The 107,850-nt window shown below is 35.8% G+C and overlaps 13 protein-coding genes across 23 annotated transcripts; 1 reads left to right on the top strand and 12 right to left on the bottom strand.

Annotated features, from left to right (window-relative positions):
• Window positions 1–1,952: 1,952 nt before the first annotated feature.
• LOC114134896 (potassium voltage-gated channel subfamily S member 2) lies at window positions 1,953–15,840 on the bottom strand. Of its 3 annotated transcripts, XM_028001762.1 has the most exons (11): window positions 15,589–15,840; window positions 9,577–9,758; window positions 9,359–9,492; window positions 8,732–8,896; window positions 8,464–8,635; window positions 7,483–7,566; window positions 7,236–7,397; window positions 6,610–6,693; window positions 4,705–4,797; window positions 4,282–4,341; window positions 1,953–4,143 (listed from the first exon to the last, which is right to left on the bottom strand). In XM_028001762.1, the coding sequence occupies exons 2-11, from the start codon at window positions 9,745–9,747 to the stop codon at window positions 3,898–3,900; spliced, it is 1,371 nt and encodes a 456-aa protein (XP_027857563.1). In that variant the 5' UTR covers window positions 9,748–9,758; window positions 15,589–15,840; the 3' UTR covers window positions 1,953–3,897. The 3 variants fall into 3 exon arrangements, with proteins under 3 accessions (XP_027857563.1, XP_027857561.1, XP_027857562.1); XM_028001760.1 differs by having other exon boundaries at window positions 1,953–4,341; XM_028001761.1 differs by having other exon boundaries at window positions 1,953–4,341; window positions 9,577–9,755.
• Window positions 15,841–17,839: 1,999 nt separating this feature from the next.
• On the bottom strand, window positions 17,840–20,001 carry LOC114135446 (odorant receptor 131-2-like). The gene is made up of 4 exons (XM_028002751.1): window positions 19,901–20,001; window positions 19,645–19,783; window positions 18,747–19,172; window positions 17,840–18,091 (listed from the first exon to the last, which is right to left on the bottom strand). The coding sequence occupies exons 1-4, from the start codon at window positions 19,960–19,962 to the stop codon at window positions 17,840–17,842; spliced, it is 879 nt and encodes a 292-aa protein (XP_027858552.1). The 5' UTR covers window positions 19,963–20,001.
• Window positions 20,002–22,022: 2,021 nt separating this feature from the next.
• Window positions 22,023–23,322, bottom strand: LOC114136208 (odorant receptor 131-2-like). Its single transcript, XM_028004060.1, has 2 exons — window positions 23,230–23,322; window positions 22,023–22,688 (listed from the first exon to the last, which is right to left on the bottom strand). The coding sequence occupies exons 1-2, from the start codon at window positions 23,320–23,322 to the stop codon at window positions 22,023–22,025; spliced, it is 759 nt and encodes a 252-aa protein (XP_027859861.1).
• Window positions 23,323–26,452: 3,130 nt separating this feature from the next.
• LOC114136222 (odorant receptor 131-2-like) lies at window positions 26,453–28,398 on the bottom strand. The gene is made up of 2 exons (XM_028004077.1): window positions 28,267–28,398; window positions 26,453–27,253 (listed from the first exon to the last, which is right to left on the bottom strand). Exons 1-2 carry the CDS (start codon window positions 28,396–28,398, stop codon window positions 26,453–26,455), a joined length of 933 nt encoding a protein of 310 aa, XP_027859878.1.
• Window positions 28,399–31,000: 2,602 nt separating this feature from the next.
• On the bottom strand, window positions 31,001–32,944 carry LOC114134908 (odorant receptor 131-2-like). Its single transcript, XM_028001770.1, has 2 exons — window positions 32,816–32,944; window positions 31,001–31,798 (listed from the first exon to the last, which is right to left on the bottom strand). Exons 1-2 carry the CDS (start codon window positions 32,942–32,944, stop codon window positions 31,001–31,003), a joined length of 927 nt encoding a protein of 308 aa, XP_027857571.1.
• A 5,379-nt stretch (window positions 32,945–38,323) lies between these two features.
• LOC114136128 (odorant receptor 131-2-like) lies at window positions 38,324–39,362 on the bottom strand. Its single transcript, XM_028003927.1, has 2 exons — window positions 39,210–39,362; window positions 38,324–39,112 (listed from the first exon to the last, which is right to left on the bottom strand). Exons 1-2 carry the CDS (start codon window positions 39,360–39,362, stop codon window positions 38,324–38,326), a joined length of 942 nt encoding a protein of 313 aa, XP_027859728.1.
• A 3,107-nt stretch (window positions 39,363–42,469) lies between these two features.
• Window positions 42,470–43,532, bottom strand: LOC114136155 (odorant receptor 131-2-like). The gene is made up of 2 exons (XM_028003977.1): window positions 43,377–43,532; window positions 42,470–43,261 (listed from the first exon to the last, which is right to left on the bottom strand). The coding sequence occupies exons 1-2, from the start codon at window positions 43,530–43,532 to the stop codon at window positions 42,470–42,472; spliced, it is 948 nt and encodes a 315-aa protein (XP_027859778.1).
• Window positions 43,533–45,724: 2,192 nt separating this feature from the next.
• LOC114135445 (odorant receptor 131-2-like) lies at window positions 45,725–47,260 on the bottom strand. The gene is made up of 2 exons (XM_028002750.1): window positions 47,078–47,260; window positions 45,725–46,507 (listed from the first exon to the last, which is right to left on the bottom strand). Exons 1-2 carry the CDS (start codon window positions 47,258–47,260, stop codon window positions 45,725–45,727), a joined length of 966 nt encoding a protein of 321 aa, XP_027858551.1.
• A 1,433-nt stretch (window positions 47,261–48,693) lies between these two features.
• On the bottom strand, window positions 48,694–50,214 carry LOC114135444 (odorant receptor 131-2-like). The gene is made up of 2 exons (XM_028002748.1): window positions 50,032–50,214; window positions 48,694–49,476 (listed from the first exon to the last, which is right to left on the bottom strand). The coding sequence occupies exons 1-2, from the start codon at window positions 50,212–50,214 to the stop codon at window positions 48,694–48,696; spliced, it is 966 nt and encodes a 321-aa protein (XP_027858549.1).
• A 2,680-nt stretch (window positions 50,215–52,894) lies between these two features.
• LOC114135443 (odorant receptor 131-2-like) lies at window positions 52,895–54,229 on the bottom strand. Its single transcript, XM_028002747.1, has 2 exons — window positions 54,080–54,229; window positions 52,895–53,662 (listed from the first exon to the last, which is right to left on the bottom strand). Exons 1-2 carry the CDS (start codon window positions 54,227–54,229, stop codon window positions 52,895–52,897), a joined length of 918 nt encoding a protein of 305 aa, XP_027858548.1.
• A 3,877-nt stretch (window positions 54,230–58,106) lies between these two features.
• Window positions 58,107–60,678, bottom strand: LOC114135041 (odorant receptor 131-2-like). Its single transcript, XM_028001948.1, has 2 exons — window positions 59,747–60,678; window positions 58,107–59,199 (listed from the first exon to the last, which is right to left on the bottom strand). Exons 1-2 carry the CDS (start codon window positions 59,894–59,896, stop codon window positions 58,432–58,434), a joined length of 918 nt encoding a protein of 305 aa, XP_027857749.1. The 5' UTR covers window positions 59,897–60,678; the 3' UTR covers window positions 58,107–58,431.
• Window positions 60,679–65,557: 4,879 nt separating this feature from the next.
• Window positions 65,558–93,791, bottom strand: matn4 (matrilin 4). 8 transcript variants are annotated; one of them, XM_028004086.1, is made up of 22 exons: window positions 93,515–93,791; window positions 83,544–83,693; window positions 82,196–82,371; window positions 81,871–82,029; window positions 81,324–81,555; window positions 80,236–80,358; window positions 79,854–79,976; window positions 78,333–78,458; window positions 77,788–77,913; window positions 77,019–77,144; window positions 76,605–76,730; window positions 75,867–75,992; window positions 74,259–74,384; window positions 73,153–73,278; window positions 72,517–72,639; window positions 71,216–71,338; window positions 69,728–69,825; window positions 69,297–69,428; window positions 69,005–69,188; window positions 67,680–67,832; window positions 66,865–66,969; window positions 65,558–66,664 (listed from the first exon to the last, which is right to left on the bottom strand). In XM_028004086.1, the coding sequence occupies exons 2-22, from the start codon at window positions 83,617–83,619 to the stop codon at window positions 66,606–66,608; spliced, it is 2,748 nt and encodes a 915-aa protein (XP_027859887.1). In that variant the 5' UTR covers window positions 83,620–83,693; window positions 93,515–93,791; the 3' UTR covers window positions 65,558–66,605. The 8 variants fall into 8 exon arrangements, with proteins under 8 accessions (XP_027859887.1, XP_027859890.1, XP_027859889.1 ...); XM_028004089.1 differs by lacking the exon at window positions 76,605–76,730; XM_028004088.1 differs by lacking the exon at window positions 77,019–77,144.
• rbpjl (recombination signal binding protein for immunoglobulin kappa J region-like) lies at window positions 93,227–107,308 on the top strand. Of its 2 annotated transcripts, none has more exons than XM_028004095.1 (11): window positions 93,227–93,567; window positions 95,833–95,967; window positions 96,394–96,464; window positions 96,595–96,710; window positions 97,736–97,910; window positions 98,652–98,789; window positions 100,078–100,190; window positions 102,914–103,054; window positions 103,186–103,341; window positions 103,563–103,666; window positions 104,926–107,308. In XM_028004095.1, the coding sequence occupies exons 1-11, from the start codon at window positions 93,326–93,328 to the stop codon at window positions 105,224–105,226; spliced, it is 1,692 nt and encodes a 563-aa protein (XP_027859896.1). In that variant the 5' UTR covers window positions 93,227–93,325; the 3' UTR covers window positions 105,227–107,308. The 2 variants fall into 2 exon arrangements, with proteins under 2 accessions (XP_027859896.1, XP_027859895.1); XM_028004094.1 differs by having other exon boundaries at window positions 97,733–97,910.
• Window positions 107,309–107,850: the final 542 nt, after the last annotated feature.

Below are 107,850 nucleotides of genomic sequence, written 5' to 3'. Positions count from 1 at the left end.
CCAAATTTTTAACTGTGCATGTGCGGGTTTTAACAATTGGTCACTTTTTTCCATCCTATGGATGCATATTGGAATGTTTTTATGCTTTTAACTTGAGAGAAAAAGATGTAAAAATTGCCTTTTTTGGTCTCTGATGTTTTAGATGCTCCTATGGTTCTAAACACTTGAATCAAATAAATAACTTATGAGGCTTCTGCACCAGCTCTGAAGAATTGGAGTAGGAAAACTTTTAGATTCCACTATAAAATAAAAGCTGGAAGCATATATTTGTCTTTGCATGAGGAGGTGTTTTCCTGCCTCTGTTGGTTCATTTTCTCCTCTCACTTTAGCTCAACTTTGAACAGCGGACAGAGCAACTAGGCACCATGTCCCCTTGACTTTCTAAAAGCCTTTTCTTGTCCCAGCTGAACCTTTGAGATTCTTTCCTTTCCTGCTTTTATCCTCACCATGTTGAGTTACATCTGCCAAAATAGTTGAAGTTAATATTTAATCAGCCGTCAACAAATCTCATCTCACTCCCCATCGCCGTTTGGCGAGCTCACTGCTTCTCTAAACCCTAATTAGATAGATGTGTGTGCTTAGAGGACGAACACTTGTGTCCAAGTGAGTCTTGTTTGCAAGACCAATTTGTGGTGATATCCTGACATTTACAGGGGAACAATTTCTCTTTCTGATTAATTTTACATCTGGGTTATATTTCAGTGAAGGGTGTCTTCGTGCAACATTGAGGAGATTTTAGCTGTCTGATCAGAATGCCTGACAGTATCTTCTAGGAGAACATTCATTACAGATATAGAAGAACAAAGACTCAAGGAGATGCCACTACATTACTCTTGTGGTAAAATACTCTTATGAGAATTAAGCTTGCTGCAATAAGCAATGAATCATTTAATTGCATGATAAATAATACTGAGCTCAATTCTCCACTCTGATTAACATTTTTGAAGGGCAATTTTCAAAAATGTTGTGCACACACAACTGTACATTTTCAGTTGCGTGTGGTTTTTATGTCTTACTTATTTTTGACTGTCATGTCTTATTTTGGGTATTTCAAATACATTCCAGTGTTAAGTAATCGTTACTAAATTAAGGTTTATTGGTCTTTGAGAGGTTGAAATTGCATTATTACTTGGAAATAGTTTTAAAACGATATAATTTAATCACAGAAATTACTGGGACAATTTAACATCCAGAAAATTTTATTGTGACAGGCATGCATATGATACGGTTTAACCATCTGGGAATGATGCAGCCACACGTCTCCTTTTTGCATGCAGATATTCTAGCAGAGATTTTCCCTCCGACGGCATGGGATAAAAACCTGCTGGAACCTGCCGCACCCAATCATCCATGAAGTGAAGCATAAGCTCAGCAGCAGAACGGCTATAATTTAATTTCTGCATTTCAGACTCACTCAGGTTTCATCTTGCAGTCTTTCAAACAAGCATTTGTCTTTAGGATGGATTTTGGAAAGTGAATTTTCTGTGTTGAAAGGGTTTACGTGATCCACGAACCGCAATCACCTGCTGCGAAGTATCGCTTCAAAGCTTTTTTGATTTCTAAATTGCCCAATTATGGCAGAGGAAGAGACAACAATTCTTAGCATTAACCCAAAAAGGTCATAACCTGTTCATGTCTTTCAGGACTTATGCCACTTGAGAAAATGATGAACTTTCTTAGACTAGGCCAGAAGTCTGAGGTTCTCACTGTTATTAAAGATAATATGACTCTCCTGGTGTAGTCAGGCCTTCGTACGGTGAAATAAATCTAAATCATGATTATTATAAACACAAAAGGAAAACTTTCAATAGACTGGGCAGAGATTTTCTAATAGAGGCAAACTCAGAGGAATAGTTGTAGTCCTTTATGCTGCCTCTTCATTCATTCCTGCTAAGCCCCCAATGAGACTGTGTCCTCCTCACCTACCCAAGTTAAATAAATCAGCAGAAAAGGAGCAAATCATGAAAACTTTATTAAAATGAAGACGACAACCTTCTTCCAGGCTTATCGGTGAGCAGCTGCCATCGGGTAAAAGGGAGTGTTGGCATAAGGAAGAGAGAGCACATTCAGGAGTAGAGCATTACCACTCCATAACCCTATTCCCAAAACACACTGCTCTGCTACAAGGATTTTCTGCAGAGGTGAAAAGAGAGCTGCTGTGTATAATGCAAGAGGTAGTTTAATAAAAACATGCCGCAAACTCTTCAAAATGACCTCCTAAAATTACATACAGGAAATATATTAATTACATAGCACAGAATACACAGAAGTATGGCATTAGAAATGTAAAACTATACACCATAAATTAAAATAAAAATGCAACAATAACATAGTTCAACAATATTTGTTTTTAACATGCAAACTTGAAGAATATGTTATCAGTGCTGATTTTGGGTGATCTTTTACGTTCACAAGTTGTTTTAGTGGTGTCTGTGTAGCACTGGCAGTAAATTTAGGGTGTCCTGCAGGTGGATTAAGTACCTAATAAGAGTCAAATCCTTTTAATGCAGAGTTTTCACACAAAGAGATTAGCTGAATCATTTTGAAAAAAAGATTGCATTTGATGGTTTTCCTGTCCATTTCGTCTTAAATTTTGTCACAAGTGTAACGAAAGTCTATTGTGTGTCATGGAGGTTGTGCCCATAAGAAACGTTGAGTGTGTCCCAAAGCCAAAACCCCTTTTCCAGATCAGCGTGTTACCAACCCGCCCTGTAGTGGCCCCTGTTTGAAGGAGGATATTCTGTAAGATAATTTTTTTTAGCTTAAAATTATGTAATAATGTTATTCCTTCTTTTTTTAAAAAAAAAATCTTACCGGGAGTGTTGATTTAATTCTTTCATGCAACATGTTTGAGAAATCCTTAAATCTGCAGCATGAGTTTCTTACAGAGAGGACAATTTCAAGGCATCAAACTGCAGAGTCAAATTTCTTTCACATTATTTGATATACACAGCATTTTTATAACACCTGACGGTAACGTAGTTACTTAATTGTGCTATAAAATGGCAGAATGTACTTAGAAAATACACATTACTCCCCCTTTAAGTAAATAAATTGTCAAATAGCCAATTGTCTTGTTTCTTCATTTAAAGTAGTAAGTCGTACAAAATAAGAGTTGGTAGCACAAACGATTTGCCAATTTTTTTTTTATGGGAACAACCCACATTCTCAGCTCTGCTGCTCAAGGCAATGTGTTTTCCTTACAAACGTGGCACCATTTAAACTGAATAAACAGCTTTCACAGCAGTAAAAGATTTAAAGTCTAGAAGGTTTGCAACAGCAAAAAAATAATCAAACAACTGTGCTTGCTTTTGTGCAAAGCATATAATTGAAAATGTTGAATCTTCATGCATTCAGTATTTTTTAGTTTTCTTAATGTATATCTATCTTTATTTGGATTTTCTGCTCTGTAATTTCTCTCTGAGGCGAGGTTAGCTGGTTTAACTTTAACAAATCTAACGACTACTAGCTGTAGCTTTAGAGCCAAGAGCAAAAAAGATTTCTATGGTATTTTTTATTTACATTACAGGTCAGCATGCTTTTTCTCATACATTCAGTTCTGTGTAGGCATTGACGTTGATATTGTGTGCCATTGTCCTTTGTTTGTTTTTTTTGTTTTGTTGTTTTTCTTTTTTTTCAATTTTCCACAAGCAGAGCTACAAATCCAATGAACAAAAGTTCAGTCCTGAAACAGCCCACATGCACATTCAGTGGCAGAAAAGTACAATAATTCATGGAAGACCCAAAAAGCTTGTGTGATCCCCTCTTACAACCTGTCTCCATCACCTTATTGATCCTAAAACCTCAATCTAAGCAAAGCAGGGTCAGTTAATGTTCCCATGGTGTATCAAGTCCATTACGTTTAAGTTGACATTACTTGGCATAAAGTTTCAGACCTTACAGCTGATACAGCTCCTGCTTTCTCAATGTCGATGGGTAAGACAGATGCTCCACATAGCTGTAGTTTATCACCCCTCCTTCATCCTCAAAATCAATGTCATCTTCCTCAATGTCATCAATATCATCATCGTCCAGGTAGCGATTGTCCCCATCCGATTCCGCATCCTCTTCCAGCTCATTCTCGCAGCTCACTTTGATCTTCTTGCGGTTGTTGTTGTTCCTCACCGACGCCTCCAAAGCTTTCTGCCGGCGGTAAAAATGGGAGAACTTGTTGAAGATGATAGTGATGGGCAGAGCCACCACCAGAGTGCCACCCAGGATGCATCCACTGGCTGCTAGCTTTCCGGCGACTGTGACAGGCACTACGTCTCCGTAACCCACCGTGGTCATGCTGACAGTTCCCCACCACCAGCAGGCCGGGATTGTGTCCAAGCCTACATCCTGAAAGAAAGTACATGGTAGAGATGGATGTTTAAAACAGAGGATGATGTTTTAAACAATGTTAGAACTTTGTTCTCTGTCCCCAGTTTCAATTTTGCAAATATCAGAGGTCATAGCATAGCAGACTCTGACAAAGCTGATTGCCTTTGGAGACGCTCATTAACCCCCATGACACAAACACTTCAGGCTGGATCAACAAAAAGGATGAGGAAAATAAATTGTCCTGCTAGCAAAGCAAAAACAAACTGTCGATGTAAGGGTTTAAACAACAAATTACTTTTCTTATAAACTAAATTAAATACAGTATATTCACAGAAGAGCTACATAGGGATTCTAAACTACTAAGCATCACTTAAACTTTACCTCTTCACATTCAGCGGTGTAAGCAATCCCAGAAAAGACGGACACGCCGACACCCAGGTATAGTAGCAGTATTCCCACTTCACGGTAACTGTGCTGCAGATACAACACACAGAATCTAGAAATGACCCTCAGTAGAATAATTTAAAAAGATACTTCAGCAGAGGTTTATCTGTTGGTTTCCCTGTTTCTATGTGTGTAACACTATCTCAACACACTTTAATTGATAAAGTTTTATATGGTTTATAAAACCACACTCAAAATTTGCCAACATTGACAAAAATATTGGAGCTGAGAAATGTTTTAGATATACAGGACATAATGCCGTTTCATCAGATATAGTATGTTAATAAAGCAGAAATACATTTTTTATGTTGTGCATCATGGAAGTATGATGGGAGTGACATTTAAATGAGAGGATATCTGCACTGACATTTTATTAGAACTGTCATGTAATCCAGTCTGTCTCCTGGGAAAACACAGAAGAACATCCTCAGTCAATTTGGTAAACTAAAAATAAAATACAGCTTGGACTCGTACATTACTTTGATGCAGTAATGTTGCACCGCTTGCGGCTAAATATTGCTGATGGATTTTCTTATTTTCCCTATGAGTGAAAGCTGAAGTTAAAAGGCTAAAGCTGGGCTAGATTGTCTTTATATTGTTCCTGTGATGATGGCTTGAGAAAATAAAAACTATTTGAGTTAAATTAAACTCCCAACAACTGTTGATGCTGGTTATAAAGCAGAACATCTGATAAAGTTTTACTTTCTTTAAATTAAACCAGAATGCATCCAAATTGATTACGTTCTGCAAGAAAATGTTATCTCAGAGCATTTAATATTGATCTTTCCTGCAGTGATGAGCCTCTCTTCCTGATGCGGATGGAGAAACCATGACTGTAACGTGAGCTACTGAAAACATATTTAGAGTCAGCATCTATCTATACAGTACGTTTTCTAGTGTTACTGAGATGTTTTCTTTAAGGTTATATAGAAGACTGACAGGAGACATAACAACACTTTGGTTTACAGAGATGAACAATTTTTTCATTAGGGGTCAATGGTTCGCACAGAGAATTTCCAATTAGGTTGATAAATATGGAGAAAGTGACTTTAAATATGAATTGTGGTATCGTATAAGAAATATTTTAGTTTCAGGAAGGTTCAAATTAAACCGGAAGATTTCTTGCATAATTTTACATAAAAATCATCCACTGCTCTGGCCACTAATTGGGGTGAGGAAAGAGCAGCAGACTTTCAAACAGCTGGGGTCAGATGAATCCACCCAATCTGTGAATGATTAAACCTGTGTACACAGGGAAGCCTGTGCAGCAGCACTAGCCTTGTTTGACTTGCAGAACTGCGTGCATGTGAGGTTCTCTCATCTCAGTCAGTAATTACTACTGCCAGTTTTAACTATGAATGACTGCCTGAATGACACTGAAAGCAACTACAAAGTGCTATAGCAGCCAACTTATTTGGCTCCAGCTTATTACAATCCGATCAAGAATAAAAAAAAAAAACATTTCAAGGTTTTTTATTGTAACGCAAATAAATTAGCTCATTATGCTGGACTGAAACCTCTGGTCCAGTACCACACAAGACTACAATCGAGCTTCGTATTTACTTGTTTATGCTGTTGAAATGGAAACATAATTTCAGGTTATTACAAGTTATAATTAAAAATGAACAGAAATAAATGGTTGAAACATAACAAATCTATATTTTAGTATAACAGTAACAATGGAGCAAGCAACATCCATTTTGATTTTCAAGCTTAATTCAATTAACTAAAAAACAACTTTTCAATGTTACTTTAATCTACTGACCTCATTATGTATCAGACTTCTTTAAGAGCCAAATAGATGTTGTCAGATGCATCTGCAAACATATGAAAGAAGCTCACCCGAAGTGTTGCTCCCAGAGAGCGCAGACCTGTGGAGTGTCGGGCCAACTTCAATACTCTAAAGATCCTCATTAACCTGAACACCTGGGAGAAATAAAAGCCATGAGTCTCATAGAAAGAAAATGTTTCTGTGACTTAATGCAGAAATGAACAAGAATGAGGCCATGTTACAAGTTCCAGTATCCTACAGTTTCAACTATTTTTAAGATGTTTCTTTCAGTGACCTTAAGGGACATTTAGAGCCAACTGTGGAGGCTGGTGTCATGTACTACACAGTCCAGTTCATTTTTACAGGTAAAAAAAAACATGTTGGTTTTTGGACAGGTTGAAATGAACAGAAATCTAAAAGCAATGATGCAGTTTGAATTAGAAGAGTTGCGATCACCTCCCCTACCTTTGTGAAAGCAATCTCTCTGTCACCTTGGTGATCCAGAAGGAAGAAATGTTTTTACAGATAGGAACATGCCACCTTATTTTTCTTTACAGGTCTAAAAATGTTAAGCTCAAAATAGGATGTTTTCCTAACATTAGTCATCCAATTTGTTTGCACAGAAATCAAATCCAACACAAAACTGACTTTTTTCTGTACTGTAATTTGAGAGTAAGCATGGGTGTACACCAGTAACCTGTATTAGTCGCCCCAGGTCTCCCAGTTCAGACTCAGATCCCACGGTCAAGTCAAAGATCAGGGTGATGTAGATGGGAACTACTGACACCAGGTCGATAATGTTGAGTGGGTGATGGAAGAACTTCTTCCTGTTTGGAGCGAGCAGCAGCCGCGTCACAACCTGAGATCAGAAACAGACTGTAGCTTTCGGTTTCTACCAGCACACATCGCCTGCTTCACAAACCATTTTGTTTGTGCGTCCTCACCTCAAAGGTGAACCAGCAGGTACAGAACACCTCAAGAGCCTGGGTAGTTTTATCTTCGATCAGCTTTCCATCTGAGTCAAAAGTCTGTTAAAAGAAAAAAGAAAGATCTCTTATCCATTTGTTAAAGCATATTATTTAATTTTCTTTTTTATTTACCATCTTACCTAATAAACAGCATTCGATAAATTATACCAAACAGTTGTTGCTTTTCTGTTTTCTTTTTATTCTTGCAAAATAAAATCTTTGATTTCTATCTTAGCAAGCACTTGCATTGGTGTACTTTGGCTTCAGACACTTAGCAAAGCAATATATGTTTTGTTTTTTCTTGGTCTTTGTACCATATTTCTGTAGTGGGACTTATTGCTTGCTGCTTTCAGTTTGTTTGAAATATTGATAATTACACTTTTGTGAACTCATTGGGAATTTTCAGCTTTATCTTTGCAAAATACTTGCTGCCCTTTGAAGACTGCACACTCACTCCTACCTTTTATTGAAAATGAGATCACAGTGTGTCTGAAGTCTTAAAGCTCAGAGGGCCTGAGTAACATCAAAAGATGTGTTTACAATATGTTATCCTGTGTTTTTCCCCCAGGAACAAATTTACCATGAAGCCTTAATATGCCCTAGGCTATCCTCTATGTGTGTTTCCACTTCAGAGCTACCAAATGGGGATTGAAAATTTAAATATTAGAACTTGTCAGTGCATTACAACCATAAGCATCAAGAATACTTGAGATAGTTGGCAAATATAATATTTAAGCGTGCACATTTATTAACACCAAGAAACAGAAAGAAGTTGAAGTATGAATTTTGTATTGGATTATATCAGATACCACTTGAGTTAGGTTTCAGAATTTTGAGGAACATAAGTTTTTCAATTGCCCGCATAAATGTTTGAGTTGTAAGTCAACAGATATGATTCTATAAGTGCCTTCTTATCATAGATACAGCCTATAATCTTTGACGCTCTTCCATACCAACCTGATACTCTGGGATGCTGTTAATGCACATAGTGGCAATAGATGTGAGCACCACTCCGATGGAGAGCAGACTGAAGAGCTTACTCGGGATGGAGTATCCCGGGTTCTCCAGTGTAAGCCACAAACATTTCTTGATGTTCCCGTAGCGAACCTCCTGGAAATGCTGCATGTCTCTATGAGGAGACAAGATGACAGTAACTTAAAGGTTAGCAGCAAAAAGAGAGTTTCAGAGCCCGATTGAAAATTTACATATACTGCAAATGTCTGACTTGTTTAAATCAGAAATCTCGTCCACAGACGTGTCGACACTGCTGACGTCACTCTCATCATCCCAACTGCGGTGTTGACCTCTCTCCAGCTTGCGGTCATGGTAACGATAACTACAGCAGGTGTCCAGGAAGAACTCATTGATGCCCCAATACTCTATCTCTTGACTTTGTGGGGGGAAAAACACTCCAAATCAACTCCATACCTCAAATATTTGAAATAGTAGGTGAAAACCTCAAAAAACTTGAAGAATCCCTTTAAAAATATGTTAATTTACATTAGTTCATTTGTAAAGTTTCTAAGGACAGGGATTTGTAACTTTTCTTGACTTCTAATCTGATGTTTTTAAAGAAGAAGTAAAGGCACTCAGTTACACAATAAACACATTAATAGAGTCTTAACAGAATACCAGCCACTATATTTGCTTACAGAGCACCATACTAAACCACAAATCCTGTGCATGTGCAAGAAGATCTCAGTTACTGTAGCTAAAATTGCTTATGCAGCACCACTCTACTTGGCGCCTCATTAAAACAGGTAAAATGTGGAGCAATTTGCAGGCAAATTAAATTAGCATGAAGGTTTTTTGTGCGACATTAAGGATGATGTCACAGTGAAATCAAACGTACCTGAAGGAGAACACACAGAGTTCCTCCATCACATGAAGTTTGCCAGTCTGATAAAAGTGGAGGACATAAGGGAACAGACCTGGATTTCTGTCAAAGTAAAACTCTTTCTCCTGTACGTCATAGTCATCACACACCTAGAGGAGCGAAGAGGCTATGATGAAGGTTAAGTTCTGTGTCTAATTATTTTGTAATTTCATTTGTTAAAGAATTGGACCCACCTGCAGTATGTCTTCCTCTGAATCACACGCCAGTAATTTTCCCAACCTGGTGTCTGGGAATTTCTTCAGTGTGCTGGAGCAGAGGCTCCTCTTCAGACCACCGACATTCACATGGACAAGACCCTCTTCAGAGTCCTGATGGATCCAGCTGGGCAAGGACTCCTTCACCATGGTGAAATCTGCTGAAGCAAAACAGAGATTAGAATTAAACAGTAGTGGTGCCAACAAATTAAAGTTACAATAAAGAGATGTCTGTTATCACTTTCAATTCAGATGTCTGTTTGCTATCTCGGATTCACAGAGCAGATTTGGTGAGTAGGTGTGAAGTGGGGCGCACTAATAAACCCGCATCAATGAAGGTTCTGCCCAGTTTGAGGGTTTGTGTTTTGAAAAGGCCAAAGCAGACTAAAGTAGGTTCTTCTTTGCAGCCATATTGCATAATCATCTTATGAAAAATGGTTGGAAATTTCTGACCTAACTTCTGGTTTCACATTTATGTTAACTGTAAATTACATAAGCTAGTTTAAACCAAAAATCTATAAAAATATTCAAAACTCAAAGTTTTTCTACACTTAAAAAGTTAGTTAGCCCAATTTATACTACTTGTACAAGCTCTGCTAAATGCACTGAAGAAATACATGAACATTTCTACTGTGTTTTTTTGGTAAAAACTCAGTAAGACCTGGTCCATTAGTAACTTTAAAATCAACATTGGTTAAAGAAAGTTTGAAAGTGATCAAATAAAACTGCCTTGGCTTGTAATTTTCATCAAAATGTAGCAAAGCATAGTGTGGGAAGTAAGAAAGTAATAACTGGAAAGATTATTAGCTGTGACTGAAATAGAAATGAACACTTTGCTATTGCTATACGGTCCAATCATGAGTCCCATTGCTCTGACTGCACTCATTTCAGAGAGAAAACATCTGAAAACAAGCAGGGAACCGATGTGATGGTGGTCTCCTGCTGCATTTATGGGTACAGCATCTCATTGTGATGATGAGACATTTGTGTGTCTTTCTTCTGGCTTTAAAAAATAATGAGGTAGCCATGAGATATTTTTGGTTGTCTCTTTGTTGTCATTTCTTTGCTTCGTTTCATACTGGCAATTTAATGATCTTTTTTTGATGCGTTTCCACTGCAAGTGATAAAGAGCTAGAAACTTTAAAGAGCTGTCTTTTTTCTTGGAGTTTTTCTTTCTTGGGTTCAAAATCACAGCAGGAAAGAAGGACAAAACAAACGAGCATGGGTGGACTTTCAGAGAAAAAACTCAGTGGAGGAAATTATTTACCTCTGAAAACCTCTGAAACCTCACAGTAAGTTTGAATAATGGATTTTTTTTCTGCTGTCGTCTGATAATAAGCCTTGAAGTTTGCATTCACATTTATAAGAATGCCCTAAAGAAGCCAAGGAGAGTATTTTGAGATATCTTACTTTCTAAGAGTAAAGGAAGATCAGAAATTGAAACGCTCACCACAAAGGTTTTCAAATATAAACATAAATAAAACCATTTGGATTGCAATTCAAACCTCACCAGGTGACCTACATCAAAAACAACAAAAATCGAAAAGGAACAGTCACACACATACCATATACAATATTTATGTTGTGAGAAACCTTCTTATTTGTATCACTATACTGATATAATTATTCCATGGAGATGCAGTTACCAAGGAGATGCTTTTAATACACATGATACTACATCAATCTACTCACTGTTATCAACAATTTTCCAAATGTAAAGTTTCATTATTTTTTGACTTTATTGCCTCTTACAATATAAATCTTACCACTTCACATCACATCTTTATTATACTGTCAAATGTGAACTGTTTAATTTATAAAAAATGCTACAAATAATTTAAATTAACATTGTCCAACAATGTATGCTAAGGTGCCAAGTGTCTTCTTAAAAAGTTTGGTGCTTTGTAAATGTGTTCATACCTTGTAAGCCTCCTCACATTTTAACTAAAAACATTAAAGAATTTATTGGGATTCTTAGCGATAGACCAACACAGAGTAGCACATTGTTGTGTTTCAAAACTTACTACTGATAGAAATCTGAAAGGTGCAGAGTGCATGTGTTTTCAGTTTTCTGTGGGTTTTTGGGAATGTTTCCATCAGTTTTGCAACAACACATTTGCGCAATTGTTTTTTCCTAATTTATTTTTACAAAGGGACTCAAGTCAGGGTTAGGGTAAACCTTAGTCAGGTTTAGTTTTAATCCCTTCCTGGGGTTCTTCTGCATGAAATTAGCATGTTCTCACCATGCAGGCATGGGTTCTGTCTCCAGCTTCCACCCACAGTCCAAAAGAATAATGTTTTTCCAACTGCTCTCACTATATTGCCATATAGGTATGAGTTGTTGTGTGTCTGGTTGTTTGTCCGGCGTGTCTCTATGTTGCTCTGTTATGGACATGGACACCAGCAACCCCCCATGACCCAGCAAGAATAAGCAGGTAGAAAAAGGATGAATGGCTGAATCTTTGCATGGCAGCAGAAAAATTAATAGGCTAATATAGGATTTTACTGTAAACAAAACTGTGTAACTTTCTCTAGGTGATAAGGTTGCAAGAAAATTTTACAAAACAGTAGATGCATCAATAACTCCTACACAGGCTAATTTACTGCTCTCCCAGTATAAACACCCACACAGTGAAATACACTCTGACAGTGAAAACTACGCAGTGAGATCTCCCACCAGATGAATTAATTACAACGTTCATATCAAACTTTAAAGTTGTGCAAAGGATTGTGACATTTTCACTCACTTCCAGATTTTCCTCCTCCCATTATTGCCTGAAATACTTTTCACAATACGAAGGGTAAAATTGCCATAGAAAAAACGTAATTCAATCCAGTTCGATCAACATTGCTTAGCAACAGGTAAAGTTTCAGAAAGTCTCTGGATCTCTGTTTCAGTAGCTGTCTTTCTTACAAACAATCTAAGATTTCACAAAAGAAATCTGTTGAAGATAGTGAGAAGTTAAGTGAGCAATACTCTTGCCTTATATTTGTTGTCAATATCAAATACTTATTGTATTATTTTGCACATTTATTCTATTACTTCTGAGTGATGTTTGATGAGCAGCTCCAAACTCCAGCACTGACAAGAGCTTTACAGAGTCCACACTGAGTGCTCATAGTTTCAAGTAAAGTGCAGCTAAGATGTGATCCCCTAATGCTATAAAGTCTCTAATTGGTGAATTTGGAAAACAGCCTGAGGACTCCAGCGCAAGTTTAATGTGAGCGTAATGGTATTTTAGCCACAGTGATCTGACTTAATTCGTTCCTGAATCTTTCTCTTTCTTCCTGCTGGTATTTAATCAGATCTTCCTGAGTTATATGGTCACATGATCTGGCATCAGCTAACCGTACTGACATCAGCATGTTGGTGTAAAAATTCTGTGTGGGCGGTGTGTTTGTTTGAGGGACACGTAATTAGTTTTTTAAAATGATAGATGTGAACAGTGGCTGAAAAAATTTAACACCTTACTTGATTTTTGGTTCTTTCTTATTGGAAAGGATTAGTCTTTTTTTTTTAATTGTCCATTTGTTTCAGTTCTGCATATTTTTGTTAATTTGCATTTTTTAAGTCTATTTTTTTATTCTGTTAAATGTGTTTCATCTTCTTTTGCCTTCCCTCTTTCTGTTTACTGTATAATTTTTTGTGAAGTTTTGCTTCTTTGTCTAACTTTTAGAATTAATACAAATATGTTAGAATTGACATTTTTCTCACAATAACTGCTTTCCTCTAAGTTTCTTGTCCTTGTTGTTTAGTTAGCCAAAGCAACCGCTCATCCCACACCATTGGCTAGCTTGACCTCAGAGTGTCTCCTATTGATTGATCTGAATGTGAGCTCATCTTTTTGTTCAATAACACAATAACATGCTTGAAATGTTGAATTTAAAACAGCTGCAGCTAATAGATAGTGTCTTATTCAAAAAACAGTTTGGTGACTTTTTTTCTCTCTCTCTATGCTAAATAAATTGCAAAATCAAAAGCAAAAACATTAAATCCTTGTCTTCTATAGGGAAAGACATTAAGTATTTCGCACACTTCCCTAACTCTGCCTCTGATTTAGCAATCAGTTCTTCATGGTGATTCTTTCCCTGGAAGCTCATAGAGAGGTGAGGTGTGTTTGGAGAGGCAGAGATAAAATACACAACCAGAACCAGTGAGACATTTTGCTCAACTGATCCACTAGGAAAGGCTTGAACAACCTGTCAAGATTTTTGTGGCAATACACGTTTTTGTTTTCATCATTTTTGCGTATCTGACCCACACTAGGCTGTGTTTTCCTTTTCTCCCAATTCTTATGTGAGAGGCTGATGGATCAAATGCTGTTTTGAAATTTCTGAGGTTTCTTTACCTCCGTTGGGAACCCTTTATTTAAAGTCCCGAGAGTGCTGTAAACTTTTAATATGTTGCATTTGTAATCAGTAAAAAGAACTTTATGAACGTTCAATTCCCTGCTGAATAATTCTTCTTTCCAGCCTTTATTTCTTTCCTTTTGCTCATTAATTTCTAGTTTTCAGTGTGTTCCTTCCAGTAGACATGCTAGTTGTGGCCATATCTATGTATTTTAATTCATTTACATTTCTTTTATGTTTTGCCAACAGTAAAGTATTGTATCCTATTTGAGAACTTTGGTGCATATTTATTAATTATTTGTTTCTATGTAAAAGTAGAACAAAAAAAAGCAAAGACTTACTTTGTACACATTCAATTCCACTTGATTTAACAGTTTCAAACAATATAATTTAAAATATTTAATAAAATCTTTTGGTTTATATATAGTGAAAAGAAACTTACTCCTTATTTTTGACCTAACAGTTATTCACCTTGACCTTCTGCACCAATTAATAGATCAGCAATTTCAATTTTCCTTTGCTCTGATTGGGAATCAGCCAGTCGAATTCTGAAAAAAAGTTGATGTTTTTCCAATTTTTCCCTGCATTTTTGGTCCATACAAATATCAACTGACAACAAGTTGGATGAAGTATTTTCTTTTTTCTCTTTAATGAAGAATAAATAAATAAAAAAACAGGTAAAGGTTTGCAACAAATGCTTTAGAAAGTGGAGATAATCTTTTCTTCACTTTCTGTTAGATCCCCTACTCTACTAATCTCTACATAAATGTAACTTCCATTATCTATAAGACAGAGAAAAGTGTTGCAGTCTTTTTTTCAGCCAGCTTACCAGCCAATTTTATTGAAAGAACCCCATGACTTTATGAAACTGTTGCATTTTCAAATCTTGATATCGTTAACCAGCCTGTGTCTGCTACAAACCAAGGCAAAACTGTATTTATCTGTTTCTGTTCACATCTCACTGTCAGGATATGTCCTGAAAGTCATTGAACAATTGCAGTCTAAATGAAGCAATCATGTAAAAATGTTTAGCAAAGATTAATCTTTTATTTAACCTAAAAAAAATCTTGTTTAAATAAAAACAAAAAAAATTATTATGACCTTTTCCCTTTCATCACTTAATTTACCCAAAATCCCGAGTTTGTAATTCCTTCTCTGTTATGTCAGTATTATGCTCGTTTTGTTGCAGCACTCCAATGTTGTGCCAAAGTAGGATTTATCTTGAGAAACATCAAGATTAGTGTTTACACTTGTGTTGCTTTCATTAAAACTCAATTAATTTTACAACCGTTACAGTATTGTTATTAACAATTGAGAAGAAAATGTTATTGGTTTCATCATATGTAACAGGAAAGCCAACAAAGCCAATTAACTGTGGGACAGTACGAATCTTCCTGCGTGCATGACATGATGAGCTTATGCTGAGCTCCCCGTGGGGCTCAACATGATGAAAACAGAAATAAAGTTGATCTATAATTCAGCAGTTCTGCTTGAAACTCAACTGTGCAAATAAAGCAGCTGCAACAACAAACTATTATCGGGTGGATCAGTGCTTAGCAATCACCGAGCCGTGTTAATAATGTTTGAATTGATCGTCTTAAAAGCTCCTGGTTTCACTGAGAAAAAGTCTTTGTTACTTACTACTGAGTTTTCTGACGACGCTCCTTCATCACCAGAATAACGTCCTCATCATCACATGTCAGATTCACCCCATGATGGTTTAGTACGTTTTATTCTTACTTATCCAAAAACAATCAAATCTCAAACAAGTTGAGAAAAAAAAAAGAATACAAGACGAGTTGTTCTTCTGAGTAAAGTGAGCCTTTCCCTTCATCTACAGCTAAAGACTCCTGTGAAGAGAACCCATTCAGCTGGAGGGGTGCAGGTTTCCTCCATCTGAACTACGGCTCGTTCCCGTCTCGCTCGGTGGGGAATCTTCGGCTTTTTCCGTCACAATCCGGAAAAAAAAAGACCCGTTTCCAAAGAGCATTACCTCCCAAACTCCTAAGTTATACTTAGGTTTTCTCATGGTATATTGGCGACACCCAGTGGTTTTTAATAGAACTATTCCTAACTAGAGTTTTTGTTTTGTTTTGTGTATATAGTAGTTGGCACTGATCATTTTGTTAGCTAAACTAATCAGTTTATTATCATGTTTTGTTGTTGTTGTTTAATAAAAGTTTACATCATACTAGTCATCTGACACTGGGGCTCATTAAACATCTAAAGGTGCCAGCTTTATTTTTAACCAATTTTCACTTGCAATCTAAAGCAAAACAATAGGTGGCTCAAAATGTTAAGGAGCTCATTTGGGTTTCTGGCTCTTTAATCCCAGATTGGCTTAAAATATAGTCAAGGAATTTTGAGTCCTTTTTAGTTGTTTTTGTTGCTGCAATATAGGATACATTAGTAAAGCATTTAGTTTGTTTCATCCAGAAGACCAAAAGGCCACAATACTATGAATGTAACAATATAATAATAAAATCATATTATAAAGTATTTCATAAGGTTTTAATACATCCTATTTTAATGATTAGGGACTGATAAAATATTAATTTAAAAATTCTTTATTTTGTTTATAATATAACAAAAACAGAGGAACCATTATTTTTTTCTAAATGATTTAAAGGCAGAGAAACAGTGATATGTTCTTCTTTTGTAGGTGCATTTACTAAAAATGGCCCATTTATTTCAATTTCTCCATCAAAACAGAAGACGTTCCTTAATGCAACTTATTGTATCAGTAAGATGATTGCTCCATCTGGTGGCCAAAGTGTTGCTTTTCTCAACAGCTGAAGGTCAAAATAACAATTTATGCTCATATTTGAACAAAAATATTTACTCAATTGTTCATTTAAACACAGAAATAATAATTCCCACCCATGCTACCAAATTAGTAGTTGGACCCTCATTTGTCGTCAGAACTGCTGCAGTTTTTCGCGGTATGGATTCTATAAGATGTCTAAGGCTTTTTTCTCAGAGATTTGGTCCTTAGAGATATTATAAGCTGCATGCAGTCACAGCCAATTTCTTGGTTTCACATCCATAATATGAAAATCCACCACAGACCAATGGGGCTCTGTGTTGAATTGAGATCTGGTGACTGTGTGGTCCACTCAGTGCAGTAATTTCACTGCCATGTTGAAAAAAAACAATCTTTTTGTTCTGAACTGGTTGCTCTCCACTTTGGTCATCTCCTGCTGTAATGTGATCAGAAATTAGTGTCTATTTGAATTACTGCTGCATTTTTATTTGAGCCATTCTGCCTGTTATAATTAGAGATGTCAGCAGAGAAACAATATCCACAAAACAGGATATTTCTTTGGACCATTATTTGCAATCCAAAGACATGTTTGAAATTTAAAATCTCAGTAACTCACAAGTTTTTATATACTCAAAATTGGCCTTTGTCATCAAAACCATGCTATTTTCAAAATCATTTAGAGTTTATTTTCTTCTCATTCTGATAACATGAAAGTTGCTGACATGTGATTGCCTTTACCATTATACAGACAAGCAATTGAATGTGTACTGTATGTAATAAAGAAAGTGGTGAGTGCATGCTTGTTTTTTGTTTTGTTTTTTTAAATTGCCTTAGAGTTTGGCTTTGTAATTATTCCCTGCTGCTTCCCTAGTGATCATGTTTGTAATGAATAGTAGCTTTAATTTTTAGAATGTCATATTAATGCCACAAATTGTACATTTTAATCATTCACTGAATGTGCTGATTTTAAGTTTGTGTTCTGAGAATTTGATTATGTCCAACCAGCATTTCAAAAAGTCATAAAAGTCAGAAATTTGAAACAAACAGACACATTTGTTTTAAATCCTGAAATCACATCATAATTCACTGATTAAATGGTGGGCTTCATGCCTCCTACAGGACTTCATTTCATATGCAGGCGTCTTTTAAGGCTCCAGGTCTGACCCCACTGACCCTTTGTCTGGGCCAGGACAGATACTGGGTCCAGTACTTCCTGAAAAGCTCGTCCCGGAACCCATAGATAACTGGGCTCATGAAGCGAGGGATGATGTAGACGAGCAAGAAAAAGACGTAGCGGATCTCCAGGATGAGCTGGGGGAACAGGGAGATCAGAGCAGCTTGGAGGGAGGGAACCACGAAGGTCATCATGCACAACAGCAGCTGAAAGGGAGGAAGGAAGAAAAATCAGATTACAAGATGAGTTCATGTGTACAAACAAATGCAAAGAAAGTTAGAGACAAAGTAATAAACTGAAGCCAGTAAAATCCTTCTAATATCAAATGATAGCTAAATTCTTTAACAAAATACCTGAAATTACAAACTAAACACATCACAATCGGTTGTGTACAAAAGATTTTACTTAATAACATCTTTATTGATTTTAGTAAAACAAAGTGGACAAATGAGCAATTTATGAAGCTGTGCTTTATATTTCCGATGTTTATCAAACAAATTAGTTACTCTCAGATATACCTAAATCATAAAGACTTTTTGCATCTCTTGTGTAATTTTTTGATTCTTTCAACATTGTTATAAAAGGCAGTGACCAAAAAATACAAGGCAACATTCACTGACTATTATTTTTAATATGTTTGAATAAATATATTTGGACTAAACAGATGCTTATCTTGAAAGCATCTATATGGAGAAGAATCCTATACATTGGTCTGTGATGGCTGAGATAGCTGTGATTACTTACTAACTAAAAACTGAAATGTATTGAAGTTTGTATTTGTAAATCACAGATATTCAAACAATGTCTGTTTTTATTGCAGGTAAAAGCCAGGTATTGTTTTCAGTGACTATGAAACATCACCTGCACTCCATGAAGCAGCACAGTGTTCCTGGCTCTCCTCACTGACGCCAGGCTGGTGGAGGCAGCCTGCGCTGTCAGCATGATCTTACAGTAGGTGTAGAGCAGCGTGAGCGCCACGAAGGAGAGGTATACTCCATCAAACACACAGTTCTTGTAATAGGTGGAAGGATCAGAGAAGAGAAAGGAGTGGTCACAAAATATGGCCCTGTGGAAGAACTTTGGAGGCTCCTTGATTATGGTGATGAGGAGGTCAGTGATCGGAGGGGTGGCAGTGAGGATGAGGATGACACCGATGAGGAAGATGGTGCGGGGCACTGTGCACATGTGGCTGTAGTGTAGCGGCAAGCAGATGGCGATGAAGCGCTCTACCGCCATCCCGGCCAAGATGAGAGGGGTGGAGCGGGTGGTGAAGACTGCCGTCATTATCTGAAGATGGTACAAATATTGTAGCTGTGGTTAGAAATATAATACAAAGTTTAAAAGTACTAATGGTTTACATTGTTGATTTTGGCTACAAACATGCAGCAGATTTTAAAACTAGATATTCCTTGGTACATATTAAAAGCCACAGTCAAAAGGAACTTCTGTACTTTAACTATTAAGACAAACTTTATGAGTGTTTTTTGAGTTTTCTCTTGTGATCTTGATTTGTGTATTGACTCTCTTGGCTATTATTTAATGACTACATTGAATTCAAGCAATACCACAATGCAGTTTTGTACACCGAATTGTCTTATTTTTCCTGCCTGCTTTTCCCTTTTTGTTTTTATGTCCCTCTACTTGTGTTAAAATGTGAAGCTTATGTGAAAAAAAGAAAGAAAAATAGTATTTAAGTTTACTGTCTTATTTTAGACTAGGTTCTATGCAGCTGAGGTGATAAAAAGTAGCCAGAATTTACCAGAAGACAACAGATGGAGACGTGGATCTTCCTGAAGACATAGCTGACCACATAGAGAGTTGTTACCAGCGTAAGCTGCAGAGCATCATTGACCACCATGCAGATGAACATGATGTACCGGGAGTTCTCATAAAAGACACTAAGGTCAAAGGAAATGAGCTGAGAGAGAAATGGACACTTATATGTCCATAATAAACATTACATAGCATGACAGCATTTTTTGTCTGTAATTTTATGTCTGACTAAACATCCATACCTGTGTTGTAGAAAGGTGTACACCATGCTGCTGTTGATGACACTGAGGGCCAACCACACCATAACGGCAACAATGTTCTTAGCTAAAGCATTGGAGAAACTCTCTTTAGGTAGATCCACACTGACCCCTGTCTCTGTTGATGTGCTGTTACTCAAGAGAAGAGCCAGTTGCATGGAGGAGGAGGAATTCATCACCAAAATCTCCTCCAGTCTGTCTAAAGAAATACAGAGATTCAATCTGGTGTTTAGTTTTTGGACTCTTGTTCTATTTAATGAAAATAATAAAGATATACATGGGATGATTGCTGGTCTGTTATAGGTACATGTTTTAACAGTAATTAGAATTTGACTAAATCGGGTTTTTTTTTAACTAATCATGTTAAAAAATAATGCTGTCATTCAAAAAGTATTATTGAACTGTTTTAGAAAACACCTGAAGACAAATATACAAGATCTAATGACAAGATCTATTGGATAGATTTTGCACAAATACGTACCTTGTTTAAAGGCTTCTATAATACATATTGAAGACTCCACAAAAGAGCTGTATTAGAAAACACATAAAACATCTGAATATATAACTGTTTTCTAGTATTAGTGCTAGAGATACACAAAATGAACATAAAATATTCATGTTATTTAACTATTTTCACACAATTAATAAAAGGTTCTACTCTTAAATTACCTTAACTAGAAAGGTTTATAGACCAATTCAGTAGACTCACAAGACAAGTATAAAAGGCTTTAAGATATGACAGATAAGCAAATTGTCAGTACCATTAATGTCAGCTGAATCCTAAAGTTATCAAATGGAACATAAAGTTGTTTACTCACAGATCATAAACTGAAGACAGAGCACTGACTTCATGAGAAGCAGAAATTTCTGCTTGCTCATTTATAAAGAACCTGACAGTGCTTTGGTCTCTGAGTACGAATCAGGTATATGGGTTGGATGAAGGCTATGATGTAATAGGTTACGCTGTAAGTGCCTTTTGATGAGCAGGTGGACATATTTTGCTTTCTGAACCATTAAAAATTCAGGAATAAGACATAACATGGTTCAGTTTGTGTTTTAAACAGTTCAGCTTTCCAAACTTGCCTGATCAGAACACCACAGAGAGTTTATGGGATATTTGGTCCAACTGAAGTTGTTGTAAATGGCTATGATGTCTCTCATCCTCCTTTTGGTGATAAAGTGCTTTACAATAATTACAGCATCAAACATGATGAAATGAGAATTAAATTTAATTGATGCAGTAACTAATATGCATTGAATGCAGAGGATTAAACATATCTCTTGAAATTCTTACAATTTTGCTTAAAACATGTGTATGCCCAGATATAACAGATCTGGGGCCACAGATGTTTGATGTCTTATCTTTCCTTTGAAAAAAATATGTTTTTCAAAGAACATCCTTCTTTGAAAAAAACAATGTTTTTTTTTAACCCATCCTTTTCTTTGATCATTTCATTAATATTCAATTTGTTTGTGTGTAGCTCTTTCCTGAACAGTATGATGGCTGAACATTTCCACTGTTTATGAAAAAGCCTATAAATATTGTAAAGACACTGAAAAAACATGCAAAGTTGTTTCAATATTGCAACATTATGCAAATATAAATATTTTTGGTAGTCCTATTTAACCAACAATAACAACAAAAATCTGATTTAGGCAGTAGTGCTATTTATCTCCTTTATCTCCAGTGTCTATAAAGTTCCGGTTTCAGCAATATGTGTCATATTTTATTAAAGTGTGTTATATTATTAAAATTGAATTTCTGTAAAAAAGTCCCAATGTTTGCTTGATTTTCTTCAGTGTTATCTGTATAACAATGGTAGAATTAACTGTAATTTTTCAAAACTTAAATTGTAAATATTTATTATTTTTAGCTGAATGAAAGTGTTATTTTTGGCAAGCATAATCAAAAGTCCATAATGCAAACATCTATTAGTGCTATTGTCAAAAAAATATTTTCACATTCTGTCTTTGTTCAGTGGGACCACTGGCTTTCCTTTATACTTGCAGCTGCATCTCAGCACGTCCATTCTGAGATACTTCTTGAACTTCTTGTCTCTGGCACCATAAATTATCGGGCTCAGGAACCGAGGTAGAATATAGACAATCAGTTTGCAAATCTGATTTCTAGGATTCGACCTGGGAAGATGAGGTGTAAAACAATCTCCACGCTTGGAGAGATGTAGGAGAGCAGACACATGGCCAGCTGGACACCATGAAGGAGGATGGTATTCCTGGCTTTCTGGGCTGACGTATCAGCTGTGGAGAGCGCCTTGGCTGCAAACAGGATCTTCAGATAGGTAAAGACCAGAGTGAGAAAAACGCATGAAAAATAAATAATATCAAATGCTTTCCTTTTCTGAGCCAGTATAGGATCTTTGAACACGCTCTCCCGCAAACAGAACACAGAGTTGTGTTGGAAAAAGCTTATTGGCTCAGTTGCCAGAGTCACAAACAGATCTGTTATATCTGGGGCCACACATATAAACCAAATCAATCCGATGACTGCATAAGTCCTCCTCACTGTGCAGATTTGAGAGTAATGCAAAGGTTTGCAAATGGCAATGTAGCGCTCTATGGCCATCCCGGCCAAGCTGACTAGGGTGTTTCTGGTGGTGAAGACCGCCACCAGGACGAAGAAGCAGCAGAGCGAGACGTTGATCTTGTAGAAAATGTAGCTGAGGATGAAAAGTGTGAAGGTCACAGTAAGTTGAATGCCGTCATTGATCACCATGTGGATGAAGAGGATGTAACGAGGATCTTCATAGAAAGTCTGTTGGTAGAAAAAGAACAGAGAGGCTTAAATTTGTATTTATGCATTACCAGATCATCTAGCATTACACTAAAATTTGATTTAGTGTAACATGAATCATGGACTAACCATGACCAAACATCAACATCAACATCCTGGAAAAAGAAAATGAATAGAATTTATTTGAATCTCTAAATCTTCAACCATCTATTTGATCAGTTTTGAAAAATGTTTGGCAAATAAACAATAGAAAGTTGTGCTTCACACATGCATTTGGTCTTTTCCACTCCGATGCACCTTTTGGTTTCCTTTTCAGTAACAAAGAAACTGGTCAGAGATTAGAGTAGAAAAGAGAAATGACCCTCAACATACAGCCTGAACTACAATATTATGCTTTAGACTTTTAGATAGTAAAATAAATCTAAAATATATATTTCACAGGTTTCATAACATCAAATTTTTCATCCTGTCTGAAACCTATAGATAAATATGTTACAAAGATATTCTGCAAATACATTTTTTTTAAAAACAGTTTATTGCTTTGAGCTGTAGATGTGTGTACCTGATGTCTAAAAAAAGTGGCAGCCAAGGTGCAGTTGATATATGTGAGGACAAGCCAGATGAGCACGACAATCAGGTTCTTCACCAAGGCCATGGTGAAAGTATCTCTGTATAGCACAGACTGATCAGAAAAAGGAGGAAACAAGTCACAGTGATTACAGAAATTCTCCAAAGCTTGAGAGCTTTGGAGAATGTACCAAATGAACAGCAAAATTACAAGAAAAATGTTTCCCACAGGTTATATTTCAGTGATATTCTCTGTCAACACACCTGATAAGGGGAAGTTGTGTTGTTTGTGAGGCTCAGTAATGAGCTCATGCTTCACTGTAACACCACAGAGAAACTAAGTAAAAGAAAGATGGCAGTAAATGTTGAGAAAGGTACATTCAAGATATCTTAAACATGTTCAAAACACAAAAACTTCTACAATATTTGCATTCTGTATTTGTCACTAAAGACAGCTTTCTTTAGCAAAAAATAGATGATAAAATTTTCCTGTGTTAAAACAGAGCTAGACAGATTTTTCAATGATTTTGCATGTTACACAGACTTGAAAGCAGTCACATCTGTTTGAATTGGAAGGTCAACTGTACACTAATCACTGCATGGCAAAAATATTACAGTGTAAATAAATGAAAAAAATCTAAAGGGTGGCAAACTGATTTAATTAAAACTTTAAGTTTTGATGTAAAATATAAACTCTTCAAAATCTGCTAATGTAAACGAGAAACTCAGCTCCTCACCTATACTTACCTGACCTCAAGTGAGATGCAGACAAAAAGAAGCAACCTTTTAAAGACAGCAGTGTTTGGTGGTGAGCTGGAAAATATGATGGGAATAATGATGTGATTCCACATTGAAACAACAATAATGATATCAGTTTCAAGTTTTCTCATCCTGTTATCTATTACTACATATATTTACTCTATTCTGTCATCTAATTTTTATTTTCACAAATATATATATATATATATATATATTAACACTACCCAGGTAGCTACAATATAACATTCAGATCTGAAAACTGAACCGGACTGAAAACAAATCAAAGGAATAAAAAACCCTTGAACTTGACTGACTTTACTTAGGACTACTAAAAGAAAACAATGACTATTTTTTTCTGTTTGTGTTTTTGTCAGAATGTGTAATAAATATGTGTTTTGTTCAACACATTGTTTCCCTTGCTCCTCCTGAGTTGTACCGAGTTCTGATATGCTAATTAATTATAAAGATTCATAGTCACTGATGCCCTTGTTGCAGGTGACTTACCAGGTTAGTAGATTTTACACAAGTTTATATGTATACCATATTTCAGCAACAAGGCAATTTAAAGAGTTTTACATCAGTTTTACTCACACAACAATTGTCAAGTGTCGCCGTTACACCTCAAATGTTGATTAATGTGTCATTAATAATGTTTCAAAAGCAACTCTAAACAGATGGATTTTAGTCTAGATTTAAAAGCGCTCAGTGTTTCGGTTGTTCTGTTGTTTTCTGGGAGTTTGTTCCAGATTTGTGGTCCATATAAACTGAATAATACTTCTCCATGTTTGGTTCTGGGGATGCAGAGTGATGAAGTCATTTACTAATAGACCTTTAGCTGATAATGATCTTATATTTAAGATCCAGTTTAAGTGACATGGGGGCAGATCGTTCTTGAGATTGAGATTCCTTTAAATATAGGATGGGCCTGACATTTGATTTCAGATGTTTGTATTTCTGGTTTTTGTTAATCTTCTTTTAGTGATACTGACAGGTACTGTCCTATTTTTCAGTGGATTAGAAGCATTCTGGAGGAAGACGTGTGTAAACAAAATGTCTGGACTCCGGTTTCAGACCTGAGAGTGGTGGATCCCCTGGGGAGTCAGAGCCAGATGGCTTTGATGAAGTAAGGTCGGCTACTTGAGCACTAAAAAAAGAATTACAGTACCAAGGAGAACTTGTTGTGAATGAGAGACAATGACTGAATGTAGTGTAAAGTGCTTCGGGGTTTCCTGGACTTGATAAATATCTATAGAGGCCATTTACCATTTACTGTTTGATTGTGAGACTCATTATGTAGGTTACAAATGTAATCTATATTATTTTATCATAAAAATGAGTAAATGTAGTTTTAATTATTGGTATCCTCTTGATGGTTTAATGGAAAGTCTTAGCTTGAAACATGTTTTGCAAATAGCTGGAGTGACAATGAGTGACATGCTACTGTAATTAGATTACAGTCATATTCTTCAAACTAGTATATGCGCTGTCATGCGTTTATGCCTTTTGAAAAAAGTCTTTCTGCATATATTAAGGATATTTTTTATTAGGCTTGCCTATCTGGATGAAAAATCATTTTTATTGGTCTGATGTAATATTCTAAACATAAATGTTATAATAATTTGCTATAAGCTGAAATAGATAGATAGCATTTATTGTCATTGAACAGAATTCAACGAAATTTCCATTGCAGCTCCCGTGCAAAAGGTAAAATATATACAGCATAAATAAGCAAACACACAATAATAATAATAACAATATATACAACTAAATTAACTAAAGGCACTCAACCATACCAAAGAAGTAGCAGCAGGTCCAATTATGGCAAAGTACAGATAATGTGACAGTGCAAAGTGCAGAACAACTATTGCTATTAGTAACAGAAATAAAGGCCTGAAAACATCAGTCAATGTGTAATTGGCCAATATAATGTGCTTCACTTAGTGAATTGAGTTACTGAAATAATTTACAGTTCCAATAATATTCTTTGAAGTGTAAAAACACATTAAAAAAAAACAAGGTAGTTAAAAGCAACATTGAAAACTGTTGAAAATGTACTGATAAGAGGGAATAAATTATTGGACGAAAGCATGAGACAAAAGCTAAAGTAAGACTTTACCAAACGTTTACTAAACAAAATAAAATGTTTCCCAATAAGGAAGGAACACATGAATAAGCATTAACTTTTCTGGAAACATGCATTTTAATCAGTTTATTTTGTTTGACAAAACTAATTTCATCATATCGCGTGAAAATGTTACTAAACAAGACTTTATTTGTTTTACAAAATGTTGAAGAACATAAAATAAATATAAGATTTTCAAAATTACATCATTGCATATGAGGAAAACCAAATCTCTCTGTATCTCTCTCTCTCTATATAAGTATATATTAAAATATTAAGAAGCTCAGGTATGTTTTAAAATAAATAAGAAAAACTCTGCAGGAAGTAGAACATTCCTTTATGTTGGGTTCTTTTCCATCTTTTTTGGATCAATGCTTGCCTTATTTGAGGGTAAAAAGTATCTTTTCAGGTACTTTCTGAACAATTTGTCCCTTATTCCATAAACTATTGGACTGATGAGTCGAGGCGTGACTTGAATCAGCAAAGAGATCACAAAGCGAATGATCAGAGCATCTCCTGGGAAAAACTTTATGATGCCCTCAATCATTATGCTATGAACATAACTTAGCATACACAGCAGCAGCTGGAAGCCGTGCAGCAGGACGGTGTTCCTCGCTTTCTTAGCGTTGGCAGAAGCAGCTTGTGCCGTGAAAAGTATTCTGAAATATGCATAGAAAAGAGTGAGCCAAACAATCACCAAATAAGTAATGTTGAATATGTCCCTCTTCGTTTCAAGCTGTGGATAAGTGAAAATATTTGTCCACATGCAGAAAATCTTGGAATTAAAATATTCTGCAGGTCTTGTTGCCACAACTACAAACACATCTGGCAGTATTGCAAGAGAGCTTAGGAACCATATCAAAGAGATCGCAATGTAAGTTTTCTTGACTGTACAGATCTGAGGATGGCGAAGAGGGAAGCATATGGCCAGGTAGCACTCTACAGCCATGGCAGCAAGCGTTAAGGGGTTGTTTAGATTTGAAGCTATGGCAATAATAAGCGTGATAATGCAAAATGATACATTGATTGTGAACAGGACGTAGCTCAGGAATATGAGGAGGACCATCAATGCTAACATGATGATGTCATTGACCACCAGATGGATGTAGAGGATGTAACGAGAGTTCATGTTGAAAACCTGAAAGGAAAGACAAAACGTTGAGGAAATGAGGGGGAAAGATTTTAGCGTCATCACTAATTAGGTTACACTAATCTAAAATAATGTAAACTAATTTATATTTCTTAAGCTCATAAGTGAATGAAAAATAATATGTAATTTCAAACTCTTCAGCACAACTTCATAAAAGATTTAGATTACTTTAAGTTTTTATGTGTCTGTGTGTATAGTTTGGACCCTGTGTGGATTAGAAATAAAAACACAATTAATTCAATTTTTTTTGTTTTTAAATATCAACATCCATCGCTGTTGTATAACCATGGCAATAAAAGAATGAACTGTTCAGGTTAATCACCGAGCTTGAAAAAACAAACATACACATGATAAATGGTAAAATGACTGGAACTGTATAATCTGAGCTGAAGTAACATATTTTTAAAATAAATATTATGTAGTAGAGTGGGATTCATTTATTTCAATAATTAGCAGAAACAGAAACAAATTTGTTCTTAATATCTGATTTCCCATTAGTCTATTTTGAACAATCATTGATTAGTAATAATTAATGTCTTTTGATCACAGTGGTGCACAGATTGATGCATCACTGCTTAGCATTCTAATAAAATGCCAGGAATACTAATAATAAAGCAGTCCAAAGATAAATTAAATGCAACAATGAATCTAAAAAATGTTCCTCACTCTTACACACTTTTGACAAAAAGATTGCTTTTTCAACTTTGGTTGAGACCAGCACATAGTCTGAAGAAATGCAATGAGGAAAAGAACAAATTCTCAATCAGCAACTTGAAGACATGTACGATTTATGACAAGGTGAAACAACTTTCTGTTTCTTTGAAATGATAAATGCTACAACTGTAAACACCAACAAAAACTCTATGCTGAAAGACCCAGATCCTTCATGACATATTATTGTTCAACTTTTATTTTACGGCAAAAATAAGTATGTTTTGTGTCACCTATCGTCTTTTACTGAAGCAATCAGGGTAAATTTCTGAATAAGACAGAATTGATACCTGATGTTTTCTGAATATGTGTATCAGAATCCCATTTATGTAGATGATGGAGAGAGAGAAAACAACAGAGAATCCACTCTTAAGTATTGCAATGTGCAGGGGGTCCTTATTTCTGGTTGCTGTGGTATTCATGCCAGTACATGAAGGACTGGCAACTCATCTGACATAATCTGGCAACCTGCAGAGAAATATTTATCAAGGACATAACATAAAAGTGACAAAATTTTACACAGCAGCATGTCAAGTTTATACAGCTAGAAAGAGTAGAATTTTGTTCAACATAATTCACTTTAAACTAATATATACTTTCATTTGTCATCAGCTTAAAAAAGCATGTCTTAATGAAAACTTAATAAAAACAAGTCTTTGATAAATGTGTGTTTTTTTTTCCAATTTACTGATGATCTATCTTAAAATCACAAGAAATATTTTTGAAAAATAGTAGAGCTGAAAAATTTACTCTTCAGCTCTGGTAATGACAGCAGCAACAAGATTCAAATCAGGTAAATCAGAAACATCTCTAACCTGTGGCTCAGCAATTACCCTGAAGTCTCAAAGTTTACACACAAGAACAGGATGAAGGAGACTCACCTTGTGATGGTTACACACAGTTATATTTCAGACAAATAGTCAGCTGTGCTTGATACGGCTCAATTTATATAGGCTGAGCAAAAGTCATGGGATCAAAAATAGTCGAGTGTTTCTGTATCTGTGTGTGTATAACCACCCACATCTGTCTGCGCAGTAGCACTTGCTCACAGACTCAAAGCCTGATTTCACACACAATTAACTTTAATAACTAGCATTCCTTAATAAAACCATTCAGACAACGAAAATGCTACTACTAGGTGAATATTTTCCATATCAGATCAAAGGTACAATTTTGTTGTTCTTGTGACCTCAGTATCAATTATTATTTTTGGTGACCACATCCATTCCTTTATTATCACAATGTGCCAGTTTTCTGATGACTACTTCCAGAAGGATAACAGATCATTTCACAGAGCGCAAATCATCTCAAGTTAGTTTCTTGAACATGACAACTTGTTTTCTGTTGACATGGTCAGTAATCTTCTAGTGTCCTCCTCAATGGCCTGCCCACATATGTACCTGAATATGAATAGGCAAATACAATATAATGGATAAAGTTCATTCTTTTTTTTGTTTGTTTGTTTTGAAGGTTTTGTTGGCTCTAGTGTCCTTTACTTGAGAGAGGTCAGACAGGAAAGAAGTAATTATTCCTATGTAGAGGTACCTGAGTTTAAATGTTTTACAAGTCCATAAATCCATTGGAATGGATGACTGGTATTAAACAAAAATGTGAAACAAATTACAGTTTTTAGAGACTTACATAACCAAAGCTTAGTGTGATAAAGTGTATGAAAACATGAATTCTTGTAACAGAAATGACAAGTTTGTGAACTGTTTGATTTATGTTATTTTTTATTCAGACAACCAAATAAATGTCAAATAACAACCAACGTTATTTTTGCGGTAAAAACTTAAAAGGTGAAATCTATGTATGTTTCATTCAAAACAGAAAAAATAATAAACTGGAGAAAATGTAAAATTATGGGCTGTAAGATATGTCTCCCTCTTACCATAAACTTTTATAACCCAGAACATGATTGTCCTAAACCCTAAATCTTGTCTTGACCACGTATGTGTGCTTACACTGCAAAAATATTTTTAGGATCCAGAGTAGTTTTCTGTCACTATTCTTGCACTCCCATCGTTTCCAGTGAGGACTGAAGGCTAGGTAAGGTTACCCATCCATCCATCCATCCATTTTCTGTTCACCCTTGTCCCTAATGGGGTCGGGAGGGTTGCTGGTGCCTATCTCCAGCTACGTTCCGGGCGAGAGGCGGGGTACACCCCGGACAGGTCGCCAGTCTGTCGCAGGGCAACACAGAGACATACAGGACAAACAACCATGCACACACACACTCACACCTAGGGAGAATTTAGAGAAACCAATTGACCTGACAGTCATGTTTTTTGGACTGTGGGAGGAAGCCGGAATACCCGGAGAGAACCCACGCATGCACAGGGAGAACATGCAAACTCCATGCAGAAAGACCCCGGCCGGGAATCGAACCCAGGACCTTCTTGCTGCAAGGCAACAGTGCTACCAACTGCGCCACTGTGCAGCCCGCAGGTAAGGTTACCATGATAGAAATCTATTCCAGAAAATTACCTGATGTGAAGTTAGTGCATTTTGGATGTAAAAATGTTTGTGCTAATCATCTGTTTGTGGTTGAATATTTCAGTATATTGCTTTACTTACCTTTATTATAAGCTAATTTACAGTAGCATTACTCTTAAATTATAAAACAGGAATGATTAATGTTCTTTGTAAACATTGTTTAACACAGCCATTCATGTCATGAATTCAAATTGAGTTTAAAACTTAAACTAAAACTAGGTGGAAGAATTTATTTCAAAACTAAATGAGGTTTGTGGCTCAGTTTTTATGGAACTCACTCCATAACTTCTTCAAAGCAGCTTCAGACTTACTGCCAGGAAGTAGCTTAGCATGTTTCCTCTATAAAGCTGTACTGTTCTTTGATGTCATTTCAACAGTACTGCCTACGAGGACTGTTTTTTGGGGTAGACTTCTACTAAAGTAGCCACAATTTCACCCCTTTAGATGTCATCGAATAAGAAGGAATAAAGAATGGCTCCCTAAAAACTATCCTGGGCCTTGAAAAAAGTACTTAAACTAGAAATATCTTTATATTTTCCTCTTTTGTACCTTTTTTGGATGAACAGCTGGATTTAAAGGTAACAGGTATCGTTTTAGGTGTTCCCTGAACATTTTGTCCCTTATGCCATATACCATGGGACTGATGAGCCTTGGCATAATCTGAATAAATAGTGCAATTACATACCGAATGGCTAAAGTATCTTTTGGAAACAGCATTGACAGGCCCTCTATTGATATATTATAAATATAGTGTAGCATGCATAACAACAGCTGAAATCCATGAAGTAGGACAGTGTTCCTTGCTTTCTTTGCATTTACTGAAGCAGCCTGTGCAGTGAAAAGTATTCTCAAGTATGCATAAAACAGAATGAGAAAAACAATGACTAGAAGCAAAATGTTGGATACATCTTTCTTCTTTTCAAGGATTGCATCTGTAACAATGTTAGTCCACAAGCAGAAGACCCTGGAATGAAAGTACTCTGCAGGTCTTGTGGCAATAATTATGAACAGATCTGGTAAGATTGTCAATAAACTAAGGACCCATATCACAGTGATCACAATGTAAGTTTTTCTGACTGTACAGATCTGAGGGTGACGGAGAGGGAAGCATATGGCCAAGTAGCACTCTAGAGACATGGCAGCCAGCGTTAAGGGGTTGTTTAGACATGCACATGTGACAAGTATTAGCATAATGATGCAAAATGAGACATTGAGAGTATATATAATGTAACTCAGAACTTGGAGGAGGATCATCATTGAAAGCGTGATTATATCGTTGATTACCAGGTGTATGTACAGGATGTAACGAGAATTTGTGTTGAAAACCTGAAACAAAAGACAAGATTTTTCACGAAATGGAATAGAAAGACAGACCTTTTTACTTTGACTTTCTAAGTTCATAGTGTGAAATGATCTGAATATCAATACTAAAATTGTTTCTTTTTCTTTTCAGACATTTAATTTAAAAATATTTTCGTTACTATCACAATCTCCCAAGGTCAATAAAAGCAGTTTATTGGTGCTATGTAACCGTTCTCTAATGATAGTAGAAAGTCATATAATCAAATGTATGTTTTTACCTGATACCTCCTACTTTAGGATAATCAGTCCATAATTGTTAAAGGACTTAAATTATTAATGATCTTGATCAGTTGAAACTTTACATGTACTTTAGTTTCACAAATGTAATCATCTAAGTCACAATTTATACAGGGATAAACAGACATTCAAATTAAAAGGTTTAGTAAAAGCTGTAACCTGAAACATTTCATAGCAACAAGTTTTATCATTTCAATATTGTAACAGCTGGAGTAAAATTAATTTTCAAGAATTTCTTCTGGTTAAGCATTATAAACTTTAAGTGGTGTCTCGCAGTTGTACATTGTGGACATGTGTTCTTTATTCAGACATTATTGTCAGAAAACCTTTAAGTATTTTTTTAATACTTAATGAAACCAACAGACAATTGTAAATAAAAAATACAACTTTCAGAAAAATATAAGACAAAAGCAATTTAACAAGTAGACCGTGTAATTGCTTGAATAAAGCAACAGTGTTGAACCTAATTTCCTACCTGGATGTTTTCTGGAGAGAAGGCAGATAACTCAAATTTTACCTTAAATTTTCCAATGGCCTCATTTTGTCTACTGTTGTCCTATCTTTACATACATCACTTTAAAACTGCAAGTACAACAGCTAAAAAACAACAATTCTAAAATTTCCACTTAACTTCATGATATTTGAAAGGGGACGTTTTGCAACAACAGAAAACTGGGTCCATGTTACCTCAGTTACTGCACAAAAAACACAAATGCTTATTTTCAAAATGTATAAAATTGATACCTGATGTTTTCTGAATGTATGAACCAGAGTCCCATTAATGTAGATAATAGCAAGAGAGAGGACAACAGTGATCACATTCTTTAAGATAGCTACATACAGCGGGTCCCGGTTGACAGTAGTGGTATTCATACCAACATTTAGAGAGTTTGGGGGTCATCTGACAAAGTGTGCAGAACTGTGGAGAAATATTCAATATTATTGTTAAAACTGACTAAATTAATGTCATAGGCAAGTTTGAAAAACAGAATTTAAACTGTGAGGTTTTAGTATCTATAAATATGCTTAATATTATTAAAAGAAATACAAGGAGTTTTTAATATGCATAATATAGAATGCCAATAATACGGTATTTAAAAAAACTCAGTGCAACTTTGTTCATTTTAGTTCTGTAATGGTCACAGGTAATTTAAAGTCATTTAAAGCAAATTGTGTCTTTTCTCTTCAAGCTTTTTTATCAAAGATGACAGTCAGTAGTTGTTAGCTTAAAAATGTCCTTTGTTTACTCACATTTTACACTTTCTAATTGATGTATTTTGTAATGGTTAATGATCACAGCAATAAATAATATAATAAAATATTTATTTTGATCAAAAATATTTCTTTTCCTGCTGCAACCAATGCAGCAGAACAAAAAACAAATACCTGAAAAAATTAAACAGTACAATTTCACAACACAATACTCTTTGCAAAGGGTACCAACACTAGAAGCAAACAGAAATTTAGTAAATCACATCTGACATACATATTGCAATTTTTTAAAAACAAATCTTTAAATAATACTAAATAATCATTAAATGCTTAAATTGAACAACTGCACAAAAACTCACCAGGTTTATGCTGCAGATCAGTCAGATCTGCTCGACATAACCCAATATATAGTTAAAGTGGAGAAAAGTCAAGGGAACAAAAAATAGTCATGTGTTAATGCGTGTGGGTGTGTGTGTGTAGGTGCTTCCCTTTTGCATAATGTGTGAATGTAGCTAAGGACAACCACATGTTAGCATTGCAAGTGCATTGGGATGAGGATGGAAGTCAGAGTATTTGTCTGTTTTTGTTTGTTTGTTTCATCCATCCATCAGATCTAAAGCTCAACCTTTAGACAAATACACTAACTTCCATCCTCTTTCACCAAACCACTGCTTAAAAAAATAAATGAAACATAACACATAAACAACTATATGTCTTGCTTAGTGTGTTTAAAACATTGTCAGCTATTAGAGTACTAAATATGTTTAAGAAGCAAGTTGTCAAGTGCCTAATTTTGCACATCAGCATCAAAGATGTGGCCAAAATACATTGTCTGCAAACCATTTTTTTTAGATACCTAAAGAAATATTGGCAGGTTGGTTTAAATGGTGATCAAAGTGTGCTACAGAGTTACAGTTACGTGGGCTGGTTACCAGTATGAGGGTATGCAACGGTCTAAAAACTATTTCAAAACCTCTTAAATGACTTTGCTTCAATGCTTTTTCTTAAACTAGATGACAAAGGGTCTGGCAGAATGACAGAGGTTTTCTGCTAATGAGAGTTATTAGGTTTTCTATAGACATTTCCTCAATAGCTGTAATTTTGCATCAGGTTGAGTTAATTGGCTAAACGTTTTTACTCATAACTGTTGGAAAACACAAATTTGTTTAATAGAGTTACTGTTTATTTACTGCATTTTTGAGGATTACAGTGTTGTGCAGCCCACCATCAATCTAACAAAAACGAACCTGAATCTGTAAAGCTGATTTAGAGGGCTTGAGGATCATCTGACAATGTGTCAAACTGTGGAGAAATATTCAACAGGTTATTGATAAAAATTTAGAAAAGCTGGAAGACAGCATTTAAACTCTGAGGTTTTAGTGATGATTAGCACACTTAAAATTATTAAAAGGAATACAAGAAGTAGCCTATTCAACAAAAAAATATGATTATGAAATACTAATAATACTATTTTGTTTTTAACACATTGTGTAATTTAGTTCATTTTAGTTTTTGAATGGTTCCTGTAAATTATTCATGTCATTATTTTAAGCAAATTTACATTTTCACTTCAAGCACATCAATCAAAGATGACCGGCAGCAGTTCTTATCCTAAATACATATTACATTTACTCACATTTTGCATTTTCAGATGCATGTGTTTTGTAATGATTCCTTATCACAGCAACATATGTTTTATTTCACGCATTTTCACACTACATTGTTATCTTTGACAACACTTATGTTGTAAAAGTTTATATGTTTGATCAATGACTTTTTTTTCTCTTCTGCTGCAACCGATGAGTCTTCAAACCAAAAAACATCTAAACACATATTACAATACACTGTTATTTCTGAATGCAATGATTCTAACACAGAAGAAAAATAACAAAATTACTAAATGACAATTTACATATACTACGTGTTGCATTTTTTTCTTACCTAGAATATTTCATTAATACTAAGGACTCATCAACTGTTTAAACAGAAACAACTGTACACACAAACTCACCTGGTGATGGTTATATGGGGTTATGCTGCAGACAACAAGTCAGGGCTGCTCCACATTTCTCAATATATAACTGATATGCAGAAAAGTCATGGGGATAAAGAAAAATAGTCAAGGGGGCGTGTGTGTGTGTGTGTGTGGGGGGCGGGGGGTGGGTGAGGGAGGTGTGCATGTATGTGCTTCGCTTTTTGTATGTTGTATGTTTGTGGCAAAGGGTGCACCTAAAAAAGAAAAATGTCACCACAGTATTTAGTTTTTTTTTATTAATTTTGAAATAGTTTCAGATAAAATTTATTCTATTTTCTAAAAGAAAAATAATATATTAACAAATTTCATTTTGTTTACAGTCAGGCAAGTTCATTTGTTTACATTAGTACTGCGTTCCTGAGGTGGGGACGGGAGGAGACTGACAGTGGTCCGTCCCCGCCCCTTTCTGTTTGCTGCAGCGAGGTGTACTTGGGTGTGGTAGTGGCGAAGCGGAACCTTTGTTTGGGGGGCGTTGCTTCCAGGTTGGTTTTGGGATGGTCTTCCGGTAGTTGGTAATGTGCCGGCTCGCTCTGAGGACCATTATGTTTTAACGTCTTCATGTGGGGCAGTTGAAATATAACGTCTCCTTGTAGGACCGTTATATTTTAACGTGTTGGTGTTTGAGAAGTTTTATTTGTTTTGGTTTTTTTTTATAAAAGGAATACAGTAAAATTACAGTGAAGCTTTGCGGCAGTTGGTTTGTCCTGTTTGGTGTATGTGCCGCGGTTGTCTTCAGCAGTGTGGGGTTGACTTTTGCCTGTCATGAAAGTAGACCAGTGGCAATGTAAAAGGATTTACTGTGTTATAGTACAAAGGTTTTGTGTGTTAACAAATAATAATAATAAAAAAAGCAATCTGGATGCTAAAGGCAGCGCTACATTCCACTGCTGACTCCTGTCTGTTTGTCCTAATGATTGCATCATCACTGTTACAGTAGTTCTGACACTCAGGACCTGTAACACTAAGGACTCATCAACTGTTTAAACAGAAACAACTGTACACACAAACTCACCTGGTGATGGTTATATGGGGTTATGCTGCAGACAACAAGTACAGTGTACATAGCTGACTGTTCAAATGGAGATTTTGTAGATACAACATTGCAGTTCTGAGCTGCCTTTGGTCTTTCGGTGTTTTGTTGGACTTTTATGCGAATGTGTCGAACCTGGAATATCAACTATTTCTTAATGATCTCTCCTCTGCCGTTTAAGCTATACTATCTATCTATCTATCTATCTAGCTAGCTTAAACTCTCCAAACACCAAACTAACTGTCTCAAACTAAATAACCACTATCCAAACTCTGCTATCAAAACTCTATCCACTCTCTCAACTGACCGCAACTCGCCTACAACAACCCACATTTTGAATGGAGCCTGTGGGGTTTCTAAAGCTTTCAAACCCCGCGCCAAACTATGAGCCACTTCCCGAAGCAGTCACGTGGTACAGCCGGGCAGCGAGGCTTCGGACGTCATCGTTTTCGGCTCCTCCCCTAAATGAAGCAAGCTTCGATACGCGGAAACGCCCCCTCCATTACTCGACACACGCCTCGAACCCTCGGCACATCACGTAACATCACTAGCTTGACCTATTTGGCTTCATCTGTTCCGTCTTGGTTTAGGAATCAGTTCTCGTTTGGACCGCCCTCTCCTGCTGGAAGGCCTCTGTGCAGCACACTTCCTCCTCCCCTTACAGTTATTTATTTTTTAAACTAGAAATAATAAATGTAACTTTAAATCACATGGAATCACATGTCTCTTTCATTGGTGTGTTTAATCCTAAGCACTTAGGCTACTGGTGCAAATTCCAAGGTGGCTTTTTTTTAAAGTCATCTTCTCCAGTAATCTCTGATTTGCTTGGTGTTTATCTTCATGCTGCAAAGGTAGCTGGTAATACTGATTAACCAGTGAATGAACCTTCCAGACACAAGTATTGATATGCTAAAATCACTTGACACACACTGAAGTTTAAAGAGTCTGAGCAACATTTTGCATTCAGAAATTGGTTACATGGGATATACATCCTGTTTTGTCAATGGGTATGTCATTAGGATCATATGCATTTTTTAAAATTTTAAGCTTTCTGATTTTCTTCTACCACTGGCTCTCAGCAACATAGCTAATGGAAACAGCACAGCAATTCAAAGCTGCAGTAGGTAATTTACATTTTAACATAAAAACTCACTGCCCAATGGGCATTTGTGAAAATAAAAATTGAGTTCTACCTCCTTGTGGTCCTGCTGCCATTTGCAGAAATACACTTTTCAGTGAAATGACCAATTAGAGCCAGGAAGGTCTTAGTGCTGCACACTGCTTACACCCTGTTCTCTGCTGCACTACAGCTCCTTTCCCACAAAGGAGTCTGCTGTGAATGCTTAGGCCTCTGGTTATATGGCCGAACTTAAGGCTTAAGTTAGCAAGACCGACACCTGAAACGGATTTTACTGAAGTTTTTTTCTCCATCAGCACAACTTCAACACAAGTTACCGAATGCAGCTTTAAGAATGGGGAAAATTTTAACTTGAGTAATATCAAATAATTTTTCAGTTTTTCCATCAATCATACACAAGTTGTACCATTTCTGTATACATGGAACACTTTTTCATTTAAGACAATTCTCATCTAAATGCAGTACAAACACAAATGTCAACATTTATTTCAATATTTTTAAAATTCACATTGTATCTTAAACATGTATCTCTAGGTCCTAAGACTACATAAGAAGTAATCTGTGAACCATTAATATACTCCATTGCAATACACCAAAGTTCAATTTAAGTCTCTTATTTACATTGAGTGAAAGACTGCACAGTGAATGAAAGTAGAAAATATTTCACTAATTCAAAGGTGTATCTAATTTTGTTTTCTGTCACACATCCAATAATGTTTATTACAGGTCATTTTTGTTTGCTTGAATCAGAAACATGCATTGTCTAATTTTACAGATAGCACAGTGTACATTTTAAAATGATCAAATTTAGGATATCTACACCGACACAAGAAACGCTTACGGATGTAGTTTGTTGACTTCTCCGATGCTGCACAAAAGATATTTTTTCAAATATTGTCTAAATGTGCTGTCTCGTACCCCGTACACAATAGGACTCACTAATCTGGGCAGAATCTGGATCAATATGTACCAAAAAAAATATGCTTGGACATATTGTGCAATAGGCAGAAACACCAGAAACATCTTTGCCAAAGGCGTTACATATGTTAGCATACACAAAAGTAGCTGAAAACCATGAATCAGGATAGTATTTCTGGCCTTTGCCCTGCCGTCAGCTGAGTTAGAAGCATGAGCAGCACAAAAGATCCTGAGGTATGTAAATAAAAGTGTAAGCCAAACTCCAGATAAAAAAATTATATAAGAAACATCTCTCTTTTTTATGCTTATTGGGTGTCGGAAAACAGTGTCTCTGTCACAAAATACCGTAGAGTTAAACAACCACAGAGGCTCTGTGGCGAGGATAAGAGCGATGTCTGGCAAAACCGTTGCTGCGCTTAAACCCCAAATACAGCCAATGAGAAAATATGTTCTTTTTATGGTGCAAAGTTCAGCATGCCGCAGTGGGAAACAAACGGCGATATAGCACTCCACCGCCATCAAAGCTAAATTTAAAGGAGAGTTCACAGTGGTGAAAACGGCAAAGGTAACAATAAAGCAGCAGAAAGAAGTGCTAATTCTGTAGAAGATGTAACTGAAAACAAACAAGCTGATGGATGTAGTCAGCTGGATCATATCATTCACCACCAGATGGATGAACAGGATGTAACGAGGATTCATGTAAAATATCTGAAAGAGAAAAAAAGGATATTTTAAGTGATTTTATTCATTTAATATGATTTTATTCAATAATTGCCAAAGATGGGTAAGGACGTAAAATGCTTACTTCATGTTTTCTGAAAGTGTGAATAAGCGTTCCATTAATATAGTTAATGGTGATGCCAAGAGCCACTATGAGAACATTTTTGGTCACTGCAGTGCTGAGAGAGTCTCTATAAGTTAAGCTGCTTGACATGTTGCTGAAAGATGAGGAATTCATCTTCAATTTGTGCTTATGTCTATGAAAATATGACATCAAACAACATTATTTACATTAGTATAGTACAACAATAATATTTTAAATGTTTGAATTTTAAAGGCACATTGTTCTTGTGCTTAGAACAAGTTATCTCTGGAAGGGTTTAGACAGTATTTACTGTATATAAATATTTTTTTCTTCATATTAGTTATTCTTACTATTTTGTATATGCTGTTTTTATTTCTTCTGTATTTTTCTGACTTTTTAACTAATAAAATTTTAAAAAATAAGCAAGCTGAACTTTGCAACCGGATAATCTAGGTAGATTCCTTGAGTTAAGTTCTTTTTTTTTTTTGCTTTGATTGCAGTAGAAGACAACTCCTTGCCTAACTCTGTCAATTACTTTCCCGTTGCTTGTGGAGATACTTGTAGCAAAACCTCACTGTGGCCTGTTTTGTCATTGTGTTTAGGAAAAACATTTGCTTGATGCAACATTACCTATAATACTTAAGAAAATGCACTAAGTAATTGATGGGCGACAGAGTCAGGACAGGCCAGCCTGGCATTACGGCACAACTAAAAGCATGAATCAGCATGACTTAAAGCAGATTAGACCAACAACTCCATACAGTTAATCCTCATATGCTATGGCATATGATAATGAGATGTCATGTACAAATGCACTGATAATAATACAGAAAAGTATGCTAAGATTTTAGAGAAAATAAATTTTTTAAAGGAGGTTGTTTTCTAAACCATTTAAAATCATACCCTGTAAATATGACAAAAATACATTGCTGTAGCAATATAATGTGAAAAGTGATGAAAGGTTAAAAACAGACTATAAAATATGATATTCCAGTTGTTATCAAAGACAAGTCTAAACAAATTGAGTTTTACTCTTTAAAGAAATTGCTCTATCTTGGCTACTACTGGCCATATTAAAACATAGCAATTTGAATTTGTAATATCTTGAATGTCTTTAACATTCATCAAAATAAAAATCCTTTTTTTTTTTTTGTAGTTATTCATACTATTCCTTTTTCTGAACACATAAACATGGCAACACATTCACAACAAAAACATTATGCCATACAGTTCACCATCAAGCAACTGAATCTGAAAGAAATATTTAAGACATAAATATATTTCCCATATACTATAGTATTGATAATATGATTTAATGCCGAAAACACAAACATTAATATTTGGAGTATTTCTGTTAGGTCCCTAAATATTTTTAATTTCCATTCCACAGCCATCATGCAGAAAATACAATAGTTGAAACAATAGAGCTCACATGAGAAGTGCAAAGATGTCCTACCTTAGATGTGTCACTCTTGACTCTTTTGCTAGTCAGAAGCTTAGTATGAAATATTGCTTTATATGAAGGTTCAGTCCTTCCAACATTGAATGTAGGTATAATTTTCTCCTGGGTATTACTTAAGTTGTCTGAGTTAGTCAAGCAAAATCTGTACAAACTTATTTCACTAATGTAGTGATAGAAGTATCCATGATTCTCTTGTAATTTCTTTCTGGATCAGTACTGAGATAGGATTACATGGAAGGTTCTAAAATTTCTCTTTGAATGTAAAAGCGTTTCAATCATTTTACTTCCCTTTCTTTGTACCTACTCAAAAGTGTATGATGAGCTATAGATGCTGAGATAAAGAAATCTTCTCAGGAAATGTCTAAAAGACAAGTTGATTCACTTGCTACTTGCTATATCAAGGCCAGGATTTTTGTAATTCCTTTTTACAGGAAGAAAAAAACAAATCTATAAATTTTCAGTCTTCATGTCATCCTGAAAACTAAATGAAAGGGAGTAGTCATATTTTGAAATGCAATAATCTAAAAATGTAAATCCCTCCTTATAAACATTCAAGTACTTCAGCTCTATTTTGATAAAGAAATAATTTTTCCACATAATTTTTTTTTACCCCTCCAGGGGGGTCTTTTGTATGCCGTATATGAAAGTAGGCTGACAAGAAAGGGGGAAAGACATGTGGCAAATATCTCCGGGTCCGGGAGTGGAACCTGCGACAGCCACGTCGAGGACTCAAGGCCTCCAAACATGTGTTGCGCTACGCCCTACACCACCACAGTGCGCCCCATAATTTTTAATGTGGAAAAAATTCCACATAAAAAATTCTGGCACAACTCTCAGCTCTCACGTTTCATCCACACAGAGGTGATTTAAGGTGCATCCAAATGGGCTTTTTAAGATATAAGTCAAGTTTATTTGTATAGCACATTTCAGCAACAAGGCAGTTCAAAGTGCTTTACACCATAAGAATGCAATACAGCAACCAATTATGAAACAAACATGTGGGAGTTTGTGATGTAAAACCCTCAAACAGGATGGAAATCATGAGAAAGTAGATAAGGGCATCAAAAGGCTTCAGCTGCTTTCCAGAGCTCTGAATGTTTTTTATTATTATTATTATTTTTATTTTTTTTTTCAAACATCTCACCAGTTACAGGTTGTGGTACAGGGTAAAATCATCAATGATCAGGAAGACATTTAGCTGTTAAGCAAACCCATCATCACAAATCCCCAAAATACAACCCTACTTACATACATAAAGACCACCACTATTTAAAGTTTAGGTAAACAAACAGTTACAAATAAATCTATATAAATTACTAAAGAAAATTATTCAGCACACACTCACTCACAACTCACTTCCAACTTATACAAATATTATACAAAACAACAACCAAACTTTCAGTCCACTTTAACCCTGGTGGTTCATCCCAATGAGATGGATGATTAGGGACTTCCCGCCTAGTGAAGGGAGGGAATCATCACCAAGTTCCAAGCTGCCATCATCTGTGCACTACATGAAGCTGGCCTTCAGGAAGTTGACCTCAAAGAAAGAAAAGCTAGCCTTCAAAATAAAAGCATAACAAAGCAAATTTCCTGGTGGTATCTGTATATACGTTACCGCTAGGGGGTGCTTTGCAGGTTCACATTTACATCACATTTTGTAATTATGCAAACAATCAGTTTTAACTATTATGGTTTGTAATTTTTATAACAAATTTTACAATGAAGATAACATGCAAACATCATTCTTTAATCTCATCTAAATTACTGCACAAGTACCCTCTAAACCTCTAAAGATTCAAGGATAAAGTTTGTTGGCTGTTCTGATGGTGCACAGCAGATACTTTCTCAAATACTGTTTGAATGTTTTATCTCGCAGCCCGTACACAATAGGATTCAAAAACCTGGGCAGTATCTGGGCCAATATGTACCAGACAAAAAGGATATGAACATTATATTTCGGGAACAGAAATGACAGGGCGTTTTTTGCCATAGGAGCTACATATGTCAGCATGCACAAAAATAGCTGAAAGCCATGAAGTAGGACAGTATTCCTGACTCGTTTCACCTTTCCTTCAGCTGAACTAGCAGCTTGAGCAGCAAAAAATATCCTTAAATAAGTAAGGAAAAGGGTGAGCCATACAAGAGATAAAAAGATTATGTAAGAAGCATCCCTCTTTTGAATACTTATAGGATGTTGGAACAGAATGTCTCTGTCACAAAATATTGTAGCGTAAAATAGCCTTAGAGGCTCTGTTGCAAGGATAAGAAAGATATCTGGCAAAATTGATACTACGCTTAAACTCCAAATACAGCCAATGAGAAAATATGTTCGTTTTATGGTGCAAAGTTCAGCATGTCGCAGTGGGAAACAGACAGCGATATAGCACTCCACCGCCATCAGAGCTAAATTTAACGGAGTATTAAGAGTGGTGAAAACAGCAAAGGTAACAATGAAGCAACATAAGGAAGCATTAATTTTTTGGAAGACATAACTAAACACAAATAAGCTGATTGTTGTAGTCAACTGGATCATGTCATTTATCACCAGATGGATGAAAAGGATGTAACGAGGATTCAAATAAAAAATCTGAAAGAGAGAATAAAACGGCACCTTTAATTTTCTCCTTAAGCTGCTGATGATAACCATTGGTTTCACAACAATGATATTTCAGCATGACAAAACAGTGATGACAAATGCTCACCTGGTGTTTTCTGAAGGTGTGAATCAATGTCCCATTGATATAGTTGATGGTGATGCCAAGAGCCACGATGATCACATTTTTAGCCACAGCAGAGCTGGGAGAGTCTCTATAAGTCAGGCTGCTTGACACAGTGAAGTTTAAAGATGAGGAATTCATCTGGTAGATCCAGAAAACCCTGCAGTGATATTTCTAATAAGAAAAATTATGGCCACTCTTCAGCTTTGATGTTTACAAGTTCATTGTGTGATGTTTTCTATTTAAATTTTAGATTATTTTTGCACAACTAAATGCAATTTTAAAATATTTATGACAATTCAAACTCTGCGTTCAAATTATTACACTCCCTTGAAAACAGCCATTGAGGCCAGATTTCTCTGATGCTAAAAAAGACAAATAAGGAAGAAAGAAAACAGTGGAAATAATTAACATTTAAGAAATGTAGGAAATTAAAGTGTGCTGCTTTCAAAATTTTTCATTTCATATCTTTATTTATATAAAGAACTATGGTCATCTAACGAGCAAATACTTCTTAGACCATTCACTTTTAAGAAAACAATTTTAAAAACATATTTTGTTTAGAAGACATACACAAAGTTTTAGAAGATAAATATAAGCATTAGATACTCACAATGTATCTTAGAAAATAAAGGCATCATGACAGTAGTAGTAAAATGTAGTTTGATATAAAATCTTTGTTTAACCTAGATTTTTTATGCCATAGCAAAATGTTTTTCATACTGTAGTTGCTAAAAATGGTGAGTACATTAGTGTTTTCTATAAGCACTAAAATGAGGAATACGTATGTATTAGCCCACTGGATTTATGTACTAGGTAATGTAGTGAATGTAAAAATGAAATGAATTACTACAGCTTCTTAAATGTACTTGCTGTGCATGATATATACATTTTTTATCAAAGAACTGCTGCTGGTCTTTTGTAAAATAAGCACATTAAGGTCTAACAAAGTATAGAATGAAGTGTGAAACAAGAGCATAGTTCAGAGGAGAAATGTAAAAGGCGATCCTACCTCTGATGGATACTCAAGACTTCAGCTTGTCCAGTCTGGAACTGTCAGAAATATGGCTGATGTTTTGTTATTTATGGCCATTTTAAGGCTTCCCAACATGTGATAAAGATACGATTTTCTTCTGGGTATTAATTAGTTATTCAGAGGAAACTGAACCTGACATTTTCAGTGTAGAGTAGTTATTTTGTGTTTTACTTTATAAACTGAACATTCTTGTTATAAAAGCACATTTCCCTGGTACACCAACAGACACTAAAGGTCAAATATAATAAAAACTGGGGGGGATACAGAACTGTAGAAACTTTTGGGGGTTTTGCCTTCAAATCCCCAAATTTTTATATTTATCCTTATTTTTTTCTTTTGATTTTGTACATTTTTACTTAATCTGACCATCTGGGATGTTTTTAATAACTTATTTAATTTTAACTTACTAATTATTCATGGGTAAAAATAACACTTGCATAATTGCAAATTGCATAATTTGTATTTATAGCCATGGAGCAAAGATTAGCCAACTTAATCCACAAGACTGATTTAAAATATGTTTCTTGATTCTGTACAACAGAATTTGGTACAACCCCATTTCCAATGAAGTGTAAAACATAACTAAAAACAGAATATCATAATTTGCTAATCATTCTCAACCTATTTTAAGTTGAATTCACTTCAAAGACAATATGTTTAATGTATAACTTGATAAAATTTATTGTATGTTTGCAAATATTAATTCATTTGAAATTTGATACATGCAGAACATTCCAAAAAGGTTGGGACACAGGGACAACTTTCACTGAGACTGGGAGAGTAGAGGAATGCCCAAACAGCACTTGTTTGGGCATCCACATGTGAGCAGGTTAATTGGAAACAGGTGTCATGATCAGGTATAACGAGAGCATCCCCAAAGTCTCAGTCATTCACAAGTAAAGATGAGACAAGGTGCACCATTTTGTGAACAATTGCATGAGCAAATAGTCCAACAGTTTCAGAATGTACAATTTCAAGGAATTTAGGGATTTTGTCATGCACAGTCCATAATGTAATAAGATTCAGAAAATCTGGAGAAATCTCTGTCAGTAAGTGAAAATGCCAAAAAAATCAATATTGAATGCTCAAAGGCAGCACTGCATTAAAAAACATCAACATACAGCAACAGTTCTTACCATATGGAGTCAGGAACACTTCAGAAAACTGTCATCGGTGAACACAGTTCATCGCTACATTTACGAGTGCAAGTTAAAACTCTACCATGGAAGCTAAGGTCATATATCAACAACACTCAGAAATACTACCAACTTCTTTAGCCAAAGTTTTTGGAGTTCTGTTAGGTTTGTACCCTTATTGCTTTGACTGAGAAACACATGAAGTACTTTTTATAGTACATTCTGAAAGTCTTATCTCGTAACCCATAAACAACAGGACTTAGACAACGAGGAATGATCTGGATTAACACAAAAATAGCCTGTTGTGTGTAAAAGGCCTGCCCAGGAAACAAGTATATAAGGAGCTGCTTTAGTAAATTTTGCATATACAGCGTCATGCACATCAACATCTGAAAACCATGAAGCAGAATAGTGTTTCTTGCTTTTTTAGCATGTGAACTTGCTGCTTTTGCCACAAACAAAATTCTGAAATAAGTATAGAAGAGAGTGAGACAAACCACCACCAGAAAAAATAGATGGGATGCATCTTTCTTATTTTTACTGTAGCTGCTTCTGAACACTCTGTCCCTCTCACAGAAAACTCTCGTTTTCAAAAATTCCAGCTCTTCAGTAATCAAAAGAATAAATATATCAGGCAGAATAGTGAGCAAGCTTATTATCCACATAATGCCAATGACGATGTAGGTTTTCTTAACTGTACATATGTTTCCATGGCGGAGGGGGATGCAGACGGAGATGTAACATTCTGCTGCCATGCAGGCCAGATTCAATGGAGTGTTCATGGTGGTGAGAATAGCTGGCAGGAGGATGAGTACGCACAATGAGACATAGATGGTGAAGAGGGAATTGCCAAAGAGGTAGAGCGAAACGCTGACTGTCATCTGGAGTGTTTCGTTTAGCACCAAGTGGATGAAAAGGATGTAGCGAGGGTTGAACCTGAAGATCTGTGAAGTGCATGAGTTCAGAGTTAAATGGCAATTTGATAGAAAACACTAAAACCATATAAAACATCATCTCCTGTGATGTATTTTCTTAGTTTTGATTTAAAATGTATAATCATGTTAGTTTATTATGCATGTTTTTTACCTAATATTCTCCTACATTACATGCTGTAAAATGAGTGAAAATGAATCAGAAAACACATATCTAAACATTAAAAATACTTTCTTTAGGTATTTAACCAACACACAGATTTGTTTTAATTACAAAAAATGTCTTCCTATTACCATTCATAAAATAATAAAAATTCTACTGAACTCTCAGTTTTGATGTCAACAATAATTACTCTTCTTATTTGCATGTGTTCCTATACCATATTGGGCAGTATAGAGTTGGTTTTGAGTTTTAAATATAAATATGAACATAATTTTCATTATCTTAGGTACAATCTGAAAAAATAGAAATGTGTGGGTGAGAAAAATCACATGAGTAAGTTGGGCACAAAAGTAATCATTTTGCCTAATTGAGTTATAAAAAATGCACATCAAGGACACATACAATAATATAATACACACTTGCTGTTTGTTGAATATGTGAACCATTGAATCATTAATGAAACAGGTGACAATGCCAAGTGAAAAAACAACCACATTGCCTATAATAGCAGTTACAGAAAGCATGCCCAGATAAACTCCAGATCCGGTCAGGTTACCCTCAGTAACTGTGAAATTTGTGCTGGCAGATGAAGAGGAGGACATCTGATAAGGCATAAAACAGCAAAAGATACAGTTCAAGTCATGAGAAAATAAATAATGTATGACTCTGGTTTTAAGTTGGTCACACACTAATAAGACTGAATCCTCCAACTTCCTTAAAAAGCAGACCTTAGAATAGTGTCAAAAGTAATCTATATTGATGTGGTTCTTCCCTGTTATATAATAGAATACCAGCCTGAGGATTCATTTGTGTACCTTATTTAAAACACGCCCTCCTTTGTGCCAGCAGACCAATGATTTATGAGTTTACTTTTTACCAAATATATCTTTCAGGGTAAATGGGAAACAGAAACAAGACGTAACATTGCAAGAGATATTAACATAACTTAGTTTTGAGTGCATATTACTTTTTATAAAGCTGTATTTTAAAGCTACAGTAATAACTTTTATAAAAATGTATTGTTTGCATAATTGTGAAAGCTGTCACAGTGTCCTGACAATATAATGAGACATAATGTGAAAAGATTGCGCTCCTCTGCCTCCTCCTTGTGGTCCTACTGCCATCTGCAGAAATGCAACGCTCCCTTTTTACTATACAAATAAGTTTGACAGTGTTTAAAAATCTCTGTGGGTCAATTCTGAAGTAAGACCAGCCTGTCTGGCACCACACCAACAACCATCCCTCCTTTAAAGTTACTTAAACTCTTACTTATCTAGATGCTCAGTTTGAAACTCAGCCAAGTAGAGTTTGTCTGTCATGACATGTGATTGCAAAACAACACAAACACAGAACACATTGTAATAGAAATGAAGTGTTTTAATAAAATAAGAAAAACTACAGGTAAATGTAGAAGACAGGTCATGGCTCTCAGGTAGACAATGGACTGAGAAATGGAAAGATCCAGTGAAGAAAAAGGAAAATCCAGGGGCTAATGCTACATTACGGTTACCTTGGAAGCAAGTCAGATGATATAGCATGACCATTCAGATTGCAGATGCTTTGAAAACTATTGGATATATAGTATAGTGAAATAACATGAGGGCAAAAAATCGGAAGTAGGTTGCATTCAACTGTTAAAATAGCATTAAATACAGAGACTAAATAAGAAGGAATAAACTTATATGGCATCATCTGACATAGTCTTGCTATATAAGTGAGGCAAAAGCAGTTGAGCAATAACAGAGAATTCCAAACATAAATAACACCCAAAACTCAAACACTCAAGGATCATGACATCATGTCTAGTACACCACAGTTTACTTTGTCTAGTTGGCAGATTTGTCGTTTGTGTTAAACAATTTAGCAAGTGTACCTATTGAAATGGTTGTTGAGATTGCTACATGAAAATGACATGTTTACTTGCACTTTGTTATATTCATGTTTAACTACTTACTCACTACCCATTTTCACACAGGTAAGGTAACAGGCTTTGTTGAAAATGTTCAATGTATTTCACAAGACTTTTGGATCTCTGTTAGGTTTGTACCCTTATTGCTTTTACTTGCATACATATAAAATACTTCTTAAAGTACATTCTGAAACTTTTGTCTCGTATCCCATAAACAACGGGACTTAGACAGCGAGGAATGATCTGGATTAATATAAAAATAGCATGCTGTATGGAAATGCTATGTTTAGGAAACAAGTATATGAGGAGCTGCTTTAGCAAAGATTGCATATACAGCGTCATGCACATCAACATCTGAAAACCATGAAGCAGAATAGTGTTTCTTGCTTTTTTAGCATCAGAATTTGCAGCTTTTGCCACAAACAGAATTCTGAAATAAGTATAGAATAGAGTGAGACAAACCACCACCAGAAAAAATATGTGGGACGCATCTCTCTTACTTTTACTGTAGCTGCTTCTGAACACTCTGTCCCTCTCACAGAAAACTCTCGTTTTCAAAAATTCCAGCTCTTCAGTAATCAAAAGAATAAATATATCAGGCAGAATAGTGAGCAAGCTTATTACCCACATAATGCCAATGACAATATAGGTTTTCTTAACTGTGCATATGTTTCCATGGCGGAGGGGGATGCAGACGGAGATGTAACATTCTGCTGCCATGCAGGCCAGATTCAATGGAGTGTTTCTGGTGGTGAGAATAGCCGGCAGGAGGATGAGTACGCACAGTGAGACATAGATGGTGAAGAGGGAATTGCCAAAGAGGTAGAGGGACACGCTGAGTGTCAACTGGAGTGTTTCGTTTAGCACCAAGTGGATGAAAAGGATGTAGCGAGGGTTGAACCTGAAGATCTGTGAAGTGCATGAGTCCAGAGTTAAATGGCAATTTGATAGAAAACACTGAAAAACACCTTAGTGGTATAACATTTCAGTTTGGATTTAAAACTTAAAATAAAAAGTTTATTTTGCTATACCAATAATTCAGTAACCTAAACATTACGCAATACATTAAACACCACTGTAGTTTGTTTTAATCATACAGCTGTACTGTCAACAATTATAAAATATGGAAAAGAATATGCACAAACTCTCTCCGTTTGTCACCATGTCAGTTTAAAATGTCAACAATAATCACTTTTTATAGTCCAATGTTGAGCATTGAAATATAGGGAAAACATTAAATAATACTTTAAATAAAGAAAAAGATATGGATCATTTTTATCATGTTAGATCCAATCTGTAGCAGAAAAGATGTGTGGGTTAGAAAAAAAGATGATGAAACTGGACACAAAACACCTTTTCTGTTCCTGCTAGTAGAAATTCACTCTTCCACAGTAATCTTTCTACCTAACTACTGAGAAACAAAAAATGCACACCAATAACAGACATATAAAAGAATATACACACTTGATGTTTGTTGAATATGTGAATCATTAGCATATTAATGGAGCAGGTGATGATGCTGAGTAAAATAACAACCAGATTGGCAATAGTAGCAGTTACAGAAAGCATGCCCAGATTAACTCCAGGTCCGGTCAGGTTGCCCTCAGTAACTGTGAAATTTGTTCCAGGAGCTGATGAAGAGGACATCTGATAAAATATAAAATTACAAAAGGCATAGTTTAACTGATCATAAAAATATACAGTATGTGTGCATAAATCAAGTTTTAAGTTCCTGAAAAACAGATAGAAATCCTCTTGATTAAAAATACAGACCTTAAAAGAGGAGTGTTGAGAGTAATCTGTGTTGATGTGGGTGTTCTCTATGTAATATTTAATAGGGTACTAGCCTGAGTATGTATTTGTGCATCGTATTTAAAACATACACACCTATGTATCAGAAGTGACCAATGATGAAGGACTTAGTTTTACCTAAGAGATCTTTCAATGTAAACTGGAAATAAGTTAACAAAAAGCAATACTGGAAAAGATAATTTTAATATAACTAAGACACTTATGATTACATATTACTTTTTAAATAGTTGTGATTAAAGAGCTTATATTGCATTGTGCTTAGTGCTTATGTACTATTTGATTGTACATACATAGTAAGTACATAAGTACAGAAGTATTAATGTACTTACTATTTTCCCCTTTTTTAACTGCAGTTGAAGCCCAGAGAAAATAGATATGTTTTCAGTCTCGACTTACACTTCCACAGTGAAAGCTCAGTCATCTGTAGTCTTTAACCTAACTTAAAGGACAAACAACAAAAGCTGGTTGGCTGATCTCTTTTTTGCAATTTTGCAGTTTGCATGTAATTGTGAGAAACAAAAACAAAAATTTACAGCAGACAGTAAAAGTTGCAGATCTCTTTAAAATCAAATAGAATCATTAACCTTTAAAAGTTCAGGATCCCCACATTGGATAAAATCTTTTTTTTTCTTTTACCAAACCTTTTTTCACTTGTTCCTCACTTAGGAAGGATACAATATATTAATTAAGGATAAAATATATTAAATAATCCATTTAGCTCTTAAAGGTTTACTGTTGTTGCTTCCCTCCTCTTTAACTATTTTTTGCAGTTGTTTTAATGCCAAATCTTCATACAGGATCTACTTGACAGATTCAAATAAGACTAATACTGTTATTCCATTCTTTCTATAGTTTGGATGGCATCAATCTAAGGGCTCATGATACGTAGAATTAGAAATCCTCTAGAATACCTCTTGGATTCCTATTGTGTTGGATCTAAAATTAGAAGGAAACCAGGCCTCAAGACCTGGGTTTTAAACAATAAAACCCCTGTTTCAGTGTGTTGTTACTCATTAGTACTGTAATAGAAAATTTCATTTTTAACCTTTTTTCATCTTAATTTACTTAACTTCATTTCTTTATTTAATTTTAATTTTATCTGACTGAGGATTGATGGTGTTTTATGTAGATTAATGTTTTTCTTTAATGTTTGCCACTGTGTAAGTGTGAAAGAGCCTGCGACTATGAGTTACTGATAAAAAATTAACTAGAAGTTTCTATTGGAATCCTTGTCAGCTCTCATTTCCTGCCATACATGTAGGGTGTGGGTCTCCAACGCAAAGTCTTAACTAAAAATTGTTCCCTCCAATGAGGTGAGGGGCAATTTCATGACAGTGGATAAAGATGTGACTCTGTTGTCCACCTGCTAATGGAGATAAGTTCAGACTTGGGGGGTGTTATTTTTTGCTGTGACTATATAATTATGTGATTTGTATTGTTCAGGGCTCTTCTACTGACTGTGTTGAGTTAGACGGGTCTTCGAACACTTTTGCCTTCGAATTAAAATAAAGACAAAGGTTAATCTTTCTCTCATTATTGGAACAAACTCATTCTTTGATAACAGAAGTTTCCACAACAGTACTCCTTATGAATTCATGTTTACAAGTTTATTGAAAATTAACTGCTGTGTTCTCTGAAAAAATGTTTTACCATCATTGTCATTTTCAGGAGGATTAATTGTATTAGAAATTTCTTGCATCTCCTTTTTATGTAAGGGAATAAACTCCCCTGGATAATTTACTGAGATGACATCTCTAGTGGACTGTGGGTTGTAATCATTGAGGCAAACTGTTGAGTGACAAAAGCTGAAGCGGAGTTCTGGTTGAGCTCCTATGCCAGAGTGGAAGTGGGCTTTTCTTCAGCCATTCAGAGGTGAACTTACTGCCGTGTTTTGGATCATTGTCCTGCTGCAGAACCAACTGTCATTTCAGCTTGAGGTCACGAAAGGATAGCTGGACATTCTCCATCAGGATGTTTTGGTCGACAAGTTCATTGTACTTTCTTTCTCATTTGTTCCTGAATTTCTTTGTATCTCTGGTGTTGGTAGAGACAGTAAACACAGGGCTGATAAACTACAGTTATGTTCTAACAAGAGGGGAAATCATTTTTCACACAGGACCATGTAGGTTTGAATTTTTCTCTCAATAATAAATCTTCATTTTAAAAACTGCACATTTTGTGTTGTCTTTGGTTAATATTTATTGGTTTGATGTTCTGAAACCAAAGTATGATAAGCATGCAAAAATCTGGAAATCTTTTATCTATTATCTTTCAGGATTGGCTATATAACAATTTGGCTCTTTTTTATAAAGGATTGTATGAATAAATTTGATGTTTACATTATGTTTAAATGAAGGTACAAATGGAGAATATAAATTTAATTTCTTGCATCCTGTTGTTACTAAAAAGTCCAGTTTCCTCATAAATTGTTTAAATACATGTAAAATAATTTTTTGAGAATAGTCAATTTTTTTAAACATCATTATAAGATTCAAAAGTACATACCCCAGTAATGTTACTGCGGGCTTATCTTATACAGTAAATATCCTTTTAGGTGCTTTCTGAACGTTTTGTCTCGTACACCATAGATAATTGAACTAATAAATCTTGGTATTATTTGGAACAATAAATAACAAGCAAACAGAGCATCTAAATAATAATCACGAAACCATTGCCACACCATATCTTTTACAAGGTGTTCTGCATATGTTGCCATACACAACAGTAGCTGAAACCCATGGAGAAGGATTGTGTCCCTCGCCTTTTTAGCATCTTTACTTGCTGTTCTTGCTGTGAACATTATGCGGAAATAGATGAAAAAGATAATGCACCAAACTAAAACCAAATATACAATATAGGTAATATTTCTCCTCTCTATAATTCTGGGATTTGGAAAAACACGTTCCCTGACGCAAAACACACGTAATTTAAAATAGTCCTGTGACTCCGTAGCCAAAGTCATGAAGAGATCAGGGAGAACAGACACCAAGCTGGTGGCCCAGACTAAAAGAATCAGCAGCCGTGTTTTCTTAACTGTGCAAATCTGAGAATGGCGTAGAGGGATGCAGATGGCAATGTAGCACTCCACTGCCATGCAGGCCAGGTTCAGTGGGGTGTTTTCAATGGTGAAGATAGCAATCAGTATAAAGAAGCAACAGACAGTCATTGGAATCCTAAAGAAGATGTAGCTAGTGATGAAAAGTGCCACAGTCAGTGTTACTTGGATCATGTCATTAATCACCAAGTGAACAAACAGGATGTACCGGGGATTTGTGTTGAAGATCTAAAGGAAGACAACAAAAAGCACATGTGTTAGTAGTAATAGTTATAGAAGTCAAAAATAATATATAAAGTTGAGTGACAGACCACATAATAAATTAGGTTTTATGCAATACCTATGGAAAGGGACTTGAAATATGGTAAAGTTAAAAAGTATGGCACTGTTCATTGAAACAGTACTTGTAATTAATAAATAATATTGGGTTAGACATTGGTTTTAGAGTCGTATTTTTATTTAAAAATATAAACTTTTCTAGAAATTATTGTTATATTTTGTGTGTTCTAAACCTAACTTTTGATGGCTGAGCTGCTTCAACTCATGTTTAAATTACTATCTTCCTCTTTTCTGATTGTATTTCCTTCTTTGAATAACAAAAATAATGCAGTAAATTAAGGCAGTAAATGTCATTAAAAGTCTGACCTGGTGTTTAGAGAAGGTGTAAATGAGTCCTGCATTGATGTAGTTGATGAAAATGCTGAGGACCACAACAATGAGGTTCTTAATCAAAGCCTTGGAGAAGGAATCCCCATATTGTACAACCACTGTCACATTGGCAGCAGACAAATTCATTACTTTAGGCCTGTAAAGAGAAAAGTAGAAAGTATTATTTATTTTACAGAAGGACTTTATCAATCAAGTTTATTTACACTGCACATTTACAACAACCTCAGCTGACCAAAAGCCTTATAGTAATTACAACCTCATACGTGGATATTTTATAAAATACGAATTAAAATTAAGTTGGTTAAATAAAATATGGCAAAATTAAAATACCAATAAAGTAATAATATGAATAAAATTCTAGACATACTTAATTTCAGTTGCAGCAATTTCCCAAAAATTCAAAAAAGTACTATTTTGTTTTAACTGGTGTTGAAGGTCAGAGAGAAAACAATGTTTTCAGTCTGGACTTAAACTGATCGACTGACAGAGAGAGCTTAACACACAGAGGGAGACTGTTAAAGTGAAAGCTACCAGAGTGAAAGCTCTGTCACCTCTTTTCTCAAACCTAGTTTTAGGAACAGCAAACAAACGCTGGTCAGCTGATCTCAGGGCTCTGGATGAAATGTAAGGCTTCAACAGCTCACTTATGTAAAATTGCTCTATAAAGTTTATAGGGCAACACTCAAAAGCAATCTATAAAACCTTAAATAAGCCAAACTGCAACAGGGAGCCAGTGCAGGGTGCATAAAAAGGAGGTAATAGATTCACATCTCCTTCTCATGTTTGTAATAGTTATGATTTACTGATTAAAGAATATTTACATGCCTAGGTGTACTAAAGCACTTTGAATGCTTATAAATACATTAACCTTCATTAAATGCTGCAACAGTCACAAGTCCTTGTTAAAGTTGCCCAGTGCCTGCATTATTGCTTTCTAACTGATACCAAAGTAACAAAAATGCTTCCCTCTTTACATTTTGAGCCTGTCGTGTAAGGCAAAAAATCAATTTCAGTTTGATGATTTCAGAATCATTAATCTTAATGCACAATAATATGAGTTTAAAAACAGGAGGAGAAACTATTTAAATCCTGTTATGAAATATCACCATGCAATTTTGAGAAACAGAAAGACATTTACAGCAGACAGTAAAAGTTGCAGATGTCCTAAAGATAAAATAGAATCACCAACCTCAGGTTCAGGATCCCCACATTGGATAAAATCTTTTTTCTTCCAGCAAACCTTTTTTAACTTGTTCCTCATGCAGGACAGTTAATATATATTAAGTAATCCATTTACCTCATAAAGGCTTACTAATGTTGTTTCCCTCCTCATTAACTATTTTGCTGTTGTTTTAATGACAGATCTTTATACAGGATTTACTATCATGGATTCAAATAAGACTGCTACTGATATTCCATGTTTTATATAGTTTGGATGGCTTGAGTCTAAGGGCTTATGGGTGTGCCTGTGCATATGTAGAAATTAGCAATCCTCTTGGATACCTCTTGGATCGCTATTGTGTTGGACCAGGGCCACAACTAAAAGTTGGAGGAAACCGGGCCTCAACACCCCTTTGTCATATTTTATTAGTATGACTTATGAGTTCATGTTTACAAATTTATTGAAAATAAACTCTGAAATAATGTTTTGCCATTATTGTCATGGATTGTCCATAACAAACACCATGTTCCTTATGGTGTCCATATGTCCAGGACACCCTAGGCAGCAGTTCATTGATCCACTTTGTTGTAGTCTCATTGAACCCGTAGCCACATGTCTTGGTCACTCAGGTAAAGAGAGGTACAGAGTTATCCATTGACCACTACCTGGTAGTGAGTTGGCTCCAGTAATGGGGTAGGATGCTGGTCAGACCTGGCAAGCCCAAACGTATTATAAGGGTCTGCTGGGAACATTTGGCAGAGTCTCCCGTGACATGGAGCTTTAACTCCCACCTCCGGGAGAACTTTGAACATATCCCAGGGAATGTGAGGAACATTGACTTTGGAGCGGTTCGCAGTTGAGTGTGAAGCGGCTGACATGAGGATCATAAACTTTGACAGATTCAAATAAGACTAATACTGATGTTCCATTCTTTATATAGTTTGAATGGCTTCAGTCTAAGGATTCATGCCTGTGCATTAGTAGAAATGAGCAATCCTCTGGATGCTGCGTGTGTATAGAGGATGTCAAGGTTTTACAGAACGAAACTTTCAGACTCACAAAATTTATAATAGATAGTTAATTGTGTAATTGATTGGACATCTGAAAACTTAAAAATCACTAATACCTGATCAATTGCTTAAGAAGACATAAACAAATCTTGCTTCTGTAACCCCCATAAACTATGCTGATCTTTCTGTATGTTTAATGTGTTTGTTTGTTCGTTCTTAGAATGTCCTGTAGAGGGCACTAGACCCACATTTCTCCTGTGTCGGTACGAGAAGAAGAGTAAAGAAGAGGAAGAAGAAAAAAGAAATGGCAGACTATTCAGACTAAGCACATTTCAGCAGAAGTAGAGAAGTTACTACGCATAAGTGCTGCTGTGATATGAGAGAAATCTGTTTATTTTGAACTGGATAATGTACATTCTGTTCTGAGAATTATCCGGTGAGTCTGTTGTTTTATTTTCAGCTGCTTACTTACGCAGAATGGCTACCTAGCTGGAGCTAACGTTGCTCAGTGTTTTTCGAACTGGGAAAAAAAACCAACCGGAGTATAAAGTGTCGCTCTGTAAGTAGCATAGCTCTGTGAAATGAGACTGTTTATGATGAAGTGATGTTTATTAAGTAATTTCTTTATTACTGAGCGTTTTTAGTTTATTTTAAACGCTAATTTGATTTTCACTGAGAAGTAATTGAAAGATTTCTATGATTTCCGTATACCTGCATGATCGGTTAACGCTCTGCATGCAGGTTTTTTTTTTTTTTGGGACGACCGATACCTGAACGAGCCAGTGGTTCCAGAAGCAGGAGGGATCCGCCGCCATCTTTGTGACTCGGACTGAAGCCTGGAAAGACGGAGGGCCTGGTGCTGCTGGAGCTGGATATTTTGCATGGACAACAGATAAGCTTATTGAACAAAAAGGGGGCCCCCAAATCTTTTTTTTTATTCCACAAACTATCTGTTCATGAACATTTTCATAACGGACAACTTATGTGCACATTGACTGAACTGACTGACCGAAGTGTTATATTGAAGGACTAACTGGAATATGTAATTTCTTTTGTTGAAATAAGCTTTAAAGCTACTGTTTAAAAAAACTACCCTCAATTTTCTATATATTAATTTGATATTTGTATATAAGGGTGGACAATTTAAGTTTTATACCTTAATTTTATTAAGGTAATTAGTGTTACCTGGATTATTTTTTTTTTTTGTGGGGAAAGAAAAATAAACTTGAGTTGTTAAAACTTTTATGCTCATCATCCTCCTGTGTGACCCTAGAACAAAAGTAACTTTCCTACTGAATTTATTGCTAATTAAATTAAGTAGTGGTTACACTTCCATCCATCCATCCGTCCATCTTCTAACACTCTTGTCCCTAGTGAGGTTGGGAGGGGTGCTGGTGCCTATCTCCAGCTAACGTTCCGGGCAAGAGGCGGAGTACACCCTGGACAGGTCACCAGTTTGTTGCAGGGCAACAATTCCTGCTTGTACAAACAAAATTAAGTTGGTTCTGGTTCTTTGCAAATATAATTCTCTTTTTGCAGAGAAGGTTCTTTTACATGGCATCCCTATCAAACAATTTGTAAAACAACTCATGTTTTACAAATTGTTACATTTATTGAGGTGCAAGTAGTGAACCTCCTGGATTATTTGTAATTTCCTTGATTGGATTGATACTGTCTGGATCTTGGGTTGCTTTGGGTTCATTGTCTTGCAGGTAGCAGTAGGACCACAGGGAGGAGGCAGAGAAGCTTGAATTTTTCCACAGATTATCTTTCTCATGTTATACTGTGATGACATAGTGACATTTTTAACAAATATGTAAAAAACATATCTTTATAAAAGTTACTACTACCACTGCAGCTTTATTTTTTAGAAACGTCACCTTATTGATACCTGCTCTAGACTCAACATGACATGTTTACATATTGTGTTAAACTTATACCTCAAAATTCTGAAGTGTGCTTAGAAGGATCATGGCATTCTTTTTTTATTGAGGAGTTTAAACTATTACACATCACAATGACATATGTGTTTATGCAGAGAAAAACAAAAAAAGTAAGAGAAAGCACAAAACCATATTCATTTTTGAGATTAATACAGGTCACATGAAAAGACTGAAAAAACTGGAGAGAGATATACAGTATATACTCTATTAATATCACTGTGGGTTCACCTTACATAATAAATACCTTTTTAGGTGTTTCCTGAACGTTTTGTCCCTTATGCCATAGATAAGTGAACTAATAGATCTTGGTAGTATTTGGAAAATTATATAACAAACAAACAGAGAATCTGAGTAATACTTAGGAAGCCATTGCAACACAGCCTGTTTCACCAGGTGTTCTGCATATGTTGCCATACACAAAAGAAGCTGAAGCCCATGAAGGAGGACTGTGTTCCTCGCCTTTTTGGCATGTCTATTTGCTATTCTTGCCGTAAATAGTATGCGGAAATAAATGAAAAAAATAATGCACCAAACGAGAACCAGATATACAATATAGGTAATATTTCTCCGCTCTATGATTCTGGGACTTCGAAAAGCAGTTTCCCTTAGGCAAAACACTTGTGTATTAAAATAATCCAGTGGCTTCGTGGCCAAGGTAATGAAGAGATCAGGGAGAACAGACACCAAGCTGGTGATCCAGATTAAAGAAATCAGCACCCTTGTTCTCTTGATCGTGCAGATCTGAGCGTGGCGGAGGGGGATGCAGATGGCAATGTAGCACTCCACTGCCATGCAGGCCAGGTTCAGTGGGGTGTTTTCAGTGGTGAAGAGGGCAGTCAGTATTAAGATGCAACAGACAAATACATGGATCTTGTAGAGGATGTAGCTAATGATGAAAAGTGCAACAGTCAGCGTTACTTGGATCATGTCATTGATCACCAAGTGAACAAACAGGATGTACCGGGGATTTGTGTTGAAGATCTGGAGAAAAACAGCAAAACAGCACATTATTGTAGTGTTGCTTATAGTAGTCAAGAATTTACATTTCATGTTGAATGATAGACTAAATAATTGAGGTTTTATTCAATACTGTTGTGACAGAAATTTTCTGTTGCATGTGTTGCACGACAACTATTAATTTTACACTACTAAAATCTGGTCTTTATGGAAAAGAGGCCTGAAGAAACCAGTTTTTAGAAACCCTGCAATGAAAGATGGCTTTTCTAATAAATTGCTAATACTAAATGGTAAAAACTTTAAACACTAAGTATCATTTTCCTTCCACATGACTTTTCTATACTACTTTGTGTTGGTCTGTCAAATTAAACCACAACCAATTATATTGTGTCTTTAACATGAAAGAACATGTAAAACTGAAATATGTGAATACTTTTGCAAGGCACTGCCTTTGATATTCTGCTTCAATTTAAATGTACAACAAACTTTGAACATTACCATTAGTTGTATATTCAACTTAATTCTGAAATAACTGCATGCTGAAGGCAGTAAATATGATTAAAATAATGACCTGATTTCCGCAGAAAGTATGAATGAGTCCTGCATTGATGTAGTTGATGGAAATGCTAAGAACCACAACAATAACATTCTTAATCACAGCCTTGGTGAAGGAATCCCGATAATCTGGAACTCCTGTCATATTAGCAATGGATATATTCATCTTTTCAAGCCTGTAAAGGGAAAAGAAGAATTCCACTAAATATCTATACAAATAATAGACTTTTACATGAAAATGTAAACATTTTCAAGAGGTAAAATAGAAGCACTAACCTTGAATTCAGGATCACCACATCAGCTAAAATTATTTTTGTTTGTATTGTTTTTCTTGTTGTTGTTTTTGGCTAGCTTTTTTATACACCTGTACCTTATTCAGGAAGGTTAAAATGTGCTAAAGACATCCAATTCAACTCAGTCAGCTTGCTATTATTGTGTGTGAAGATTATGTTTTCCCTTGTTTTAATGCCAAGTCTACAGGATATTTGACAGATTAAAATAACACTAATACTGACATTCTATTCTTTATATAGTTTAGATGGCATCAGTCTAAGGGTTCATTGGTGTGCATGTGCACACGTACAAACTAGCAGCCCTCATTATTCTGTGTGTGCACGTGTAGGCGTGTCTGTGCATATTTTACTGGATGAAATGTCCAAACTTACAAAACTTACCATATATTATCTAAATATTTTACTGATCTGTCACTGACACAATTTAAAAAATCCTGAATACTTGTTCTAGGTATGATAGAAAGAAGAAATAAGACTTTACTTCAAACTTCATACTTCTGTTCTCAGTTCTGTACATCATCGAATTTGTTCAACATGTCAGTTCTGATGTAAAAGCATTTTTTTCTGAAATTTTTGTTTCTTTTATTTTTATGAGCTTTTTTCAGAGGCCTGCTTTAGAATGTAAATTTTGATCATCTTAGGAAATATGCTTACATTGTTCAAAACTGTTTAATGTTATTTTTCAAGAAAACATAATAAATTGTATTGTTAAAAGAAGTTGTAAGGGGTTTTGAACATGCTTATAATACTTTTTGCATGGGCTATTTTTGCGGTTAGTTTTGGATTTTAAGCAAGGACACAACCAATAACATTTCAGTAACCATAAGGCTTAAGACTTCAGAGAGAGTTTAACCAACTCTCTTTGAATGTGCAACAACAGTTTTATGAAAAAGAAATATGGTTTAGATTTTTGTTTGAATTTAGTGAATTTATTAAATCTACCTGTAGGCCCTACAAGTTTTAACTTTTTCTGTTATGATTCATAAGTTGAAACTTCTTTTGAAAACTTGCATTGCTGTTGCACTCATTTCTACTGGCAATACAATTGGGACATCCTGACATTTCCAGTAATCCTCAGAGTTCAAAAGGCAAGTCATGCTCCAGGAAGAGCAAACAAGCATCTCAATAACTCTCTTTAGACTCTAGCTGTAAAGGTCAGGCACGGAGGGGTGGGTTGTTATTTGGGATTCAATGTCTTATCCACAATAAAACGACCAAGGGGATCTACTAAATGAGCCTTTTGAGAGAGGTTGTTGTGAATGCTATTAAAGAATCAGCAAAGGAAACATTAAGGTGATTATTTACTTGAAATGGCTGTCCCAATTAGGAACAAAGTTCAACATGTTTGTTAGAGAACACATGAATAAGGTTAATGAGATTTGGAAGATTGTTTTCAAACAAATCCTCTCCACACAGAGCTTTTCATCAAATCCACTAAGACAGCAGCTTTGTTGCTTACTTTAACTACTTTTCACTTTGTTTAGTTTATTCTGAAATTAAGTTGTCCTGTAACTGGTGGGCTGCCAATTCAAACACTCTGTCTCAGTCACTTTTCCACTGGGCGTCATTCAGTTGTCTATAGTCAGTGTGTCTCTACAGTCAGCCCCATGGGGGTTGAGAAGTTCTGCAAGTGCACCAAATTTCAAACTTCTATGATAAAGTTAGGGATTGTGACTTTCAAATGTATTTTTTTTTTAATTCTTAAATTTATTGCACAACTGTCACTTATGCAAAAATGTTTAGGCCTAAAAAAAAAACAATTTCAGTGAAGGGTAATAAACATTCAAAATGCGCAACCTTTGCACAACTTCACTGCTCAAGTGAGTTTGTATATCACAGATTTCTCTGTGTGTACACAATGAAGTGTCTAAAAGTGAAGTTTTTGTTAAATATTCCTCTGAGGTGTAGTAGTTTCTTATTCCATACAATCCTATTTTACAAACCAGTGCACTTGTAGCACTTGGCTAAGTGTACTGCTAAAAGTGTCGAAATTGGTTCCTAAAATGATTTATAATTATTGTTCAATTGCAAAGTTCCAGTATTTCTGTAGGATGTATCTGTAGTTCTACAATCACACCAATAGATGGCAGTAGTATCACACAGAATTGTCAACCAGTTTCGCCAGTTTGTTCCTGTGTGTAGGACAAGGGACACATCTAAAAGTTGATGGACTGTGTCCCACAAAGACTATAGAAACCATTGCTATGAAATATGATATATTCACTTTAAATGACACCTCTTCTGCCTTACTTATGCACCTACATTAATTTATTATGCAACTATTTTCCCTCGAGATTAGTAACCAATATTTCTCAGAAATATTTACTTCTGTTCGAAATCACACTGTGGCTGTATAATTGATACTTTGGAATGCCCTGACACTCTCCATGCACTACACAGACTCCACAGGTCATTTTAAAAACTGAATTTTATTCAGACAGGCTTTTGCTTACTGTTGTTTTTTCTTGTTGTATATGTTTTGTCTTTGCAAAGCAAATTATGAAATGTCTGTGAAAGGTTTATAAAAATAAGACATTTCCCTACAACTTGTGTCATATACATCATAGAATTGATTGAGACAAGTTTATTTGACAAAGAAAAGTTTATTAAGAAATTCAAGTTCAATACAGGTTATATATATAAGACTGAATAACAAAATTGGAATTATATGTTTCACTGAGAGCTTTGCACTTTGTACAAAGTAAATATGCTTTTAGGTGCTTCCAAAAAGTTTGATCCCTTATGCCATAAATAACTGAACTAATGAATCTTGGTAGTAATTGGAAAATTATATAACAAACAAACAATGCATCATAACAGTTTCAACACAACCTTTATCACCAGGGGTGTTGCGTATGTGTCAGGCCTGCTTGTGCCTCAACAATAGCATTTAGCAACCTTGATATTAACTGAGGTTTGTAGTACCCCTTTCTAAGTTATTGGTCATTTAAACATTTCCCAATTAAACCTCAGAATAAATTTGCTAGATTATTTTCTCCTGTGAAGATTTACTTGTTTTCCCTCACTTTTTCAATAAAAAATTATTGATTCACATAGATAGGGAGTTGCTATATAAGACTTATGAGATTAACGGCCAATTCCTTCTCTAACAACATTATTTGTCATTGTTTGTCAGGTTATGCTGAATAGTTCATTTTAATTTTTTGAGTACAAAGTACCAGGCCCCTAGATATGTGCTATAATGTTCAAGTACAAGCATTTGCAGGCAGTTTGTTGGCCTTGTTTCCAGTGAAAATTGGACTCAATTGGACCAAGGTGATGAGGAAATTCATTTTTGTAAATATAACCGTCTTTAATATAACAAAACTGTGTTTGAAAAAAGTCCAGAGATATGGCTTAGAGTTTACATTTAGTGGATTTATTTTAAGTCATGTATTTTGTTTTGATTCATAAATGCAAACTTCTCTTGCAAACTTACAAAGTCATTGCACTTACTTCTTTTTGCAATACAGTTGGGATATCCTGACATTTCCAGTATTCCTCAGAGTTCAAAAGTCAAGTGATGCTCCAGGACAAGCAAACAACCATCTTGGTAATCCTCTTTGGACTCTAGCTGTAAAGGTCACACACAGAGGGGTGGGTTGTTATTTGAGATTCAATGCATTATCCACCATAGAACCACCAAGGGGTTCTATTAAATAAGTCTTCTGAGAGAGGTTGTTGTGAATGCTGTTAAAGAACCAGTAAGAAAACATTAGACTGATTAGTTGAAAAGGCTGTTCCAATTACATAAGACAAAGTGCAGATGATTAAGGTTTCTGAGATAATTCTCCCCACACAAGGCCTTTAATCAAATCCACTAGGAGAGCAACTTTATTGCTCACTTAGCTAACTAGTTTTCACTTAGTTTACTTTACTTTATGAAGTAAACAGAAATAAAAAATGTATGAATTTGTGGACTTGGTTAGATTTGACTGGTATGTAAGAAATTCTGAAAACTAATAATAAATAAATAGACATTCATCAAGATCCAGAATTTAAAAATGAAATTCAACATCAGAAAATATTGTCTAAATTGTACAGAAAGTATTTTTAAATTAAGTCCCTTTTAGCTAAAATGTTAAACATGCAATGTTTTAATAAAAAAAACAAGGAAGTCTCATATATAAAATGTAAGTAAACAGCTTGGTCAATAAAAGAAAAATATTAGGTGTTAGATCTTACTTTGTCAGTAAAAAATGTATCTAAAAGGTTCCTATTTGCAGCTACTACCTGTGCAAGCAGAATGAATTTCTATTATCCCTAAACAAGTATTGTGAACCAGACAAAATCATTCCAAAGGCCATAAATGGCCCATGGGCCTCCATTTGGAAACCCTGGAGTTCCACCTTTTGATTGTTTAAGATATGAAATACAATTTGTTGAGATTTTACAAGTTTTGTTTCCTAAAAGAGGCCTCCCAGTCAAGCATGCATTTTCTTAATATGCAGATTGTCCATATGTTCTTCAGTTTAATTAACTTCAGGCAATAACTGTATCTTAGTTCAGCAGCTTCACATTTAAAGATAGATCACATTACAACACTGAAGAAAAGCTGACCCATTTCTTGCTGAAAATGTGATGTTTAAAGGTTTCCTTCTTTCACAACACTAGGATTTTTGTGCAATTAAACTGTTTAGAAAAGGCTAAATGAGAAAGAACAAACAGTAGAGACGTAATAGTTGTTTACAAATTCTAATAAATTAAACACATATGCCAATTAATAAAACAGAGACCATGACCTGACCTTGATTTGAAGCTAAAACTTTTTGTTGCTTCTTGTTTCTTCTTAGCCAGAACTGACACTCTCATTTAAATTGAAATAATATTTTATTCTTACTTGTTTATGAAAACATTTAGATATTCTATTGGTGCTTTTTTTCTACATTTCAGATAAACCCACTGAAAGGAAATGTCTCTATTGACCAAGAGCATAACGACTTAATAACATTGCAAGATAAAGATATAGATTAAGTAACGACTAATAGTTTTTACTTCTGTTGTGTTTTTAAAAACTTCACACATCTCCTGGAAGTTTCTTTGTGAGATTTAATGGGCAATTTTGATGTTGTTTCTTCTTTCAAACTTTCAGTTTGGACAAAACATACACATTAGGAGGCCCAACACTTCGATTTTGTTTATGTCTACTGCCTTGTGACCTAAGGCAATAAACATTTCTCTTTTTCTTTACTATTGATGACAATATTCCCTGTTTCTTGTTGTTCCCTTCCCTTAAGCTACCGAGATTTCTGGGGGAAAAAACCCAAAAAGAAACTGATGTTGCTACAAAGAGGATTATTTTGTGATATTTGGGAACTTCTGGATGCAAAGCATGACATTATGACTTCCTGAGTTCACTTAAAAACATTTGACTAATATTCTATTTATTTACTGAATAAATAAATCCCTTTTTAGCCAGTATTGTTAACATCCTCCAATTCTTTAAACTGTGGCAAAAAAACATCTGCATATCTAAAAATAGCAAAAAGTAAGGTTAAAAAAAGCAAAAAGTAAAACACTCAGCAGCAAAATGTTTAGTCCTTTATTGCCCTCTTTGGTTTGATACAAAGATTCATTACAAAAATACAAAAGTAGTTATTAGAAAATATACAAAATTATACAGATATTCCAAAATTAAGGGCTATAAATTTATGATGGTATTATTGATACAAACCAAAAAAATTTAACATCTATGCTAACAGAAGAAATTCCTTTCAATTTAGGATGAAATTTCTAAAATCAAATAATGTAGCTTCTCAAATATATATATATTATATTTCAGAATATTTGATAAAAGCTGAAAATTATAAATATTCTTATAAAATAAAAGCAGTAAGTCCTTCAGCATTGGCAGATTTCTGTATTGAATTAACACTACAGCTTTAGTAAACATTAAGACTCAAAATTTCTTAAATTCCCTTTTATATAATTTAAAGCCATTTCTACTTTTTGATGATTTGGTTTGAGAATTTGCTCTGGATGCAAAAAAGAAAAGATTTTATGTGACATAAGCCAGAGAGTTGATAGAAGTGGTATCAAGAACGCATGTCCTTCTTTGTTGTCTTTGTGTTTCCGCTGTTAGTTAAAAAAATTAAAATAAAAACTGCAATCTGCCATCAATACATATTTTGTCAAACTGTAAAAAGGGTTCAGTATAAATATCGCACTGAATGACTGTGACTGTAAAGAAACCTGATAATTTAGTTGTGACCTGACATCTCTTATCTACGATACACTCAAAAACAGACACCCTGCTTAGATTGGCGTGCTTGTTAGAAATAAACCAGTAACAAATGCTGTTTAGTAAACAAAGATATTGAATATGTTCTCTGTAAAAGAACACTGTAAAACAGGGGTATGTTTTGAGGGGTTTTTTAAAAAAATACAACATTCTTAACTACACTGTCATGTTTTTCTAACAGAGTTCCTAAGACCTGTGAAGGTGTTGTAAAGTCATCTGTTTAATGTGAGGGGTGTCATGCTATAGATCTCAATTGGTTAAAGTTTTTTCAGGATGAGTCTTTTTCTTCTTTTTCCCTCCAGCTGTCCTGCTATCATGTGTGGTCACACTGTTTGACCACATCACTTCCTGGAGAGGAGCTGGTTCTCCAGTTGCTCCAAACGGGCAGCCATAGAAGCTAGTGGATATTGTATTAAGGAGCAATAAAAGAATGCTGCAGTTTCTGCTGTGTTATAGTGCTTTGCAAAAGTGTTCAGACTCCTTAAACCTTTTCACAAATGTTGCTTATTTTTCCATTTGACTTAAGATTTCAAACCATAACTATACATAAAGAGTAACGCTTGCATGCTAAAGATTTGTTGAATTATTTTCAAAGGATATGTTTTTGTGTGAACTGATCCAGTCTGTTCATGGTGGCCTGCTGGAACTCCATCAGGTTCTCACAGGCACATGGATCTTTTACTTCAACCTCCCGAAGACTCTCCGCTGCAGACAAAATAAATAAATATATTTTAGCCATTACATTCATTATTCATTTACAATTTTGAGATTTTGAAGTAAGGTCAACAAGTCTGTCAAATTCCAGGCTTTATATCAACTTATATACAATTTATGGTGACTTTCTGTTGTCTTATATTTTAATGCAGTCTCCTGAGAAACTGCCATGTTATAAGTTTGCCAGTAGATGGCAACAAACAACAGGGCATCTTTTGTTATTGAGTCACAGTACTTGATCTGATGGGTGAATATTGATTAGTGCATAGTGAAATAAATAAAACAGGTTTCTTTTTTTCAACTCTTCAGTTGATAATATAAAAAGCAAGTGGCAGACGTCTCACATGCTTCTGGCATTATAACTTCTGTTTTAGCTGAACTTCACTAACAAGCACAGGTGTTGACATTTACGTCTGTTTTAAATAGAATCAATCAGATTGTAAAACAAGATATTAAACCAAATATTTTTATTAAATTGTTCTAAGAGATTTGTTGCCTAAATCTAATCAGTCAAGAATGTTATGTTAACAACACATAGTAAAACATAAAAAAAAAATCTGAAAACAAAGCAAGGAAAAAATGATTGATTCTTGTTATTTCTAATCTTTGTGATTTTAACTTCCTCCTCATGAGGATTTGATTGTTTAGATCTTTTCCTCAACATTATGGCATTGGTTGTTTCTTTCTTTCTTATTTTTTACCTGGGCACACATTAAGTTTGAGGTTGTCTGCGATGGTGTTGATGGCACTGAAATCTGTTGTGTAATAGAAATGTTTTTCCACAGGATCAGATGCAATCTCACGCAGCTCATCTTCCACAGCTTTGCCCACACCAACAGCATACATGGTGATTCCTGCGAGCATACAGATAAACATCAACTCAAAATGTGTAGTAAATGCATTAAAATGTACAATGAATTTGAAAAATTAGCATGAACTCATAATAGGCATGAATCACATATTAGGGAGTTTTTTAATTATTTTTTTATCAGTAACTTTCAAAAACATAAACTGGGTGCACAAAACTTAATTTATTGTGAATTTCCTCAAGTTAAAATTATCTAGACAGGCTCAAATATACATGTACAGTAAATACACCCCTACCTATTTGGTTAAATGTCCAATGGCAAACAACATTTATTGTTTATAATCATTAACAAGAGTTTGGCAGAATTCAGGCTGGACATTTTAACCCTCTTATTACATAAAATGGTGGATTTTATTTATAATAGTTGGCATGCTGACTGATAAGAATAGCCTAAGCGTTTTTAACAGGGTTGAGTCTGCCATTTAAGGAAAGGACCTGCCGAGGATTAATGTTGGCCTGTCTGTGTGTCGTGCTGTGCGCCTGGAATCAATATCTTGTTGAAAGACCAAACTGTTTCAGAGTTTCAGTCATAGCTCTTGATTTAATACACAGATGTAGAATATCAAGGTAGTACTTCTAATGACGATGATGCTACCATTGCCAGGCTTTGACAGATTTTCCTGCATTTAAAATATCATCTTCACTTTTCACATCTCTTATTGCTGTGGCTTAATAGCTCCATCTTTGTTCATCTGATTATAAACCCTCTCTCCAGGAGGAATTTGACTTGTCCATGTAAATAGCTGCAGTAAAGCTTGAGGGTGTTCACTTTGGAGAAATGAATTTATTTTTGGTGCTTTCTCTACCAATGGATAACTTGCTTCACTGTGGACATTGCTGTTCCAGCAGTTTTTAGTTCATGGTTTGGTGGTTCCTGTATGGTCCCCGGTCATCCTGACCAATTTATTTAATTTGACAGAGAATAGTTTGGGTCATATGGGTAAAACTTGGACACGGATTGGTTTTCCAAAAGGGCAATTATTCCAAACAAACAATGTAGATGGTTTTAAAGCCAATAAAACTGGCTAGCATGACATATGATTATAAAATACTGAAGACAAAATTTTCAAACATATTGTTTAAAGTACACAAAATTTGATTAATGACCATGATGAATGTCAACCTTTTATAGATAGAAAAAACCTAATTGGTACTGACCGGCTTCTTTAGCCTTTTTGGCGTATTCGCTGATGTCATCTTGGGATCGTCCGTCTGTGAAAACCAGTCCAATGCGGGGGATGTTACGACTGGCTGGACGGGCGCCTTCTGCTTCTGAGAAGCTGTATTCCAGCATGTGCTTTAGTGCCAGACCTGTCATTGTTCCTTTTTCCATGTAGTCAACCTAAAGGTGTAGATGTTGTAAAGCCATTACACAATTCTGTTGTTATTGTTTTGCCTCTGAGTGAAGAAGATTTTAGCACATAAGGCTAATTTCACGTATTTATGCTACCTTCATGACTGCAGCTTTGATATCTTCAGCAGTGTGGTACATGTTGAGTGGGAACTCGGTCCTGACCCGGCTGGAGTACTGAACCAGACCGACTCTGGTACCATGAGCAGATACGTCAAGAGAGTCTACAACCTGAAGGGTGTCAGGAAATAAGTATGACATCAGCTACCTCTTCCCGTTTTTTTTTCCTTTTGTTTTTCTTTCACTCCTACAGTTAAAGAAAATAATTCACAAATAAAATCTAACTACACTGTAAGAATATTTTCTTGTCACTAGGGTGGAAAATACAAATACTAAACTAATATATTTAAAAACTAAGTTTTCTTTATGTAAAATCAATATTTACATGATGCATTTGTCACAGTTTTGTGGACTGTTGATTATGAGTGTCAACACTCTGTAATACATCATATGTCAGAAAAAACATCTACCTGATTAACAAACTTTTTGACGAGCTCAAAGTTTTGAGGGCGGACACTCTTGGAGCCGTCAATCAGCAGCACCAGGTCGATGTTTGCAGACTTGCAAGCTGAAATAAATACAAGTGTTAAGAAATGAATACAAACAGATGGGTTGTGTTTGCTCTATGAAGGAGAGAATGCTGATTCTGTTCTATTTGTCCATTTTTACGGTATCTGTTAAAACATAATATGCAAAATCCTCCAAAAACGAAAGAGGTAAGGAAATATTAATCCTGAAGACAAAAACACTACTACAGTAGACAACATTTAGCACAGTGTTAAAGTATTACAGCAGTTTCAGCAGAAAACTAACTTAAAGGTGCAAACAATTTTAAATAATCATAATTCATAATTATTTTAAACACTTTTCTTCATGTTAGAAAATATATTCCCCCTTAATAGGAAGGAATTAAAAAGATGACAGCTCCAACATTTAACTAGAATTTTTATTAATTGAAAAACGCCTTTTTTGGATTAGAACCTGTCTTGGTCATGCTGTTTAAAAGTGGTCATGTCCTGACTCTTGTTCTCCTTCCAGAGATAGAAAATTTAAAAGATAATCCGCTCAAGCGTTGAGACTTTTTGTTCAGACATAGCTGAGCTGTTTTTCACATCAGTGCGGATTCATCTTCAACATCTCATTTATCTTCATTTCAGTTCCAGGATGTAGCTGCCCTTCTTCTTTCAGTCAGGTTCCCACCATAAATCCTAACCCTTCTATTCTTTGTTTATACCAATAAATGTTGCTCCTATATAATACCACCAATTTTCTTTAAGGGACTATTGTCGCTATTATCAATATCAATTCATCATAAAAATGTATTTCAAAATCAAAACTTGATTTAGATGTCAGCAATGCCTTGGACTCAAGCCCAGCAGCTCCATCACTAAAACGTTATAAAATACAAGAATTGTTGTACTCTGTAGTTGAAAAAGTATATTTATGCATATATTAGTCCCCATTAGTGTCATATGGACTGTGATTGTGCAACACAACAAATAATTCTGCTAATATTTATAAGAATTAAGATCAATGCAATCACATAAAAAAAAATATTTTTATCAATATGTAGCTTTAGTATTTCTGTAAAAGATAGCAATGCTACAGCCCAGTACATAGGAGGTATGCATAGGTTGACTATAGTTGTACTTATGGCATTTGTTTTAATAAATAATAACTATATGTCATGGTTTTGCACATTTAAACTTAAATTTAAATAAATGTAGAATCTGTCAAAACATCTTTAGTATGTTCTGACAAATAAAATACATCTGATACGTTTTTTATTAATACTCTATATTATTCATTTGTGCTTTTTCTTGTTTATATCAGGTCAGTATAAAGCATCTTATAATAAATCTGGGTCTCTCACTATAAGTTCCCAGTGTGTGCCAGGCTGATTTTTAAAATAATTTTCATATCTATCAATCATGTTTTTCTCTGAGGGTTGGACTTACTGCCGCATGTCTTGCCATCATCCTGAAGCAGTTGTCCTTCAGGACAGATACAGTGGTAAGATCCAGGGGTGTTTACACACTGGTAGTCACAGCCATGCTTCACCGTGTTGCACATGTCCATGTCTAAAAAATACCAATTCATTAACAATTAATCAAAAAAGATACTTAAAGAGACAAAACACATGTGGCATGTCATTTATGAGGGAAATGCCGTTGTGATAAATGATGAGACATTGACAAATAAATCCAAAAGTTATTGCAAATGAAAAACATGAGTAATACAAATTTCTAAATGAAAAAAATATTTCAACTAATAGTTATTGCAACACCAAATTAATCAAATAAAAGGACATTATAATTATTGTATTTTTCTTTCTCCCAGTAACCTCTGACTTGAAAGCGTGGCATTATTAAATTAGACATATTTCATAATAAAACATTGTTTTTCTAAGAGTTTGTTGCACACAGAAAGCATGCTTTATATTTACTGTTTCACAAAGTTGTTTTACTACTCAAAAGCGATGCAGTGAACACTTTAACTTTATCGTGTCCTGTTAGATGATCCTCCTCAGACACATTTCTCCCTTGTCTTTTCTGAAAAAGGGCTGCCTCTTTCTCAGTCAGCACTGAATCATCTTAAGTTTGGACTTTTATATATCTGCAGAAGTCCTTTGCTAACTTTACCTTATAAATTTTTTGATTGAATTAAAACCTGGACTTCTGGCAGGTGGATGAATAACTACAACGCTTGCTGGCAGATATTTCAGACAGGGGGAGTTGTGCATAAATGATGTGTGACAACTCAACCTAATCTGGTGTGTTGGACGATGCCTAAGCTGACTAATATATTGTATTACTATATTTCTTTGAATCAAAGTGTCCTACATTGATGTAAAGGTTTATAAGCTAACTGGAAAACTTAATGGTTATGTACAAATACAGGATGTTCAATTCATCCAGTGTTTGGAGGTCACTTCTGGCCATTAAAAGACCATAACAATGACACCCAAATGTCATTTTAAGATCAGAGATTAAGTTTTTAAGTTCAGAGTTGTATTGCATTTTGCTGTCGAGTCTCTCTGTTGATCAACTGTACACACATTAAACAGAGAAGAGGTTCAATTAAGTTTTGAATCTCAATTTTCAGGACAGTTAAAAGGATATGACTTACAAAGTGTAAGTTAATGCTGCTTAAATGAGCTGGGAAATATAAAGGCAGAGACAGTAGTGATGAATAAATTACACTTAATCAGCAATTGGAATGCAGAAAAAGCAAATGCAAAACAAGTGGATTCACTGACTTGTGCAAGTTCTCTTGTCCCTGTTGAGTTTGAATCCTTTGTTACAGTCACAGGTGAAGACGCCTGGTGCGCTGATGCAGATCTGTTCACAGTCATGTTTCCCCTCAGCACAGAGGTCAATGGCTAAAACAACACAGACATGTACATAGATGTTTTTCCAAGTCAGAGGCAACGCATTTTGAGTTTCTTTGTCAGCAAAACCAAGGACACGGTGATGTCCTTGGTTCTCAACAGAGTTCTGACTGCAGAACCATCTGTTGAGATTCTCCTCCAATACAAAATATATTTTTAAGAAGTGCCAGGAGTGGCAACCCTGCCTTATGATGTATAATTCCTTTTCCTCTTTTGATTTTAAGTTCAGTTTTGTTTAACTTTATTTCTTTAACTAGAACAGTGCCCATACACCTCGACAAAATTCCTCCATAATATACTGGAATTAGAACAACAGCTAAATTTTATGTAGTCTTAAAGCAGGAACTAAAAACATAGCAAACATTCAGATTTACCCAACAAAGTATCTTGTAACACTCATAACAGTTTCATATTCAAAAGGTGACAGGAAACAAATACAAACTGATTTGTATGCCTATCTATTTAAATCTGATAGGCATAAATATTGCATATTTTAAGAAAAACCTGAGCATGTCTTCTCATCCTCATTGAGTCTGTATCCCTTGTTGCAGTCGCAGGTGAAGATGCCCGGGCCCATGTTCACACAGACTTGTTCACAGTCATGCTTTCCCTCAGCACAGAGATCGATGGCTAAAATTAGACACAATAATTAGTTTCAAGCTGTTGTTAATTGAAACTTATTCATAAATAAATACATATGATTTCATTGCCTATAAAAAAAGAATAGCCTTGTATAATTAAATATTATGTAGCAAGAAGCATCAAGACCATCAGTAATAGTAAGATTTAACAGTAAAAGCAAATGAAGAAGACAGAGGGGAGGATAGATTTTTTTAGTCTTTTCCTTGTTTAGTGAATGGTAAAGTCTCTATAAAATGAAACAAGAAGCCAGACTAGAACTGTAGTTAGAGATGTAAAGAGTTTTCTACCAAGATGGTGAAATTAATCTTATGATTACATTTAGAAAAACGTGGCTTGATTATTAAATGGAAACTTGGAAAAGTTTATGTTCAATAAAACCCTCTCTTAGTTTTTGTAGGCTGTTGTCTCGGATGTTGCCAATCATGCTAACCAATAAAATTATTGACAAATAAACCTGCATCAAAGCTTGGTCTACTGATCCTATCTCTAAGTTTTTATCACATTGCTCATTTTTATGTTCTAGTAAAAATGTTAAGGAAGAACAATTATATGGTATCACTAGTAACATTATGGTAGGTATTTTTTCAGATGTTGACAGTGGCAGTTTTATGTTCTAGATCATCTATTTTGTGGATTTTTAAAGGTCAGATTGAGCAACATCTTGGATAGTATACTTATATCTAAATATTTAATCTTGTATGTGTGTATATGATCGGAGGACGTAAGGCCAATTATATTTATATCATCATATTTAAAGACTAGTAAGTTAGCTGATTTTGACCAATTTGACAAACATAAAATACTGAACCTTGCAACAGCAGCAGATATTTTACGTTTTACAAAAAATAATTAAAGAAAAATAATTAACTCCAACTTTGCTGTTAGAAAGATATAATACCCATTATCCTTGGATTTGTGTACATATGTACATATGGCAGTGTGTGTATTTTTGTGGGGGCCTGACTAACGTGAGCATGTCTTCTTGTCCCCGTTGAGTCTGTATCCCTCGTTGCAGTCGCAGGTGAAGATGCCAGGGCCCAAGTAGACACAGACTTGTTCACAGCCATGTTTTCCCTCAGCACACAGGTCAATGGCTAAATTACACACATTTATTGAGTTAAATTCCCAATCTATATTTCCATAAAGTTTCTGACAAAGTAAAGTTGTCAATAAACACATAAGACATTTCTTACTCAAACATGGCATTTGTATTTGTACAGTTTCTTTTTTCTTCTGAAGAAGCATCATGTTAACAAGACACAAGACAAGACATAACAACAAAGGAAGACAATCCTCATTTATTGTGGATTGCTATATGAAGGTCAGGATTTGATGTATGTAAAATCCAACAATGAACCAGGGAAGAAAACAGCCATAGAACTAATTAGAGCATTAAAATATCAAAGAAGAAAAGCAAATAAAAATGCCTATTGAATGTTTATTTTTTGTTAGTTTGGCCTTTTTAAAGCAAATAACAGCAGGAAAACTAGACTATAGAGGTAGGAAAGGGAAGCATTTTTTATCAAGAGGACTAAACTGATGCTATTTTGAAGACTGTAATATTAACTTAAAGCTTACTTTTAAAATGCCTCATACAATTTGTGTTGTTTTTAGCACAATGAGTCATGTTACACCAAAGCCAGTGGACTCGAATCCTTATCCTCAGGATGAACTGTCTGATATGTTTTAGATATGGCCGATTGTAAAAATCTTTTAAAGGATAGGTCATAAATAAATTTCTGCAGAGCTTGATGGCATGCCAAGATGGTCATGTAACTATCTGAGCAAAGAAAACATGCAGGACAGAGGGCCCCAAGGACCAGGGCTTGGGACTACTGATTTTGTGATTTAAGCAGATAGCTTGACTAATATAACAAACTACATAGTGAAACATTTAGACTTTTTAGAACTATAAATTCAACTAATTTCTCACACTATAAACTAACAATACTGAAGATTACTTAATAGTATTAAATGATTCTTGAAAAGTTGTATTTTCAACTTCAAGATAAGTATGACATCATCTGCCAAACATAAAATACTGAAAGTATTACTTTGTTATTTACTTGTATAACACTGTCTTCCAGACAGTGTTAATTGTACCTGCACAGAATTTTGTAAGGTGAAGTTTTAGCGATCTCATTTGATAAGCAGAAAGTAAGTAAGTAATAATATTGATATTGCATGTAACCTTTCATATAAATACTAAGTGATTTTTCATCACTTAGAGAGTTTTGAACTAAAGACACCATTTCACAAGGGGAGATTTCCAATAAGTATTTAAACGCTCATCTTTACCAGGATAACAAATTACATTTTTAGTCTGTATGCACCACAAACATACAGACTAAAAAATAGAAACATGATGTGTGCTAACTATCCTAACAAACATTTTCATTGTTGCACAAAAATCTTGGAAGCAACAAAAGATATGTAATACTTTCCTAAGAAATAATGGAAAGAGGAAAGAAATTTTATCTTTGTTGCAAGACATAATCAACAAAAGGAATGATGTATAGATCTGTATATGTAAACATGTCTGAATATGTGTGTATTTCTGTGATGGCCTGACTAACGTGTGCAGGTCTTCTCATCCACGCTGAGTCTGTATCCCTCGTTGCAGTCGCAGGTGAAGATGCCCGGTCCCATGTAGACACAGGCTTGTTGACAGTCATGTTTCCCCTCAGCGCACAGGTCAATGGCTAAATTGCACACATTTATTGAGTTAAACTTGTTAATCATTAAGCATTATTTAAACATTTTCAAATTACTTGGAAATGTTTCCACAGTTCCAACAAGTAAAAACAATGTTTCCCATATGGCAATTTCTCACTTCCAAATAATCCCTGTATTTAAGTAAAAGCTAAATTAGTAGATTTAGTAAACCACCATTTGGAAGATCTCAAAAGCTCTCAGTCCTTGGAAAAGTATCCTACAAATTCTCCCAATAACAGGGATTATAATATTCTTGGAAGTATTTAATTAATAAATAATTCTGGATCACTTTTTTGAGAAAATGCAAAAATTGTGTTTCTAAATAATAGTAGTAAATATCAGCTGGAGCGATAAATGATGTCAGATGGTAAATGTCGTGTTGAAAAGCTTTCCTGATTAACGTATCCGCCATTTGACTCAAATATGAAGTCTGTGTAGTAGCCTGATAGTAGACTTTAAATTTTACTTCAGGACAATAAGGGCAGAAACATCTTCAGATTTAAACAATGTAGGCAATTCTTTGCATTGTCAGATCTGTGTAATTCTACAAATGTCTGAAAACCTATGTATTTTTTGTGAGAAACACAAAACTGACTAACGTGAGCAGGTCTTCTCATCCACATTGAGTCTGTATCCCTCGTTGCAGCCACAGGTGAAGATGCCCGGTCCCATGTAGACACAGACTTGTTCACAGCCATGTTTTCCCTCAGCGCACAGGTCAATGGCTAAATTACACACAATAATTGAGTTATCTTGTTGGTCTTTAAAAACAACCAAAGTGAAATAAATATAACTGTCTCGCACTTTTTAAGTTAAAAAAAAAAAAAATAAATCAAAACTCAAGTTTGTGTTGTCAAGACACAGCTCCAAATTTGCCTATAAAATGAGGGCAGGTTGACATTTTTTACACAGTTTTTCCAATTTAATTTATCGTTTTCATAAATAATAACAGCATAAAATGTATTAGCTAGGCTGACTGTATTGTATAGGTTAAAATCTGTGGGTCGACTAACGTGTGCAGGTCTTCTCATTCGCGTTGAGTCTGTATCCCTTATTGCAGTCGCAGGTGACGATGCCGGGGCCCGAGTAGACACAGACTTGTTGACAGTCATGTTTTTCCTCAGCACACAAGTCAATGGCTAAATAACAAACATTCAGTCAATTAAATTTGTTTTCTGCAGCTGTTTTATCAGCCTTCACAAACTATTTCTTATTATGAAATAATTTATGAAGGACTTGCTGAATCTAGTAAATAATATGTGGTATATCTAAGCTGTTTTTTTTCAATTGGCAGTATAATAATTCATCTTTTCAAACTGAAACAAAACAAATTCCATCTTAGTTGCAAGACAGGTCATTTACATAAGCTTGCATCAAGATATACTGTAAATCCCAGTGTCTAATTTTTGTTGAGTTCACAACAGTATCAGATTGAATATTTCATAACTTCTACTTAATCCCTTAAATAAAGCTTATCTCACCAGGTGTCATAGGATTTCCTATACTTAAATAAGAGATTTGCATTTTTCCTTAGAAAATTGATTACAACTGTATGTGACATGTTTTCAGGTAAAATAAGTGTGATGTCCTTAAACTCTCCTGGAAAACATTTCAACAATTACAATGACATGTGGGAGCTGTTCAATGGTATAAAGTCTAAGTTTCAACATTAACAGTGGGCAAAATATAAGTAAGTTTAACTTTGTTGTTGAATTCTTTATCCCTAGATATGTGTATCTGTAAAAGTGTAAGCAGGTGTATTTTTGTGAGGGCCGGACTAACGTGAGCAGGTCTTCTCGTCCCCGTTGAGTCTGTATCCCTCGTTGCAGTCGCAGGTGGAGATGCCGGGGCCCGAGTAGACACAGACTTGTTCACAGTCATGTTTTCCCTCAGTGCACAGGTCAATGGCTAAATTGTAAACATTTAAGTTAAATGTACCGCTTATGTAACCATTTATTTCTAAAACCTTTAGCAATTGTAGAGAAATTTACTCTCAAACAATAAAATAAAAGCAATATATTTTGCAGTCTCACACATTATAGGTACAAGGAGGGTATATAAAGGAGCTAATCTAAATATTCAGGCTTTTATGTCTTTGTTAAAAAATGGTAGTTATTAATTATTATCTGGATGAGTCATTAACTGAATTTAATTTTTTTTAAAGCTATGGCAAAAAACAGTTGCATTCATACAGTATCAGTATTCAACTACCTATAGATAGTAAAAAAATCATTTTAAAAAAATGACACTAGCTTCAATCTGTTGATTTTATGTGAGCATATTTGCATATCTTTATATATAAGAATTGTTTAGAAATATTGACTAACGTGCACAGCTCTTCTTGTCCACATTGAGTCTGTATCCCTCGTTGCAGTCGCAGGTGAAGATGCCCGGACCCATGTAGACACAGACTTGTTGACAGTCATGTTTTCCCTCAGCGCACAGGTCAATGGCTAAATTATACACATTTATTGAGTTAAATTGGTCATGTATTAAATCTTGCTTTTTTTTGTTTGTTTGTTTTTTCAACTGAAAACACACTGTGAGAACAGCCCTCAAACATGGTAAAATACATCTAATCATCTGTTTCACATATGCAATCATCAGTAACCTCTAAGTACCCCCTGTACTCCAGTTGTTATAAATCAGAATAGTTGACAATCTGTCATTGAAAACACATTTTTCTCTTAACAATAATTACATGGTACTCAGTCTTTGAAGATCTGTGTGACTTAAAAACAAATGTGGTAAGTCTTGGGTTACCAAAAGGTCTTACATTGTCTTAATTTTATTGTCTAAATACTCCTGAGATCCAGGTGTTTGCCTGACTGCATCTGTAAATGAGTGCATGTGAAGAGGACATGCACATGAACAAAAACACCACTAGATGGGCATGTCTGAGTTTTATAGCTGTTAAAATATTCTGTATTTGCTGTTCAAAAGGTTCATATTGGTTTCAGATTGAATTGTATGTAACTTTCTTTTAAGGAAGTACATATTTTCAAAAGTAAAAGTTGTTAGTGCCTTGATGGTTCTGACATGAGTGTGAGAACGATGCAAATACACTGGATATTGTGTTGTGCCAAGAAGATAAATATAATAATGAAAAGTTGTTTGCTAACTTTTGTGGAGTGGAGGAAATTTATTAGGAATGTAAACAAATGCTTATGGAAATGGCAGCTATACAATGTTAATTGTCATCATTTAACCTCACTTCATCAGATTAACAGGGACAGGGCAAGCGCTGCTACAGCCTGGCATAATTTTGAGTTTGCATCAAGTTATAGCAAGAAGCAAGAGAAATTCAGCAAAGCATTTATGATTTGCATGAAGCCAGCCAGAAAGTGAATATTTCAGCATTTGATTTAGAGCTTTAAATCCATTTGATGTTTCAAACTGCATGGCCCACTGCTAATTACAAACAAAATCTAGGTTTGGGTTATACTGGAACTACTCTATTTATTGTCACTTTAGTGGCTAATATTACTAATTTCAAAGCTAATTAAACTAACATGAACTTTCTCCAGGAGCATATATAATCTTGAATGGTCAAGTAATACTGCAAGTATTCATAAAATGATTTCAACTGTGGCAGCCTGATGAACTCAAATCCTTTTTACAGTTCCATTTACAGATTACTCAAACAAGTAAAACTACCCAACTGAATAAAACATTTTTTTAAGCAAAACTTAGAAAATACCAATTTTCCATTTCAATAAAAAATTGTTTGACATGAATTCATGCAAACAACATCTTGATTATTCTAAAAATAGCAGTTTATTTTGCATGTGTCACACTGGAACATGTAGAGACAGTGAGGTTTGTGTGTGTGAGTGTGTGAGACTAACGTGAGCATGTCTTCTTGTCGTCATTCAGATGGTAGCCTTGGTTACAGTCACAGGTGAAAGAGCCAGGTGAGCTGATGCAGATCTGTTGGCAGTTATGCTTTCCCTCGGCACACAGATCAATGGCTGACAAACACAAACAAATACACAGAAACACAATGAAAAAATCATAGATTAAATTTACAAGTTTGACATTTAGCAGATCTTTTAGTAGAATAGCCAGTTGTACTTTCTCCAATAAATGATATTTGCTTTGCTTCTAGAGTACTTGTATGTGTTACTTAGTATGCATTTATTCCACAGATGCAATTACAGGACGAATATAAAAAATATTCTATCTTGATCTGAAAAAGCAAGTGTGTCTCTTGCTTGGTAATATTTTTACCTGAGCATGTCTTCCCATCAGCATTGAGCCTGTATCCAGGCAGGCAGTGGCAGGTGTAGGATCCTGGGGAGCTTTCACAGAGATGCTCACAGCCGTGTTCAGACTCCAGACACAGATCTATACCTGCAGCATAGTTCAGGCCAAAGTCAACCCTCATCATAACAACTGAACTATTTGCTTTGCAATGTAGTCTAATACATGTGTCCAATACAAAATCTAGAGATGACATTATCATGCATATTAAATTAACCTAATATATTGTAATTCTGACGCTTTATTAGTTGAACTGTTGCAGTCACTGTTACAAAAATCTGCAATATATTATGCCAATAAAATAATACTATTATAATAACTTTTCTATAGCTACATTGAGCACTTAATCACCTTCACTCCACCCTTTTTAATATATTTTTGATCAAATCCCTGATTACTTTTGTGTAAAGATTATCCCAGGTTACTTTCTACTCCTTTCTTCCATTTAGTAAAACTGCTATATACTTTCAGAGTAACCGTTCTGTTCGGAAAAGCTGATGGAAATGGAAATACACTGCTCAAAAAAAATAAAGGGAACACTTAAACAGGTGTTTAACACTTAAAGTGTTCCCTTTATTTTTTTGAGCAGTATATGAAGGGAAACACATAGTCTGGTATGAAGGATATGAAAACATTTAGCAGAGAGATGGGAATTTTTTATCTTCAGGGTAAACATTTATTGTTTGTCAATTGCATAAATGTTATTTTGACCCAGCTAAATCCAGCTGCAAGACATTGTCACAATAGCCTGGCCTTCACATTCACATTGTGAAGGCCAGGCTCAGATGGGACTTTTTATGAAAACATGATCTGAAATCCAGGGAAACTGACTTTCCAGAATTCAGGTAATTTATGACCTCCAAAGGTACTCAAAATTGTTCTGAGTCAGAGTTTTACATTCCAGCAAAAATATAAAAATTTTTTTTACAGTTTATGCTAAGTACTGAAATAATAGGAAAAGATCAAGTGTTGAACCTAACTTGGTCAAGAGCAGTTTAAAGAACATTTTCTTGAAACTTCACATTTGTGCGATGTTTTTTGTTCAGCAGTATTACCACAGAGCTTGTCCTGGAACTGCAGTCCAAACTGGTAGATAAGGTCAAACCTCTCCACCAGGAAGACATGGTCTTCGAAGGGCGGGGAGGCCATGGCTCTTAGTGATGTCATGTCAGCTCTGGCCACTCCCACTGCATAGATCTCAATGCCTCTTTCTCTGGCCTCAGCCGCCACCTCCGCCACACGGTCCTGAGGACGTCCATCTGTCACAATCACAGCCACGTTGGGGACCTAACAAGAAAGAAAATCATTAGCTCGCTACCGTTGAATTGACTATTGGTAAGCTCTCTTTTGCTAAAAGCATGTTTTCTTACATCACAGATATTATATTGCTAAATTTAGATAACAGTTTTATGCCTTCCATACCAAAAATATTGATGAACTCCCCAAAGTTTAGTCAAAAAATTAAGATTTCTAGTACTTTATTTATTATTTTTCTGATAAATACAATTTTGGACCTCATTTGTATCAGTTGTGAAGGTCTTCAACCAAATCAGCCTGTCAAATAAATAGGAACAAATGGACTTCAGACAGCAGTTTGCACACCTTTGGCCTATCTCCCTGTCCAGGACTGAAAGCTTCATTCATCAGGTATCTGATGGCGAGGCCTGTCATGGTGCCCTGAGCCAGTGGAACGATCTCATTGATGGCTTTCACCATGTTTTCCAGCTTGCTGTGTGTCTTGAGGGAGAACTCACTGCGAACCTGAGCACAAAGAAGGTGACTGTTGACAGCAACATAAGCAAACTGCTCATAGTTTCCACAATTCATCTGAAAGAAGATCCACAAATTAAATAAACTGCCAAAGAAAATGTTTGTACACTATGAAAAAATAACTGGAAATGGTTTGGATGATGACTGCAAAAAGTACCTGGCTGGAGTACTGAACAACTCCCACTCTTGTGGTGTCTAGTCCAATGTCCAGTGTGTTCAGGATGTCGATCAAGAACTTCCTCATTGTCTCAAACTCATGTGGTCTTACGCTGCGGGAGCTGTCGATGAGGAAGACTAGATCCACCGGGCCAGACTTACATTTCTGATTAGGACCTGAGACATGGGTCACAAGAAAACACTGTTAAGATAGTTAATAGAACAAATGACTAATGTCTTGAACTCGAAAGCAGGAAATATGTGAGTACACTTATTCTATGTGAATAAATGAGCACCAGCAAATTTTGACCTTTCATCTCCAGAGTCCCTCTCCTGCCCACTTCAGCTGGCCAGCTTGATTTTATGAGCAGTAGGGCTTTGATATTGAGAAAATAAATAACCACACTATAATAGTTGAAAGTTATTATAGAAAGTTACAATGAGAATACTGTAATTAGCTCACATTTTCCTCACTCTTCTCCTTATTTTATAATCATCAGATTTCCCACCACTTTATGTGAGCTTTTTTAACTGGAATCTGCTATTTTGATTTTTGACGTTGATTCGATATTGGATTTCCATTTTCGTCAACAATTTATCTGAAACTGTTTAAATAGATATAACATTGATTTGACTTGTGATTTGCAATAAGACTCTTTTAAAGTAGTTGCTGTTTGCAACATCAGTAATTCATTATAAGACTTATTTGCAAACTAATATTTGCTCCACACTGTTAGAGTCAGGTTTGATAAAACAATAGATTATTTTCAGACCAGGCAGCATTGGGAAGCTCACTTAAGACTTACAACACCTAACCTTACTTTTCCCTGGCTCCAGCTTTCACTGGGCATCTGTTTTCATCTTTCATATTTGACTCACTTTCATGTCGTAACATCATCATGGTTCAAACACACTGCAGTCATGAATGAGTTTTTGATGAGCCTATGTTTTTGTAGCAGATTTATAAGCTGGAATGGGACTGTTTGATTAATGTACATCCAGAGTTTCAGCCCAGGAGCTGAGCTTAAACTGGAAATAACAACCAGAGAGACACAGTGGTCAGTGTAAAAAGCCATGTGGGACTCATGGAATCCTTCTTTAGTTTCGAACAGACGTGAGCAATGACAAAGTGTTTAAGCACCTCAGTGATTCTATTGTCTGGCCATGAACATGAAGTGAATAGCAGATGGAATGTGAATTGACTGTTTAAAAGTCATTTTAATGTAAATCATGAGTCCCATTAAGATTTGTTCCCACTGTGAGTAACAAAAATGTCAAAAACTTAAAGATGACATTCAGTTGATATTTACAGCCTAATATTTTCTGCTTGTAAAGGCAGACAGACTGACCTGATTTTGGTCTGGCGGTGGTGAAGACGACAAGAGTCAGAAAAATGAAGACACTCAGTCCTCTGAGGTTTCCCATCTTCACTCTAAAGGTCACAATTTTGTAGAAAGTTCACCCACAGCTGCAGCTGGTTCCACTGGATAAGGACCAAACTGTAAAGATGAGAGTTGGTGGTTCAGTCAGAGGTAACGCAGACAGACAGACACATGAGCCAAAGTTTAAGGTGCATCTTAAGCAGTCATTGTGAAATGTCAAAGAAACTTTAAAAGGTTCAGACCAAAAATACCTGAATTAATGATCTAGGTTAAATACAATGGCAATGTTCGCAGTAATTTCTACTTTAAGGAGATTAATACAACAACAACTACTACTACATAAACTACTGCTAATACTAATAATGTTTAACTTCAATGTTGGGTGTGTTAAGCTGGAACTACCTGCTTAAAACCATAAAGACTGATAAAGGCAGTTAACATCAGAAGAAAATCAATCTATCATTCATCTCAGGAAAAACATTATTTCTAAAGTAATGATTTTCTAAGCTTATTTCTCAATTTACAGATAGTCAATGACAAATAGTAGTCACAGAGAGTTTAGAAAGAAACTCTATTTAAAAAGACACAAGGCCAAAGACAGTTTTTTAGAGTAGCACTAAAAATGATAGTTACTGATGTTTGTTGTACTCACAGAAACACACAAACATGTGTGCAAACAGAAGAGTTACAAGCTGATGAGTACAATAGACATTACGCCTGAGCGATAGACAGAGTACACCCTGGGCAGATCAGGGTCCGTCGTAGAGAAACATGACGCATTATATAGAACCATGCAGACACTCACACCTAAAAACAATTAACATTGGCCAGTCAACCAAACATACATGCTCTAAAATGTGGGAGAATGCCAGCGTACTCACAGAAGACCCAGAACATTTCTCACACCCTGGGATCATATTTTGACTTTCTCTCAGTGGTGTTACCAACAGATTCACCCTTTAGCTCACCACATTTATTAACTCTCTGCCCCAAACTTTAATTTGCAGCATCTACTTATATTTTTATAGAACTCATTTTCTTTTTGCCAAATTCTTAATAAAACAGCTTGATTTACCGATTGTTCTGTATAACCAGCGTGGCTATCATAAAAACAGGCTTTCACATTTAAAAAACACTTTATTTCCTTGACTGATTATCATGCAGTGATGCATTATTTGAAGATATTATCCTGTTCTGCTTCATTTCATTCGTTGGTGCTGAACACAGTGATTAGTGAGGAAAAAAGATTCCTGCAGAATTCTCCCCTTTGTGTTCCTAATGGCTCTGGCAGGCTTGTGTTGCAGTGGGACATTCCAGTCCTTCCCTATCATAAACCACTTGGCTGGAAACACCTGGTGAAGGTGCACAGCAGTTCCTGCTAATAGAAGGCTGTGGAGGAACACACACAAGTGTCTGACCTGCCTGTGTGTCTGTCAGTAACCCTGTAGGCTATCAGCTCGGCAGCAAAGGGGTAACGATAATGTCTGGAATGTGTTTATGTTCATGGAACCTGGTCAACTCAAACAGGCAGCATGAAAGCCACCTCTCTGTTTTTAGGTCCACAGAGACCATCCTGTGGGAGTTAATCTCTTTCAGACTGGTAGACAGAAACTGGAGTCATCCTGAGCTCAGATCAGAGTCATGAGTCAACAGATGTAGCAGAGCACAAAGGAACGTTTCTCTGCTTTTTGTCTCGTCTTTCTCTGAAGCATCTGTTCTTTCTCTCTGTGCCTACTTTCTCTCTCCTCCTTCAGTCTTGTCATTATTTTTTATTTTTACAGGAGCATCTCTGTGGTTAGTGGAAGGCCAGCCAAACATCTGGAGTACATTCCTTATGCTTTTAAATATATGTTGCAACAGAGCCAGGTCAATGGCTGCATCTTCTATAAAAGGAAGACAGAATTAGATTTTAAAGACAGAAAACATACAAGTTTTTTTAAACACAAACTTCCTATTGTTTTCAAGCCTGATAAGTCAAAACACTTACACAAAATTGCCCTTTTGATTCACCCCTTGTAAAACTGAAACATTATTATAGAGACGATGTCATAGCATCTGCATCATTGATGGTACATATTACAGCTTCCATTTTCTTGACAAAAAAGGCCTTAGTAACATTGAATATGTTGAACATGCTTCCTGTTGACTACACTGAAAACACACAACAAAAACAATTTCTCTACCAAGACCCCTTTTGCTCAAAATTTAAGAAATAACTGGAATCCTGAAGCTGAGGGATGAGGACATAATACTGTTCATGCCATAATTACGATATTGATTCAGCAGCCACACCAATAAAACAACTGCTAGTGTTGTTTCTTGTGTACCAGCAGTTACCAAAAATATCCACTGTGTGGCAGCCTTGTAAAGCTAAACATATAATCAGCATGCATCAGCAGGCAGGGTGTTTGTGAACAGCTAATCTTGTGGAGCTAGAAGCTAATTTGACCACAGTTGGCTTAATAGTCAAAGGAGAAAAAAATCTGTAGCAGGATGAATCTGAATGTGCAAGAAATAAAAAATCAAACAAATGACTAACACTTGTCTTCCTGCTTCTTGTTAAGTTTACAATATGAAAAAAACATGAATTAATGAATAGTCTGTGGTTTCTCTCTGAGCGAAACTTTTGGTCCAAACATTATTTGGCATGTAATCAAGACAGGCTGCAAACTGGAATGCTGTAGATGTTAGAAATGCTGCCCCATAGCAAGAAGTTCCTGGGAGGGAGGGGGGGAGAGAGGAATAGAGGGAGAGAGCAATGGATGGATGGAAAGTTGGCTTGTGACTGTGAAATTAATAGACACTAGTGATTCTGTTAGAATAAACAACAGGACCCAGAAAGAATATTAGAAAAAGAAAGCTAATATTTTATGCTGTATTATATTTATCTAATAAGCCACTAATGAGACGGCTTGAGACTTGAGGCTGTCTAACCATGAATTGTGTGTGTGTGTGTGTGTGTGTGTTAAACAAAGACTTCTCAATCTAACTTTCCCCTTACCCACCACCCCCACTCCTCATTTTGAGTCGTCCTCTCAAAGTTACCGTTCAGTCACCAAACAATGACCCACTACAATCCTGCTGCTGCTGCTCAGCACAACTGACACTCAAGCACAAACATCTCCACTGCCTCCCACAGGCCAGCACGTGTTCTATAAGCATCCACAAAGAAGATCATTCAGCCCAGAGAAACATATTTTCTCTTTAAACATCTTATTAACTGGCCAGTGGTGAAAGCTGCAAACAGTGTTGACAGTTATCAGTGTGGCTTTTACTGAGATCCTATTTCCTTTCATTAACACTTTGCATAAATCACAATTGTTTGCCTCCTTACGTTCTTCAAAAATATAGCAGGCCGTGTGATTACTGAACATTTGAAAGTTGAAATAAACTGCAAAGAAAAATCTACTTTGAGTTTAAAATCAAAGCAAACAGCAGTTAAATGTTTGTGAGGCAGTTTGATGCCACATACTGCAGCGCCAACCAGCCGTTACGTTTATAGATCTACTTCTGAAGAATAGCTGGGCCCCAAGTTGGCATTGGCATATGCTGGCATGCAAGTGAGATTACAACAGATGAAACATAAACTGTAATTTTTACATTCTGGCAGTAAAAACACAATGTTCTCTTTGTACCAGTCTATTTGCTCTTAAATACATGTAGCAGTACAAGTTTGGCTTTGAAACATTTATTTTTATGTTTTTTAGGGTTTTCCATTTCATTAATAAATGTGTCAAACTTCTGTGCATGTACAAAGTAGAACTGTTTTAGATTACTTGCCATAGATGATTGATCTCAGAAAAGTTTTCAGCAATCTCTTGTGGAGTTATGGACTCTGCTGACCTCTGAAAAGTATATTGTATATTTTTGTCTTACTGATAAGGCTGTTGATGTGATTTATTGACTAGTTAAGACCAAATCTTGGTATAATTATGCATGTGATAACACTGTTCTCTGTTATGCACAGTGTAGGTAGACTTTGTTAGAAAATACGCTCATATACAGAAGAGGTGAAAGACTCTGAAACTGGTATCTAATTTTCTTATCCTCTGAAATTAAAGGGCTATTGCACAGTACAGTTTTGCTGTTCTATTGTTTTCATAAGTATTGATCATTTGATGCACGGCTCTGGTACATAATTTTAATATAGTTAGCCTGGCTAAGACTAATAAATATTCTACACTGATGAGAGATTTTTTTAACTAAGAAACTATTCTACTTCCCTTAAGAATAAGGGAAGTAATGGTCCCTTACTTCCTTACCTAGGAAGTAAGAGACCATATTGATGTACTGATGTAGTTTGATGTCCACTCAAACTATACAACCACTGCATGAAACAAACTCTGAGCTGACCTCAACTTCAGTTTGAGGCTCCTGCAAAATAAATTGTACGAACAAGATGTTCAAGTTGCTCCATGTCTGATGTAACTGTGTAACTGGAGATCTGGGTTGTAACTTACTCTTCGTCTGGCATGCTTTACAGATTGTTGATTTAGTAGTGAATTATTAATCTAACAGTGATTCAGAGGACCACATTTAACTCTTTTCTATGTTATTTATATGAGACCTTTACCTAAATGTATAGTCCCGCACCTTTTGTCTTTAAATCTGAGGTGTTTCTCTGGTATCTCTTTACACAAATAAAGTAAAACACTTTTAAAGATAACGCTACAGATGGATTAGGATTGTAGTAAATTATGCAAGTGTGCTTTTTCACACAAACACTGTTACTTAGTGTTCAAATTGTTGCTAGGTAAAAAAAACGCAGCTGGAGACACTGCAAGAGATGTCACTCTTTAAGATGAACGTAAACACCATCGCAAAGGAAGCAAACTTTATCATGTGTGTCACCTCTGTGAATATAAGTAGTATGGCAGACCTGCTGCAGAAAGTGTTGTTTCAAATGCATAAGGATGGTTTTATATTTTCATCCTGCTGGCATGTCCACATTCACATTTGTTTGTCAAACTAAAAGTACCCTCTTAAATAGCGACCTTTAAGCAGGTATTAAACCAACTTCATATTAAACACACATTCTTGTATTAATATATCTTTTTATAGATCTGGAGTAATATCTTATTTTAAATGTCATATTTTCATTAGCCATAAGCAGAAAAGTATCACAACTAAGAACTAAATGCTTAAACATAAGTCTATCCATAATTAATTATGTGTTTCACTTGGTGAAATTGGTTCCTGAAAATAATGAATTAACTTTCTAATAATATTATTGTAATTCTAATTTCAACCTGCAGATATGAATTAGACTGTGCTATGACCTGGTACAGCATATCAAATGGGGACATTTAGGTTTGAGCTGCACACTGTCCCTTTTTAAACAAAGTTTATTATTGTTGATTCTTTAAATGGATCTGTATGCAGAAAAATAAAAATAAAGACTGTTACAGAGTTGGATAGAAAGATTAGCTTCAGTATAGACTTTTCCTGTTTTCCCGTCTACTGCCAGGTTTTAGATAAGACAAGCAACTTTTTTTGTACCTATTTCTTTCCTGTTTGTTTGATATTTTTCCATTCAAAAACTTTTAAAAGCAACACTTTTCCTCAGTATAAAACAATCACTTTCTCACAATAAAATGCCTAAATGTCATGTATTGTACTTTAGACTGGCTTAATAACTATATAAAAAAAACAGAATATTCAATTTGTGAAAAACGTAGTCTTCAAATATGTTGTGTGTTAAAGAGAAAGGTGTGTGTGAGAAAGAAGCAGTTCAGGAACAGGTGATTATCTCTTTAGGTACATAGACTGAACCACACACACACACACCACACACTTCTCACACACTGAAACTAGATAATAAGCTCATAATGCAGAGCAAACAGAAATACACTCTCACATTTGTTTTTCATCAAAGCTCCTGTTACTGTAGAATGGACTGAGATACCACCGCATGGATCAGTTCATGGTCAGTTGGACATTTTGCAGAAATTAATTAATGCAGTTCTTCACACAGTGAGTATGGGATGTCGCTGCACTGTTTAGGAATTATGGAATTAGAAGAAATTAATCTTTGGTACTAGAAACTTTTTCACTTTAAATCAAAAGAACAGCTCTTGAACCAAGAAGTGGAAGAACATCTTTCCTCCTCACCTGACAGTAAGAGTCATGACCTGATTTTCCTTGGCTGCAAATGGATGCAAAGAATGATTGACTCTTGTATGCATTATCTTTGGATGGACACTTTCTTTTTTCCTTTTAGTAATTACAGAGGATGTGTGTTTTGTACTTATAGGAGGATTAATAAATATTAGATTTCAGCAGACCATCAAACTGGAACCTAAAGCTAAGTTAAGTCAACAGCTGCATGAGTCAAATTACAAAGCCGTTGGACCCACTGTAGCACAGAGGAGACATTCTTTTTCTGCCAGAATAAAACTTGGCCTGGCATACACTTGCCTGTCCAACTAAATATTGATATTTATGACCATCTCATAAACAACTGGGTCTTGTACAGTTGGACTTGAAGATTTTCTACACAACCTTTGTCAACACAGAGAGACCATGAACGTGAAGTGCACCCAATCCTAAATGAGCAAAGGCTGTCATGGAGAAAGTGGACATCACAGATGATAATAGACAAGGTGAGTAAATGTTGATTTTGACCCTCTGTCAGACTGATTTGTGGGAAAATGCCAGTGGATAAGTGCCTGAGTTTGTGTCTATAGTTTTGTTTTGGTTTAAAGCTCCGCAGAGAAGAATGTAATTGCATCAAGTGGCAACAGATCATGACTTATCAAAACTACACAGACGTGGCCCTGCAACATCAACTAACAGAAATTATATTAAACTATTAAAATAACCCTAAAAGATATTGCTTGTGGCTTGAATAGCAAAAGAGAAAATATCAGAAGTAACTCGTGTATTATGTTTCTTTACTCTGTTTTCGTTTGATTATTTTTTTCTACAAAATAACTCAAGATCAGTCAGATTGTATGGAAGGCAACTTTCCTTTTGTAATTTCTCAATTAGATGTAGGTATAGACTTAGACTGGGGCATTATGCTTCACTAAAGTACTCCTACAAATGTCTGAGCCTTCACAGAACAGATGTTCCTAATCTGAAATTAAATTATCAGCTGTTGTCTGATTCTTGGATGAAGTCCACATTTTTTAGATTGTTGCTCGAAAGATATAAAATCATGTAATTTTCCTTCAGAGCCTTTATGCGAATCTTTGTGTTTGTCTATCAGATAAAATGTCTATAGAATGCATTGACACTAATAGTTGCATTGTGAAAAAGTGTGGAAGAATTCCAGGGCATGGATACACCTGCAAGGCACAGCATATAATTTGCATATTAACATCTAACATGCAATTATAAGCTTATGCCATAATTATTTTTCCTTCATCTTTCATTCTCAAAGCAAAAGTTTTGTGGATGTTAACCATCCAATACATACACTTTATCATCTGTATTACCATTAAGACAGTCACCTGGTACCCATTCTTTACTTACATTTAATTTGGCATAAGCAGGAATATTAAACGCAAGTTCACAGGAAAACCTCTGCGATAGCATAAGTTGATGCATGCAAAAGATTTATATTTTTCTCAAAAGCAGTTATAATGCATGCACTTAAAAAAGAGCAAATATAGAAAGTTGTAAGCAAAATTAAACTCAGGCAGAACCTAAAATAAAATCCCAGAACCACAAGACTAAACAACACTGATGCTGCAATGTTGAATTTATATAGCCAGCTGTCAAACAAATTATGAACAATGGACTTTCAAGATGTTACAGTTGCAACAGGGGAATGTGCAATATATTTAGCATATATGCCAATTTCAAGCTTGTCATATTGGACATTTCTATTAAACTATTTGCTTTAAGAGTGTTTTTCCTTTTAACTCTTAGACCTTAGAGGCTAAACAGATACCGAAAGCCACTTAAGTGTTCAATGGACAGGAGTGACACACTTTTTTTTATCTTGAAATAATTACCACATTCAATAAGTTTAAGCTTGCTCAAAAATCAAGTTATTCCTTTCCAAATATCATCAAAAGCCCATAAGTCATTGTCCATAAGTCTAAAAATTGTCCAATAAGTGCTAAACTCTTTGGACAATGAGTCCATCAAAGTGCTTCCTGCCACCAATACTTGTCACCTCAAAAATAATGTGCAACTTCCCCTGCAGAACAGAAGTGGCCCAATTAAAGGGCTGGGATTACATATCTAAAAATATAAGTATATAATCATGATGGTTAAGATATAAAATTATTCTAAATGTAGGACCAGGTGTTGTAGCTTGTATGCATTTATAAGTGAGCAATTAATCTTAACTTCTATTTTATGGTCTTATGAGTTGATGTCTGAAGAACAACTCTGACAATATTCACCCTTGTTTGCCCACCGAGTATGACGAGTATGATGTAAGATGATCCTCTCTTAATGGGAGCGGAAATTAAAGTAGGAGTAAAGAGGGTAAGATGTGGAAAAGAGAGAAATGGCATGTGCAGATGAGGTAAAAAAATAAAATAAAAAAAAAAGAGTTACACTGTATATATATAAAATATAATTTCTCTATAAATTTGACAGACAGTTTGGAACTGAGATGAAAAAGGAAAGCAAAGAAGTAGACCATGTGTCCATACACACTGACGCAGAAAGATATTCTGATGTAATTGTGGGTAAAAGGAGAGATCGGAAGGAGAGCAGAGACAGTCTCCCAGTAATTGGATCATCTTCTTAGTGATTTGGGATTTGAGTGACAGCTGGAGCGCATGCACAGATGAACACACTGCACTTCTTGTTAGTGGCGTTAGATTGGAAGCAGATGTTGACTCTGCTACTGTTAGCAGTTTTGTTGACTGCCTGACTGTTTTACTGGAGCTCTACCAGCTCACCCAGCTCACTGAAATACCTGCTGAGCTCCTGTAGATCTACCAGAGCCACAATTCATTCATTAAGAGTCGTTGTGTTCAGCATCTTGTTTGAACCTATAAGAGGCTGCAATATCCAAAAGCAAAAAGGTTAAGATTAAAAATTCCCTTCCAAGTCATGTTTGGTTTGATAAAAGAAAGAGTTTCTGCAGAGCATCTGATAGCAAAGCCCAACACTTAATATTGGCTATGCTTTAGTTAGAAGTTAGAAATAAGGAGCAAAGTGGTTTGACAACCAATTTTACATTTTGCTCATTCTCATTTGCAAAGTATGTAGTTGACGCAGAAATATATATTAAACTGCCTCAATTGCTTATAATGGTCAACACAATCTTGGATCCAATGACCCTCTATCTGTCTATGTGGGTGTACACTCAGTTTCAGTTTGATGTATAACTCATTTCTTTCTGCTTAGACAGGTTGACTAATCAGTCTGTCTTTCTGACCACCACCTTCATGCTGCCTGTACACAGCGTCACCTCCAGGCAACCAGTGGGAACCTAGAGCATTGCACTCCCTCACTAGCATTCATTCAAACACAAACTTTCAAACCTCACAGCGGAATCGTTATGCACTTTCTACATTTCGAAAAATATCAAAAATCTGTCAGCTTTTTACTCCTTAGAGCAAAACATTTACAGCAGCATCATTTTGCAAAAAATAAAATAAAAAATAGATTTGTTAACTTTATTTATTGGTCCTTAGATCGAAAAATGAACATTTTAAAGATATGTAAAGTTTTTGGTAAAAAACAAAAACAGACAAAACAAAACGCAACAACCACTTGAGCTGCAATCGGCAGCTTCTGAAAGGATTCATATTTTTTAAGCTGCACAAGATTTTCTCCTTATGCCAAAAGCGTTTTTAAATGATACTAAAATGGTCTTAGGATGTTCCCCGTTTTTCGACAGATTATTAGCACAAATCTCTCTCGGTCTCTCAGAAACGTCCATGCAACAGGCGATATTCTCGCACACAGACTCCGCTCTGCTCCCCACCTTCCCACTTCCCCCGGATCCAACAAATCCGCTGTCTCACCTGGGGACGCTGATGCCAGGACACGACGCACCGCGGACCGGCGGATGGGACAGGTAAGCCGGTTTAGCACCGACGTTCTTCACCTCCGGCACAAAAACCAACTTGCACACAACAACAAAACGGTTACCCGGGTCAGAGGCCGTAAGGTCGCGGTTCAGAATATCCCAAACCTTTGTCAGAGGAACCCTTGCCGTGGCGTGGGGAATGAGCGCTTGGACGTGAAAATGCGCTCGAGGTCTAACCTCTCATTTAGGAACCGATGGAATGAAGGAGTTGAGTTGAGTTGATATATTAGGATGCCAGGAGAAAATTAGGGGAGGGGGAGACCGCACCCCCTGCTAAAATCCGAATATCAGTGAGAGTTTGGAGCAGAGGTGAACCAGTACCCCAATCGTTTTGGATATTTAATCTTTCCTGTCCTCAAACAAAGTAATAAATCTACACTATTCTACTTTCTTACATCTTATTAGATTTGTGGATTCTGGTTTAAGTTCATTTGTGACAAAATATATAACATTTTTGTCATCTCAGGTTAGACACTGGACAGGTTCTGGTGCAGACTTTGTTTTGGAGGAGCATTATGGTTTTACAATCTGAAACTCGTCCAATGTAATAGCCCTAACATCAGTTGAGTCATGCATTCTTGTATCACTAAAACTCTTGACTAGAGCAACAAATGCAGCAGAATATTTACTTTTGGAGGTAGGAAGTCGTTCTCTCCCTCCCCCACCCACTTTGTCCTCAGCCCATTCAGTGTTTCTCCTGTGAAATACCAGAAGGTCTGAACTCCTAACTTATCGTACTGTTCTTTGACCTTTTGAAGAGGTGACTGTCACCTTGGTGACTGACCACACAAATAGCTACATCCACGCAGGTTTAAACAGGGTGAATGCGATCGTCCTCAAACATGGGCAAAATGTTGATTATGGCTTAGAAAGCAAACATGTAAAGCAGACTGCTCAGATTTACATCTGTCATTTGAACATTTGATTTTTTGTCTTTGCTTTCCTTCCCCCTCTCTGAAAGTCAGGTTGACACATATTGAACATGCAAAGCTGAACTACTGAGTGCTGTCATCTGCTCAGCTCTTGCTCTGTTTCCTTTTCTGTGTTAACATTTTCAGAAAACTTTGTTCAATATTCGGAGTTACTGTTTTTGGTCACATAAATGCAAGAAAAACAAATTGTAGCACACTGGCTTTTTGTTTATATAAATATTTCATACTCTATTCTGTCAGCAATAAAAATATATATACATACTTCTTTCTATGTTAGTTTTTAAGATTGTCATGGTTTTGTCCTGAGGGACGGAAGTTGCATCTACAAATGAACAGTCATACAATTCAAACCTGTTTTATCAATCCTTCCTTAAAATCTGCCTTCCTTCTCTCCTCTTTTTGTGTTGACAGATTTCACTATGAGTAACATTCCAGAGTCCAGGCCTCTGGGACTTTACTTTGCTTCTGCCTCCTTATTACTTTGTTACAGTGGAGAGAAAACACAGTAAATGTGACAGCAGCCTAACAGAACAATTTGACCCTTAGTTACTGCTCAACTGATCTACTTGAAAATCAGTTTAGCAGAAAATCCACTAACTAAACAGAAAATCAACAAACAAATGGAAACCCTAACATCAATTTAAACTTTTTATTTTTATGAACACACCTGAGTTAATGTGCAGAGCTATTGTAACTACAGATGGAGATAGTAGATGATAATGAAGAGTTTTTTTTTTTAATTTAAGTTGGCTTAAGAAGAAGAGTGAGTGCTCTCACTGAGCAGCACTCTGTTCAGTCAGATGATTTACTGGTTTTGTAGATCTGAAAGAAGGATATAATTTGTGGTACTACTTAAGGAAGTGAAGCAAGATGTGAGGGCAGACAAGAATGGTGGGGAGATGTTTGGTAGATGGATAGGAGGTGGGGGTGGGTCACCTTTGTGTCAAGCTTTGTGTGTTAAATAGAACAAACAATGCTGAATCATGTGGAAATCTGAAGGAACATAGGACTAAGCTGAACATTTTAGTGTAACATTCAGTTTGTTTACGTACATTTTATTTGTTTGTTCACATTTTATTAATCCAAATTCATGCCAAGAGGACAAAAAAAGACTTTTTAAAAAGCAATATACAGTAGTTTGACTTGGTTCAACTAGGGTTTCAGATATTAAAGTACTTTTATTTGCTTTAAAATATTGGAAAGCAACATGTTTGCTATGCTGCTCCACCATGACGAATTAATATAAAAAACTGAAAGAGATAGATATACAAATAATACACTCTGTGGCTGTATGTTACTGACGTCATTGTCATCCAATTAGGAGAATTGACCCAGGCTTACAAGGCTGTCATCTTCTGGGTGGAGCGAGAGAGGCAAAACGGGAAGCACATGCAGACCAGAGCGTCACCATCCTGCACGCCAAGGTTGCTCAGAAGTCCTATGGCAACGAGAAAAGGTCTGATAATGTGTCTCTGGTATTAAAAAAAGCTTTCTGCAATACAAAAGATAACAGAAATAAAAAATACAACAATGTGGCTAACTTGAAATAACCCCTCATTTTGTCATTGTACCTTTATCTAATGTGAAGTCATGACACATTAGAAGCTCTTTGAACCTGTTGGACATGTTCCTGCTTTAAAGTGCAGAAACAATTGACTAAAAACTCTGCTAATATGCTTATTGATTTTAGAGTTTTAGAAAGAAGCAGATATAAGAGCAAAAAAAGAATAAAATGTCTGACTCACAATAAGAAATAAGAGACTGTACAGTAAGGGCAGATTTACAACCTACGAAAAAGTTCAGTACAGTTATTAAAATGTGCATAAAAGTGAACAAACTGCTTGTATATTTATATTGATGTACCCTTCCACATCTCCATCAGGTTTTTCTGCCCTCCACCTTGTGTTTATATCAGCGGTCATGGATGGAGAGTCGTGCAGGATCATTTGAAAGGTGACGTGACAAAAACATTTAAATTAAGATATCAAATCATCCTTTTCAATCTAAATTATTTCTTCTTCTGTCTGACTTCCTACCACCCCATTCAACATTCCCTATTTTTCTCTCACTACTTGTCCTGCAGCGGGAGGTTATGGGGACTCAGTCTATCGGATATGTGGTTACATGTGTCTGGACAGCTCCAGTCAGTCACAAGCAGATGCATTCAAACTGCTTTTTGATGAGCAACCAAACTCAAGGGTGAGAAAGCTATGTTTCCCTTGTTTTTTACAAATGTGGTGTTAGAATTCATGTTTGTTTCCAAATACTTTTTTTGGCACCAATACTATCTAACTTCAACCATCAAAATCATTTTCTTTTTTTGTTTTGTTGGCTCTAGTGGCCTTTATTTGGTATTGAAAAGGATTTTCAGATAATAAAGAATTTTGGTTAGCTTCAGAAAAGTTTATTTAGAAATTAAAGGGCATGCTCATGATTTTTGGGGCCATTTCAAACATTAGTTTGGGAGATACTGTGAGGATCTCCTCGATCCAGTCACCATGTTCTCAGGAGGTGCAGAGGCATTTTCATCCTGACCCTGGGGACAGTTGTCCAGATCTTTATTCCTCCAGAATCACAGAGGGATTCATGGGAGCTTGGTCTACATGTGTTTTGTGAATCTGGAGAAGGTTTACAGCACAGTTCCCCAAGGGTCAACGGTCATGACCTCCTGTGTGTCCTGGAGCAATTTGCAGTAGAGTGCAAAATGGGCAAGTGTCTATTACCCCAACCCTTAAGTCACAGGTTGCTGGTTGGAGATTAGACTCCACCTCAAAGGGAGAAGGGAGAAGTGGTAAGGTGTAGAGCAGTGTTACACAACCCCGCTGTCTTGCATAGGTTTTTCCCCACACACCTAAATTAAATTAACAGGTGATTAAGAAGATTCAACAAAAGTTAATGGCATGCTGAGGAGGTATCAAAGTCATTTGAATCAGGTGAACCTTGAGCAGCCCTAGCATTTGCTAGAGGGATCATAAAACCCTTCTGGGAATTGTTTGGGATCCTCCAGAATGAGCTGGAGACGGCATCTGGGTGTCCAGATGGATGCGTGGGTAATTACAGCAGCATGAGAAAAACAAAGCTGTACTTCTGCTTTTGTTTTTCTGGTTTAGAGGTAATTGAACGTTTTCTCTAAAAATGGTTTGAGACAGAAATATTCCAGTAAGTTCTAGTTTATTTTTCTGTTTTTTTCGTTTTGACACTGACTGTCATTGTTTCTGCAGCAGTTGTTTGCTTGTGCAAAGTCCCTCTTCATCTCCGACCAAGACAAGAGGAAGCATTTTTGCCTGCTGCTGCGACTTTTTTTAGGCAACAGACAGGAAGTGGGTTCCTTCCAAAGCAGGATGATCAAAGTGATCTCCAAACCTTCCCAGAAGAGACAGTCCATGAAGAATGCTGACTGTGAGTCACGCTTTTCAATCCAGGAAATCTACCTGTTTTTATTTACTTTACTTTTACAACAAAGCAAAGTAAATTTCTAACATTAGAATGATGTACAAATTGTACAATAAACAACAAAACATTAAGGTAGAAAGGAAGACAAGAAAATCAATATAGAGAGAAAAATTAGCTTGAATTAAAGTTATTGAATTTAGAATGTATTTTTCTGGATATACTCACTCTTAAACACCCACATCAGTGTAAAATTGCGAAACAAATAGGAGGCTAATTTGCTTAAAAGTTTGACCCTCTTCAGTAGTCAAATCGGGATCTTTTGGTGGACCAGTGTAGTTATAAGTGTACCTTTGGGGCAGTTAGCATTTTTTATGGGGCAGACCACACATTTAGTTTGGCATTACAGCACAATGTATGGCTTCATTTTGTGTTGCTTAACCAGTGAGCCAAATTTTACTGAAATGGTGAATGCACCAACATATACAAGTCTAAATTTTTTTATTGGAACAATAAAAAATATATTAAGATTCATAATATGCAGACTCTTTCAAGTATGACATGAACTTTAATTATTAAGCAGTATTTGACAGGTCTAACAGTGCACAATCATCACGATGGTCTGTTCATTACAGCAGAAGATGGGAACGACGCATGAAATATCAAAATGTACACTCTTACTCATCACAGAAAGACCTGAGGTATGAATAAGTGTAGTGTGTCTTACAGTGTGCCTTTATGTATTTCCAGTGTGTATATCCTCCTGCTCCAAAGTGGCTTTGTTCAACCGTTTACGCTCACAGACGGTCAGCACTCGTTACCTCTCAGTGGACAGAGGAGCTTTCATAGCCAGTGCCAGACAGTGGACAGCCTTCACCATCACCATGGGTAAATGTATGCAAGTGTGTGTCACTGCTGGTGTACTACCTGTAAAGTATTTTCAAAGGTTTTTGTATTCAGACGTGATCATGCGTCTTGTATTCTGCCAAAATCTCAGTGGAGTCAGATAATTATCTAACTGAGAACTAAGTCATGACTTCAACAAGGAGATATTTTATATTGAATATTGGATGTTCTAGTAGGTATGTGCAATCCTTTAAAATTTCACATGATTAGGACATGCAAAAAATTCTCAAGTTCTCATTAATCAATCTCTCTAGAGTATCCAAGGTAAAATGCTATCTTCTGTTTAGCACCAGTTTGCTGTAAAACTGAGGACTGGAGACATTAATGTCCATGGAAGAAGGTTGATAAGCCAATGGATGTACTCCATAATGTACTCTAACAGTGTGTTACAGGTGCTCAGCATCTCAGATCCTCCACCATACCCAACATTGCGCTAGAGATGCTTTCCCACATCTTCAAACATGGAATGTTTGTTAGGAGTAAACCACATGTTTAAGTTTTTGATATCAAGACAGAATTTTATTTTTCTCAGAATTCCTCCAACGCAGCAAGACTTTATTTAATTGCCATCAAATGGTTGCAAAGACAAATTCTTTGTAGCAGTTCTCTAAGTGAGATTTGAACATTGTTTTTCCACCAGTACCATACCCTTTACCATGCCTGATGACAAGATAAACATGGGTTCTCATCATTTTTATGCTTTTTGTATGGTTTTTGTAAGGGTTGCCAATAAATGTGGAAGGTGAAATATGCATCCAATGGTTGAACAGAAACAAAATAAAAATAAAAAAACACAAAATTAAGATTGGATATGGTAAAGTGCTAAAATATATATTCATCTCCACAAATATGTTGACTCATGAGGTCTAACAGCAAATATCTTTTTGATAGCATCAAACTTCTACTTGTAGTTATCAGACAGCTCACCTCATAATTCAGCCACCCTGCGTTAATAAAGATGCTGTATGTGTAAGCAGGTATTCATCAGCCTTTTCCCCCTCACAAGTGCACTGGAGCCCACCTAAAGGTCAGGGAGGTTATTTATGTAGCATGGTGCTTCGTGAGCGCAGACCTCCCACAGCCAAAACCTCAGCCTCAAGTGGTCATCCATCAGCGTGCCTCACACCATCTCCACATCACTCCTACTGTCTGTCTTCACAAAAAATACACTACTTTATGGAAATTAAATATATTTAATAAGAAAAGATTTATTCACATAGTGGAAACATTTCTATGAATAGTCACACAAAGTTCTTGTGTGTGTTTGTAGTGGATGACCAGCGTGCTGACCAGGGTGGGATTGTGCTGAGTGAAGGCTTCATCTGTTATGGTTCTGTGGTTCAGTTCATTTGCACTGAGTCAGGAGTTGCCCTGCCACCCATGGTAAGACACACACACGCATTCAAGCACACGTGCAAATTTAGGGCATGGACCTCAGTTTTGCTGTAATGCTTTGTTTCCTAAGAGAGAACTGTCACTTTAAATACTGCAGTGCGAATAAGTTACATCAAAAGGTTTCTGAATTATTAAATTACCAAAATAGCTACATCAAAGATTTGTAGCTATCTTTGATTAATTTAAAATATTAAATTAATACCAATTTAATATTTTGGTATTAAATTACCAAAATAGCTACATCAAAAGATTTCAGAATGATTAAATTACCAAAATAGGATAAGTCGTATAAGAGAAACTTAAACATATTTCAACAAGCACAGCATAGGAACTCTGAGGTTATGAAAATATTCATACTATGCAGAGTTTGGGATGAGACCTGCAGGAATAAAAGATTATTTAGACTAAACCAGAAAAAAGGGACATTTTGAAGTGACTTGAAGAAAACAGCAGAAGTAACCAAAATGTCAGGTGTGAGGTGGTTGTGTGCAGTGCAGTGGACATGAATAAGTTCATGTTTGGGATTATAGTTTTGTCATAAACTCATTGTTGTTAAGGGTACAAAATCATCATTAATGTCAGCTTCATGCTGTATTTAGAAACAACATGAATGTAACATGTAATCTGAAACACATGTTCAGTAAATTTTGGTCAGATTTTTTATTCTTTGAATACAAATATGCCAAGATGATCATATTTTTAATATCCTTATTTAGCTCAACTTTCCATCAAAAGGAACCAAGAGAAAATTTGTCTATTGAGAGTTTCCACCAAAATATTAACCCCAAAGTATTATAAGTAGCAATTATGATTAATCAGTAGTTTGGGAAAATTAAAGAGAATAATCTCACTCTGTTTTTGTCCTTGTTCTATAATTGCAGAGCATTTAAAATAGCTCCTATCCCTTCATCCTAACATAATATCAACTCTGACCCTTAGATGGTTATGTGAACATTTAGTCCCATAAAAGTTCTCCATTTTCTCCCATCTTCCAATTTATTCCAGACTTAGATAAATGTCTGAGCAGAGTCCCTCATTTTTCGCTGAACAGACCTTTTTCTCACAGCCCTTGAGCTGCTGACACAACACACTCTGCTGTGGGTCTTGTGAAAGTCGGTTAAATTATACCCTCATGCTACACCTCTATATGTTATTGTAGTCGATTCCTATTACTGCACAGTTTGTTTAAAGTTAGAAAAAATTTGCCTGCTAAGTTGTTAGCGTGACAAGATTGTTGGCTCTGATTCCTTTAGTGGTTTGCTCCCAGATGTTTAAGGTTGGATGTATGGACCATAAAGTTCAACCAGATCAGCAGACTTAAGTATTAAAACAACATTTTTAAAATATTGTGAGCTGTGGAGTAAGAGAAGTTTTAATTGTAGGCTGTTAATATTTACGATCTGGACCTAAAACATGAAATTACCAAAGTTAATTGACTGAAATATTTTTATTGATTGACTGGATTGACGAGATTGATTTTGAGATTGTTATTAGCTTCCTTAATAAATATTAATTGTTTATATTAATATTCATACATACATCAAAACTGGTCAAAATTATTAAATCAAGCAACGGTTTCACTACTCAACAACAACATCAACTACAGATGAGAAAGTACAGAGAGGGATGGATGAGACACACAGCTGCTAGAATTACAGATGGGCTTATGTGGTTTAGTAATTTCCTGGAAATACTGACCAATCAAAGTGCTTTTACATAATAGCTACACTTACAAGCCACACTCATCACAATGCAGATCGATAGACTGCTTGCTCAGCAACACATTATCCTGCTTCAGGGGAGGAAACTGGCGCCAACCTTGTACATTTTCAATTGCGATGCAACTATTATTCTCAGGAAGCCACTATGCAGAGCTGTGCAACGACTCTTTCTCTTTGCTCTTGCCATCTGCATGTTTGTCCTCTTGATATTCATTATTGGTAGGAAATTCAAAACGTTATACAAAAGGAAACATTTCTATACAGCCATCAATATTCCAAAATATTTACATTTTTATACCTCATAAAACAGTCTGGTCCTTTTTGTGAGAAATTACTTGATATAAAAATTGTTGGGTTTTTTTACTTTGAAAAGAGACATTGTTTTGCTAGTGAGCACATTTTTTAAACTAAATGATAGCATTATGTAGCCAACGTGAGTGAATGGCAGCGTAAAAGGCAGCTTAACAGGCTGCCTTTGTGATTATGCTTTGATTTTACTTTCCCTCAACTACAAAGATAATATGGGATCTCTCAGCACCTCTCGGCTGTGCCTGTCAGAACTGTGACAAGAGCAAAACCACTGCACTGTCTGCTATGTCTAATTCATTTACAGCAGCCTGTCTGACCAGAACAGTGATATTGGATTATTTCCATTAAGCCATGCTCAAGTCTGGGGTTTCTATGACTTAAATTGATTACATTATTGTAAGATGTCCAGAATAAAATAAGTTAGTTTGCTTTCAGGTTGAATATTACTTTTTTTTTTTTGCCTCTCTGCCCAGCTGTGAACTGGTGAAAAGTTTACTGCATGTAAATGTTTGGATATAACTTTAATCCACCACTAAAAAGTTAAGTGAGGTGTTTTTAGTAAAATCTCAGCTTGTTCCTTTAGCTTACTAAACTCGTTTTCACAGGAATTAGATTTTTTTTTTTCTGCAGAAATTATCTTTGAGGGTCTGAAAACATTCCTGAGCTTTTCGATCCCTTCAGGTTATCCGGAAGGTCAACAAGCAGCACGCCATCTTAGACGTGGATGAACCCGTTTCTCAGCTACACAAGTGTGCCTTTCATTTCAGAGACAATCCCAACGCTTATCTGTGCCTATTGAATGATACCATCATACAGTACCAGGTAAAGCATCACCTCACTCTCTTTTCCTTTCTTTCTATGCTCCGTCTACATTATCTTTAATTTTTTTCATTATCTCAATCTCTTTATGTCAACTTGTCTTCTGACATTTCCTCCACCTTTACTCTGATGAGGCTCCATCCAGCATCAGAGACTCCAGCAGGGTGGTGCTAAACGATGGATCCTGCTGGACCATCATTGGTGTGGAAGTGGTTCAATTCACCTTTAATCAGGGTTTGACCTGCATTCAGACCCCAGTCAGTCCTTTTCCTGTTATTAATGGGTTAGAGGTGAGTTTGTCAAAGCATGACTTCTTTAAAAATATTTTGGAGTTCTTTTCCATAGATTTTCTTAAATCAGTTTCACCTTATCTAGTTACGTACATGTTGACACTACAGACATCCGCATTATTTAAATGGGTTAATCTGCAGTTCTATTTAACCTAATATAAAAGGGAACAAAATATCTCAGTTAAAAATATATTCTTCATAAATTCTGTATGTTTTTGAAGGTGAACGGTGGAGGACATGTTGCCATGCTGGAGATCCATGGAGAAAACTTCAGCCCTCACCTCAAGATGTTGTTTGGGAACAGAGAAGCTGAGACGATGTTCAAGTGAGTTCAATAAAGGGAAATCCAGATTATGATAGGAGGGAGGTAAACAGAGAAGTACTGGGTAAACTTAAGTGGAGTGGAGACTCGGGCTGCACAGTGGCGCAGTTGGTAGCACTGTTGCCTTGCAGCAAGAAGGTCCTGGGTTCGATTCCCGGCCGGGGTCTTTCTGCATGGAGTTTGCATGTTCTCCCTGTGCATGCGTGGGTTCTCTCCGGGTACTCCGGCTTCCTCCCACAGTCCAAAAACATGACTGTTAGGTTAATTGGTCTATCTAAATTCTCCCTAGGGGTGTGTGTTGTGTGTGAATGGTTGTTTGTCCTGTATGTCTCTGTGTTGCCCTGCGACAGACTGGCGACCTGTCCAGGGTGTACCCCGCCTCCCGCCTGGAACGTAGCTGGAGATAGGCACCAGCAACCCTCCCGACCCCATTAGGGACAAGGGTGAACAGACAATGGATGGATGGATGGATGGATGGAGTGGAGACTCCTCCACTTAACTCTTCCGTGGGAGCTTTTAATTTACAGGATGGTTCTGAAGAAACTGGACAGCCATCCATTCTCTTACTGAATCTCACACAGGATGAAAGCAGTTCCTCTGACGCAAGAACTGGCCTCAGATCCCACACCTGAAGAGCTGGGGAATCATACTTTAGGGTCTCTGGTGGAAGACAGCTCACCACGAGTTTCTGCCAGAAATCCTCTCAGCAGCTCGGTCGTATCTAGGAAAGCCTTGTTTGAATAACTTGGCCTTCCACAAAGTGCTGTTTGTATGAAAAGCTGAAGCCAGACAGCAACATGACCTTTCATAACCACATAGCCCCAAAGTGTAATTTCGCTTTAAATGACAAATGACTATTTCTCTGGTTTTGTTTATTTTACACTACTCTTGTTTCTTCATTTTGTCTGAAGCAATTAGAGAATTTTTTTTAACTTACCAGGAGACAACTTTATGTAAATTATGGAAGGTTTTTAAATGGTTTTACTTTTTACTGATTTTTTACATACATTTAACCATAATGACAATACAAAGTCCTGACTGTATTTTATTTGTCATTTGAGCTGTAACACAACTTTAAATAGAAATATTATACACTATTTCAGTTATTACCTGACGTTTAGTGACCCTATCTACTACTTGTGTAAATATACAAGTAACATCAAGTCAAATGACAAATGTGAAGTTAAGCATGTCTACGTTTATTCTCTTGCTTTTATTCTCATAAATCTTACTCCTCTGTTTCTATACTTTTCTCTCTTTAGGTCTCCCAAATCTCTGCTCTGCGTTATTCCTGATGTTTCAGTTTATAGTGACAACTGGCGCTGCTTTCGTCGCATTATCACTCTTCCTTTGTCGCTCATCAGAACTGACGGCCTCATTTACCGTACATCCTATAGCTTCACCTACACCCCGGAGCTCCACCTGTCTGCATCCTCCCGAGGGGCAGCCGGGGGCAGAGAGGGAGGGGCAGATGGAGGCCAGGAAGATGGAGAGGACATCCTGTTAGAGACAATTCATCAAGAATTCACCAGAACTAATTTTCACCTCTTCATGCAGAGTTAACCGTCTTGTTTACAGTCCTCAGCTGAATTTAATATTATGAAACAAAGAAATAAGGTCTGCAGTCTGGTCCAATTACATAAAATCACTCATTGTAGTCTTTTGTAGACTTCTTTGTTCTTGCAGGAATACATTTCACACAGGGGTCTCCAATGAAGGGTTTAAAGAAATAGTAATTATTTGTTAACATGGCTCTTTCAGCGGGTTTGTTCATGATGCAATTTTCAAATCCAAAGGAAATATTTGGATTCAACCTTTGCCATGCAGCAGGAAGTTCGTCTGTATTGAAGATAGAGAGAAAACACTGATTTTCTGTGGCTATCAGAAAGACACATCTCGGTATGTCTAATATAATATTATAATGTTTATTGAAGAAGAAAGTATGTCTTGCAACAAAAGACCTACTGACCGCTCTGTGAGAGGATGTTTTTTCTGAAGGGACAGACTGAGGCAGCCTGCGGAGAGAATAAACTGCTTCCTATTTGATCCATTTAGAAACAGCTTCCAACTTCAGTTTCTGTGAAATGAAGGAAGCAAGAGTGTAATCTGAGGGTGTACCTTTTTATGTTTGCATGCTAGTTTGTGACCCAGCTGTCATAATTTAAAGTCATGTAAGACAAAACATGGTTCAGTTTTAAGCAACCAGGTTATCAATAATCACCATCATATACTGAGAAAGGGAGTTAGGAAACTAAACAAAAATCTGATCAAATCTCACAAATAATATCTGCATATAATTTATATGGTGAATATTTACATGGGTTGGGCAAAGCATGGGGTCTTTCTCGAGACCTCTGCCTCCAGAGGCCATAGGGTGAGAGGCACGGTGTACAAAGTTGACAGGTTGCCAATCTGTCACAGGGACAGTGACGCACATTAAAGAAACATTTTAATACAGAAGTGCACCAAATAAACCTGCTTAAAGGTTTTTAACCTTTAAGTAGGTTTTCACAAGGTGCTTTTTATCTGCCAAGACAACCTTATGAGAACATATTCTAATTTATTGAAAATGACTCTGCATTCTGAGGAAACCAGAGTACCCAGAGAGCAACTTTACACAGAACTGTCAGGAATTCAACACAGGGCCTTGTTGGTTCGAGGCAACAGTATTTACAACCAAAGATCAGCTGAAAATTAACTGATCAAACTGTCTCTAACAAAAGGCAGATGCAACGTATTGCAATCGTTTGTTTTTTAGCTACAGTGGCATTTTGGTTCTTAGTGGAATTGGGTAAGGAGAAAACTTACACTTGGTGAGAACATTCAGACTCCACACAAAACGGCCCCTGAGAGATCTGAACTAGAGACCTTCTAGTTGTTGGCCAAGAGTGCTGACTGTGCTGCAACAGTGTTGATAGCCCGACTGACCCAAGTGTTACTTTGAGAGATTTGTGCCTCTGCAGAGGTTCTGTTATGAAAAACAACAGTGCCATGTCACCAATGCTGCTAATGTTATTACTGCCTCCTTCATTTATCCAGCACATATCTGATTAGACACATATATTTTGGCTCTGGACTGTTGGCTGAGTTCATAGTGACTCATTATTTAGTTGTGATCTGTTTAAATCAGTTTTGTGCTTATGAAAATTATAGCTGTTGTATTTTTAGGCTTTGATCTGACTAACCAGCGCAATAATTGGTGGAATAAGGTTTTGTTATCAACATATCTACAGTATGTCACAACTTTGCATATTTATGTAGCTATTTGTATTTGTATTATACATACATCTAATATTATGCATTTAAGCTTTGGTCACTAATAATCAGCTTAATCTTTAATAGCATTTTATTCTCTTTGTGCTACCCATTTTACAGGAACCTAATATTTGTACCGGCATCAACGTTGACCAGCCGAGAACTAAAACTTGAGACAACACACTTGAATAATTACTTTAGATCACCAATGATTGTTCAAAAGCTTTCTTTGCAAACTTTGTGAACAGAAAAGTCAAGCTGCTCAGGTATCCATGTTTTCATGAGTTTAAGGATTATTTCTGTGGCTTTGCGTCTGGAATTGCCTCTGATCTTCTGCTGTGCTGCACATTAAACAGAAATGTTGGAAGCAGAATAAAGCGACGACAGATATCTTTTGGATCACATCCCATTTGTTTCCACCGCTCCACAATATTAGCCCTTGGCAATGTTAGGTTCTCAGTCCTTTTTGTTAATCCAGTTAATCAAAGTGTCAGTTTGCAGCAAAACTCAAACACCAACAAAACTTATTTGCTCAGGTTTTTTTATTCCCTAGAAAGGTATTTTGATCAAGTCTGTGGTCAAGCGGGCAACTAAAAAGCCCTTTTGTTCCTTCCAGAAAAAGCATAAGAAGACCTCCCACTCGGCTCTCCACTTAATCCTTTTTTGCATATCCTGGATGCTAATTGTTTTTACTGTAACACGGTGTCTCAACAGTTGATATGTTGTCCAGCAATGTTCTTTCATCACGCAGATCAGTTGTTGCCAGACTGATTCCAATCACAAAATGCAAACCGTTTGATTTATTTTTAATAAAGCCTGACTTTTGTTTTCTGCCAACATAAATATCTAGTTTTACTTTCAGACTTTGAGTTCACTGAGTTTAGGTTTTTGTTTGTTTGTTTCTTATGAAGTGTAGTTTTGTGAACAACCAG

The sequence above is a fragment of the Xiphophorus couchianus genome, chromosome 20, assembly GCF_001444195.1.
Source record: "Xiphophorus couchianus chromosome 20, X_couchianus-1.0, whole genome shotgun sequence".
Lineage (NCBI taxonomy): Eukaryota > Metazoa > Chordata > Actinopteri > Cyprinodontiformes > Poeciliidae > Xiphophorus > Xiphophorus couchianus.
This window is presented reverse-complemented; position numbering and strand designations above follow the sequence as displayed.

Excerpts from the sequence above, each read along its gene's own strand:
- LOC114134896 (XM_028001760.1), bottom strand. The coding sequence starts at position 9,747 with ATGGTGAAGGAGTCCTTGCCCAGCTGGATCCATCAGGACTCTGAAGAG. Across the intron at positions 7,567-8,463 it reads ACAGCATCCCAGAGTATCAG|ACTTTTGACTCAGATGGAAA; the intron begins GTTGGTATGGAA and ends TTCTTTTAACAG. Across the intron at positions 6,694-7,235 it reads ACCTGGGGCGACTAATACAG|GTGTTCAGGTTAATGAGGAT; the intron begins GTTACTGGTGTA and ends TATTTCTCCCAG.
- LOC114135446 (XM_028002751.1), bottom strand. The coding sequence starts at position 19,962 with ATGGTGTGGTTGGCCCTCAGTGTCATCAACAGCAGCATGGTGTACACC. Across the intron at positions 19,784-19,900 it reads TACACCTTTCTACAACACAG|TGTCTTTTATGAGAACTCCC; the intron begins GTATGGATGTTT and ends CTTTGACCTTAG. Across the intron at positions 18,092-18,746 it reads TGCTGCTTCATGGAGTGCAG|CTGCTGTTGTGCATGATGAC; the intron begins GTGATGTTTCAT and ends CCTCCCTTTCAG.
- LOC114136208 (XM_028004060.1), bottom strand. The coding sequence starts at position 23,322 with ATGGCCTTGGTGAAGAACCTGATTGTCGTGCTCATCTGGCTTGTCCTC. Across the intron at positions 22,689-23,229 it reads CCACTTTTTTTAGACATCAG|ACTTTCTATGAAGATCCTCG; the intron begins GTACACACATCT and ends TTCTACCAACAG.
- LOC114136222 (XM_028004077.1), bottom strand. The coding sequence starts at position 28,398 with ATGAATACCACAGCAACCAGAAATAAGGACCCCCTGCACATTGCAATA. Across the intron at positions 27,254-28,266 it reads ACATATTCAGAAAACATCAG|GTTTTCAACATGAACTCTCG; the intron begins GTATCAATTCTG and ends CTTTCCTTTCAG.
- LOC114134908 (XM_028001770.1), bottom strand. The coding sequence starts at position 32,944 with ATGAATACCACTACTGTCAACCGGGACCCGCTGTATGTAGCTATCTTA. Across the intron at positions 31,799-32,815 it reads ATACATTCAGAAAACATCAG|GTTTTCAACACAAATTCTCG; the intron begins GTATCAATTTTA and ends CTTTTGTTTCAG.
- LOC114136128 (XM_028003927.1), bottom strand. The coding sequence starts at position 39,362 with ATGAATTCCTCATCTTTCAGCAACATGTCAAGCAGCTTAACTTATAGA. Across the intron at positions 39,113-39,209 it reads ACACTTTCAGAAAACATGAA|ATATTTTACATGAATCCTCG; the intron begins GTAAGCATTTTA and ends TTTCTCTTTCAG.
- LOC114136155 (XM_028003977.1), bottom strand. The coding sequence starts at position 43,532 with ATGAATTCCTCATCTTTAAACTTCACTGTGTCAAGCAGCCTGACTTAT. Across the intron at positions 43,262-43,376 it reads ACACCTTCAGAAAACACCAG|ATTTTTTATTTGAATCCTCG; the intron begins GTGAGCATTTGT and ends TCTCTCTTTCAG.
- LOC114135445 (XM_028002750.1), bottom strand. The coding sequence starts at position 47,260 with ATGTCCTCCTCTTCATCTGCCAGCACAAATTTCACAGTTACTGAGGGT. Across the intron at positions 46,508-47,077 it reads ACATATTCAACAAACAGCAA|ATCTTCAGGTTCAACCCTCG; the intron begins GTGTGTATTATA and ends TGCACTTCACAG.
- LOC114135444 (XM_028002748.1), bottom strand. The coding sequence starts at position 50,214 with ATGTCCTCTTCATCAGCTCCTGGAACAAATTTCACAGTTACTGAGGGC. Across the intron at positions 49,477-50,031 it reads ACATATTCAACAAACATCAA|ATCTTCAGGTTCAACCCTCG; the intron begins GTGTGTATATTC and ends TGCACTTCACAG.
- LOC114135443 (XM_028002747.1), bottom strand. The coding sequence starts at position 54,229 with ATGAATTTGTCTGCTGCCAATGTGACAGTGGTTGTACAATATGGGGAT. Across the intron at positions 53,663-54,079 it reads ACACCTTCTCTAAACACCAG|ATCTTCAACACAAATCCCCG; the intron begins GTCAGACTTTTA and ends GTCTTCCTTTAG.
- LOC114135041 (XM_028001948.1), bottom strand. The coding sequence starts at position 59,896 with ATGAATATATCCATTGCTAATATGACAGGAGTTCCAGATTATCGGGAT. Across the intron at positions 59,200-59,746 it reads ATACTTTCTGCGGAAATCAG|ATCTTCAACACAAATCCCCG; the intron begins GTCATTATTTTA and ends GTTTTTCTCCAG.
- matn4 (XM_028004086.1), bottom strand. The coding sequence starts at position 83,619 with ATGGGAAACCTCAGAGGACTGAGTGTCTTCATTTTTCTGACTCTTGTC. Across the intron at positions 78,459-79,853 it reads CGACAAGAAGACATGCTCAC|CCATTGACCTGTGCGCTGAG; the intron begins GTTAGTCTCACA and ends TGTATAATTTAG. Across the intron at positions 69,189-69,296 it reads TCAAAGCTGCAGTCATGAAG|GTTGACTACATGGAAAAAGG; the intron begins GTAGCATAAATA and ends CTACACCTTTAG.
- rbpjl (XM_028004094.1), top strand. The coding sequence starts at position 93,326 with ATGCCAAAAGCGTTTTTAAATGATACTAAAATGGTCTTAGGATGTTCC. Across the intron at positions 93,568-95,832 it reads CGGACCGGCGGATGGGACAG|GAGAATTGACCCAGGCTTAC; the intron begins GTAAGCCGGTTT and ends TCATCCAATTAG. Across the intron at positions 103,342-103,562 it reads CTGTTATTAATGGGTTAGAG|GTGAACGGTGGAGGACATGT; the intron begins GTGAGTTTGTCA and ends ATGTTTTTGAAG.